Below are 144,179 nucleotides of genomic sequence, written 5' to 3' on the forward strand. Positions count from 1 at the left end.
TTCAGACCACAATGCTTTGAAACTAGAACTCAATCACAACAGGAAAGTCACAAAGAACTCAAATACATGCAGGCTAAAGAGCATCCTACTAAAGAATGAATGGGTCAACCAGGAAATTAAAGAATTTTAAAAATTCATGGAAGCCAATGAAAATGAAAACACAACTGTTCAAAATCTTTGGGATACAGCAAAGGCAGTCCTAAGAGGAAAGTATATAGCAATACAAGCCTTTCTCAAGAAACAAGAAAGGTCTCAAATACACAACCTAACCCTACACCTAAAGGAGCTAGAGAAAGAACAGCAAATAAAACCTAAACCCAGCAGGAGAAGAGAAATAATAAAGATCAGAGCAGAAATCAATGAAATAGAAACCAAAAGAACAGTAGAACAGATCAACGAAACTAGGAGCTGGTTCTTTGAAAGAATTAACAAGATTGATAAACCCCTGGCCAGACTTATCAAAAAGAAAAGAGAAATGACCCAAATCAACAAAATCCTGAATGAAAGAGGAGAGATCACAACCAACACCAAAGAAATACAAACAAGTATAAGAACATATTATGAGCAACTCTATGCCAGCAAATTAGATAACCTGGAAGAAATGGGTGCATTCCTAGAGATGTATCAACTACCAAAACTGAACCAGGAAGAAGTAGAAAACCTGAACAGACCTATAACCACTAAGGAAATTGAAGCAGTCATCAAAAATCTCCCAACAAACAAAAGCCCAATTCTCCTAGCTTCCCAGGAGAATTCTATGAAACATTTAATGAAGAATTAATACCTATTCTCCTGAAACTGTTCCAAAAAATAGAAAGGGAAGGAAAACTTCCAAACTCATTTTATGAGGCCACCATTACCTTGATCCCAAAACCAGAGAAAGACCCCATCAAAAAGGAGAATTATAGACCAATATCCTTGATGAAGATGGATGCAAAAATTCTCACCAAATACTAGCCAATAGGATCCAACAGTACATTAAAAGGATGATTCACCATGACCAAGTGGGATTTATCCCTGGGCTGCAAGTTTGGTTCAACATCCGCAAATCAATCAACGTGATACAATACATTAACAAAAGAAAGAACAAGAATCATATGGTCCTCTCAACAGATGCAGAAAAAGCATTTGACAAAGTACAGCATCCTTTCTTGATCAAAACTCTTCAGAGTATAGGGATAGAGGGTACATACCTCAATATCATAAAAGCCATCTATGAAAAACCTACAGCAAATATCATTCTCAATGGGGAAAAGCTGAGAGCTTTTCCCCTAAGGTCAGAAACGCGGCAGGGATGTCCACTATTACCACTGCTATTCAACATAGTATTAGAAGTCCTAGCCACAGCAATCAGACAACAAAAAGAAATCAAAGGCATCCAAATTGGCAAAGAAGAAGTCAAACTCTCACTGTTTGCAGATGATATGATACTGTATGTGGAAAACCCAAAAGACTCCACCCCAAAACTGCTAGAACTCATACAGGAATTCAGTCAAGTAGCAGGATATAAAATCAATGCACAGAAATCAGTGGCTTTCCTATACACCAACAACAAGACAGAAGAGAGACCAATCAAGGAGTCGATCCCATTTACAATTGCACCCAAAACCATAAGATACCTAGGAATAAATTTAACCAAAGAGGCAAAGGATCTGTATTCAGAAAAGTATAAAATACTTATGAAAGAATTTGAAGAAGACACAAAGAAATGGAAAAACATTCCATGCTCATGGATTGGAAGAACAAACATTGTGAAGATGTCAATGCTACCTAGAGCAATCTACACATTCAATGGAATCACCATCAAAATACCATCCACTTTTTTCAACGAAATGGAACAAATAATCCTAAAATTTGTATGGAAACAGAAGAGACCCCGAATAGCCAGAGGAATATTGAAAAAGAAAAGCAAAGCTGGCGGCATCAAAATTCCGGACTGCCAGCTCTATTACAAAGCTGTCATCATCAAGACAGTATGGTACTGGCACAAAAACAGACACATAGATCAATGGAACAGAATAGAGAGCCCAGAAATGGACCCTCAACTCTATGGTCAACTCATCTTTGACAAAGCAGGAAAGAATGTCCAATGGAAAAAAGACAGTCTCTTCAACAAATGGTGTTGGGAAAATTGGACAGCCACATGCAGAAGAATGAAACTGGACCATTTCCTTACACCACACACAAAAATAGACTCCAAATGGTTGAAAGACCTCAACGTGAGACAGGAGTCCATCAAAATCCTAAAGGAGAACACAGGCAGCAACCTCTTCGACCTCAGGCACAGCAACTTCTTCCTAGAAACATCGCCAAAGGCAAGGGAAGCCAGGGCAAAAATGAACTATTGGGATTTCATCAAGATAAAAAGCTTTTGCACAGCAAAAGAAACAGTCCACAAAACCAAAAGACAACCGACAGAATGGGAGAAAATATTTGCAAATGACATATCAGATAAAGGGCTGGTATCCAAAATCTATAAAGATCTTATCAAACTCAACACCCAAAGAACAAATGATCCAATCAAGAAATGGGCAGAAGACATGAACAGACATTTTTCCAAAGAAGACATCCAAATAGCCAACAGACACATGAAAAAGTGCTCAACATTGCTCGGCATCAGAGAAATCCAAATCAAAACCTCAATGAGATACCACCTCACGCCAGTCAGAATGGCTAGAATTAACAAGTCAGGAAACGACAGATGTTGGCGGGAATGTGGAGAAAGGGGAACCTTCCTACACTGTTGGTGGGAATGCAAGCTGGTGCAACCACTCTGGAAAACAGTATGGAGGTTCCTCAAACAGGAAATAGAGCTACCATACCATCCAGCAATTGCACTACTGGGTATTTACCACAAAGATACAAATGTAGGGATCCGTAGGGGTATGTGCACCCCAATGTTTATAGCAGCAATGTCCACAATAGCCAAGCTGGAAAGAGCCAGATGTCCATCGACAGATGAATGGATAAAGAAGAGGTGGTATATATACACGATGGAATGTTACGCAGCCATCAAAAGGAATGAGATCTTGCCATTTGCAACGACGTGGATGGAACTGGAGGGTGTTACGCTGAGTGAAATAAGTCAATCAGAGAAAGACATGTATCATATGACCTCGCTGATATGAGGAATTTTTAACCTCAGGAAACAAACTGAGGTTTGCTGGAGTGGTGAGGGGTGGGAGGGATGGGGTGGCTGGGTGACAGACATTGGGGAGGGTATGTGCTATGGTGGCGCTGTGAATTGTGTAAGACTGTTGAATCACAGATCTGTACTTCTGAAACAAATAATGCAATATATGTTAAGAAAAAAAAAAGAAGAAGATAGCAGGAGGGGAAGAATGAAGGGGAGTAAGTCAGAGGGGGAGACGAACCATGAGAGACGATGGACTCTGAAAAACAAACTGAGGTTTCTAGAGGGGAGGGGGTGGGGGAATGGGTTAGCCTGGTGATGGGTATTAAAGAGGGCATGTTCTGCGTGGAGCACTGGGTGTTATGCACAAATAATGAATCATGGAACACTACATCAAAAACTAATGATGTAATATATAGTGATTAACATAACAAAAAATATAAAAAAAACCTAACGATGTATGGTGACTACCATAACATAATAAAATTTAAAAAAATAAAATAAAATAATAGAAAGTAATCAGGCACAGTTCAGTTTCTGTTCTGAGGTACAAATACTTACGAAAGAATCTTTTCATGCTTTGGCTAACTCACCATTCAGGTTAAGCAATGCACAAATCTCCATTATAGTACAAATACTTACATAACATTTTCTAAATACTTTCTTGTGTATTATTTAATTTAATCACAAGAAATAGTAAATAGCTAAGGTCTTATTGCTACCGTTAACAGATGAGGAAAATGAAAAAATGAGACAAGACTTGTTTATTGTTAAGAAAATCAATGGCAGAAGCAAGATGAAAGCCAAGCTCTCTTGATTACTTGCCCATTGCTTTTCCCACTACCCCACACTTTTATATACTTTTGTATATGCAAAATCTTCAGCACAGTTGCACTGAAAGAATGTAATAAAATGACAAAATAAAGGCTAATTTTTTCCTTATGACTTCAGTGCTTAAAGGAGAAGTCTTAGACATTCAAATATCCAATTAACATTAAAGTAATGAACTGAAATTATATAAACCTTCCTCCCTTTCTGTCCTCTAGTGAAAATGTTAAGCAATCACAGTCTTGTCCAAAGATCCAACATGTATAACTGATCACTAAATAATTAAAGAATATTATTTCTACTGTTTGCAGGATGATGGATGTATTAAGAAATTGTGATTGATGATGTAAGGTGGTTTGACCAAAGTCAAATAAATAAAAAAGCAAGAACCTGAGTACATTTAAGATATAAAATATCAATTAAAAAAATAAGTATATGTTAATAGTCTTCATTTATACCTGATAATTGAATATGAATGCTTTAAATTTATCAAGGTCATATTAGTCAGAAAATAATAGTTATTTCTGTCACCTACTTTTTATTCTGGTCCCTCCATAAATTATTACTCTAAAGTCATAATAGATCACTGATAGACTGTAGTGAACAATGAGAAACCTCAGCAAATCCATTTTTGTCAACTTTATGCTGATATAAGGCAATATGCACATTTTTCAATTAACACAGAGCACAAGCAGATTTTTAAAATTTGTGACAGAGAAATTTAATAATAAACAGAAACAAATGAAAATTATATAGAAAGTCTCTAAGTGAGCAGTGTGAGCCAAGAGAGACAAAGAAGAGAAAGCAAAAATCCTAACTTCCCTTTACCTCTTTGTCTATTGTCTGTTTCAAAATTCCAAGGCATGACTGCCTTACACCTTCTGGAAGATGCGCTGATGTGAAAACCTGCAGGATCCCATGGCTGCAACCTGTCAGTGCTTGGATTTAAGTCAGCTGAAGGTTCTTCCCTTGAGAATTAGCACAAGAATGACTTGACTTATGTATTTTCAATGGATGCAAATGTCAACCTTATCACCAAGGAAGACATATGGTACCCAGTTCCGAAAGCTGAATTCCTTTTCATAATGAATTCAAATCTCCTGCTGCTATCGGAACTTGGTGCAGGGAAAGGCTGAGGTCAACGTGCCTAGAGGGTTGTTTCAGTGCCCCACGCAGTGCCTGGAGCTACCTGAAAATGTCAGTTTTCAGAACATGTTTCTGCAAGTTGCTTTTACAAAAGTGTGTGGCTACAATAAAAGGAGAGATTAAAAAAAATCATTGAAATCATTTTTTTGGGGGCAAAGAAAATCATATAATGCAGGGTCATCCAGTTAATGTGAAAGTTTCTTCTGCTTTTTTCCACATTTCCTTGAAATGTGCAAGGGAAAATTGCCAGTACATAAATTGTAGTTAACATAATCACCACTGGATTTCAACTGTTGCACTTGGATAGCTGCCGGGGTTGTCTGGTTCTACAGAGGTGATAACGTGGCCTAAAGCTTTCTTCCTACACAGGCCACTGATGAACAAACTTGGTCAAAATCCCTACTTTTGCCCTGAGGTCCATCTAAACTGTTTTGTTCCAAAATTACAACTCCATTGTATTAGTTTGCTCAAGCTGCCATAACAAAACACCACAGGCTGGTGGCTTAAACAACAGAAATTTATTTTCTCATACTTTTGGAGGCAGGAAGTCCAAGATCAAGATGTCAGCAGGTTTGGTTTCTCCTGAGGCCTCTCTCCTTGGCTTAGAGAAGGCCATTTTTCTTGCTGTCTCCTCACATGGTCTCTCTTCTGTGTGTGCACCTGTATCTTGTCTCTCTGTATCTCGAATTTCCTGTCTTCTTTAAGGACAACAGTCTGATTGGATTAGGCCTACCCTAAGGGCCTCATTTTAACTTAATCATCTCTTTAAAGACCCTAGGTCCCAAAAAGTCAAATTCTCAGGTACTAGGGGGTTAAGACTTCAACATGTGAATTTTGAGAGGACACAGTTCAGCCCATAACATGCATCATGTGACATTACGAACTGTTTCCTATTATAACTGATCCCACAGGCAGCAGTCATGCTCAATCTGCAGGTCTGCAAATCATGTTTCTGTTTTCATCCTGAGTATTAAGAAACTCAAAGATCTAGTTAGTGGCCCTTGTACTAGTTTCCTGATACAGTTATTTCCCCACTTCCTATGTCTTTTTATCTAAGATTTTTATTTCAATATGCCTATTGCATAATATCCTTAACTAGTAGATCATGCAGTATGGCAGAGCTAGTCTGGTTTAGAGCCTAGCTCTACTCATTGCATCCTGTGTGATCCTGACAGGTTTCTATGCTCCAGTTTCCTCATGTGTAAAATGGGTATAATAACAATATATGTAACTCGGAGTTGTTCCTGTTAAATGAGTACATTAGTATGTAAAGCTCTTTGCACCAGACACATTGTAAGCACTATGTAAGCAATTGTTATATGTAAGCTAATTTTATGCAACCCATTTATCTGATTTTTAAATGTCTGAATAAAGAAGTAAATTTCTGATGAGTGACAGACTTTCAGAATACAATCTAAAACAGATTGTAAATGCATACTTGTATTCAAAAATTTTTTAATCTTCTAGTTGATCAAATCTCACCCTTATTCCATAGCTACAATTGCTTTGAATTTCCTTGTTTTATCTCTTCACTTAGGATAAATGTACATTCTCTCTCTTATCACTAGAAGCCCCCTAGCTGCTCTGCTTCACCTTTCCAACCCCTTCTCCAAGGCTACTACAGAACTTGTCACCTAACTCAACCAATACTATGTTAGCTACGTTTCGTGTATGGAAACACAAGCTTGAGGATCATGCTGCTGTCACTCTCTCATAGCCAGCAGGTTCCGTTCCTCCTACCTGCTGCCTTATGGATGTTTAACTGTCAGTATCTACGATGATTTATATAATCTGAGATCTATTTTTCATTTCACTTTTTGCTACTCAGATCTGTGTCTGTAGAGATGATCTCCAGGCTTTGGTAGGATGTTCTTCTTTCAGCATTGCTGATTTGAGCCTTTTTTTCTGTTACTGCGGCTGTGCTTCCTCCATAAAGCAAGTAGCCCAGACTTCATACTTTGATCTTCGGAACAGGACAGGGAATACAACATACTCTGTGCAATTCAATCCTACACTCCTAATTAGACCCCTTGCCCCTCCTCTCAAATGATAACCTTGTTTCTTATTTCACCAAAAATAAAAAGTCAGAAAAGGCCTTATTTCCCTAGTATCAAAACATCAGCCTGCATCTGTGCCCAGGTCCTCTGCTCCTCTTCTGTTACAAGGAGCTATCACTGCTCCTGCCTACAGATGATAGCCCTTCCACAGGTGCCCTGGATCCCAGCCAGCACCACCTACTCAAGGCCTTTGATCCTCTAACATCTCCTTTCCCATAGCATCATTTCTTCCCTCTCTATTGAACCATTCTCATCAACAAACAAAATGTAAAGCCAAAAATCCTTCCCTTTACCCCAAGTCACTGCCCAGGGGTACTGTTCTGTTTCCCTGCTTATTTTTGCAGTCAAATTCCTCTAAGGAATTGTCTGTAATCCATGTCTCCACTTTCTCACCTCCCATTTTCTCTGGAATCCATTCTATCAAGAATTCAGCCTCAACAAAACTTTGAAACTGACTCTCTTAAAGCAAACAGTGACCTCCCTGCTGTCATCTCCAAAGGTCAGTTCTTAGTCTTCTTATGTAACCTCTCAGGAGCAGTGAATATGGCTGACCACTGCCTGCTCTTGGAACTTTCTTTACTTGGCCTGTGCAGCGTAAACATCCTAAAAATATCACAAGCTTCAGAGTCAGGCAGATATAAACACAAATTCTGGATTTCTACACTATACTTGTTGGACTTCAGCCAAATTATTAAAGCTCTCTGAGCCTTAACTTTTATATTTCTGTAAAACACGGATATATTCTGTAAAATACCTCTCCTGTAGGATGTAGCAAGTATTAAAGAGTGTTAGAACACCCTGGCTTAATTTAGGGCACATCACAAATACTCAACAAATGATAAATATTAGCATTAATATTATTATTGGTTTATCTGATTCCTGCTTTCACACTCTGTTTATGTCTCTACATCCATGTAGTAAACGTAGCCTTTCTCTCTCTAAATTCTTTCACCTGTGGAAATCCTATCACAATCTTAAGACCCATTTCCAATGTAGTCTCTTCCATGAAGCCCTCTCCTTACATGCTTCTGAAAGACAATGACCCTTTCTGTGAGCCCTTAATTATTTATTTTATCTATGATTTCCACAGCTGTTATTCATGAACATATTTTATTTCTCTTACTAGTTTTAAGTTTCCAGTGGGCAAAACCAGTTTTGTAAAATAAATAAATTAAAACAATCCTGGCAGGATTCATAATTTGGTAATGTCTCAAGTTTGGAAAATTTTGTAAACTTTTAGCCAATATAATAATATTACATAACCAAGGACCTGTGAAAAAATTTTGCGCTTAAAAGCAAACTTTATCTGAGAGTACCTGGGTGGTTTAGTCACTTAAGCAGTCGATTCTGATTTTGTCTCAGGTTGTGATCTCAGGATTCTGGGACAGAGCCTCACACTGGGCTCCATGCTCGGCAGGGAGTCTGCTTGACGATTCGCTCTATCCCTTTGCCTCTCCCCCTGCTCATGCGCTAGCACACACACACACACACTCTTTCTCTAAAATAAATAAATAAATCTTGGGGCGCCTGGGTGGCTCAGTCATTAAGTGTATGCCTTCAGCTCAGGTCATGATACCAGGGTCCTGGGATTAAGCCCCACATCGGGCTCCCTGCTCCGTGGGAAGCCTGGTTCTCCCTCTCCCACTCCCCCTGCTTGTGTTCCCTCTCTTGCTGTGTCTCTCTCTGTCAAATAAATAAATAAAATCTTTTAAAAAAATAAATAAATCTTTTTTTTTAAAAAAAGCAAACTTTATCTGATAATTATGGGAAGCCAGTTTTTCCAGCAAAATTAAATACTTGAAAGGTCCACATATGCCTGTAAAGGCCTTTGTATCTCCTTTCCGCACTCTCCTCACATAAATGGCTCTCATGTATCCAGATTAAAGGAGAGAGAAAAACAGAATAGCTAGCCCACAGAGGCCAGGGCTCCATGAAGAGTCGAACCAGGGAGACCACTGGAATGTGCCTGCCCCTCTCTATAGTATTTCACTCCCTCTTTATGATTATAGTGGGCTCTGTGCATTTTTAAACAATCTCTCTAATGGTAGCACCATAAGTATCTTTTATCTACAGTAAACATCTATGGACTCCTGGGTATATTTGGCCTTGACACCTAAAACGCCATTTACTCATCATCTTTACTCTGCCACTGTCATCTCTTTACATTCTTGTTGTCTAGAGAAGGAGCATCAAGGTCTGATATTTATTCCTTCTCCACAAGTGTGTTATTTAACCACAATTAAATTCATAACAAAGAGTTTGTATCGTCACTAAAATTATCATGAAGTTACTGCTTTACATTTAAGAAAGCAATTATCTATATATATTGATATTATGCAATCTCCACAATATTAAGTGAAAAAAAGCAGCAGGCCAAATAACCTATAGTGTATGCTCTCATATGTATACAAAAGGGATATATGTATATTATGTGTGTGTGTGTGTGTGTGTGTGTGTGTGTGTATAAAACATAATACATAGATAGATAGATATCTACCCACCTTCTTGGCTATGTATAGATTCTCTTTTGAAGGATTCAGAGGAAATTATTTGGTGATTGCCCCTAAATAAAATTTAAAGATCTGGGAATGAAACTTATTTTTACCATCACTATATGCCCTTTATTCTGATGAGTGTTTGATAATGTATATGCATTATTCTTCCATTAACAAAAACTTGGTTAAGAATAAAATTATGTATTACATTTCTTTAGTTGGGATTTTGACCAGATCTAAAGCAAATGGATACCAGGAGTGAGCATGAGGAAGTTATGCATGAAGATGCATAATGAACACTGAGAGATTCCTCAGCTATACAGCAGTCTCCAGAGACTAACCTCAATCAGCCTCAGAGTCTGGGTTCCAAAGAAATTCAAGAATTGTCTTTCATATCCTTTCCCACTTCTAAGTTTTTGCTTAGCCTATTCTTTTCTACCATGAATATTCTTTCTTCACATTTCCAAATGCCCCAATGGTACAAATATTATCAAGGCCAGTATAATAGATTATTTATAAAGATGACCACCAACAATTCTTCCCATACCCATATACAAATGCTAGTTTCCTTCCTTTTGTATAAGGCCTACTCTTGTGACTTGCTTTGACCAACAGAATGCGGCAAAAGTGAAACTTTACCAGGTCTGGGCCTAGGCCTTACAAGGCCTGGCAGCTTCCACTTTCATCTCCTTGAATCTAGCAAACATAAAAAGGTCCAATTGCCCTGCTAGAGAGAGAGGCCAGGAAGTGAGGAGAGGCCAGGAAGTGTGAGGAAGAGAGACTACGAAGGATAAGGGAGAAAGGTAAGCCAACCCCGACTACCTCAGCTAAGGTACCAGCCACGTACATGAAGATATCTTGGATCCTCCAGTCCCAGTCAAGCAATCTGAGCCAGCATTTCATGAAGCAGAAACAAGTTGCTTCTCTTGAGCCCTACCCAAATTGCAGATAAATGTTTGTTGTTGTTAACTGCCCAAGGTTTAGAAACGATACTCTCAAATGGAAATGATCCAAACTACTCCTGTGCAAAATCCTGTAGCATCACTTTCTACACTGTGTAGAACAAAATATTTCTCAGACTAGACTCTATGTAACATCCTTGAGAGGGATTTACTGTGTCTTATTTATCTTTGCATTTCCCAGCCAGGACAATATTTTCTTGTATAGGGCTCAACAAACACTTCTGTGCATGAGTGATTGGATGTGTGTTCATATATGCCAATCACACACACGAACTCTATACAGTTAGACAGAGACAAGTCCCTCCTCACCCAAAGCAATCAATGTCCTTTTTAGCACCTTGGAGTACTGCTGTATCAATCAGATCAGCCCAAGGTGATGCTGAGGTATTCCTAACAGTATTGATATCTACTGCATAACAGCTTGAGTTATTGAGATAAAATCAACCATTAGAATGCATTTGTTTTTGGTTTACCTTCCTGCAGATACATTTTAAAGTAAAATAGCTGGCCTGGGGTCCATTTTCCACTTTTTTACACATGCGTTATCATTTTCCTGTGGATTTTCAAGTATTTCACAGTGAAATAGAAAGTATTTCTCCCAATATATGTATTCACAACAATGATGGCAGCAGCTCACGTTGGCTCCCAGGAGAGGTTTTAGTATACTTCACAGCATGGAACTGGCCTTGTGGCATGACAGGAATAAAATGGAGACTATACAGTGGAAGGAAGCAAGCAAAATATGGAGCAAACATGGGCAATAAGGAAAAATACAGGACAAAGTTCCAGGGATGACATCCCAACTCCAGGCTGACTATGGGCATCTGTCAGTAATGATGAGTCAGAGAAAAAGAGCAGGGGCATAGCGAAAGGAATGTGGTCAGAGAAGATGTTCAGTGTCAGGTACAGTACGTCATTAATTGGGTGTATCAGTTACAAGTAAGGGGAAAGATGTGAAAAGCAGAAGCTGAACCCTGGCAAAGAGCTGGTAGGATCCTCCTAAGTGAAGGCAGGTTAAAACTGGCCAGCTGGATCACAGACCTGGATCTTCCACAGATGACAAGGCCTCTGGATGAGGGCACACTTGACAGGTTGCTGTCTTTTTTGGGAAGGGGGTAAGAGGTCAAAATTTCAGCAAGCTAGCTTTATTTTTTAAACCTCCAAAGTAACAAGTTTTTGTAAACTTCAGATCCCTCAGCCCTTCCAGCATGAAAGAAGAGAATACTATTTTTGACTATCACAACTGGTGATGGTAATAATTACCACTTATTGTTGGTTACTATATTAACCCAATAGGGAAATAATACCTCTTTTTCTAGATGAGAAAACTGAGGTCATGAAAAAGACACTTAGTTGTCCAGGATTTAAACACAGGTCTACTGACACCAAGCTTGAGCTCATCCCACAACAGTTCCATCCTCCTGAGAACTTCTGCTTCTCTGCAAGACCAGGCTCCGAGGTGGTGGAGCAAGTCAGCCTGCGACAGGAGGATGACGATTCCTAACAGAGTTTTGTTAAACTGGAGGTAGGGATGGACACCTACATTAATATCTAATATTTACACTGCAACAGGCTGACACATACCATACCTAAAATGATGGGCTCGGAATTTAACAGTAAAGAGATAAAACTATAACACTGTGGACTTGAAAAACAGTTTCATCAAGAGAAACATGGCTGCCAAAAAATATATACATGCTTACATACATACAAAGAAACCACTTTTTATATCTGCTTAGGACTACCTCTGGGTACATAACTAGTAATGTGTGACATCATTCCCTCTATAGATTCAATATCTGTGTCCCCTCAAAATTCCTATTTTGAAGTCCTAACTCCCAGTGTGGCTGTATTTGAAATAAGGACCCTAAGGAAACAATTAAACTTACCAAATGCCGTAATGGTGGCGGCCCTGATTTGATAGGATCAATGCACTTAAAGAAAGTTCTCTCTTACTTTGTGTGAACAAAGAAGAGGTTACAAGAGCACAAAATAAGATGGCAGCCACCTATAAGCCAAGAGAAGAGAACTCAGAATGAAATTCATCTTGCCAGAACCTTGATCTTGAACTTACCAGCCTTCAGAATATGAGAAATAGATTTCTGTTGCTTAAGCTACCCAGTCTATGGTATTTTGTTAGAGCGGCCAAAGCTGACTCATATGTGCTTCAGGTCCCACAACAGGGAAGAAATGAACGAACTTGCTCAGTTAACACAAAGGCTCCTTGTGTATATAAAACTGCTAATTTTTAAAATCCTATTTTGGATCTGGTTTGCAGTTATGTGGACAAATATCCTTAAAATATGGATGTTTCATCTCCAATTGGCACCGTATGGCACTTTGGGCCCTCAAACAGTGCTCATCTTCATTTCTTTTGACATATTCCTATTCCTTTAGGAGCGAGTCAGATATTAACTTCCTTCAATAGTTAAGAGCTTAAATTTTCGAGAGGGATAACCACAATTCTAATAATGGCTTGGTCACTACTAGCATTGAGCAAGCTCCTTAACTGAGTCAAGACTCGATTTCCCTGTATTTAGAAAGGGACTAATGATACTGACCTCCTATGTTTACACTGCTGCCACTCCTTCTACTTCTACTAGTCCTATTACTGACACTATTGCTCCAACAAGAACAACCATATAATGCACCATATATCAAGGGTTTACTATATGCTGGGCACTGGACTAGTTGCTTTAACTACATGTCTACACTGACTAATCCAAACACCAATTTTTCAAAGAGGTCGTATGTTTATCCTTGTTGTACAGATGAAAAGGTTTAGAGGCAAACATCTTAAGTAATGCAACTAATAAGTTCTAAAAAGCTAGGATAAAAATCCAGGGTTTTTAGGGTTTTCAAAAAGTGTACTCCCAACCAGCAGACAATACTGCATATGATAATGAAATGAGCTCGTGTATATAAAGTGTTTGCTACAAAGCTGGGAAAGACTGGAACCTCCATAAAGCATTCTTGGAGCTATTTTATCCACAGTGAAGCCTTTTCCACCTTCCCCAGTCATTCACTGTTCTATGTTCTCAAAGTGAATATTGGTACATATGTACATAACTTTCTCTTTCTGTACAGATCTTTACTGAAGCAACTTTCTTGTTAAAATTAAGTGTATACCTGCTTCTCCTTCAGACCATGGGCTACTAGAGAATAAGAAACTTTATTCAAGCCTGTTTTGTACCCCTGTCTTCACTGCCTCATTCTGGGTTGTCTTTCTCCGTTATGACCCTACTTTGCTTTAAACATACCTGTACTATAACCCCATCACATCACAGCTACTCACATTGATACCAGTCCTTATGTAAAGGCAAGAAATTCATCATACTCATCTTTACACTTGAGGTACCTCCCACATTGTAGGAACATAACACATATCAGTGAATGAATGAGTTGATAAGTGAATGAATGTTACTTGGATTTCCTGATCGTGTCTTTTCTCCTGCATTTATTCAACAGCAACTAGTTATAAAAGCTCTAATCTAAAATCCCTAACCCATGGGTTAAAATATAAACTGGAAAGAGATCAATCAGTATAAAATTTTATTTATATAACTGTATCAACTTTTATTTTAGATCATTATATGTGAAATAGAAAACTCTGGAGGATACAACAAAAATACATTTCATTTATACCATGCTTTTAATTTTCACAGTGATGCTGTGGGAAACAAGCTCTTGTTTCCCTCTGGTCCATGAGTAAACCAAGGCTTGGAGAGAGGTGAAGCAATTTACTGAAGGTCCCAGGGCTGGCAAGTGAGGCAATTTGTCCTCAAGTCCAATTCTCATATATGAAGTCTGGATTTCTGCACAAACTAGAGCTATCTTTCTCGATATATTACTAAGAAAATTTCTGAAAATGGCCACCAGAACAAACTTGTTAAGCTGAAAAGCTAAATAACTGAAAAAAAAAAAGGAAAAAGAAAGGAGGTTTTGTTTTGTTTTTTGTTTTTTCATTTAAGTTGTCCAGGTATGATACTCAGATTTATAATTGTGTGAATGGCAGTCTTATAAATAAAGGTCCTTTTTTCTTCTACCCTTCCATGGATCTGGGGAAAGGATGTCTTGGGCTTTTCTTGGCTAACTCCAAAAGAAAAGAGATACAGAGGCTCCTTGGCCACATAGGCTGTGCCTAGATATAACTTGTCATGCCCAGGGGCAAGTCAGCAGCTACACATGACTACTTATTCTCCAACCTACAATGGTGGTTACTTAATAATGGAAAATATAATTGAAAGCTTGTCTCCAATTGTTTAAAAATTATCTGAAAAAATTTTAAAAATAAAAATAAAAAAACCCACCTCTGGGTCTAATTTTGCATTCACGTTACTTCTAAAACAGCATTATAGTTAAACATATACTGAGAATAAGTCAGTCTTCAAAGACATAATTTTTATTGAGTGGTAAACCTCATGGTCTAAAGCTATTCTAGAACAAAACCATTCTGAAATTTGGTACCTGAAAAGAATTTATTTCTTAATTCCTGAAATTAACTAATGCAGCTGTTCTGACAATGTTATTTGAATATTTGAAAATGTATTATGGAGAACAATAACTCATCCCCCCATAAATTGTTTCCAAATAAATTAACCCAAAAGCCATTAATGCACCAGCTGTTGCAATTAACCAATACTTCTAACTTGCTGATTTGGCAATTTGGAATAGAGAGGGAAGCTGAGAATACTTGTGGAGAATACTATAGAGATAAAGCTCAATTTAAAAATCCAGGATAGTAGGGGAGGGAAGCACCATACACCGCTATATAAGCAAACACAAACCACGCACACTTCCATGATGACCAAAAATGTTTACATCTGGAATTCAGAATGGCTGAGACCTGAAGACACACATGGGGTCTATGCTTGCCAAATCACAGTGGGTTTGTCATGTTAATCAGTGAAGGTGATTGTAATGTTTGGTAAGGTTTCATTCCATGATGTTTCAAACCATAAACCTGCTGCACAGAAGCAGCATGTTTCTGCCTATGCTACAGTTCTTATATTGGATCGCTCTCTAATGGACTGCTCCCAGCCTGTATCTCCATGTAAAACAATCTGTTTAGCACTTTTGGGCTGCTAAGACCTGCTAAGCATGTATTGGATTCTGTTATTGTTGTGGGGTATTGTATTTCTCCCCTTTGAACTCGTGCTCCGCTAAGAACCGCAACTAAACCTACATGTGTAGAGATTAAAGGCAGGTCTGCTGTGGGCTTTTCAACATCAAATGGCCAGAGTTGTACATGACTCAAGTAAATTGCATGGATCATTTTCTTCCCCTTCATGCTAGAAAATCCTACATTATCATTCTTGTGACTGCTTTCCTCCACTCTCCTGGTGATGCCAGATATCCATCAAAAGTGATAAACACTCTATCCCCAGAGAGTATATGTTCTAATCCATAGCACAAGGGTCGTTGGGAAGTAAAGATGGGAGGGGAAAGGTGGAAGGAGAACTGACAGGACAGGGAAAGAGGGAAAATCTGAATTGACCAACTAAATCTTTTGAGAAAAGGTCACATGCATATCCTGACAGATAAAGATTATTTGCAGAAACAGTTCTGCTCTGAATCCCAAAATCTGATTATAAGCATGATCCGAATTTGATACAGTTTCCCCATATTAAAGAAAATTTCCTGTGGAAATTGAGCTCTTGTTGAAAAGAACAAGCCAATGCTAAAATGAAGCTGCTTCAATAGAATATGATTCATCACTTACCTTCAAGAAGAGGAAGCCCCAAGTAACAAACCAATGTAAAGAAGCCTCATTCTGACACAATCTTTGGAACCTTGAAGCTGAACCACAGAATCAGGGAAAGTTGCTTCCTAATGAGGTCCCTGATGTTATTAAACTTGAATCTGTGTCTCTTCTCAGAAACCTTCACATTCAGTTTCCCAGACAAAATGATGTGAAGGATATGCTGTTCTGTGTATAATGAATGCTCAATAAATGCTATTGACTTATCAATTGAACAAAAAAATGATTCCCTGTGAGTCCAACAGAAGTCTAACAATATGTATTTTCTTATTATAGAAATTCCTAGAATTTAAACTCTAATTAGTACGAGTTGGCAGGACACCAATTTGAAGTCACTGAATTAAAGCGTTTATAAAAATCAATTGTTTTTGAAATATTTCTGAGACCTTCTTTTCTTTGTGTGCTCTGGATTTTCTCTAATCCTGGTTTTAGACTTTCTAGTTTTCATATCACTTAGGGAGCAGGGAGCTCAGAAAATTCTTACTTCATCTATTTACCCACCTCCTGCTCTAGTTACTCACTTTGTGTCCCTTTCTACACTTGAAGGAGGGAGATTAGGTGCTGTTCATCAGGTGTGGCCTCCTCGGCACATATCTACTCTATGTCACTACTTCTGTATTTTCTCTTTTGTCTCAGGAATGCACACAAGTCTCAGAACTGATTTTTTCCTTTATCCAAGCTTATAGGTCTAATATGCTTAGAACAAAATTCCATAGGCCTGTCTGGAATCTCAAGGCTGCAAGTGGACACTAACATGACTGCAGAATACAGCTACTGCTTTAGTTTCTTGGAGACCAAAAAAAAAAAAAAAAAAAAAACTTGAAGAGATAGATGAAGGCAATCAAAAGTGGTCTTTTATTAGCTGCTCCCCATGCATACATACTTAGCTAAAGCTGATTACAACCCTCCATTAAAGAACAATGGCTTATGTGATTAGGTTTTATAGATTATCCTTGAGAACGCTGAGATATGGTACACCTTATTCTCAGGAGCCCACAGCCGCCAAGTTCTTGCATATTCTTCATGGTCTCATTTCAAGTTTCCCAAATGCAATTAGGGTTATTGGAGTAGACAAGAACCATTGTATTCTGCCAGATGGTGCTTTCCTAACTAGATAAGAAAGCCAGTCTTTCATTCTGGGACCCTTGCCCTCCTTTGCCAAACTTTACGAGCATCTGTTACAAGCATTTGTCCCAGGCACTGTCTCTGTGGCAATCAGAGCTGTATTCAACATATCGGAAAAAAATCTTAAGATCACCAATGCCCAGAAACATATCTGCCACCGATTCTAAAACTCTTCAAGAAATGCTAAAGAAGTATTTTTTCTACTGGAATTCTATTTTTTATGTTAATTAAACATACATTTTCATTAATTGAGGCCTAGAGACAAGAGGTTTCCTTAAACTGCAGTACTACCACTGCAAAAACTATTATGTGGGTATGCTGGTGAATCACAAATTCTAGCCATTATGGGCACTCTATTAAAGTCAGGCTATTTCCACCATTCATCTTTTAAAAAAATTGTACAATATATTAGTCTCTACAAGGATTCATTTTTAAGCCTACCAGAAGTTGTTAAGATATCACTTACAGTACCATTTAAGTGCTTACTGCTGAATCTGTACCATTTGAGCACATACTGAATTATGGCTCTGTCAGAGATGCACATCCCAGCCAAAGGGCAGCCGGGGAGGGAGCCAGGGGAAAAGCAGCAAAGTACCTCATCTATATTCATTTGTTTGTCTCTACCTAAGTTGATTTTAATGTCAGAGTTTGCTTACACTTTTTAAACTATGTAACATATTTCAAAGAGACAGGTTCAATTTTCAAGTAAAACAGCAGATAATGGCATCAGGGATGCCTGGAACCACAAAGGATATATACATAAAGAGGACAAAATACAAGTTAAATGTTTGCATAAACAGCCAGATGGAAACGAGATTTCAAACGGTCCCCTTCCTACCTGGAACTTGCTTGGTACTATATATTTTTAGGACACTTTTTAGTCATTAAAATCACATAGCATTACTATTATCTCTATTACACATGCTCATCAGTTAATAAAAAACAGAAATGTCAAATAATTTGCTGGAGGCTACTTAGCAAGACAGTACACAGATATGAAGGCCCTGTGAGGAGAGCTAAACTATTTTGCTCACTTTAGAAACATGGAATACATTAATCACCTAAGATTTTTAAATGGGGGTTCAGAGAGGCTAAACAGAAGTTTGGTTTTGAACTAAAGCTGTATAAGACAAGAGTGTGGTCTGCCTTATTTACTACTGTGTCATTAGGACCTAGCATAATGTAAGATTGTTAAATGAAATAAAAAATGAATAAATTAATCAATCAATAAAAAATGGAGGCTTCTGACATATAGAAACTTGATAAGCACATTCAGTTAGAGTTTTAAGTTAGAATCTAGTAAACTAGGACTACATGTTCTCTAGTTTGGGTTTTCCCTACCCAGCACATCTTTGGTTTTTTGTATCTGTCTTGAAAAGGAAGGAGGGGAGAATATTTCTGAAAGGGCAGTATATATATGGCAGAAAGGATAAGTTGCATATAAATCAAATTCATGAGACTTTATAACCAGGTTTGCCTGTGTAACCTCTGAAAAGGGGTGACCTTTCTGAGTTTCAGGCTCTGGAAAACAAAGCAACCATGATATGCCAGAGAATCAGCAGAGTGAAGAATAATTGGGGGGTAAGTGGGCTTGACACAACCAAGCTCCTTCAAGCCATTACTGTGGTTGAAGTTTGGGGGTCTTTTTTATAAACTAAGAGAATGGTGAGTTCATGCCAAAGATGACTGAATTGCCCTTACTATCAGCTCTCCTGGTTGTGGGCAAAGAAGAGAGAGGCTGGAGTACCTAGTCCTATATGGTGACGGACTAGGGGTAGAATTAGGAAGAAGGAGATGAAGATGAAAATGGATGACCCATAAGAAGGAGAAAACTGTGGCACTGAGGAGAAGGAAGGAAAGAAGGGTTATGTGAAGATATTTAGATTAGATTCTTAATATTTGTGAGTCAAAGAACCCTTTGAAAATCTGATAAAAATAATAAATATGCAAACCAGAAACATATACCCACAAAAATATCCTGCATATTATTTCAGCTTCAAGCGCCTTCTTAAAGCTATCCTTGAAGGGAACCAGGACTTCTGCATCAGATGTCTACAAAGACCCCTCCATCTCTAAGAGCTGTGATCCTATAAAATATATTTTTTTTAATCTGATGCCATTTCTGGGATATCTTAAAGTCATTAACACAAGGTATCATTCCTTTAAAATGTCAGCACAAAATTATTTTTCTGTCTTAAGTGTGCTTGTCAAAGCAAAGTCTGGAGACTTCCTAAGCATACTTTAAGCTATAGAAATAAGGGGCCAAGTATGTCAAAATTCCTAAATCATCAGGGAGTGGTGACTGAGAATGGAGAGATTATGTTCAGATGGCATGAATTTGCATCCCAGTGTTCCCACTATGTGACCTTGGATAACTTACTTCTCTCGTGCCTAATTCCCCTCATTTGTAAAATAATAATAATAATAAAACCTAATTCAAGGACTAAATGAGCTGTGATTACTCAATGTGTTCATACGTGTCAAACACTGAGAACAATATCTGAAATATTTTGAATTCTCAGTATATGTTAGATTGAGCTGCAGTAGCATCATTGTTTTTCTGTGTTTAGAATAACTGCCTGAGCCCATTCAGGGGAAGATGCTATCTGAGAAGCTGTTTCACCTCTCAGCCAACATCTCCTCAGCACAGCATACCCACAGAGCTGCTCCAAAGCACTCTAGATTGTCTAGACATGAAGTCCTGGGATTCCTGTCTAAAAGTTGGGCCTAGAGAGCCACACCCGTTACCCTCGGTGTTTAAGCTACTGTGGGGCCTGACTTGGAGCAAGCAGTGATTGCAGTAATCATGTCCTTGTCCCTACCATCCTATGGCATCACCCACGAGTCCAATTAGTGTCAGGTTGGCCACCCTATGTATCACTTTAAAAACACAGGGTAAATGAGCTCGGTGTATTTTTAAGTGCATGCAGTAATTACTGCTCTGCTACCTACTTTACATTAGAGCAGTTTTAGTTACTTACTGGGATTTAAGGACAGCCCAGAATTCATTTCACAGTTGGAAGGATAACATAATGTCAAACACTCAGAAGGTGTAAGACACTGGGAATATTGTCTTCACTCTAATAGCCCCAACCGCTGGAACTAAAGCACATGACCAAACCATTAAGTCATTTTCTGAAATCCTGCTGCTACTAGCTGACTCCACAAACATGCACTTAGCCGTATTCTCCCTGGGCTTGCCATTTCGTGGTTGTAAATGGATACCAATCAAAGCTATATTAACTCTTTCAGCTATATCTCAACTCCGGCCACTGAACAGAACATACAAAAGCAGCAATTTACTAAATGGATTTGAATTATTCTCAACACTGTTCTTGGAAAATGATGGTAAGCCTTAAAGGACTTCAAAGGTTGTAAAATCAAAAAGAAAGACTATGAAAAAATTGTATCACTTAGGATTTCTGTTAACTGTAAGAGCAGATACTGATTTTATGCAAGCTGTGTAGCAAAACATGTATGTCTTCTATTGTAAAAATAACCACATGAAACACTTTATGGCTGGAAAAGTTACATGGCTCTAGCTCGATAATTAATTCCTTCAAATGATGTTTTCCTCCAAACCAAAACTGTCAATTCCTATTCTATTACTTTTAAATATGAATAAAGTACTAACCATGGCATTCGATTCTAAGTGACATAGATGACTCATTGGCAGTTGTGGATATTATCAGAATATAGTCAAACAACAAGTATATATAAGTTACATAATAAATTAGTAAGATAAGATCAGACAAACATTCTTGTGGGAAATCAGAAATTGTTCTCCTGATTTTTGTTACCTCTTCCTGAATGTTACCATTCAAATCCTTGGAAATAATTACATCCCAGGTTCCTAATTCCCAGCTCCTTAATTTGACCAATTTTGAAAGATCTTCATTTAGCATCTTTGAAATTTCATTACAATGCTTTTATAGTCTCCCCCAGATCGTTAATAAAGGCATTCTAGGAGGTCAGCCATCTGACTCACAATAACCACTTCCTCCAGACTCTAATAGAGGGTTATTTATTAGCAATCTCTGGTCTTTCAATCCTTTTTTTACAGTTCTTAATCCCTAGTAACATCTGAACACAATGAAACTTAGAAAAACTTCAAATAGAGAAGTTCTATTTTGATTTAAAATAGATTTAAATTGCCAAATTTTGTGGTTTCATTGATCTTTCCCATCTTTCCTTAAGCTATCATATAAAACAAGAATGAGTATTCTATTACCACCAAACTAAAAAGCATCTTATGACAACAGAAGAGCATTTTAGATGATAGCTAGTCTAAACAAGTTTTATATTTAGTTGGTATCCCAAGGTCAAGTCATTCAAATTGCTCACAAATACAGCAGTTTCCTTTCAGACTTTCTTTTTCTTAAAATATTATCATATTCTAATTATCTCTATAGTAGGTGTATGTTTTAAGATGAAACAATATATGAGTTAAAAAGTAATACTGCTTAAAGAAAAAGGAATTGCTGAAATATTTCCCTTTTCCAGTGCTTGACACAGTAGCCATTTAATGGGGTTTCTTAAAGTAGATCTTTTTAATATGGATATATCTAAGTAATAATATATGATATGTTACCTGTAGTTATACATAGCATTAATTAATTTTAGGACATTATTAAGAGTTAAACAAACTATACACTTGAGGTAACAGTTCCACAAGAATACCCTCACTTCAGACACTAGTCACAAGTTTGGGGGGCCCCAAGGCCACCCTCACTTCAGACCAGCAAGCTACAAATTTGGGGATTCTCATGATCTCCCTCAGGCTTGATAATTCACTAGAACAACTCACAGAACTCAAGAAAGCACTAAACTTATGATTACAGTTTTATTATACTGAAAGAATACAAATTAGAATCAGTGAAAGGAAAGAGATGCAGGGCAGAATCTGGGAGGGATCCATACATAAAGCATCTGGTCAGCATCTCCCACGGAGTCCTGAATAATGTTAACTCCTCCAGCTATTAGTGTCTAATAGTACTGAGTAACGTGAACCAGGGAAGCTCATCTGAGCCTTTGGAGTCCAGAGTTTTTATTGGGGATTGATCACATACTGCCAAAATGGCTGACCTTTCATCACCTGGACACTTTCAACACCTTACCCCACCAGGACACTCAGAGACTAAGGACACTCAGAGACTAATAATATCTTTAGTCACCAGTTCCTTAGGAAGTCAGAACTGTATGGAATATTCCAAAGACCCCATCATAAATCACACTGTTACACTGTCCACAGCAAAAGCCTCCAAGCAAACAAAGATACTTAATCAGACAGGTCATTCCAAAGATCTGGAGATCACCTCCCAGTAGCCTGTTTAGGTAGTTAATCCTTCACTGTATAGACATTATTGTTTCCTTTTTTTTTTTTAAGATTTTATTTATTTATTTGACACAGAGAGACACGGCAAGAAGGGAACACAGCAGGGGCAGAGAGAGAGGAAGAAGCAGACCCCCTGCCAAGCAAGGAGTCTGATGTGGGGCTCAATCCCAGGACCCTGGGACCACGACCTGAGCCGAAGGTAGATGCTTAACGACTGAGCCACCCAGGTATCCCAGACATTATTGTTTCCTAATGGGATGTTGGATATTGGATAGAAAAAGGATACTAAAATATAAACTTGCAAACAAATCTTCCCCAATATTCAAGAAGAATTACATGCATAGGGTATCATATGCAGTTTTTGCCAAAGTGAAAAAGCATAAAGGTTGAAAAGTAGCAAAAACAATTAAAATCTGTTTAAAGAATCAAGCATACAATTAAAATAAAAGGAGCTAAAGGAAATTGATCCTGAAAAAAATAAAATTAAGTGAGTCAAAAATATTCCCTTAAACCAAAACTAATTTTATCTTGCAGTTATTCAAATTTATGCAGGTCACATACTTTGTGATATTTCTAATACTTGCTAATATGAAAAATAGTTTAGGGCACTGAGTAGAGAAAACTAAATTGGCCCATGTGAGAATAAAGTTTATGACTTTAGCTGGGCCTTTCAACCAACTGATTTTTAAAGAATCACAAATGTGTGGACAGCAAAAGAAATTTCACTTAAAAATTAATATATTGCCTGAGTGAAAAAATAATTCAACATTTAGATAGCTCTAAAAGATGTAATCCAACCTCAATTCAGAGAGAACTTTTAAAATAGGATAAATTAAGCAACAATTTTGGGGGAGTGGTAAGAACCAGATAACCAGAATAACACTCTGGACACCTAGGAAATATAAAATTCTATAAATTTCTAAATAAAGCAAAACAAAAATAAAAGCAAAACTCTCAAATTAGACATAAAGGAAGTCATTGTTAAATAAACAGTCTGAAATAGAGGAAAACCTTTGTAAGGAATTTCACGAGGAAGAATATTAACAAGCATTTAATTTTTGATATTACTTATTTAATAAAACTTTAATAAAAAGGCATCCAGGATACTCTTGGATAAACAGCATAACAATAAACAAAATATATGTTGAATTGATATCTTAAAATTATTGAGGAACCTAACCAACACTCATGTATTCTTTTACTAAAAGTACTCACACCAGTCAGAATGGCTAAAATTAACAAGTCGGGAAACAACAGATGTTGGCGGGGATGTGGAGAAAGGGGAACCCTCCTACACTGTTGGTGGGAATGCAAGCTGGTGCAGCCACTCTGGAAAACAGTATGGAGGTTCCTCCAAAAGTTAAAAATAGAGCTACCCTACAACCCAGCAATTGCACTACTGGTATTTACCCCAAAGATACAAATGTAGTGATCCGAAGGGGTGTGTGCACCCTGATGTTTATAGCAGCAATGTCCACAATAGCCAAACTGTGGACAGAGCCAAGATGGCCATCAACAGATGAATGGATAAAGAAGATGTGATAGATATAGATAGATAGATAGATAGATAGATAGATAGATAGATAGATAGATAGATAGATAGATAGATAGATAGATAGATAGATAGATAGATAGATAGATAGACAGATATATAGATATATAGATATATGGAATGGAATATTATGCAGCTATCAAAAGGAATGAAATCTTGCCATTTGCAATGACGTGGATCGAACTGGAGGGTATTACGCTGAGTGAAATAAGTCAATCAGAGAAAGATAAGTATCATAGGACCTCACTGATATGAGGAATTCTTAATCTCAGGAAACAAACTGAGGGTTGCTGGAGCGGTGGGGGGTGGGAGGGATGGGGTGGCTGGGTGACAGACACTGGGGAGGGTATGTGCTACGGTGAGCGCTGTGAATTGTGTAAGACTGTTGAATCACAGACCTGTACCTCCGAAACAAATAATACATTATATGTTAAAAAAAAAGAAGATAGTAGGAAGAGAAAAATGAAGGGGGGGAAATTGGAGGGGGAGATGAATCATGAGAGACTATGGACTCTGAGAAACAAACTGAGGTTTCTAGAGGGGAGGGGGTGGGGGGATGGGTTAGCCTGGTGATGGGTATTAAAGAGGGCACGTATTGAATGGAGCACTGGGTATTATACACAAACAATGAATCATGGAACACTACATCAAAAACTAATGATGTAATGTATGGTGATTAACATAACATAATAAAATAAAAATTTTAAAAGTACAAGCAATCAAGTAATTTAAGCATTTTTTCAACATTTTCTCAAGTTTATCCAAGGAAGTTTGGATAGTTGGAAAAATATTTCATAGCCTAGGAAAAGTCAACCTAAAAATATCAGTAACTAAATTTAACAAATGTGCTTCTTGACTTAAAGATGTTTTCAGATGATAAGTGCTCCCTCTGGTCTTATCATACAGAGAAACTATGTATCATTTTATGAGCTTATCTCTATGTGACATGAAATATAAAGAAAGTTCCACAGCTTAAAAGAGAATCTGATTCTGCCTAAGCCAAACCTTCTACTACTCCCCATATTATCTTCCCAAAGAGACTCAAATGAGTTTTAAAAGCCCAAGAATGATTTAATAAATGAAAAAGATATACCATGTTCCTGGAAAGACTTAGTATTATTATGAAGCTCTCAATTCTCCATAATCTATAAATTAAATGCAATTCCAATTAAAATTCCATTAGAGTTTTTTTATGAACTTTAGTGAATTAATTCTACAATGCTTTTTCTAGAGGAATCAGGGAATTTTTTAAAAATTGCAATTATGAGGAAAGGGAAAAAAGCCATATTGCTAGCTCAGCAAACAGTATCACAAATTAAGAGTAATACATTCCAGTTTTTACTTTATATCATTCTATGAATTTTGTGTATGTTTTTATACTGAACATGAATTCACTTTAGAATTAAAATCTCAGTAAAGATAATTCTTAGAAAAAAAGCTATGTCCTATATTTGAAATTTTGCCCTAAAAATTAATAGTTAGGAAAGAATGAGCTCTAAAAAACTAGTTATAAGGATGGTGATTTTTCTGAAAAAAATAATTATTACTTATCTTCTGGAATGTACAGAAGTATAAAACTTCTGTATAGAAGAAGCCATTTTTTATGTCCTGAATGTGTTCCTTCACTTTATATGTTGAGATATATAAATATATAAAATTATCTTTCTGGACTTGCCTTACACTTTCCTCCTTTACAAAATTCTGATATTCCCCTTACACTGTGCAGAATCAGCTACTCCCTCATTTTTCACCCCACTGAATTTCACATATAATTATATTACCTATTGCTATTATTGATGGTGCATGGAATAATATATGACTATCAATGGTGAGAATGCAAATTTGTCTGTCCTTTTGGAAACCAATTGGCAGCATCTATTAGAATTTTAAATTTTGATGAATAATACCATTTTGATTTGTAAATCTCCCCAACCTTGTATATACTTTCTATGTTCAAGCATGTTAAGCATCGTTCTAGTGGCAAAAAGTAGAAAGAAGTTAAATCTCCAAGAGAATAAGGGTTGAATAAATTTTCATATAAATTTTATATATTCCCACCATGGAATATTATGCAATGATTAGAATAATAGTTGCCATAGTTGCCTGGAGGGATTTCCATGAGGACATGATGAATGAAAAAAGTGAGAAGCAGAGAAATGAATATAATATAATCTTAATTTTGTAAAGCAACAACAAAAATATAACAGTGTCAATTGAGTGTACCTATGCATATAGAGAAAATTACTGAACACTATACAAGTGGTTGTTAACATGTGATACCTGAGAAAGAAGAAAAGTGATGTAGGCAAAAGGAAAGTAAGACAGACAAAACTAAAGACTGCACTTAAGACAAACCTTAATCTATGGCTGTAGTAGACTGCATTGACAAATTGTGCATAATCAAATCATCTTTGAGTTCCTATGATAAATAATAAGTTATCTTTATTATACAGTGCTGAATCCATAACACTGTGTTGCACATCTTTTTCCATGAGATTGGTTTATAACACTGCTGCCCAACAGAAATATAATGTGGGCCACATATATAATATTTTAGTAACTAGATTAAGAAAAATAAAAAAGTAAAATTAATATTTAACCCAATAAACTAAAATGTTATATAAATGTAGTATTTATCAACATAATTAATTAAAAAATTAATGAGATATTTCATTCTTTATTTTTCCTAAGTCTTCTAAATCTGTATGTATTTTATACTGGAGTACATCTCAATTCAGATGTAAATATTTCATCAAAAATACTTATCTATATTTATACCATAAAATTTATGGTTGAAAGATAGATTTATATAACCAAGTCATTCCAACCATACTTAAGGTTTTCCAATGATCAAATCAAGGGTCTTTTTTAATTTAATCAAAAATGTTTTCTGTTTAAAAACTTTTATATCTTAATGTAATTAGGATGTTAGCTGAAGGCCACATTCTACACAATGTAGATTGGAACAGTTAAGCACAGGGCTCTTCTTATATCATTTCACACATAAATTCAACTCAATTACATGTTAATGAAAGGAAGATGTTAGTTGAAGGACCCATTCTACATAGTGATGTTTCAAGCAGTTAAGCACACAGCTACACCCATATAATTGTACATGTAAGTACAAACCAGTTACATCTTAATGAAAGGAAGAATTTTGTGGAATGATACATTCTCCACAGGGTAGCTTCAAAGAGTTAAGCACAAGGCTATACCCATATGATTGTACACATAGGTGCAAAACAGTTACATCTTCAGGAATAGATATATATGTTAGTTGTAAGATGTATTCTACATAAAGAACTTTGAAGCAGTTTAGCATAGGGCTATTCTCATGTACTTCTACACCTATGATTAAAAACACTTATATCTTCATGAAACAAGATGCTACTTGAAGGACAGTTCATATATGGTTCCTGGAGATTTTACGGGTTCCTTTCTTTTGGTCAGTTTTGGTCTTTCCTTACCACTCAAAGAGTCCCCTTCAATATTCTTGCAGGGCTGGTTTAGTGGTCACAGTCTCCTTTAGTCGTTTGGGAAACTTCTGATCTCTCCTTCTTGTCTGAATGATAGCCTTATTGGATAGGGTATTCTTGACCACAGATTTTTCCCATTCAGCATGTTGAATATATCATGCCACTCCCTTCTGGCTTCCCAAGATTCTGTGGAGATATCTGCAGCTAGACTAATGGGTTTTTCCTTGTAAATTAGGGACTTCTTTTGTCTTGCTGATTTTCAGATTTTTTTCTTTATCATCTGTGCCTCCTGGATTTGGATGTTTCCTCCCCTGGTTAGGAAAGTTTTCAGCTCTGATGTCCTTAAATAAACCTTCTGCCCACTTTACTCTCTCATCATCATCTAGGCCTCCTATAATACAAATGTTATTACATTTGATGGAGTCACTGAGTTCCCTAAGTCTATTCTCATGTTCCATAATTCTTCTTTCTTTTGTTCAGCTTCATTACTTTCCATTATTTTATCTTCTATATCACTGATTTGTTCCTCTGCTTCTTCCATCCTTGTGTTTATTACATCTAGTCTGTTCTGAATCTCCGTTATTGTATTCTTCATTTCTGACTCTTTTTTAACTCTTCTATCTCTGCAGGAAGGGCCTCCCTGAAGTCTTCCATTCTTTTCTCAAGGCCAGCAAGAATCCTTATGATTACTGCTTTAAATTCTCCATCTGGCATATTACTTCTACCTGTTTCAATTAGATCTCTGGCTGTGACCTGTTCTGGTAGTTTCATTTGGGATGAATTCCTCCATCTTGGCATTTTGTTTAAGTCTCGGTCTTCTTCTGTGTTTTAGAAAAGCCTATTATGTTTCCTGCTTCTGAGAATACTGGCTTGATGAAGAAGAGGTCATATAGTGTCCAGGGCCTGGTATATCAGGGAGTGTCTCAGATGTGTGCTGTTTACACTCTGCTGCTGTATTTCGGCTGCTCTATCCCTCAGGTCAGTCATCTGCAGAGGTTTTCCTTGCCTAGAGTAGGCAATGTTTAGACATTGGCCAGAGTGTGGCGAGTTTTAATTAGATGTGCTCTCGTCTCCTTATTAAATGAGACCTGATTCTATTTCCAGTAGAACCAAAGCCTTTTAGAACTCTCTGGTCAGGAGATGTGGTGTGAGTGTGGGTTCTTGGTCTGGGGAAGGGGCCCAATGCACTGGGACTGAAACACACTTGAGTGAGAAGGTAAGTACCCTACCAAAAGAAAATGGGACTTGGTTTAAGCAGGCTAGGCAGCCAGTGTGGGTGCTGTGCTGTTTACTGCAGGTGGTTCTGGGCTTATGCTGAGAGGCAAGGGAGGAAAATGATACCCACCAGCTCTTTTGTCCCTGGAGAGGCATCTCTATGAACATCACCTCTCACAGATGTGTTGCAAGAAAAGAAAACAAGTTCTCCCTTGTGTACCTTAGGCATTCCTCAGATGGCACCAACTGCCCCCAGGTTGCTTGCATGCCTTATCTCCAGGAGCAGGGAAGTGTCCTGAGAGCTCTATCCCAGCCAAGTCTGCCAACGTTCAAAACTCCAGTTTGTAAGTACCACAGGTTGCAAAAACTCACAAAAATCAGCCCTTCTCATTTTCCCAGCCAATGGCTTTGGGGAAGTGTTCTCTTTGTGCATTCCTGTGTGCTCCTCTCTCTCCTGCCTTTCTCCACAATCAAGGCTCCCTTCCCTCCAGAGCACCTGCAATCCATTTCTTCCCCAAACCACATCTCCACACATCCTACTTTCTTTGATGGGGCCTCTTCTCTCCCTCTAACAAAGGAGTTTGTTCTGTCAGTCATCAGGTCAATTTCTTGGGTATTCAGAATGATGTGATAGTTATCTAGTTGTGTTTGAGAGATGAGACGAGTCTAGGGTCCTCCTACTATGCCACCATCTTACCTCCTCTTCAAATTAATCAGTTTTAAAAACTTGAAAATTCAGTTCCTCAGTAGCACCAGCCACATTTCAAGTGCTCAACAGATATCTGCAGTGAATTGGACAGCAAAGTCCATTTCCATTATTGCCCTATTCTATCGAGGTATCAATGTTTGCTAGTCTCACAAAACTATGTAGTTTTACCTCTTTTCTTGTCATTGAAATAATTTGCACAAGATTGTTATTACCTATATCTTGAAAAATGTTACAAATTTCCTTAGATAGGCAGGGTTAGCATCTTTGGTGGGGAGAGTAGTATGAGAGAAAGAAGTTATTAAATTTTACAAGGGTTATTATTTATCCAGATTTTCTATTTCTTCATGAATCAATTGTGGTCATTAACAATTGTGAATTTACTTTGTTTTGTTTCTTAAATTCCACTTATGAATGAAATCATATGGTATTTGTCTTTTCTGTCTGACTTATTTCTCTTAGCATTATACTCTCTAGGTCCATCCATCTCGTTCCACATGACAAGACTTCATTCTTTTTTAAGGCAGAAGAATACATGTCCCATACATACACAAACACAAACACACACACACACACACACACACACACACACACACACACACACACTACAGCTTTTTTATCCATTCATCTATCAATGAACACTTAGGTTGCTTCCATATCTTGACTACTGTAAATAATGCTGCAACATTAACATAAACATGTATTTTTGGAATTAGTGTTTTCATTTTCTTTGGGTAAATACCCAGTAGTGGAATTACTGAATCATATGGTATTTCTACTTTTAATTTTTTGAGGAGACTCCATAATGTTTTCCACAGTGGCTGTACCAATTTACATTCCCGACAACAGTAAACAAGAACTCCTTTTTCTCCACATCTTTGCCAACACTTGTTGTTTCTTGTCTTTTTTATTTCAGCCAGTCTAACAGGTGTAAGGTGATATCTCGCTGTGGTTTTGATTTGCATTTTCTTGATGATTAGTGATGTTGAGCATTTTTAATATGTCTGTTTGCCATCTGTATTTCTTGTCTGGAGAAATATCTATTTAGGTTCTCTGCCCATTTTAATTGATTATTTTGGGGGTTATCAGTTGTATAAATTCTTTATATTTTGGATACTAACCCCTTATCAGATATATCATTTGGCAGATTGCCTTTTGGTTTTGTTGATGATTTTCTTCACTGTGCAAAGGTTTTTTATTTTGGTACAGTCCTAATAGCATAATTTTGCTTTTATTTCCCTTACCTAAAGGGACAGATTTAGAAAAATGTTTCTATGACTGACGTCAAAGAAATTACTGCCTATGTTTTTTTATATGCATTTTATGGTTTCAGGTCCTACATTTAGGTTTTTAACCCATTTTGAGTTTATTTTTATGTATAGTGTAAGAAAGTGACCCAGTTTCATTCTTTCTCATACAGCTATAGAGTTTCCCAGTGCCATTTGTTGAAAAGACTGTCTTTTCCCTATTGTATATCCATGCCTCCTGTGTCACACATTATCAGACAATATATGCATGAATTTACTTCTGGGCTCTATACTGATCTATGTGTCTATTTCTGTGCCAGTACCATATTGTTTTGATTACTAGAGCTTTGTACATCTTGAAATTTAGAATTGTGATACCTCCACCTTAGTTCGTTCTCAAGATTGCTTTGGCTATGCAAGGTCTTCTGCAGTTCCTTTCAAATTTTGGTAGTATTTGTTCTAGTTCTGTGAAAAACGTTGGTATTTGGGTAAGTACCATGTGAAATCTGCAGATTACTTTGGTAAGTATGGACATTTTAACAGTATCTATTCTTCCAACCCATGATCATGGAATATCTTTCCATTTGTTTGTATCATCTTCAATTTTTTTTTATCAGTGTTCATTCATGTCACATACTGAAAAATTAAAAGGTTTTCCTATAAGATCAGGAACAAGACAGTTCTGTTCAATATAGTACTGGAAGTACTAACCATAGCAATCAGACAACAAAAAGAAATAAAAGGGGTCCAAACTGGCAAGGAAGAAGTAAAACCTTCACTATTTGCAGATGACATGATATTACATATAGAAAACCTAAAAGACTACACTAAAAAAAAAATTACTAGAACTGATAAATAAATTCAGTAAAGTCAGTAGGAGACCTGGATTTCGTCTGGTCTCAGGAATTCAGCTGGGTAGGGATCAAAACATTCTGAACACCTATGAACTCAACAAGAGATCGAAGAAAAGAATACCAAAAACTCTCTGAACAGAAAAGTGACCACTTTTTGGAAATTAGGACGTACGGAGAAGTGAATCGGAGGCGATATTCGGGGGGATAGATGGCAGGAGAGGGGACCTCCATTGGCCTCTTCTGGCAAGTGATAGAGCAGCGGAGCACAAAATTGGAACTTTTAGAAATCGGTTCCACTAAGGGACGTCGCTCCAGTGTCTAAGCAAGGGGTGGAATCCTAGCAGGACACTGTGGTCTCAGGACCCTCGGGGTCACAGAAAGACCAGGGGCGCCTGAGTGCAGCAGAGCTCCCAGGGATCAGAGCATGGAAGCCAGCTGCAGAGACAGAGCGGAGGAGCGGGCTCTCAGCTTGGGGATGTCATAAACTGTGATACGTGGCACAGTTGGGCCACTGCTCCTCCAGCAGGGACCCAACAAGCAGCAGATCTGGGAGACTCCCCATCCTCCCCCCAGGAGGAGCAGCGCAGGAATGCACCACAGGGATCTGCTGGGTTTGGAGACTCCACACCGAGTCAAGTGCCACAGACAGAAATGCTCGATCACAGGCCGGGTGAGCACGGAGTGTGGCCAGAGACCGGGGAGATGGGAATGACTGACTGATTTCTATGGGGGCGCAATGAGGAGCAGGGCTCCGAGTTCTCGGCTCCTCCGGGACTGAGATTTGGAGGCCGCCATTTTCACTGTCGTCCTCCAAAGCTGTACCGAAAGGTTGTAGGGAACAAAAGCTCCTGAGAGCAAACCTGAGCAGATTACTTAGCCCGGACCCAGCAAGCGGTGCAATTCCGCCTCTGCCAAAGACATTTGGGAACCACGGCAACAGGCCCCTCCCCCAGAAGATCAGCAAGAACCGCTAGCCAAGACCAAGTTTACCAATCAATGAGAACGGCAGAACTCCAGCGCTAGGGGAATACTGCACATAGAACTCATGCTTTTTTCCCATGATTCTTTAGTCTTTCAAAGTTAATTTTTTTAACTATCTTTTTTTTTTAATTTTTCTTTTTCCCTTTTTCAACAAACATCTGATCAAAGCCTTTTTTAAAAAACATTTTTATTTTTAATTTTTAGAGTCATATTCTATCCCTTCATAGTAGTAACTCTTATTTTTGGCATATATATATAAATTGTTCTCTCTTTAAAATTTTGAGATACACTTTCTTCTAACAGATCAAACTATACCCTAAATCTCTAGTGTATGGCTTTTTTCTAGTCTCCTCCCTGATTATATTCTCTCCCCTTTTTTTTCTTTTTTTTTAAATCCATGACTTTCTTTTTTCAAACAACTTCTTATCAATTCCTTTTATAAATTTTTTATACTTTTCATCTTTACACTCATATTCCATCCCTTCAACGTATCAACCCTAATTTTTGTACATATATAAGTTTTCCTTTCTTTAAAATTTTGGGAGGCACTTTCTTCTAAAAGACCAAAATACACCCAAAATCTAGTGTGTGGCACTGATCTATACACTAGCCTGATCATATCTGATCGTATTCTGTTTTTTTTTGTTTTGTTCTATTTTGTTCGTTTTTAACTTTTTCTTTTTCTTTTTTCTTTTTTTCCCTTTCTTTTCCCTTGGTTTCAGGTCATTTCTGATTTCTTTAGACTATATTTTCTGGGGACATTGTTACCCTGTTAGCATTTTTTCTCTGATTCATCTATTCTCCTCTGGACAAAATGACAGCATGGAAAAAATGACTTCAACAAAAAGAACAAGACGTAGTACCAACTGCCAGGGACCTACTCAATACAGATATTAGTACGATGTCAGAACTAGAGTTCAGATCATGATTTTAAGGATACTAGCTAGGCTTGAAAAAAGCATGGAAGTTATTAGAGAAACCCTTTCTGGACAAATAAAAGAACTAAAATCTAAACAAGTCGAAATCAAAAAGGCTATTAATGAGGTGCAATCAAAAATGTGGGCACTAACTGCTAGGATAAATGAGGCAGAAGAGAGAATCAGCGATACAGAAGACCAAATGATGGAAAATAAAGAAGCTGAGAAAATGACAGATAAACAACTACTGGATCACGAGGGCAGAATTCGAGAGATAAGTGATACCATACGACGAAATAACATTAGAATAATTGGGATCCCAGAAGAAGAAAGAGAGAGGGGGGCAGAAAGTATACTGGAGCAAATTAAAGCAGAGAACTTCCCTAATATGGGGAAGGAAACAGGCATCAAAAGGCAGGAGGCACAGAGAACCCCTGTCAAAATCTATAAAAATAGGTCAACACCCCAACATCTAATAGTAAAACTTACGAGTCTCACAGATAAAGAGAAAATACTGAGGGCAGCTCGGGAGAAGAGATATGTAACCTACAATGGTAGAAACATTAGATTGGCCACAGACCTATCCACAGACCCCTGGCAGGCCAGAAAGGACTGGCATGACATCTTCAGAGCACTAAACGAGAAAAATATGCAGCCAAGAATACTATATCCAGCTAGGCTGTCAATGAAAATAGAAGGAGAGATAAAAAGCTTCCAGGACAAACAAAAACTAAAGGAATTTGCAAACACAAAACCAGCCCTCCAAGAAATATTGAAAGGGGTCCTCTAAGCAAGAGAGAACCTAAAAGCAACATAGACCAGAAAGGAACACAGACAATAAACAGTAACAGTCACCTTACAGGCAATACAATGGCACTAATTTCCTATCTTTCAATAGTTACCCTGAATGTAAATGGGCTAAATGCCCCAATCAAAAGACACAGGCTATCAGATTGGATTAAAAAACAAGACCCATCGATATGCTGTCTGCAAGAGACTCATTTTAGACCCAAAGACACCTCCAGATTGAAAGTGAGGGGGTGGAAAACCATTTACCATGCTAATGGACACCAAAAGAAAGCTGGGGTGGCAATCCTTATATCAGACAAATTAGATTTTAAACCAAAGATTGTAATAAGAGATGAGGAAGAACACTATATCCTACTTAAGGGTCTGTCCAACAAGAAGATCTAACAATTGTAAATATCTATGCCCCTAACATGGGATCAGCCAATTACATAAGCCAATTAATAACAAAAGCAAAGAAACACATGGACAACAATACGATAATAATGGGGGACTTTAGCACCCCCCTCACTGAAATGGACAGATCATCTAAGCAAAAGATCAACAAGGAAATAAAGACTTTAAATGACACACTAGACTAAATGGACTTTACAGACATATTCAGGACAACCATCCCAAAGCAACAAAATACACATTCTTCTCTAGTGCCCATGGAACATTCTCCAGAAGAGATCACATCCTAGGTCACAAATCAGGTCTCAACCGGTACGAAAAGATTGGGATTATTCCCTGCATATTTTCAGACCACAATGCTTTGAAACTAGAACTCAATCACAACAGGAAAGTCACAAAGAACTCAAATACATGCAGGCTAAAGAGCATCCTACTAAAGAATGAATGGGTCAACCAGGAAATTAAAGAAGAATTTTAAAAATACATGGAAACCCATGAAATGAAAACACAACTCTTCAAAATCTTTGGGATGCAGCAAAGGCAGTCCTGAGAGGAAAGTATATAGCAATACAAGCCTTTCTCAAGAAACAAGAGAGGTCTCAAATACACAACCTAACCCTACACCTAAAGGAGCTGGAGAAAAAACAGCAAATAAAGCCTAAACCCAGCAGAAGAAGAGAAATAATAAAGATCAGAGCAGAAATCAATGAAATAGAAACCAAAAGAACAGTAAAACAGATCAATGAAACTAGGAGCTGGTTCTATGAAAGAATTAACAAGATTGATAAACCCCTGGCCAGACTTATCAAAAAGAAAAGAGAAATGACCCAAATCAACAAAATCATGAATGAACGAGGAGAGATCACAACCAACACCAAAGAAATACAAACAATTTTAAGAACATATTACGAGCAACTCTATGCCAGCAAATTAGATAATCTGGAAGAAATGGATGCATTCCTAGAGATGTATCAATTACCAATATGGAACCAGGAAGAAATAGAAACCTTGAAAGACCTATAACCACTAAGGAAATTGAAGCAGTCATCAAAAATCTCCCAAAAAACAAAAGCCCAGGGCCAGATGGCTTCCCAGGGGAATTCTACCAAACATTTCAAGAAGAATTAATACTATTCTCCTGAAACTGTTCCAAAAAATAAAAATGGAAGGCATACTTCCAAACTCGTTTTATGAGGCCACCATTACCTTGATCCCAAAACCAGACAAAGACCCCATCATAAAGGAGAATTACTGACCAATATCCTTGATAAACATGAATGCAAAAATTCTCACCAAAATACTAGCCAATAGGATCCAACAGTACATTAAAAGTATTATTCACCACGACCAAGTGGGATTTATCCCTGGGCTGCAAGGTTGGTTCAACATCCACAAATCAATCAACGTGATACAATACATTAACAAAAGAAAGAACAAGAATCATATGATCCTCTCAATAGATGCAGAAAAAGCATTTGACAAAGTACAGCATCCTTTCTTGATCAAAACTCTTCACAGTATAGGGATAGAGGGTACATACCTCAATAACATAAAAGCCACCTATGAAAAACCTACAGCAAATATCATTCTCAATGGGGAAAAAAATGAGAGCTTTCCCCCTAAGGTCTGGAACATGGCAGGGATGTCCACTATCACCACTGCTATTCAACATAGTATTAGAAGTCCTAGCCACAGCAATCAGACAACAAAAGAAATCAAAGGCATCCGAATCGACAAAGAAGTCAAACTCTCACTGTTTGCAGATGATATGATACTGTATGTGGAAAACCCAAAAGACTCCACCCCAAAACTGCTAGAACTCATACAGGAATTCAGTCAAGTGGCAGGATATAAAATCAATGCACAGAAATCAGTGGCTTTCCTATACACCAGAACAAGACAGAAGAGAGAGAAATTAAGGAGTCAATCCCATTTACAATTGCACCCAAAACCATAAGATACCTAGGAATAAATCTAACCAAAGAGGCAAAGGATCTGTACTCAGAAAACTATAAAATACTCATGAAAGAAATGAGGAAGACACTAAGAAATGGAAAAGCATTCCATGCTCATGGATTGGAAGAACAAATACTGTGAAGATGTCAATGCTACCTAGAGCAATCTACACATTCAATGCAATCCCCATCAAAATACCATCCACTTTTTTCAAAGAAATGGAACAAATAATCCTAAAATTTGTATGGAACCAGAAAAGACCCTGAATAGCCAGAGGAATGTTGAAAAAGAAAAGTAAAGCTGGAGGCATCACAATTCCGGACTTCCAGCTCTATTACAAAGCTGTCATCATCAAGACAGTATGGTACTGGCACAAAAACAGACACATAGATCAATGGAACAGAATAGAGAGCCCAGAAATGGACCCTCAACTCTATGGTCAACTTATCTTTGACAAAGCAGGAAAGAATGTCCAATGGAAAAAAGTCTCAACAAATGGTGTTGGGAAAATTGGACAGCCACATGCAGAAGAATGAAACTGGACCATTTCCTTACACCATACACAAAAATAGACTCAAAATGGTTGAAAGACCTCAATGTGAGACAGGAGTCCATCAACATCCTAAAGGAGAACATAGGCAGCAAACTCTTCGACCTCAGCTGCAACAACTTCTTCCTAGAAACATCACCAAAGGCAAAGGAAGCAAGGAAAAAATGAACTATTGGGACTTCGTCAATATATAAAGGTTTTGCATAGCAAAAGAAACAGTCAACAAAACCAAAGACAACCAACAGAATGGGAGAAGATATTTGCAAATGACATATCAGATAAAGGGCTAGTATCCAAAATCTATAAAGAACTTATCAAACTCAACACCCAAAGAACAAATAATCCAATCAAGAATTGGGCAGAAAACATGAACAGACATTTTTCCAAAGAAGACATCCAAATGGCCAACAGACACATGAAAAAGTGCTCAATATCGCTCGGCATCAGGGAAATCCAAATCAAAACCTCCATGAGATACCACCTCACACCAGTCAGAATGGCTAGAATTAACAAGTCAGGAAACGACAGATGTTGGCGGGGATGCACAGAAAGGGGAACCCTCCTACACTGTTGGTGGGAATGCAAGCTGGTGCAGCCACTCTGGAAAACAGTATGGAAGTTCCTCAAAAAGTTGAAAATAGAGCTACCGTATGATCCAGCAATTGCACTACTGGGTATTTACCCCAAAGATACAAATATAGGGATCCGAAGGGGTACATGCATCCTGCTATTACAGCAGCAATGTCCACAATAGCCAATCTGTGGAAAGAGCCAAGATGTCCATCGACAGATGACTGGATAAAGATGTGGTGTGTGTATATATATATATATATATATATATATATATATATATATATATATATATATATATAATGGAATATTATGCAGCCATCAAAAGGAATGAGATCTTGTCATTTGCAACAACATGAATGGAACTGGAGGGTGTTATGTTGAGTGAAATAAGTCAGTCAGAGAAAGACATGTATCATATGACCTCACCAATATGAGCAATTCTTAATCTCAGGAAACAAACTTAGGGTTGCTGGAGTGGGGGTGGGATGGGAGGGATGGGGTGGCTGGATGACAGACATTGGGGTGGTATGTGCTATGGTGAGTGCTGTGAATTGTGCAAGACTGTTGAATCACAGTTCTGTACCTCTGAAACAAGTAATGCAATATATATTAAGAAAAAAAAAAGAAGATAGCAGGAGGGGAAGAATGAAGGGGGGTAAATCGGAGGGGGAGACGAACCATGAGAGACGATGGACTCTGAAAAACAAACTGAGAGTTCTAGAGGGGAGGGGGTGGGGGAATGGGTTAGCCTGGTGATGGGTATTAAAGAGGGCACGTTCTGCATGGAGCACTGGGTGTTATGCACAAACAATGAATCACGGAACACTACATCACAAACTAATGATGTAATGTATGGTGATTAACATAACTATAAAAAAATTTAAAGGGAGAAAAAGGAAAAAGACTCAGAAATTGTTAGCTTATTTTGTGAATTCAAGAAATTTATCTATATGCCTGAATATACAATTCACTGTATCAATTTAATTTTTTAAAAATTTACAAAGTTGTAATAACATTCAACATAATAAAACAAATGTAAATACTCACAAAAAAGAATTGTTCTGAAGAATTTTTGTTCTAAAACCAATTAGAATATGTGCATTAGCTTGATGTGTTTCAAAATTTCAATAGTTCATGATTATGTTAAAATAAAAATATATTAGACCAAATTTTTTATTAGATTAGGCATATTTCTCATCGATTATTTTCTCTCCCTATCATAATGATACTTCACACCTAAAGATTCTATTCATGTAATCTTGTCAGTGAAGTTTCTAAAACATTTTCTAAGAGATTTAAAATATTTATGTATCGGCAGACGCCATTATCCTCTGTTTCTCTGCTGCAGCAACCTCGACGTCTTGCCTACGTCCCTTTTTCTTGCGACCTATAGGCTACTGCAGCACTAGGGTGTCAGTTGGTCCCGCCCAGAACACTTCAGTTCTGCTCTGCAAGGATATATTATACCTGATTGGTGTATCCATTTAATACAAGAAAATGGAAACTGAACAGCCAGAGGAAACCTTCCCCAACACCGAAACCAATGGTGAATTTGGTAAACGCCCTGCAGAAGATATGGAAGAGGAACAAGCTTTTAAAAGATCTAGAAACACTGATGAGATGGTTGAATTACGCATTTTGCTTCAGAGCAAGAATGCTGGGGCAGTGATTGGAAAAGGAGGCAAGAATATTAAGGCTCTCCGTACAGACTACAATGCCAGTGTTTCAGTCCTAGACAGCAGTGGCCCCGAGCGCATATTGAGTATCAGTGCTGATATTGAAACAATTGGAGAAATTCTGAAGAAAATCATCCCTACCTTGGAAGAGGGCCTGCAGTTGCCATCATCCACTGCAACCAGCCAGCTCCCGCTCGAATCTGATGCTGTGGAATGCTTAAATTACCAACACTATAAAGGAAGTGACTTTGACTGCGAGTTGAGACTGTTGATTCATCAGAGTCTGGCAGGAGGAATTATTGGGGTCAAAGGTGCTAAAATCAAAGAACTTCGAGAGAACACACAGACAACAATCAAGCTTTTCCAGGAATGCTGTCCTCATTCCACTGACAGAGTCGTTCTTATTGGAGGAAAACCTGATAGGGTTGTAGAGTGCATCAAGATCATCCTTGATCTTATATCAGAGTCTCCCATCAAAGGACATGCACAGCCTTATGATCCCAATTTTTATGATGAAACCTACGATTATGGTGGTTTTACAATGATGTTTGATGACCGCCGTGGACGTCCTGTGGGATTTCCCATGCGGGGAAGAGGTGGTTTTGACAGAATGCCTCCTGGTCGGGGTGGGCGTCCTATGCCTCCATCTAGAAGAGATTATGATAATATGAGCCCTCGTCGGGGACCTCCTCCACCTCCTCCTGGACGAGGTGGCCGGGGTGGTAGCAGAGCTCGGAATCTTCCTCTTCCTCCACCACCACCACCTAGAGGAGGAGATCTAATGGCCTATGACAGAAGAGGAAGACCTGGAGACCGCTATGATGGCATGGTTTGTTTCAGTGCTGATGAAACTTGGGACTCTGCAATAGATACATGGAGCCCATCAGAATGGCAGATGGCTTATGAACCACAGGGTGGCTCCGGATATGATTATTCCTATGCAGGGGGTCGTGGCTCATATGGTGATCTTGGTGGACCTATTATTACTACACAAGTAACTATTCCCAAAGATTTGGCTGGATCTATTATTGGCAAAGGTGGTCAGCGGATTAAACAAATCCGTCATGAGTCAGGAGCTTCGATCAAAATTGACGAGCCTCCAGAAGGGTATGAAGATCGGATCATTACCATTACAGGAACACAGGACCAGATACAGAATGCACAGTATTTGCTGCAGAACAGTGTGAAGCAGTATGCAGATGTTGAAGGATTCTAATGCAAGATATTTTTTCTTTTTTATAGTGTGAAGCAGTATTCTGGAAAGTTTTTCTAAGACTAGTGAAGAACTGAAGGAGTCCTGCATCTTTTTTTTTTTTTTTTTATCTGCTTCTGTTTAAAAAGCCAACATTCCTCTGCTTCATAGGTGTTCTGCATTTGAGGTGTAGTGAAATCTTTGCTGTTCACCAGATGTAATGTTTTAGTTCCTTACAAACGGTGGGGGGGGGGGGAAGGGCGTGCAAAAACTAACATTGAAATTTTGAAACAGCAGCAGAGTGAGTGAATTTTAATTTTTGTTCATTGTTGGTGGTTTAAAAGAAAAAATTCCCCCCATGTAATTATTGTGAACACTTTGCTTTGTGGTCACTGTAACATTTTGGGGGGGGGGGGACAGGGAGGAAAAGTAACAATAGTCCATTTGTCCCTGGCATCTATTCAGAGCAGTGTGCAGAGTGTAATGCTCTTTTGTAAGAAATGTTTTATGATTTTTAAAATAAATTTAGTGAACCTATTTTGGTGGTCATCTTTTTTTAAGACAGTCATTTTTCAAATGGCTGGATCCCCAACCCACCCCAAACTAAACACTAAGTTTGATTTTCAGCTCCTCTGTTGGATATAAATAAATGCATCTCTTCTTGGACATAGGCAAAATATCTTGGCTAATTCCATTCTGGTGATTTCTTGATGATTTGAAAGTCTATTGCTTGGGAAGAAATTCCATCATACACATTTATGCTTATAATAAGCTGGGGATTTTTTTTGTTTGCAAATGCTTGCCCCTACTCTGCAACAGTTTTCTATGTTAGTAATTGTGAATGGAGAACCAAGGTGGGGAGCAATACTACAAATTGAGTAATGGTATAAGTATAAGTATATGCCAGAAGCCTAATGGCAGCAAGTTTTATTAATCAGAATAATACTTGGTTATGGAAGTGACTGATGCTAAATAAATTCTTCTTATCTTTTATTAGATAATTTTTCACCTATAGACAAACTGTCAGCCTGCTAGTGTCTATTAGTTAAACTTTGTAAAATATATATATATTCTTGTTTTTTTCCAATGTATGCAAATTGAAGGAAAAAGATGTACCATTTCTCTGTTATATGTTGGATTATGTAGGAAATGTTTGTGAACAATTCAAAAAAACGATGAAAAAAGTTCCTGTGGATGTTTTGTGTAGTATCTTGGCATTTGTATTGATAGTTAAAAGTTCACTTCCAAATAAACAAAACTCCCATAATACTAGATTTGATGTGTACCCAATTTGAACAAGGGTTGGTGACTACCTGTAAAATTTGATCAAACGTTCCTCTTGTAAGGAAATACAGTAATCTTAAATTAAAAAAAAATATTTATGTATCTTAGTTTTTGTGTGATTTTCTTAACGTTGTATAATTCAAATTTTTATGTTAACCATCTTTATGAGCTATACATTTTCCCTACTTCTTTTCTATCACTTCCTAATTTTCCTTCCTAGATTATATCATCTATGTGATTGTTTATATGTTGGGGAGATATGAGCAAAAAGTCCTATCTATGAACTTATTTTTCACTTCAGTACTTAGCAAAATGCCTTTTCATGGTATCACTCGCATTTGCTAACTAAATTAATGAATCAATAATCACCAATTCTATTTTCATCCTGTATATTGTGTTTAAAATTCTGGGTTACAGATCCTTTCAGAAGAATCTTTCTTTGGTGAGATCCCTGTAATCAGCTGGTGCCATTTTCCTTCCTCTCCCCAGGGGTCCTAATGAACATTTTTTATTTCTTAGATCATAATAATATCATTATGGTAATAATGGTACCACTTCTTTAGGAACTTTTATTTGGAAAACTTCTGTAGTAATTCAAATATCCTAACTTTCTGTTGATCTTCAAAAGCATCTACTTTTCTAAAACTGATATAGTGACCAAAATGCTATAAAGTTTTGAATATTAATGTATCTTAAGAATATAAAGATAAAATTAACCCATATTTACTTAATTTTGACCTCCAGCCTTTTTTTGTAAGATATTTAAACCACAGAGGATATAAAACCTTTTTACAAGGCCACTCTTGATTTTTAAAGTCCTTTAAGAAAAGTTAAGAGCCAAGACAAACCAATTGCTTCGTTTCTGGCCAGCTGAGCAGGAATAACCAGAGGATGGTCATTAATCATCAACAAATTAGAAAGAAATCACTGTGCCAAGTCAAAGGTAAAATCAATTACAGTGACAATTAAAGTACTCAAACATCAAGCTCAAAGCCCCTGTGGATAATAGACAACCTAATACGACTTTATAGGGAATTCAAGCATAGACTTTTCCATAATGCTGAAATACAAAAGCAGATTTAATGAAAGGATATAGAGCAATAATTGATATGTTAAGAAAAAAAAGCCTCCTATGGCAATAAAGTTGACAGTGATTTGCCCCATTGTTTTACCAATCAATGATTTATATTGCAGAAAGTAGTGGTAAGTACATATTGATTACAGTTCTTTTGCTGCAATCACATCTTTGTGAAGAAAATTCCATGCAGTGTGCTTTGATGTTGGCATCCAGCACCAAGACAAAATAAGTTTGCACAGTGTTACAGAACTAAAGGACAACCTTATCACTTTATGCTGCCAACTGTTTCTTTCTCTTTGCTGACCTTCAGATGAAATCACCCAAGTAAGTCCAGAGAAATGTAGAGTTTTACAGATCTGTACATTTTCCCAGATGAGTTATATTGTTATTCGCAGTTCTCCTACAGTCAACCAACATGAACATTTCTTCTAAAATTCTGAAATAAGGTAAAATTTTCCCCAGTGAGGTCAAGAGAGAGGCAAGGCACTTGTTTCTGCTTAGTTGTTTAGAAGAAGATCAGGAACATTCATATTCAGTTTGTCACAGCTAAAATATGCTGCGACTTTTCTTCCATTTAATCTACCCTATGTAAGCATTTTCCTAAAAGACATAACATTTCAACAGCATTTGGTGAATTTATCACAGATCTGCTAAGAAAATTAAAATAGCTGTAATTCTAGTCTTATTACTGTTTTAGTGACTGATCACAGATTAGTCATTTAACCTTTTTTCTTGTAAATTTTTTAATCTCTAAAGTGGAAAGAAAAGATCATTTCTGTGTATTAAGCAAAGAGGTTGAATAGATACTTGATTCTGGAAATCATCTTAAGATAGTAATTGAAAAATACTGTATTATTCAAATATACAGTACATGTAAATTTACTTGAATATATCAGTAACAGAATAATACTAATTCCCAAATTATCAGTAGCCAGTAGTTAGACATGACTCAAAACAATGTTTTGAAAATCAAAAACCCTTGTGCTTGTTGTTGGCATCATTTTAATTCATTTTGTACTTTGGTAACTCATTCCATGGATAAAATTCCTTTTAAAGACAAAACTATTCTTCAATTTTGCTTACTGAGAACTTAGCAATGACCTTGATATTCTCAGTTTACCATTACATCACTGACTCAATGATCTATCCAGTACCTGCAGATCTCCACACTCCCTAAGCTCTATTCACCCAGTGCAACAGTAGTTGAATCTCTCCCATTTTGTGACAGTTTCATCTCTGTTTTAGCTACTCATGAGGGGAGAATGTGTTTGAAAATGTCTCAAGTAGCAGCAGACGTTAAGACCAAGCTTATTTTTGTCCTTGTAGAAAAGAAGCTCATTCAACCACATTCTGAATTAAATGCACTGGAATTCCATTGGGTTCCATGGCATGCATGAGCAAGCTATTTTACACATATTAACTCACTGACTTTAACCCTAAGAGGTAGCTGACATTGTCACAACCATATCACAGAGGACAACACAGAGAGGTCAAAGTCTTGTGCAAGACCACTCATCTCATGTCAGAGGTGTATGTGGACCTTAAGTCTAACTCTAAAACTCATTTTCTTTCTTCTTACATGAATATAGCTCATCATGAAAATGAGAAATAATCACTTTTATGTTTCTACTAGTAAATATTAACTCTGGATGGTTTATAATAATCCTCAAGACCTTTCTATAATTAGAAAAGACCTAGTACCAATCTTAAGCTTGTTTTATCATTCTGCAACTAGATTGGACATAAAATTACCTCCCTACACAGCCCTTCAAATAGGCAGTTTACAAAATAGGGGTACAGATAATATAAAGAAACCTTTTAGTCATTTAACAGATACTGATTGGCTATTAATACATCATAAATGTAATAAATAAGTAAATTACATAACATGTTAAAAGATGGTAGGTGCTCTGAAAATAAAAACAGAGCAAAGTAAGGAGGGTTGGGACTGGAAGGGGAGGTAGCAAAGAAAGGGCATGATTCAGTGCTTGGGTCAAGATAGTAAAGGGATGGAGGGAGGAGGGAAGTACAAGAGGAGATGAGAGAAGAAGCAGAGGTCAGATAGCATAAGGACACCATAGCCTTTGGCTTTTACTCTTAATGAAGTAAGAAGTCAATTCAGGGCTCTGACAAGAAAAGTAAGATAATCTTATTTATATTTCTAATAATCACTCTTGTTGCTGAATCAATGGAGGGGAAGCAAAGGCAACACAGGCAGAAAAGATAAAAATGGTAAGAGGCTATTGTCCAGGAGACAGGTGATGGTGGCTTAAATTAGAGGGTAATGGTAGAGGTGGTAAAATGGACTTGGGTTTTGATATAATGTCACTAGAATTTCCTGATGGATTGGATATGAAATGTGAGAAAAACACAAGAAGGAGGATGGCTCCAGGGTTTGCTTTGATAGTGGGAATGATGGAGTGCCAGTAACTGAGATGGGTAAGGATGCATGCAGACCAGCTCTGGAGTGTAGATCAGGAGCCTAGTTTCAGGAGTCAAGCTTAACATCCAAGAGGAGATATTAAATTGGGCTATGTATACAAATTCAGGAGTTCTGAAGAAAGATCTGGGCTAAAGATAGAAATCTGTGAGTTATCATATAGACGGTGTTTAAAACCATAAGTCTAGGAAAAGTCATGAGGGGAGTGAAGAAAAGAAATGAACTTCTTTGTCATTATATTTATAGTAAGCATCTTACATTCTTCTGGTAGAGATTTAAAGCAAGACTGTTTTATTTTGGTTTGTTTTATGGAATGAGACAAAAGTTTAGTGACTGGGGGTCTATATGTAATTATTTCTAATTTTCCTTTGGAATAAAAATCTTCACAGTTCAATGACATATAAGCTCCTAATTGAAAACTCAAGCTCTCATATAAGCTTTCAGTCAACATCAATGTATTAGTACTACTCTGATAGTGCTAATAGTGAAAATACAAAAAGCCTGTTTCCAAAAGTTGGATTTCTATCTCAAAGATGCTGTTAATGCCCAATAGAAGTATTTCTAAGAGTTTAGCCTCTCTGCCTATAGAGGAAAATCTCATAATAAGAACTTGAAACATAATAAAATTGAAATTTAAAGAATATCCTTTTATTTTCCAGTAAAGGAGAAGAAATAATGGTGATTTAAACATCTTGATATAAAAAACACAGAGCCTTTAAACATGCAAATTGAAAATGAAATATAGAGTAAATGCTAATACCTCACTTTTCCCCCCTGACAAGCATTTTCTCCCATATTCATTTTTAATGTCAGAGAATTCACAGAACTAAGATCTTTATTCTAAACCTCCAGAGCTTTCCTGAGCAAGTAATTATGTAGGTATTTGTCAGAAACTGAACTTAGGAATTTAAATTCATATGTAGAGTACAGTTACATAGATTTTACTATCACCCTACTCCCCACCCCCATCCTCTCAGGGTCAGGCATCACTCCAAACCAACCCTTTTTCCTTTAAGGTTCAGAGACAGGATTGGGGAAATTATAAAACTCAGTAAAAGTAAAGATGTGATAAAATAGGCATGCAAGTATATAGCTAGTAGGCATATAAGCTGATTCAAGCTTTGTAGAGAGAAAACTGGCAGAGAGGTCCTAGAGCTACTTGCCTCTGGTCCCTTCTGTGTTCTCTGTTTTCCCTCAGTTAGCTCCTGTCCAACTGTCCTGAGCTGATTTCTATGGTGTCTCTGGATTAGATAATGAGCAGAATAGAAGTCAATGGAGTACAGTTTGTCTTTCCATCAAGCCATGATTTTTCTAACTCCACACTATTTATTTTTTCTAAATATTGTGCAGGTTTCTTTTTTTAAGTAACTGTATATACCAGTCAAGGTGCCCGCAGGAAACAGATGGCATATTCAAACTGGATAATTTGAGGAGAGTTTAATAAAGTAACTATTTAGAAACCACATGGGCTGTAGTTTTTTGGATTAATTAAGACACCAGCCTCACTTTCTCTCCACCTTTTACCTCTGAAACCATGGAGAAGGGAGATCATGGATGCACAGCAAATGAGTTAAATGCCCAGACAAGCCTGGCTACATAATCTGTGGATCCACAACAAAATGAAAATGCAGGGCCCCTTTTTTGAAAACATTGTTAAGAATTTCAAGACAGTGACAACAGAACATTAAATCAAGGGCCCTGCCGAGTGTGGGACCCTGCGCAACTGCCAAAGTCATGTGCTCATGAAGCCAGTCTGTTCCCAGGACATCCAAAAGAATGAATAAAAATATAGAGGACTCTGAAGGGCAAATGAAGCTACCCAACACACATTGTGTTACTTTGGTTAGGTTTTTTAAGTATTCTAGACCACAGTTTACTTGTCTATACAGTGAGTACAACAGTACTCCACATTGTTATTTTGAGAATTAAATGAGATGGTACATGCAATTTGCTGAGGCCAGTGGCTGGCAAAGAAAAAGTGGCCAAAAAAAATCAGCTACTACTATTTACCTTAACATTAACACTAACTTAATATCAATATGCAGAGAAATATATTCATATGTAGTTGTCCTGGATAAGTTATGCAATTTCCATCATTTTAGAAAAATACCAAATGTGTTTAGTAGTTTTGGGGGGGAAATTTTTGTATTTACAGAAATTTGAAGAATCCATGAATGTATGACTAGTGAATACACACTCCATAAAAATGAAAAAATTTTCTGTCATATGGCCATCTTCTTAACACTGAGGATAGCAATATTTCATATAGGAATCATAAACTTTTTTTGAGAATCCGTGACTGAAACTTGAAAAAACTTCCCTTCTTCCTACTCTTACCAAGATTCTCTTTTTGTGAAGTCCATAAAAACTTCTAAACTATACCGTTTCTCATCCCTGCAGCCCCATTGATCTCCTCTGGCTATTCTTGAGGTCTTAGTTTTGCGTCATGTGTTTTCTATAGGTATTAAGTCTAGCCATGCCTGCTCCTAGATATATGTGTTAATTATAAAGCCAGACAGGTCTCAGTGAGAATTCTGGTTTTGCTGATTACCAGTTGTTTAACTACAGACAAAACTTCATGTTCTTCATCTATAATACTTGAGAATCAAATTCTTTATATTGAGCACAAAACCTAACACATAGGAGGTACTCAATAACCTAGTTCTTTTCTTCTTTTTTTCCTGTAAGTCTTTCTACCTTTATTTTAAACTCTTGGATGGAGCAATAATTTGCCTTGCATAAGTGTCCTTATTCCATTCAACTGCGCTTTTCAAGACATGCTATTTTTACAATGATAATATATAAACAAATGTAAACAGAATCATTTTTCATCTTTACTAAACACAGTGAAAAGAAATGAGACATAGTAAAATAATGTTAAACTGCTAATAAAGAGCTAAGACCAGAGATTTATTTCTGCCACTGACTGCGTGGCATATGGAAATCTAGTTCTTATAACATTATTGTGAATAATATGATATTGACATAGAAGTTAATTTGTGAATTGACTTTTGTCTACAAACTAGGAGATCTTACTTAGCTTTCTTCCCCAACAATAATATATGATGATCGATGAAAGCATAATATTTTTATTTTCTCCTACAGGTGCACAAAAAAGAATGTGTTGTGTCATAGCAAAACTTGGTTGACCACGTTAACTCTGGCTTAACTCAAATTACTGTAAAATCACAATTATTAAGAATCAAGTCTGCATAGGAAAGCAACAGAGTTTGGCCCCCTTTAAGCCAGAGTTAAAATATTTTTGTATTTTCTAAAAATGCATTTATTACTGTACATTATTTAACCTTTTCCAGATGATTCAGGGTATGATGGCAAGCCTTAGTGACCGTACTATGCTATAAGCACTAGTGCTCTTGGGAAATATAAGATCATGAGCTCCTTTTGTCTTATATGAAAGGGCCCAAACAGTTGGTGTTCTCTCTCTCCCCACCCCCGTTTCTCTGTGTGTGTGTGTATGTGTGTGTGGTGTGTGTGCTGGAGGAGAGGCATCTGCCTTTAGTGTTATTTATAATTAATTTTGGCTATTTTTAAATTGTTTCCTTTCTGGTTCTCTGGCCATATGCTGAATATTTGAGTTTTTGACATGTTATACAACTTAGAACAAAATTAAATTAATGTTAATTACTTTAAGTATATAACCAAAAGATTCTGTTTTATTTAAAAAACTTGAATAAAGTAAAGGAATATCTCAAGTTAAAATAACAAACTTAAATCCTACTAAATCACCAATTTAATCTAACATATTGCTTCTCTATCCAACTTAGGTCTCTGAGTAATAAATGGTATGATTTTCAAAAGACTAAGCAGAAAAAAACTGATGATTACAAAACACAAAAATAAATATACCCATGTACTGAATGTATAGATTACTTTCACTATATTACACACAGTAACTAAGATTAGAATTCCTAGCTGAAACAGGAACATTTGCTATCTCCTTGTTGGAAGCTCCCTAGAAGACAGAACAATATGCTCCCATGTACTATCTGATTTTTAAAATGGTAGATTACAAGAATTTTACATTATAAAGGTTCTTTTTCCTTTTCTTTTTTCCTGGCAGGCTTACAGTAGTCCTAATATATTATACCTGATTCTTTTTACTGTTCTGATTCAAGGTCACTCCATAAAAAATTTGCATTGCTGGCATACAAAAAGTTGAAGGTAGTTGCTGTCACCTTGAATAATTCTGCACATTTCTCTTTCTTAAAAAAAAAATGTAAAGTGGTGGTGACTTTATTTTGCACTACTCTACTGAAGATTAATACTATACTCTGAAATTCTTGAGAAAACCCATTTTCTAAAATGATCTTGCCTTGTTGCAACAAAGAAAAAACTAAAATCTTCACACTGCATGGGAGGTGCAGATGGATAAACATAAGAAAGGAGCCCTTGACCTCAGCAGCAGAGCATGGACATTTCCAAGGGGAGGTTGAAAAGACAGATGGTTAGTTCGGCTTCATGTCTAAGAAACATGTGCTGCCTTGAGGTAAGCAGGGATCTTTCCATGAGAGGCCACTTTTGGTTTTAGGCACTTCCAATTCTTCTAAAAACCTCTCAACAATTTACACAGCTATTTTTACTTTATCTTCCCTACCTCAATTTTGATGGCATTTTACTTAAAGGATAATAAACTTGTTTCATGTTCAACCCAAAATCTTTGTGTATATCACTCTTTCTTCAGAGTTCAGCTTGCATAAGCCACCATGCAGTGTCCCACCCGATTGCCATGCTTCACTGGGAGCACACATTTTCACAATAGTGAAATGAAGTACATTCTAGACTGTTTTTTATCCATTTCTAGAGCTGCTAAGCTAACACAAGTCCTAGTAACATTGTTTCTCTCTGAAAGTGTTCCAGTTGCTCTCTCTACTTCCAATATAAACTAGCCCCTACTATCAGATAAACAGCAACAAAAACATAATTCCTTTAAGCATTAGTGTTACTTTATAATTTATCTATTCAAAAATATGTACCCAGTTCAGAAAGGTTCAATAAACAATGGTATGTTCCAGGCACTGTACCAATCATATAAATAAACTATAATACAACTTTTAAGTATATTAAGTAAGAGTTATTTCTTCCAAATATAAATGTAGCATCAGTGGGGACCTAACCCAACTTGGAGAAAGTAAGAAGTATAAGAAAAGGGTTCCTAGACTTGGTAACATGTGAATTTTAAGAGTAGTAACAGTTTGGGCCAAAACTGTCAAGATTTGATCCTGTCTGCTTTTCCAGTCTAGTCTCCTATACCACCTTTCAGTGAACTATATGCTCAGACAATATCAAACCATTAGAGCAGTTCTTTCTAAACATCTTGCTGTTTCACATTTCCAATTCCTCATTCAGGAGCTCTTATCTCTACTTTTCACTTTCTTCCCAGTCCTCCCTCCTTTATTTTCCCTCGCCTACTTTTCCTTCAAAATTTCACGAGATATAACTGCCAAGATTATACTGCCTGATATCTCAAGTTGAGATAAAAACAACAGTCCTGTATTCTCCAATAATACCCTGTGAAAATCGCCTTTATGGTACATATGACAATATATTGGACTCATCTGTAACATAAATTAATAGAGGATATGATCCATGTGATATTCTATTTCAAGCAGTACCTATATTCAATAAATGTGTTTTTTTTAATGCATAATAGTTAGACCTAGTAAAATACCAAAAAGGAAAAAAAAATACTAGGAATAAACTCACCCATGTAGACCAAACACTTGAACAGTAAAAACTATAACACATGGCGGAAATAAATTAAGGACAAAAATAAAGAGACATCTCATGTTTATGAATTAGAAGACTTATTATTATTAATTCAATACTACCCAAAGCAACCTACTGACCAAATTTAATTTCTATCAAAATCCCAATGATGTTTTTTGCATAAACAGAAAAATCTATCATAAAATTAATATGGAATCTCAAGGGACCCTGAATAGCCAAAATAATCTTGAAAAAGAGGAGCAAAGTTGAAGATCTCACACTTCTTGATTACAAAGCTTATTTTAAAAGCAACATTAATCAAAACAGTATGGTACTGGCATAAATAATGACATATACACCAATGGAACAGAATACTGATCCCAGAAATAAACCCTCGCATGTACGGTCAAAGGATTTTTGACAAGGGTGCCAAGACCATTCAATGCAGGAAAGAACAAATGGTGTTGGGAAAATCGGGTATCCACATGCAAAAGTATGAAACTTATCTTGCCCAAAGACAAAAACTAACCCAAAATAGGTGAAAGACCTAAGCATAAGAGCTAAAACTGTAACACTCTGAGCAGGAGACATAAGGGAAAATCTTCATGACATTGGGTTTATCAATGACCTATTTGATATGAAACCAAAAGTACAGGCAACCAAAGAAAAAACAAACAAATGGGGCTACATCAAATTTTAAAACTTCTGCACATCAAAGGACAAATCAACAGAGTGAAAATGCAACCCATGAATGGGAGAAAATATGTGAAAATCATGTATTTGATTAGGGATTAACATCCATGATATATAAAGAAATTCTACAACTCAAAAACCAAAAAAGCAAGCAACTCAATTTAAAAATGAGAAAAGGGCTTGCATAGACATTTCTCCAAAGAAGATATATAGAAAGCAAAAAACATAAAAAGGTGCTCAACATCACTAATCATTAAGGAAATGCAAATCAAAACAGCAGTGAAATATTACATTACATTATTAGGATGGCTACTATCAAAAAAAAAAAAAAACCAGAAAATAACAAGTATTAACAAGGATGCAGAGAAACTGGAATCCTTGTGTAATGATGTAAAATGGTCCAGCCATTATGGAAAACAGCATGGTACTTCTTCAAAAAATTAAAAACAGAATTGTCATATGATCCTGCAATTTCACATCTAAGTATATACAGAGGAAAAACTGAAAGCAAGATCTAAAACAGATATTTATACACACATATTCCCAGCAGCATTATTCACAATAACCAAAATGTGGAAGCTACTCAGGAGTCAATCAATGGATGAATGGATAAACTAAATGTGGTATATATACAGTGGGATATTATTCAGCTCTAAAAAAGAAAAAAATTCTGACACATACTACAACATGGATGAAACTTGAGGCTATTATGCTAAGTGAAATAAGCCAGTCACAAAAAGATAAATACTGTATGATTCCACTTAAATGAGGAATCTAGAGTAGTCAAATTTATAGACAGAAAACAATGGTGTAATGGTTAATTTTATGTGTAAACTTAACTGGCCACAAGGTGCCCAGATATTTGGTTAAATGTTATTCAGGGTTTGTCTAGCAGAGTGATGCTGAATGAAATTCACTTCTGAACTGATAGACTAAGTAAAGCAGATTCCCCTCTTCAATGTGGGTGGGCCTTATCCAATCCACTGAAAGCCTGAATAGAATAAAAAGGCTGAATAAAAAAGAATTCATTTTCTCTGTGCCTGCCTGTCTTCAAGCTGGCACACTGTTTTTTTTCCTGCCTTTGGACTCAAACTCAGACTGCAATTTACACCATTGTCTCTCCTTTTTCTCAGGCCTTTGGATTCACACTGGAATTATACCATTGTCCCTCCTTGGTCTCCAGCTTGCTGACTGCAGATCTTGCGACTTCTCAGCCTCCATAATCATGTGAATCAACTCCTTATAATAAATCTCTTTTTCTATTGGTCCTATTTCTTTGAAGAACCCTGAATAATATAAATGGTGATTGCCATAGGCTGAAGATAGAAAGTAGTAGGGAATTACTGTTGAATGGGTACAGAATTTCCATTTATAAGATGAAAAGTTTTGGAAATAGATGATGGTGACTATTGTACAACAATGTGAATGTACGCAATATCACTGAACTTTATACTTTAGAATGATTAAAACAATAAATCTCATGTTATGTGTACCACAATTATAAAAAATTTTAAATAGTCAGTCCTACTGAACAAAACATCTTTTGGTTCTGCTTTAACCAACAGTTATCCAACTTTTTGGTCTGAGGACACTTTTATACTCCTAAAAATTAATAAGGACCCATAGGACTTTTGTTGATATGGATTATATCTATCAATGTTCACCATCTTAGAGATTAAAACTGAGAAGATTCAAAATATTTATTAATTCATTTAAAATAATAATGAACTCATTATATGTAAACATAATACATTTTAAGAATATTAAGTATATTTCCCAATATATAAGTACTTTACTAAGAAAGGTAGCATTGTTTTACATTTTTAAAAATATTTTTAAATATCTAGCTAAATATGAGACAGTTGAACCTCCCTATCTTCTACATTCAAGTTGGAATACTGTACTTTGCTTGAAGAATTAAGAAAATCCAGCCTCATACAAATACATACTTGGAAAGTAGAATTTAAAAGTACTTAGGATAAGAATGGATATTGCTTAATATTATAGTCAAATTCAAAAAGAAGTAGTACCTAAATGTTAGTTGCAATGAGGAATCTGAAACCATACCAATAATTTTTTTATGCTGTTACATTAAGTCCATTGGTCTATTCTGTAGAATTTGAGTAAATCTTCCATCCATGCATTATAATATGCATTTTTCATTTAGAAAATATTGGTTCACTAAGTTATCACTCAGCTCTTTCAAATGTTGACACATTTCATTACTCAAAATTTAAAAAACACATTTATTAATATCACCACTAACCTCATCAGAAAAAGTCTTAAAGTATTTGGAAAGTTGATATAAATTTTACAAAATTCTAATTTTCATTTGAAAGCTCATTTTGTCATTAGCAACAAATACTGTCAGGGGTGTTCCCTGAAATGACAGGTTCACTTTGTTCAAATTTGAGACAATGTCTGCCAAATAATCAAGTCTGAATAACCCTAGTTTGTCTGTCATTCTTTCATGTAGAAAACCGTATTCTATGAAACAGTGGCTGGTTCAGCTTGCAACTCAATCACACAAGTTCTTTTCCTCTAAACAATACAACACCAATAGAAAACTAATGAATATGGTTTGATAGAGGAGTTTAAAAAATAAAACTTAATAATTTTATTATAAACCTAAAGATGCCAAAGTGACTTTAATCCTATCCCTGAGTCATAGTGTATTAAATAAAATGAAATAGAAAAATAAACTTTATATTTAATAAAACCAAGAACATCTTTAACTCCAAATCACAAATTATAGAGAATACATAATAATGAAATTTGAACCAAATTTAGTGAAGACCATGGAAACTACTAAATCCTGAATAAACTACAGTTTCCTTTAAAAGTTAAGTTAGGTGTCCAGAAAGGCCGTATTAATAATTCTTTACTGGAGTGTCTGAATGCTAAAGTGGAAATGGGTTGAAGGACAATCAGAAAACAAGTCAATATTCAAATCCTCTTTCTATTTTACTAGGTGACCATCTAATCCCATGCAAACTCTAAAGGATCCACATTGCACATCTGCTCAAGTCCTACACTAGCATAATGGGTTGAGAAAAGTGTAATAAATAAGAACATATGAAGCATATACAATGAGAGAACAAGAAATCTTCTGAAAAATAATTTAGAATGCTTAAAAATATAACAAATTAACGGAGACAAGTGTTTGAAGAATATATAAGGAAAACAACCAAATGAGATACAAAGTTACCTGGCAAAACTCAGGAAAGAAACAGATGATGACAATAAAACCATACAGAAATAAAGGACATATCAGAAGTTGAAATAAATAGATTGAATGCTGCTGAAAATAAGGTAAGCCATAAGGTTAGAGACAAGCACACAAAATGAAATAGAAAAGAACACAGATAAAAGAAAATAGAAAGAACATAACAAATAAGGGCAATACACAAAGAGCTGTAATTAGTGTTTTGAAAGAAGAAATCTCAGCAAATGGAAACAAATTTTAAATATTTTAAAAGAAACAAATTTTCTAAAAAAACCAAATATGCTAATTAGAAAGAAATTCTATATTTCACTTAAAATTATGTAAGGGGAGGCAGTTCAAGATGGCAGTGTAGGAGTATCCTGAACTCACCTCCTCCCACAGACACAACAAATCTACAGCTATATATGCAACAATTCTCTCTGAAAAAAACCCTGAAAACTACCTGAAACCTACACACACACACAAACACAAATTAAATGGCCTCATCGAGGTGAACAGTAGAGGCAGAGAAGCACTCTCACCAACAATCTAACCCTGGGAGTGGTGACCCATAGTCAGGAATAAAGAAAAATCTCATAAATACAAAACTTCTCCCAGAGGAGCGAAGGGTTTGTGCCCCACATTAGGCACTTCAACCCTTGAGACAAGCACTGGGGAGATAAGCCTCCAAAATATGTAGTTTTGAAAACCAATGGAGATGTGGAGCCTGGGTGGCTCAGTCAGTTCAGCAGCCAACTCTTGATTTCTGCTCAGGTCATGATCTCAGGGTCCTGGGATCAAGCGCTGCATCAGGCTCCTTGCTCAGTGGGAAGTCTGCTTAAGGATTCTTTCTCCCTCTCCCTCTGCCCCTCCCCCTACTCATTTGCTTGTGCTCTCTCTCTCTCTCTCACTCCTCTTTCTCGCAAATAAATATGGATATTTGTAAAATGTCAGAGCTAGAATTTAGAACAACGATTATAAAAATACTAGCTGGGCTTGAAAAAAAGCATAGAAGACACTAGAGAATCCCTTTCTGGGGAAATAAAAGAACTACAATCTAATCAGGTTGAAATCAAAAAGGGTATTGCTGAGATGCAATGAACTATGGAAGCTCTTCCTGCTAGGATAAATGAGGCAGAAGGGAGAATAAGTGATAGTGAAGATAAAATTACAGAGAATAAAGAAACTCAGCAAAAGAGAAATAAACAATAACTGGACCATGAGGGGAGGATTTGAGAGATCAGCGATACCAAGAGCAAAACAATATTAGAATTATTGGGGTCCCAAAGGGAGAGGAAAGACAGCGAAGGGCAGAACATATATCTGAGCAAATTATAGCTGTTCCCTAATAGCTGAGAACTTCCCTAATCTGGAGAAGGAAACAGGCACTCAAGCCCAGGAGGCACAGAGAGCCCCTCTTAAAATCAATAAAAATAGATCAACACCCTAATATGTAACAGTGAATCTTGCAAAGTTCAGAGATAAAGAGAAAATCCCAAAAGCAGCTCGAGAAAAGAGGTCCTTAATCTACAAGGTTAGGAACATTAGACTGGCAGAAGACCTGTCCACAGAGACCTGGCAGGCCAGAAAGGGTTGGCATGGTAAATTCAGGGTACTAAATGAGAAAAACATGCAACAAGACTACTTTATCCAGCAAGGCTGTCATTCAGAATGGAAGGAGAGATAAAGAGCTTCTAGGAAAAACAGAAACTAAAAGAATTTGTGATCACTAAACCAGCCCTGCAAGAAATATTAAAGGGGAGTCTGTAAGAGAAGAGAGAGCCTAAAGTAACATACACCAGAAAGGAACAGAGACAATAGACAGAAACAGGGTTTTAGAGGTAATAAAATGGCACTAAATTCATAACTCTAAATGTAAATGGGCTAAATGTTCCAATTAAAAGACACAGGATATCAGACTGGATAAAAAAGCAAGATCCATCAATATGCTGTCTACAAGGGACTCATTTTAGATCCAAAGAAACCTCCACACAAAAAGTGAGGGTGGAGAACCATTCATCATGCTAATGGACATCAAAAGAAAGCTGGCCTACAATCCTTATATCACAAAAATTAGATTTTAAAACAAAGACTGTAGTAAGGGATGAAGAGGTATACTATATCATTCATAATGGGTCTATCCAACAAGAAGACATAACAATTATAAGTACTTATGCTTCTAACATGGGAGCAGCCAATTTTATAAGTTAATAAAAAATTAAAGAAACACATTGATAATAATACAATAATAGTAAGGGACTTTAACACCACACTCACAGCAATAGACAGATCATCTAAACAGAGGGTCAACAAGGAAATAAGGGCTATGAATAACACACTGGACCAGATGGACTTCAAAAATATAGAGCATTCCATCCTAAAGCAACAAAATACACATCCTTCTCGAGTGCACATGGAACATTCTTCAGAATAGATCACATACTGAGTCACAAACAGGTCTCAACTGGTACCAAAAGATTGAGATTATTCCCTGCATATTTTCAGACCACAGTGCTTTGAAACTGGAACTCAATCAAAAGAGGAAATTTGGATGGAAGGAACTCAAATACGTGGAGGTTAAAGAGCATCCTACTAAAGAATGAATGGGTCAACCAGGAAATTAAAGAGGAATTTAAAAAATCCATGGAAACAAATGAAAATGAAAACACAACTGTTCAAAACCTTTGGGATACAGCAAAGGTGGTCCTAAGAGGGAAGTACATAGCAATAGAAGCCTTTCTCAAGAAACTAGAGAAGTCTTAAAACACAAGCTAACCTTACACCTAAAGGAGCTGGGTGGGGAAAGAACAGCAAATAAAGCCTAAACCAAGCAGGAGATAAGAAATAATAAAGATTAGAGCAAAAATCAATGAAATAGAAACCAAAAGAACCAAAACAAATAGAAACCAAAAATCAATGAAAAAGAAACCAAAAGAAACCAAAACCAAAAAACACTAGAACAGATCAATGAAACTAGAAGCTGGTTCTTTGAAAGAATTAAAAAGATCAATAAACCCCTAGACAGACTTATCAAAAAGAGAGAGAGAGAGAGAGAGAAAGAGAGAGAGAGAAAGGACCCAAATTAATAAAATCATGAATGAAAGAGGAGCAATCATGACCAACACCAAGGAAATACAAAGAATTTTAAGAACATATTATGAACAACTATATGCCAACAATTTAGGCAATCTTGAAAAAGTGGATGCCTTCCTAGAGACGTATAAACTACCAAAACTGAAACAGGAAGAAATAGAAAACCTGAACAGACCCATAACCAGCAAAGAAACTGAAGCAGTAATCAAAAATCTCCCAACAAACAAGTGTCCAGGGCCAGACGGCTTCCCAGGGGAATTCTATCAACCATTTAAAGAACTAATATACTGTGCATATTTACTGTACACTTTTTATCATATTCTATTCTTTAGAGAAAGACAAATCTGGTTTTTAATCCTGGTTCTCTATTTACTGACTGGGCAAGATTGGCAATTTACTTAAAGGTTCTAAGAAAATCCTTAATTTCATCATCTATTAAAAGGAGTCAGGGCTCCTGGGTGATTCAGTCAGTTAAGTATCTGCCCTCAGCTTGGGTCATGATCCCGGGGTCCTGGGATCAAGCCCCCCATCAGGCTCCCTGCTCGGTGGGGAGTCTGCTTCTCCCTCTACCTCTGCTACTCCCCCTGCTTGTGCTCTCTCCCTCTGTCAAATAAATAAATAAAATCTTTAAAAAATAATAAGATAAAAACAAAAGGAGTCAGTATCAGCACCAAAAGGTTATTGTAAGAATAAAATGAGTAGGAAAAGGATTTAATGGAGAGAAGATAATATTGAATAAACTGTATTCATATTAATAACAAAGCTGCAACAATAGTGGAAGTTGTGCCAGTGACAGAAGTAGTAGTAGGAAAAAGACAGTCTCTTCAACAAATGGTGTTGGGAAAATTGGACAGCCACATGCAGATGGTAAGGACCATTTCCTTATACCACACACAAAAATAGTCTCAAAATTGGATAGCCACATGCAAATGGTAAGGACCATTTCCTTACACCAGAGCAAAAGTTACTATAATTTTACTATTATTTTTGGCAAAATACTTTGGAGGGGTAAGTCTCTTTTTTTCAGTAATAAAATAGTTTTGGTTTGGAGTGCCTGGGTGGCTCAGATGGTTAAGCATCTGCCTTTGGCTCGGGTCATGATCCCAGGGTCCTGGGATCGAGCCCCACATCGGGCTCCTGGCTCAGCGGGAAGCCTGCTTCTCCTTCTCCCTCTGCCTCTCTCCCTACTCATGCTCTCTCTCTCTGTACCTCTGTGTCTCAAATGAATAAATAAAATCTTTAAAAAATAGTTTTGATTTGATTTAACATTAATATCTTTTAAAAATAATTATTCAAATTTTATTGTTCTGGTTCATATGGTGGAAAGTATATGTGATTTTATTCATTTAAAATTCATTTAAAATTTTAAATGAATAGATTAAATAAATAAAATTCATTTAAAAATTTTAAAATTTTATTACATATATATATTACCATTTAGTCAAAGTGAATAAATGAATGTGTATTTTCAAAAAAAAAAAAGAACTAATACCTGTTCTTCTGAACCTGTTTCAAAAAACAGAAATGGAAGGAAAACTTCCAAACTCATTCTTTGAAGCCAGCATTACCTTGATCCCAAAACCAAACAAAGACCACATCAAAAAGGATAATGACAGACCAATATCCCTGATGAATATGGATGCAAAAATTCTCACCAAAATACTAGCCAATAGGGTCCAACAGTACACTGAAAGGATTTTTCACCACGATCAAGTGGGATTTATTCCTGGGCTGCAAGCGTGGTTTACCGTTCGCAAATCAATCCACGTGATCCATCACATTAATAAAAGAAAGAACAAGAACCATATGATCCTCTCAATTGATGCAGAAAAAGCATTTGACAAAAATACAGCATCCTTTCTTGATTAAAACTCTCCACAGTGTAGGGAAAGAGGGAAATACCTCAATATCATAGAAACTACTATAAAAAGCCCACAGTGAATATTATTCTCAATGGGGAAAAACTGAGAACTTCTCCCCTAAGGTCAAGAATAAGACAGGGATGTCCACTATCACCACTGCTATTCAACATAGTACTAGAAGTCCTGGGCTCAGCAATCAGACAACAGAAAGAAATAAAAGGCAAAGGCCAAATTGGCAAAGAAGTCAAACTCTCACTCATTGCAGATGACATGATACTCTATGTGGAAAACCCAGAAGACTCCACCCCAAAACTGCTAGAACTCATACAGGAATTCAGTAAAGTGGCAGAACATAAAATCAATGCACAGAAATCGGTGGCATTTCTATACACCAACAATGGAGACAGAAGAAAGAGAAATTAAGGAGTCGATCCCATTTACAATTGTACCCAAAACTATAAGATACCTAGGAATAAATCTAACCAAAGAGGTAAAGGAACTGTACTTCAAAAACTATAGAAGTTATGAAAGAAATTGAGGAAGACACAAAGAAATGGAAAAACGTTCCATGCTCATGGATTGGAAGAACAAATACTGTGAAGATGTCAATGCTACCTAGAGCAATCTACACATTCAGTGCAATCCCCATCAAAATACCATCCACTTTTTTCAAAGAAATGGAACAAATAATCCTAAAATTTATATGGAACCAGAAAAGACCCTGAATAGCCAGAGGAATGTTGAAAAAGAAAAGCAAAGCCAGTAGCATCACAATTCCGGACTTCCAGCTCTATTACAAAGCTGTCATCATCAAGACAGTATGGTACTGGCACAAAAATAGACACATAGATCAATGGAACAGAATAGAGAGCCTAGAAATGGACCCTCAACTCTATGGTCAACTAATCTTTGACAAAGCAGGAAAGAATGTCCAATGGAAAAAAGACGGTCTCTTCAACAAATGGTGTTGGGAAAATTGGACAGCCACATGCAGATGGTAAGGATAATTTCCTTACACCACACACAAAAATAGTCTCAAAACTGGATAGCCACATGCAAATGGTAAGGATCATTTCCTTACACCATAGACAAAAACAGACTCAAAATTGATGAAAGACCTAAATGTGAGACAGGAATCCATCAAAATCCTTGATGAAAACACAGGCAGCAAATGCTTTGACCTCAGCCACAGCAACTTCTTGCTAGACACATCACCAAGGCAAGGAAAACAAAGGCAAAAATGAACTATTGGGACTTCATCAAGATATAAAGACTTTGCACAGCAAAGGAAATAGTCAACAAAACCAAAAGACAACCAACAGAATGGGAGAAGATATTTGCAAATGACATCAGATAAAGGGCTAGTATCCAAAATCTATAAAGAATTTATCAAACTCAACACCCAGAAAACAAAAATAATCCAGTGAAGAAATAGGCAGAAGACATCCAAATGGCCAACAGACACATGAAAAAGTACTCAATATCACTCCAGATCAGGGAAATACAAATCAAAACTACAATGAGATACCACCTCACAACCACTCAAAATGGCTAAAATTAACAAGTCAGGAAACAACAGATGTTGGCAAGGATGCAGAGAAAGGGGAACCCTCTTACACTGCTGGTGGGAATGCAAGCTTCTACAGACACTCTGGACAACAGTACGGAGGTTCCTCAAGAAGTTAAAAATAGAGCTGCCCTACAACCCAGCAACTGTACTACAAGATGTTTACCCCAAAGATACATATATAATGATCTGAAGAGGTACATGCACCTCAATGTTTACTGCAGCAATGTCCACAATAGCCAAACTAAGGAAAGAGCCAAGATGTACATTGACAGATGAATGGATAAGGAAGATGTGGTACATATATATACAATGGAATATTACTTAGCCGTCAGAAAGAATGAATACTTACCATTTACACTGACGTGGATGGAACTGGAGGGCATTATGCTGAGTGAAATAAGTCAGAGAAAACAATTATTATATGGTTTCACTCATATGTGGAATATAAGAAACAGCACAGGGGATCATAGGGGAAAACTGAATGGGAAGTCATCAGAGAAGGAGAAAAACCATGAGAGACTCTTAACTATAGGAAAGAAGCTAAGGGCTGCTGGAGGGGAGGTGGGTAGGGGGATAGGGTAATTGGGTGATGGGCATTAAGGAGGGCACATCATGTGATGAGCACTGGGTGTTATATGCAACTGATGAATTATTGAATTCTACATCTGAAACTAATGATGTACTATATGTTGGCTAATTGAATTTAAATAAATAAAAAAAGGAATAGGGGATGGGAGAATTAAAAAAATAAATCAAACAGAAAAGAAAACCAATGGGGCTTATGAAGGAGAAACATACAATTCTAGGGAATGGAGATCGTGTACTTACAGGGTTCATGCACAGAACCATTTTCTCTGGAATAATATAAAAGCATCAGATTGACAAGCCAGTGGATCACACATGAAGGAGATTCATTTGCTAACATTAAGGCCTCTGCTGGAGGGCAAAAGCCTAAAGTGACTCTCTCCAAGGACAGAGATGCTAGAGTTTGTCATCTTTCGCATTTTTCCTCTACCTTGCTGGTAATGGCCAAAGTGCTGTCTCCCTCTACATGGCTGGTGCCAGCACAGATGGATGCAATTTTTGCATTCTAACCTGCTAGCACCAGTGAGAAAACATACTGCCCCACCATGCTGCCATCTAACCAGGTGGATAAGTGCCCCACCAATTTGTATGCTCCCATGACTACCACCTGACCTGTCAGCACCTCACCCCTCTGAGCTTCTTCCACAACCAAGCCAGGTTAGTGAGTATGTAGAACTCACACAGGGAATGCCCTTTGAGTGCCTAGATCTGGTGGCCAGGGGGCATTACGTTTCTGGGACCCATGGGTCTGAAACAATCAAAGAGACAGTATGAGAGACAACCAAGAAAAATTTTTTAAAAATAAATAAGGTTCATTTCCTACATAACCACTCCTTCAAGCCTGGGAGAGATAGCTACTTCACCTCATACATAGGCATACATTCAGAGTCAAGCAATGTGAGGAAACAGAGGAGTATGGTACAAATGAAAGAACAAGTAAACCAACAGGGGAAAAGGAAACCTTAATGAAACAAAGATAAATAATTTACCTGAGAAAGAGTTCTAAGTAATGTTTATATAGTTACTCAACTGAACTATGAAAAAAGACATGGATGAAAACAGTGAGAACATCAACACAGAGACAGAAAATATAATAAAGTACCAAACAGAAGTCACAGAGTTGAAGAATACAAAAACTGAACTGAAAAATACACTAGCAGTGTTCAACAGCACACTGGATGAAGAAGAGGAGTCAGTGGGCTGGAAAATAAAGAAGTGGAACTCACCCAAACAGGGCAAAAAAAAAAAAAATTAAAAGTGAAGTTAACTTAAGGAACCTATGAAACACCGTCAAGCATGCTAACATGTGCATTATAGGGGTCCGATAAGGAGAAGGGACAGAGAAAGGTTCAGAAAACTTACATGAAGAAATAATGGCTGAAAACTTCCTAACCAGGGGAAGGAATCAGACATCCAGATCCAGAAAACCCAGAGATCCAAACAAGATGAACCCAAAGAGACCAAAACCAATACAAATTACACTGGACCCCTGAACAACACAAGGGTTAGGAACCCCAAAACACCACACAGTGAAAAATCCACATGTAACTTAATTTCTAATAGCTTACTGTTGACCAGAAGCCTTACCAATAACATTAAAAAGTCAATTAACACATATTTGTATGCTATACATACTATATATTATAGTCTTATAATAAAGTAAGCTAGAAGAAAGAAATGTCATTAAGAAAATCATAAGTATGGAAAAATACATGTATAGTACTGTACTGTATGTATCTGCATGTAAGTGGACATATACCGTTCAAAACCATGTTGTTCAAGGGTCAGCTGTATAATTACAATGTCAAAAGTTAAAGAGAAAATCTTAAGCAAGAGAAAAACAGCTTATTACAAAAAGGGAACCCACACAAAACCATCAGTAAATTTTTCAGCAGTAAATTTGCAGGCAAGAAGAAAGTGGCATGATATATTTGAGGTACTGAATGGAAAAGATTTCTAGTCAAGCATACTCTACATGATAAAGTTATCATTCAGAACTGAAGGAGAAATGAAGAGCTTTTGAGACAGCAAAAAGCTAAATAAGTTATTCACCACTAAACCAATCTTACAAGAAATATTAAGGGGACTTCTTCAAGTCGAAAAGAAAAGGTACTAATAAGTAAATATACAAAAGCAAAAATCTCATTGGTAAACATACAATAAAAGTAGTGCATTAATTACTAACAAAGCTAGTAGGGAGGCTAAAAAACAAAAGTAGTAACAATAACTACAACCAGAGTAATTAGTTAAAGGATACACAAAATAAAAAGATAAATAACATGACATCAAAAAACATAAAATGTGGGGGTTGCTAAAAATTCAGTTTAAGAATATATTCAAACTGGGGCACCTGGGTGGCTCAGTTGTTAAGCGTCTGCCTTCGGCTCAGGTCACGGTCCCAGGGTCCTAGAATCAAGCCCCATATTGGGCTCCCTGCTCAGTGGAGAGCCTGCTTCTCCCTCTCCCATTCCCCCTGCTTGTGCTCTCTCTCTCTCTCTCTCTCTCTCGCTGTGTCTCTCTCTGTCAAATAAATAAATAAAATCTTAAAAAAATATATATATTCAAACTTAACTTGCTATCAATCTAAAATAGACTATTTGTATGTATATGCTTCTATATTTGAGCTTCATGGTAGCCACAAACAAATCCTATAGTAAATACACAAAGATAATGAATAAGGAATTTAAGTATTACACTATAGAAAGTCATCAAACAACAAGAAAGCAAGAGAAGAAAAAAGGAACAGAGAGAAACTATAAAACACACAGAAAACAATTTAAAAAACGGCAATAAGTACATACCTATCAATAATTATTTTAAATGTAAATACACTACTCTAATCAAAAAACACAGTAGCTAAATGAATAGGAAAAAAGATCCATCTGTATGCTGCCTTACAAAAAAAGTCACTTCAGATGTAAGGACACACACAGACTAAAAGTGAGGGGATGGAAAAAGATGTTTCATGCAGATGGAAACAAAGAAAGCTAGGGTAGCTACACTTATATCAAGTAACATAAATTTTAAAACAAAGACTAATAAAAGACAAAGATGGGCACTGCATAATGATAAAGGGGTCAATCTACCAAGAAGATATAACATTTGTAAATGTATGTGCACCCAACAGAGAAATATATAAATATGCAAAGCAAATATTAATAGACCTAAAGGGAGAATAATAGGGAGTTTAATAACCTGTATACCACTGGATAGCTTATCTAAATGAAAACAGATTTTCTATATGAAAACACTGTCCTTAAAAGACACATTAGACCAAACAGATTGAAAACAATCCATTCAAAAGCAGCAGCATACATATTCTTATCAAGTACACACGGAATATTCTCCAGGATAAATCATATGTTAAGACACAAACAAGTCTTAAAATAATTCAAGAAGACTGAAATCATGTCAGGTTTTTATTCTAAACACAATGATAAGAAAACAGAAATCAATTACAAGAAAAAAACTGGAAAAATTGCAAATACAGGGAAATTAGCAACATGCTACTAAGCAAGCAAAGTCAACAAAGAAATCAAATGAGAAATCATGAAATACTTTGAGACAAATGAAAATGGAAATACAACATACCAAAATCTATGAGATGCAACAAAAGCAGTTCTAAGAAGGAAGATTATACCAACACAAGCTGACCTCAAGAATCAAGAAAAAATCTCAAAGAACAATCTAACTTTACACCTAAAAGGCACTAAGAAAAAGAACAAATGAAGCCCAAAGTTAGCAGAAGGAAGGAAATACTAAAGACCGAAGCAAAAATAAATGAAAAAGACATTAAAAAGACAAAAGTAAAGATCAATGAAACTAAGGATGGTTCTTTGAAAATATAAACAAAATTGACAAACCTCTGGCTTGACTCAGGAAGAAAAAAAGAGAGAAGGCTCACATAAAATCAGATCTATAGAGGAGTTACAACTGATACTAAAGAAATACAAAGGCTCTTAAGAGACCACTATGAAGAATTATACGGCAACAAAATAGACACCCCAGAAAAATGGATAAATTCCTGTAAACATACAATCTTCCAAAACTTAGTCATAAAGAAATAGAAAGTCTTAATAGCCTGACTACCAGTAAGGAGATTGAATCAGTAATCAAAAACCTCCCAACAAACAAAAGTCCAGGACAAGACGGCTTAATACTGGTGAATTCTATCTACCAAACACTCAAAGAACATTTAATACCTATACTCAAATGCTTCCAAAATATTTAAAAGGTGGGAATGCTTTCAGACTCTTTTTACATAGCTGGACTTATCCTGATACCCAAACCAGACAAGGCCATTACAAAAAATAAAAATTAAAAAATATTATAAGCTAATATCCCTGATGAACACAGATGCAAAATATTAGCAAATGAAATTCAACAATACATTAAAAGAATCCTTCACTGTGATCAAGTGGGATCTATTCCAGGGATACAAGGATGTTTTCAACATCTGCAAACCAATCAACGCGATATATCACATTAACAAAATGAAGGCTAAAAATCATATGATCGTCTCAATAGACACAGAAAAAATCATTTGACAGAATCCAACATCCATTTATAATAAAAGCTCTCAAAAAAGTAGGTATAAACAAAATGTACCTCAACAAAATAAAGGCAATATATAACAAACCCACAGCTATCAGTATCTCCTTGGTGAAAAGCTGAAAACTTTTCCTTTAAGATCAAGTAGAAAAGGATGACAACTCTCACCACTTTCTTCTTCTTTTTTTTTAAGATTTTATTTATTTATTTGACACAGAGAGACACAGTGAGAGAGGGAACACAAGCAGGGGGAGCAGGAGAGGGAGAAGCAGGCTTCCCACGGAGCAGGGAGCCCAATGCAGGGCTCGATTCCAGGACTCTGGGATCATGACCAGAGCCAAAGGCAGACGCTTAACGACTGAGCCACCCAGGTGCCCCAACTCTCACCACTTTCATTTAGCACAATATTAGAAGTCTTAGCCAGAGCAATTAGGAAAAAATAAATAAAAGGCATCCAAGTTATAAAGGAAGAAGTAAAACTATTTGCAGATGAGATGATTTTACATTAAAAAAAAAGACTCCATCATAAAACCATTTGAAGTAATAAACAAATTCAGTAAAGCTGCATGATAGAAAGTCAATATATAAAAATCTACTCCATTTTTATACATTAACAACAAACTATCAGAAAGAAATTATAAAAATAATCACATTTATAAGTGTATCAAAAAGAAAAAAAATACCTAAGAATAAGGTAGCCGAGGAGGTGAAAGACCTATACACTGAAAATACAAGAGTGATGAATGAATAGTATGGAGGTTCATCAAAAAGTTGAAAACAGAGTTACCCTACAACCCAGCAATTGCACTACTGGGTATTTACCCCAAAGATACAAATGTAGTGATCCAAAGGGGCATGTGCACCCCAATGTTTATAGCAGCAATGTCCACAATAGCCAAACTATGGAAAGAGCCCAGCTGTCCATCGACAGATGAATGGATAAATAAGATGTGGTATATGTATACAATGGAATATTATGCAGCCACCAAAAAAATGAAATCTTGCCATTTGCAACAACATGGATGGAACTAGAGGGTATTATGTTAAGTGAAATAAGTCAATCAGAGAAAGACAACTATCATATGCTCTTACTGATATGTGAAATTTGAGAAACAAGGCAGAGGATCATAGGGGAAGAGAGGAAAAAATGAAACAAGACAAAACCAGAGAGGGAGACAAACCATAAGAGATTCTTAATCTCAGGAAACAAACTGAGGGTTGCTGGAGTGGTGGGGGGTGGGAGGGATGGGGTGGCTGGGTGATGGACACTGGGGAGGGTATGTGCTATGGTGAGCACTATGTATTCTGTAAGACTGATGAATCACAGACCTGTACCCCTGAAACAAATAATACATTATATGTTAATTAAAAATTTTTTAATTAAATAAATAATAAATAAATAAATAAAGGTACAGATAAAAAGAAAAAAGAGTGATGAATGAAATTCAAGAAAACACAAATAAATGGAAAAATATTCTGTGCTCATGGATTAGAAGAATCAGTATTTGTTAAAATGTCCAACACCCAAAGCAATCTACACACTCAATGTATCCCTATCAAAATTCAGATGGCATTTTTCACAGAAATAGAACAAAAAATCCTAAAATTTGTATGGGCCCACACAAGATCCCAAATAGCCAAAGCAAACTTGAGAAAGAAGAACAAAGCTGGAGGAATCAGGCTCCTGCATCTCCGACTACATTACAAAGTTATAGTAATCAAAACAGTATGGTTTGGGCATAAAAACATACATACATACATATCAATGGAATAGAATAAATAAACCCGTGCTTATATGGTCAGTTATCTATGACTAAGGAGGCAAGAATACATAATGTGGAGGAGACTCTCTTTAATAAATGGTGCTGGGAACACTCAACAGCCACAGGCAAGCAAAATGAAACTGAACCACTATCTTACACTACACACAAAAATTAACTCAAAATGGATTAAAGACCTGAATGCAAGACCAGAAACCATAAAACTAGAGAAAAATAAGTGGTAAGCTCCTTAACATCATTCTCGGTGACAAATTTTTGAATCTGACTCCACAGACAATGGTAACAGAAGCAAAAATAAACAACAGGAGAACATCAAACTAAAAAGCTTCTATACACCCAAGTAAACCAACAAAATAAAGACAACTTGCTGAATGGGAGATGATTATTTGCAAATCTTGTATCCAATCACAGGTTAATATCCAAAACACATAAAGAATGCCTATAACTCAATAACAATAACACAAACGATCGGAATAAAAAATGGGCAGAGTCCCTAAATAGATATTTTTCAAAAAAAAAGACATACAGATTGCAACCAGCACATGAAAAGATGCTCAACATCACTCATCATCAGGGAAATACAAATCAAAACCATAATGAGATAATACCATCTGACACCAGTCACAATGACTATTATCAAAATACAAGAAATAACGTGTTGGTAAAGATGTGAAGAAAAGGGAATCCTCCTACACTGTTGTTTGAAATGTAACTTGATGCATCTTCTGTGGAAAACATTATGGAGATTCCTCAAAACTTTAAAAATAGAAATGCCATATAATCCAGCAATTTCACGTCTGGGTATTTAACCAATGAAAATAAAAACATTAAATCTAATTAAATTATGCACTCCTGTGTTCACTGTGGCATTATTTACAATAGGTAAGATATTGAAACAACCTAAATGCTTATCAATGGATGAACGGATAAAGAAAATATGGTGTGTGTATGTGTATATATGTATATATATAATGAAATAATACTCAGCCAAAAAAGAGAATGAAATGTTGCCATTTGTGACAACATGGATGGACCTAGAGTGTATTATGCTAAGTGAAATGAGTCAGACAAAGACAAATACCATATGATTCCACCTATGTGTTAAATCTAAAAAACAAAACAAACAAACAAAACCCACTGATACAAAGAATAGAATGGTAGTTGCCAGAGTAGAGAGGGTTGTAGGATTGAATGAAATAGGTAAAGGAGATTAAGAGGTACAAACTACCCGTTATAAAATAGATGAGTCATGGAAATATAATGTACACCATGAGACTATAGTCAATAATACTGTATTGCATATTTGAAAGCAGCTAAGAGGGTAGATCTTGAAATTTCTCATCACAAGGAAAAGGTTTTTTGGTAACTTTGTGTGAGGACTGATGGTAGGTAACTAGACTTATTATGATAATCACTTCACAATGTATACAAATGTTGAATCATTATGTTGTACACCTGAAACTAATATAATGTTATATGTCAATTATATTTCAATAAAAGAATCTCTAAGAATGAGCAATGTCAAGATAATCTGATGAAGTTACTAAACTTTAGGGGAAAAATATATCTTATGAATATATAGGAAATAAAAACCAGTCACCAATAATGAGCAAAAATTAGTCTGCCTTAAAATTTCTGCAGAGAATTTTATTTTACAGATGGGGAAAGCGTAAATCAGTATTTACAGAGTCTGAGGAAAAGCAACTGTAATACCTACCTTTAACACCCAATTTTTCATTCATATCAAGGCAGCAGATGTTTTCAAACAAGCAAAAGTTTAGGAATTACAGTAGTTATGAATTCTTTTTTTAGAAAAAATTAATTTGATCCACTCAATGATGAAATTAATCAAAAGATCAAATAAAGAATCAAAGAATTCAGATACTGAAGAGCTATGTTATAAGGAACTGAGAATGAACACTAAATATATTTTAATACAGAACTAAGAAAGATAAACTATGAGAATTACAGCAGCTAAATATAATAAAAATGTTATAACCCTGACAATGAAAAAATAGTATGACAAAAATTCAGAAGTGGAGAAAGACAGGCAAGAGATAAAAAAGTACAAACTTACGATTTTATTAAATTTCATAAAAGGGAATCCAGTGATAATGTTAAAGTTTTATTACATTATTTTTTAAAGATTTTTTATTTATTTATTTGACAGAGAGAGAGAGAGACAGCGAGAGAGGGAACACAAGCAGGGGGAGTGGGAGAGGGAAAAGCAGGCTCTGGGATCATGACCTGAACCGAAGGCAGCCACTTAACTGACTGAGCCACCCAGGTGCCCCAGTTTTATTACATTATTAAAGAATAAGAATAGCCTATAAACATTCCAAGTATAATAAGGGAAAATACAGATACATGCACACATAAAACACCAAAGAAAATACTGACTACATAGCAAAAGATATTTAACAGAAACAAAGAAGAGAAACTTCCACTTACAAAAATATAGTGGCATAGACATTCTGGAAAAAAAATCAATAAAATGTTCAAAGATGCCAAAAATAATTGACAGGTTTTACTCTAAATCATAACTAAGTTCATACACCCTCCCCAACCCAAAATGAAGCCAAAACCACAGAGTTAAAAATGCTCCAGAGCCATGACTACCCTAGATATTTCTAAATACAAGAAACCTAGGACCTGAGTTCTAACGTTCATGTCAGGGGCAGAAGATGGGGCCTTGGGCCCTTGCAAGGTAGGATACTAGGCTCCTAGGACCCTTTACTGAGAGCTAGGGCCCTCAAAGCCTTCTCTTTCAGTAAAAGGATAAGCTAGAATTTAACCTGCTAGCAAAGGGAATATAAGAGTAAATGTGCCTGCTTCAGCCTCATACACTTGGGTAATAACAGCCAGAGAGAATTCATAACCATAGATTTGCTTTCAAATTGGTTTAGCATTCCCAAACAAAAACCATAACTTAAAGTGACACAGGGACTATAGTACTGTGGGAATCACACAGATACAAAACAAATGCAGGAATAGGCCTTCAAATCGGACTTTTAGTACTCTTAGACATTAAGATTAGTCAGAAACAGGGTGCCTGGGTGGCTCAGTTGGTTAAGCAACTGCCTTTGACTCAGGTCATGATCCTGGAGTCCCAGGATCAGAGTCCTGCATCGGGCTCCCTGTTGAGCAGGGAGTCTGCTTCTCCCTCTGACCCTCCCCCCCATCTTGTGCTCTCTCTCTCTCTCTCTCTCCCTCATTCTCTCTCTGTCAAATAAATAAAATCTTTAAAAAAATTCTTAAAGATTAGTCAGAAACAAGTACAAAAAGGAAGTTTCCAAAATACGCAGAAGAACAAGAAGACATCAATGAAAGTTAGCAGAAATAAAATCAGTAGAATTATCACTACAAAGATTTCAGATACTGAAATGATCAAATCAAAATGCAAAAAATAACTTTTAAAAATATTTAAAGAAACCAAAGAGGAAACAAAATATTTAACAAATACTTTTATAATCTTTATTTTGTGGCATGCATTGTTGTAAATGCTTTATATATATTTACTCATTTAATCCTCAACAACTCTAAAGTTGGTGCTACTAATTTTATGGATGAGGAAATCAGAGCTTAGAGAAGTTAAGAAAATTGTCTAAATTTACACAGCATTAAGTTGTGGTGCTAGAATCCAAATCCAAGAATCTGGCTGCAGAATCTGTGCTAATAATTATGTTGTAAGAGAGGATTAAAAATAATCAATAACTGACTGGCCTACTTTTTAAATGAAAAAAAATAGGACTAGTAAGCTGAAAATATAATAATCAAAAGGTAAAACTCAGTGGTCAGTTAAACCACAGATTGGACACAGGCAAAGAGAGAATTAGACCTGCAAGATAAAGCTAAAGTCATTCATCAGACTGCATTAGAGAAAGATTACAAGATGTAAACCAAAGTTTAAGAAACATGGAAAAAATAAGATTTAATTGTCTAGTAGCTATCTTAGATGGAGAGAATAAAGAGAGTGGAAGAAAAACACTACTTAAAGAAGTAACAGCTGAGATTTGTATAGCACAGATAAAAAGAAATAAATCTACAGACTCAGAAAGTACCAAAAATCTCATATTGCATATATACAAATAAAGAGACAACGAGAATGACAAAAGGCTAATTGTTAAGCTAGAGAGAGGATTGGGAACAAGGACAGGCTTATTATAGACTTCTCTTTTATTGTATTTTGCATTTAAATCGTTTCACTAATGAAATAAAAAGTAAACATTTGGAAACATATTGTTTAAGTCACAAAAAGGCTCCTAAAAGCACCAAGAGAAAAAGGACTGATACTTAAAATAAACAATGATTAGGCTGGGCTAATTTCTCCACAGCAGTACTGAAAGCCAAACGTGGTCTAACAATATCTTCAAATTGTTGGGACAAAATAATGGTCAGCCAAGAACTTTGCAACTAAATAAATTTTTATTACAGTGCTATGTTTTTTATAATGACATTTTCAGACAGGACAAAATGGAAAATGGAAAACCAACAGACTCTCACTAATGAAATTTAAACAATGTTAAACAATGTACTTCATTAAGAAATAAAACAATCTCAGAAGAAAGGTGAGCAAAGAAAGCATGTGGATGGGGCGCCTGGGTGGCTCAGTCGGTTAAGCGACTGCTTTCGGCTCAGGTCATGATCCTGGAGTCTCAGGATCGAGTCCCGCATCGGGCTCCCTGCTCGGCAGGGAGTCTGCTTCTCCCTCTGACCCTACCCCCTCTCATGAGCTCTCTCTCTCATTCTTTCTCTCAAATAAATAAATAAAATCTTTAAAAAAAAAAAAGAAAGCATGTGGATAAAATTAAGCAGTGACCATTTAAAAAAAAAAAAAGTACAGTAGCTCCCCCTTACCTGCAGAAGATACATTCCAAGACCCCTAGGGAATGCCTGAAACTGTGTATAGTACCAAACTCTATATACACTATGTTTCCTAAGCACACATGCCTATGATAAAGTTTAATTTATAAATTAGATACAGTAAGAGATTAACAATAACTACTAATAAAAGAGAATATACTGTAATATAAATCATGTGAATATTCTCTCTCTCTCTCTCAAAATATCTTACGGCACCGTACTCATCCTTCTTTGTGATGATGTGAATAAAATACCTGTGTGATGAGAAAAAGTGAGGTGAATGGTACAGGCATTGTGACACAGCGTTAGCCTACTACTGACCTTTTGCCCTGTCAGAGATCATCCTATTCCAGACTGCGCTCAAGTGCAGTTAAATATAACCGTGGAAAGCTAACCATAAATAAGGGAGGACTACAGTTAATATTGCTTAAATTAGGGGATAAAAATAAAGGTAGAGGATTTCTGCTTCTGAAAATTAAAAAACAGGCCTCTCATTAAATATATTTCAATTTGAAAAAAGAAAGAAAGAATAACAAGAAAAGCTGGAGGGAAAAACACAAAACAGCTACTTGGAAAGTAATGGAGTTGAGGGGTTGGCTACCTTAAGGTAGACTTGATATATCCCTACGATTTTTCCCCTGGAGACATCTGCCAATTCCTAAGTGGCTTGGGGCTAGTGGACCAAGCAAAAGTAGTGACTCAAGTGTCAGCAATCTCAGCAGGTTGGGGAGACAAAAACTTAAATCAGTGATACCAAGGCATCTAGAAAATGAGGGGCTATGATCCCAGAGAAAAGTCAAATGAGAATAATAAGCCTAACTTTCCAACTAACTTTAATCTGCATAGGACAAGAGGAGGAGGCAGCCAAGCAGAAAGTGACAGCCAAGTAGCTAATAATCAAGCAGAGGGTTTGTCAGACTCCTCATACTGCAGAGACAAAAAATTAGACTGTAGGGCTCACCAAGGAGAAAAAGCCCTGGTTTACGGAGCCTTCAACTCTAATCCCTGATGGGCTACACTTTAGAAGCCAGAATTAGAAGTCTTTCAAAGATTAAAACTCATCATCAACTCAAATCCTCTAATCTCTGTTTGAAGTCAATTTGCTTCACCCATATGCTGACTGCCAAAAAAAGTCAGTTTCCTCTGGAGTATAATGAAATCATCCAGAGCCTCTGCCATTTTTCACATAAAATGTATGGCATTTAGTTAAAAATTATGAGGCATGCCAGGAGACAAGATCAAATAGCCAAACCCAAGAGAAAAAAAGTAAAAAATTTATAGCTAACCCACATATTGAAGTTATCAAACATGGGCTTTGTTGTTAAATGTGCTCAACTCATACAATATGATTTCTTTAAATGTACAATGAGATGAAAATATTTGCCAAGGAATCAAAATCACGAGAAGAAAAATCCTGAAATTCCTAGAACTGAAAAATATAATTACTGAAATTAAGACATATACAAGATGTCCAATATAGCATTTAGTAGAAAGGGAGAGTTGAAGAACACTTATAAAAGGATGTCTCAAAAATTTTAAGAATTATTTCCCTATAGAGAGGATCCAGGGAGAAGTTCAGAGGGAGGAATACAGCTTAATTATACTTTTATCTTTAAGCCCTTCATTACTGCTTGAGCCCCTCAACAACAAATCAGTATTATTTCTATAAAAGAAATTTCTTAAAATTGAATAAATACATAAAAATTAACACGTTTATTACAAAACAATTTTTAAACTACACATTTGTACTGGTAAATACACCGTTCTTCATAATGCCAACTCAAAAGAATAATAGCAGTTAACATTTTTTGCTTCATTCCAGGTTTTGGCCATGCATGTTTTTACTAGTAATGATCACATGGTATGGGAAGCAGAAGAATCCTAGGATGCTCTCTAAAATTCTTGCTCCTCCAATATTCACATACTTTATAATTCCCTACTCTTGAGTTTGGGCAAAACTATGAATATGACCGGATAGCTGCTCCAGTGATTAGGTAATGCTATGTAAGACTCAATCTTAGCAGACTGGAGAGAAATTCTCCTATCGGCCTTGAAAAAGTAAGCACCACGTTATACGATAACCACAAGGCTAGGGTCTCAGAGTCCCCCCTTGAAGTTTAAAGTAACTCACAGTCAACAGCCTACAAGAAAATAGGTATATAAACCAGAACCACAAGGAACTGAATTCAGCCACCAACCAGTGAGCTTGGAAGATACCCCAAATCCTAGCCAACAACTTGATTTTAGTCTGGTGAGACCATGAGTAGAGGACTAATAATCTGTGCCTGGAATCCTATGGAAACTATGAGATAATAAATTTGTTGTTTTAAGTTGCTAAATTTGTGGTAATTTGTTATGTAGCAAGAGAAAGTTTATACATATTTTTATATTATATATATAATATATACTTTTCTATTATATATAAAAGTACCATAATCAATTGTATAATAAACACAAAAGAAATGTAAATTTGAAATATAGAAAAGTGTAGGAAACACTGAGAAGGCAATTGGACCCAGATAATCACACTTGATATTTTGTTTGGTTCACTAGTCTTTATCTTTTCATTGATAAATACTTAACCATGTATCTTCAAAAGATATCATCTTTAAAAAAATAATAACCATAATACCATTATCCCACTGTAGTCTCTGTGCTTTTCCAAACTATATTCACTGTGATGATTAGTTTTATACCATCACTTTGGCTAGGCTATATTTCCCAGTTATTCAAACATTGACCTAGGTGTTGCTGTGAAAGTATTCTGTAGATGTGGTTAATATCTACAATCAATTAAATTCAAATAAAGGAGATTAACTTTGATAAAAATGGGTGGATTTCATCCAATCAGTTGAAAGGCCTTAAGAGCAAAACTAAGGTTTCTCTGAGGAAGAAGAAATTCTGCCTCAAGATATTAACAGCAGCTCCTGCCCTAGTTTCCAGTCTGCCCTACAAATTTGAGATTTGCCAGACCCCACAATCATGTAAGCGAAATCCCTGAAATAAACTGTGGGTGTGTGTGTGTGCACACGTGCACGTGTGTGTAGAGCAGGTCCTTACTGTTCACAAATTCTGTATTTGTGAATTCACACCTGCTAAAATTCATTTGTAACCTCAAAATCAATACTTGTAGCACTTTCATGTCATTCCTGGATATGCGGAGAATGGCAAAAAAATTTGAGTCACCAGACACAGAAATTCTCAGTTGAGATCAAACAAGGCAATGTCCCACGTTCTTGTTTTAGCTCTCCTACCATAAACAAGCATCCTTTTCAAAATCCATTAAGTGCCATGTTTCTGTTTTGGGTTTGTTTTGTTTTGTTTTCCATTTTGGTGCAAGCAGTTGGTGATTTTACCGTTTAAAATGGCCTCCAAGTGTAGTGCTAAAGTGCTTTCTAGTATTCCTAAGCACAAGCAGGCTTTGGTGTGCCTTACAGAGAAAATATGTTTTAGATAAGCTTTGTTCAGGCATGAGGTATCAGCCATGAGGCTGTTGACCATGAGTTCATGTTAATGCATAAATAATATATATTTAAAAAGATGTCTTTAACAGAAACATGCATAAAACAAGGATTGGTTGGTTGACAAAAATGTTGTAACCAAAGGCTTGCAGAAATCACCCTGTATTTCCCCTGGGAGTAACGGAGTAATGGTTCATTACTCACTGATTCAGTGTCTGTAGAGACTCTACTGAACATAACTATAGTGTATAACAAGAATCAACTGTGTGTGTGTGTGTGTGTGTGTGTGTGTGTGTGTGTGTGTGTGTGTAAAATCCTACTAGTTTTATTACCCTAACACACTCACCATCCTTCTTCTGGGAGATTCTGGGACCCTTGGTTAAAAATTACTCACAAGAATAAAGTACTATAACAACAAAGAGTATCCTGTATTCCTCTAGAACAAGGGTTGACAAACTGCAGCCACCATTTGTTTTTATAAATAAAGTTTTATTGGAACATTCTTTTATGTATTATCTAAAGTTGCTTTCATGCTACAATGACAGAATTGAGCAGTTGTAAACGTGACTATGTGACACCAAAGCTGAAAATATTTACTACTTCACCCTTTATAGAAAAAAAAAATGTGCTGACCTCTGCACTATAATATTAGAGCACATAAAAAGGCTGACAAATGTGGGTATGCACTGAATTCAATAACAAATATATTTGTCATCAGATGCTTTATTAATCTTTCAATTATAAAAATAGTTGATTCAGTGTTACTTTTATTATTTTCAAAGATACAGAAAATCATTACTCAAGTTCTTTGGCCATGGAAATGGCCACTATGTTGCTCTATGCAGTTCAAATTTTGCAGAAAGAAAAAAGCAGAATGAAAAGACTCCCAGAAATTTCCTAGGTGGGTCAACTGCTTATCCATAGTTAAGTGCAGTAAAAGAACAATAGTACTATTGTTTTAAGTGGTCAACAATGGAGATACAAGATTTATTTGAACTGTGCACTAAAAGACATGCCTCAAGAAGCACCTTTTCCGGTGCTGAAAAAGAAATAGAAACAAATGCATAATAGCTAAAAGAGGTATGCAAAGCACAATTTTCATTTCCATTTTGCAGAAGCTAAAAACCTTATAATCCAACTGCATTCCAGAATTTGCTTCCCTAATTAAGGCTAACTGCTGCAACTTTAGAAAACCGTCAGAATTTTAGTTGCTTAACACAATTAAGGTTTACATCTCAAAACTGTAAAGCTTGGTGCAGTTCAGGCAGTCCTCCTCCAACTTTATCTCTGTCATCTGGAACATGTGGCCTCATGATCATAACAGAGCAGAAGAAAAAGAGGGAGCACACTGGCTCAAGTGACACATGTCACTGCAACTCACAATCCACTGATGAAAACTAACTGCAAGAGAGGAAGGGAAATGAAGCAGAGGAGCTCATGGATGACTCACTCCACACTTACTGTATCTACCAAAGGAACTAAACCAAGGAAGCGATGAGCCAAAAGGTCCTTGACAGTATTCTTCACTATTCTCAGTCATTCTTTTGTCAGCTTCAGTGTGCCTAAATAAAATTATGCAGTATGGATCAAAGGTAATTCACTGTATGGGTCCTTAAATATATGAGATTGGTTTTTCTCTTAATTAATTCAACAAATACTTCTAAGTGCTTATATTAGGTCATGCAATGTTCTAAGTGCTAAGTGAGTAAAACAAAAAGATCTCTAAACTCAAGAGACATATTCTTGAGGAAGAAGCAAAATAAATAGACAGATTATAGATGATAGATAGATGACAGATAGATAGATAGATAGATAGATAGATAGATAGATAGAATAAATGATTCAATAATTCAAAATGTTAAGGTGACAACTACTCCATGGGGAAAAAGCATAGCAGAATAAAATCAGAGAGTGTTAGGGCTGTGGTTACAGGCTGTTTAGTTTCCTACTGCTGTTATGATAAATTACCACACACTTAGTATCTTAAAACGACACAAATTTATTATCTTACAGTTCAGAGATCAGAGGTTCAAATGATTCTCACCAGTCTAAAATCCAGGTGTGAGCAGGGATATGTTCCTTCTAGAGGCTCTAGGGGGAAAATCTTTCTTCTTCCAGGTTTTCAGAAGCTGCCTGCATTCTTTGACTCATGGCTGCATCACTCATACTACCCCTATCTCTGCTGTCACATCTCTCACTCTGACCCTCGTATTCCTCTTATAAGGACCTTTGTAATGATATTGGGCCCCCTCAATTAATCTAGGACTATCACTCCATCTCAAAATCTATAATTTAATCACACCTGCAAAGTCTCTTTTACCATGTAAGGTAACGTACTCATAGGTTCCAAGAATTATAGTATAGACATCTTGGGGGGCCATTATTCAGCCTACCACATCCACTAAGTAAAGAGGTCACAATAAGCACCACTGAGGAAGTAATAATCACCCCACAATTTAAAGGAGGAGATGGGGTTGGTCAAGTGGATATTTAGGCAGAGGGACAGCTGTAGTAAAGGTTCTGCAGTAAAAGCACATCTACATATTCAAGAAATGCACAGAGGCCCATGTGGTTTAAGTGAAGTGAGTTTGAGAGATGTAGGACATGACATCAGAAAAGTAATAAAGGGTTATTTTGAGCCACGTCTTGTAACTTTTGGAAAGTTTTGATTAGAGAAGTGGTAGATCTTATCACTCTGGCTGCTGAATTGAGAATAGGATACAACGAGGCAAAGGGAATTTTTAAGAGCTTTTTAAGAGTTTTGTAAGGCCATCTGTGTTTGCCAATTAACTTCATCCAAAGGAATAGTAAACTTTCCATTATCTTCATGACAAGAGGTTGTTTTACAACTTGGAGCAAGATGCCTACTAAGAAGGTAGGTTCCTACCTGACCACAAAGAGTAGAAGTTAGAGCTGCTATCTCCTTGATGGTTACATCTCAGAGACAGCTCCCAAGTCCTTGAGAAAAACATTCTTGAGTGGTAAAACTAGCAAAAAGCTTTTTAAAAGATTTACATTTTAAAGGGGCAGAGAGAGGATTTATAACTACAAGTTTCCTTTTTTTTATTATTAACATATAATATATTATTTGTTTCAGGGGTACAGGTCTGTGATTCATCAGAATACACAGCGCTCACCACAACATATACCCTCCCCAATGCCCATCACCCAGTCACCCCATTCCCCCACCCACCTCCCCTCCAGCAACCTTCAGTTTGTTTCCTGAGATTAAGAATCTCTTATGGTTTGTCTCCCTCTCTGGTTTCGTCTTGTTTCATTTTTTCCTCTCTTCCCCTATAATCCTCTGCCTTGCTTCTTAAATTCCACGTATCAGTGGGATCATATGATAATTGTCTTTCTCCGACTGACTTATTTCATTTAGCATAATACCCTCTAGTTCCATCCACGTTGTTGCAAATGACAAGATTTCATTTTTTGATGGCTACATAATATTCCATTGTATACATATACCACATCTTCTTTATCCATTCATCTGCTGATGGACATCTGGGCTCTTTCCACAGTTTGGCTATTATGGACATTGCTGCTATAAACATTGGGGTGCAGGTGCCCCTTTGGATCACTACATTTGTATATTTAGGGTATATGCCCAGTTGTGCAATTGCTGGGTCATAGGGTAGCTCTATTTTCAACTTCTTGAGGAACCCCCATACTGTTTTTCAGAGTGACTGCACCAGCTTGCATTCCCACCAATAGTCTACACTACCTAGAGCAATCTACACATTCAGTGCAATCCCTATCAAAATACCATCAACTTTTTTCAAAGAAATGGAACAAATAATCCTAAAATATGTATGGCACCAGACCCGGAATAGCCAGAGGAATGTTGAAAAAGAAAAGCAAAGCCAGTGGCATCACAATTCTGGACTTCAAGCTCTATGACAAAGCTGAAATCATCAAGACAGTATGGTACTGGCACAAAAACAGACACATAGATCAATGGAACAGAATAGAGAGCCCAGAAATGGACCCTCAAATCTATGGTCAACTAATCTTCGACAAAGCAGGAAAGAATGTCCAGTGGAAAAAAAGTCTCTTCAACAAATGGTGTTGGGAAAATTGGACAACCACACGGAGAAGAATGAAACTGGACCATTTCCTTACACCATAGACAAAAATAGACTCAAAATGGATGAAAGACCTAAATGTGAGACAGGAGTCCATCAAAATCCTTGAGGAGAACACAGGCAGCAACTTCTTTGACCTTGGCCTCAGCAACTTCTTGCTAGACATATTGCCAAGGCCAGGAAAACAAAGGCAAAAATGAACTATTGGGACTTCATCAAGATATAAAGACTTTGCATGGCAAAGGAAATAGTCAACAAAACCAAAAGACAACCGACAGAATGGGAGAAGATATTTGCAAATGACATATCAGAGAAAGGGCTAGTATCCAAAATCTATAAAGAACTTATCAAACTCAACACCCAAAGAACAAATAATTCAATCAAGAAATGGACAGAAGACATGAACAGACATTTTGGCAAAGAAGACATCCAAATGGCCAACAGACACATGAAAAAGTGCTCAACATCGCTCGGCATTAGGGAAATCCAAATCAAAACCTCAATGAGATACCACCTCACGCCATTCAGAATGGCTAAAATTAACAAGTCAGGAAACAACAGATGTTGGCGAGGATGCAGAGAACGGGGAACCCTCCTACACTGTTGGTGGGAATAACTACAAGTCTTCTAAAGTAAGTGCTCTAAGAAACAAGAGGTTGGGAATTTCATTAATACCAAAGTAAAAAAGGATCTCATCTAAAGTTTAGTCAAGCTGAGAGGAACATTAAGGTCATCTTGGTCAAAGTAAACTAAGCAAAAGTAATGATAGTTTGGACCCCTAGCAGCAGTGGAGGTGGTGAGAAGGAGATGGATTCTAGATACATTTTGAAGGCAGAAGCAAAGGATTTCCTGAGAGATTGGATGTGGGGTTCCAGAGAAGGAGGGAGACAAGGACGATGCCAAGAACATTCGACATATAACTTCACATGTGAACAACTGTGCCACCTTGAGCTGTGTGCCTTAGTAAGGTATCATCCTCTCTTAGAGGATATTCATAGTCATAAGGAGGAAATTAAATAATGTTTGCAAATTCTGAACAGTGTCTATCACTTGTAAACACTCAATAATATCTTTGGTAAATTCTGTAGTAGTTATTTCATTATCTTTTGACAGTAGCACAGAGGAGAAATCTGGTATTTATGCCTTTTCAGATAATTTGCTGGATGTCAGTAGGAACATTTCTGGCATCTCAGAAAATTTGCCAAGATCTTCTCAGTATGTTTCTCCTTCAGTTGATATCTCCTGAAACACCGTATTTTTTCCTATTTGCTTTTTCAGATGTATAGTTACCATAGGAAGCATCTGTATCCAGTCCTGCCCTCCCCTCTCTAATCTACCTGGACCATATTCCATGCCAGAGGTTTTAAATTGTCGGGGGGGCGCTCCTTAGTTTTTTATTATCTACCTTTTTTTCCCATAAACATTGGCAGAACTAGGTTTGAAAATATTTTACATCTCATCCTTTAGCATGTATCATGCTGAATTGTAGGCTTTTGAACAAAAGAATAAAAAAAATGTTTGTGTCAAAAGACTAACCTGGTGGTACGAAGGATGGATTGGAATTGGTGAGGTCTATGGTGACACAGGCACTAATGGAGATTAAAAAAAGGGCAAGACAAATAAGACATTTTGAAAGAAGACTCAAATTTCATAATAAAAGTAAATAAGAGCAAAAGACAAGTCAATTATACAGCCAAATAAATTTTTAAAATAGAAATACTACTAGGAGTAAACTACTTATGTAAAATTAAGAATGCAGTGCAGAAAAACAAAATGGGAGTCAGTGGCCAAAAAAAGAACAAACATCTAAAGATCTATTAAAGTAAAAGACAGCATTACAGGTAAGAACAAATGGCAATCTTGTCACTGAAAACTGACTGAATGAACAATCTGCTAGGCAATATGAAGAAGAAAAGCCGGACTGAATCACCTGAGAACAGATGGCATTGTCACATGGAGAGAAACCCATGAAATATGATCAAAGTATTGGCTTCTATCTCACATTCAAGATGACCCATTTTTTAACCTCAGCCAATCTCTGAGTTTCATTTTTCCCTTCTCTGTTAAGTGAGGTTAAGGTACAAAATTGTAATTTGAAGGCAGAGACTCTAAAGGTCAAAGTTGGAAAACCTTAACAAGGGTGAATCCAGTGCTATAATGGGAAAGAAACAACAGACTAATGAAAAGAAAACCCACTGACTCAATAAACTAACACCAGTCTGCTAAAGTTGACAAAAAAATGAGAATATCCCTCTGGAAAAGCATAGCTGGCCAACAAATTCTGACTCTTGTCCCCAGAGGCCAGGATGATGGAGGATTTAGCAAGAAACTCCATGCTAAGAGTCAGGGTAATTAGCCTAGCTATCCATTGCCATGTGGATATTCTCTTTTCATTGCTAATCTCAGAGTCTCTGTGTTCAGTTATATAAGGGGATCTGCAGTTTTCCTTACAGTTCTGCTCCCTCCCTCTGGGCTATCACCTTCCTGAGGAAATCAGACATTTGAATGCCACTGAATAGTGGTGTAAGTATGATGCAAGTAATATTGAAAAGCCATTTCCCTGCTTTCTAGGAGTTCAGAAACTAACAAAGGAGATTATGACTTTGCTCTAGGTCAGAACAAGAACTTACACATCAGCAATTTGAATAAAATATTTGAGCAGGTATGAAAATATGGCTGATAGTTGAAGTACAAAACTGGTTATCACTTATCGTGTCTACCATTTGTTTCAAAATCTTTGTTTTTGCCATTCTGAGCTACCCTACAGTTTATTTTCCAATCATGGCCTCACAATCTATAAGAGATGCTAAACATACGACTATACTTGTATGATACACATTCACCCACAGTGTACATTCTAAGAACAATGTTTTCATATAAACCCAATAAACCTCCTTCTCAGGGATATTCATTATATACTAAAACACAATATTAAAAATGCTCCAAAAACAATAACTACACATTACTTACTTGAGTGCATTGTATTTCCTTAACCACCATACACCTTCAACAGGAATTATGAAAAAAAATTCAAGGAAAGGAATCATATTTTCTTTAGGTTCACAATAAAAATTTTACAAATATCATTACTTAAATTGAGAATATCAAATTGTATCACTCATGTTGCCTGACAAAAAAATTGAGTAAAATGAATAGTGACATTGATAACGTAAGTATTAACTGATACAACAGGATTGTTAGGTAATAAAGTCACTTAATATGGGCGCCTGGGTGGCTCAGTTGGTTAAGCGACTGCCTTCAGCTCAGGTCATGATCCTGGAGTCCCGGGATCGAGTTCCACATCGGGCTCCCTGCTCAGCAGGGAGTCTGCTTCTCCCTCTGACCTTCTTCCCTCTCGTGCTCTCTATCTCTCATTCTCTCTCTCTCAAATAAATAAATAAATCTTTTAAAAAAATAAATAAAGTCACTTAATATTTTAGTTGGGAAAAAAAAGGTATGCAAGATCCTTCCAATACATCCTAAACACAAATGAAGTACTTTAAGAAGGTAAGTCATTTAATGAATTATTCCACAAAAGTGGAATAGAAAACAAAGCACCATAACTTATTGATGCAATTTCCATGTGTCTTCAAAAAACTTACATATCAGAGTGAATTTTTAAGTTAGAAAAACATAAAAGTAAATACTTATTAACTATCTGGTCAAGCAAGGGCATTCTTATTTTAAAATCAATGAAAACTCATTGAAAGATGGAAAGATATGACTACATTTAAACAATCCAACCAAATAAGCAAAGTTGAAATTTAAAACAGAAAATTAGGTTAAGTATTTTTAGAATACATTTACAGAAAATAATACAAATGGGTACTATATTTTTTTATTAGTGGTTCTTAACCTTCATTTTCATGAGCTACTTTGAGAGTTGATTGAAAGCTATTACAACTCAACTAAAAAAAAAACAAAACAAAGCAAAATGCTTATATTAAAAAATGGCACATCATATCATGAAAATACCATAGAGGATGTGAATCTGCTAAAGGTCCATGGACTGCATCCATAAGAACCTGGTCTTTATAGAACATAATGAGAAATATTTTTGAAACCCTAAGGCCTCAAATAAATGATCAAAAGTCATGAATTCAGGAGGCAGTTCAAGATGGCAGCATAGGAAGATCCTAAACTCACTTCTTCCTAAGGATGCAACAAAACTACAGCTAAATTTGCAACAGTTCCCTCTGAAAGAGACCTGAAAACTAGTTAAACAGCTAATCCACAAAAAAGAATAAAAAGGCCACATTTAGATGGATAGGAGAGGAAGAGACACATCCTTACCAAAAGTCCTATCCCCTAGCATGACAACCCACAATCAGGAGGGATCTCACAAAGCAAGAGCTCCTCCCTGAGCAACAAAGGGTTTGCACTCCAAATCTGGCACACCAACCCATGAAACCTGCAGCACAGAGATGAGTCCACAAAACATCTAGCTTTGAAAACCAATGGGGCTAATATCTAAAAGAACCACAGGGCTATAGGGAATAGAGATTCCACTCTTAAAGGGCTCACATGTAGACTCACTTGCCCTAGGACCCAGTGCAAAAGCAGCAGTTTGAAAAGTACCTAGACCATGTGAAAAGGAGATTCATTTGCTACTCTTAAAGGCTCTGCTAAAGGGACATCAGCCTGTCAGAAATCTCTCTAGGGACTAAGGTAAAGGTACACACCATTTTTGTACTCTACCTCTAACCTGCTAGTGCCAGGGAGCACAGCCCACCCCTACAACCACTCTTGTAGCCCTATCAAAGCCTGGGGCTGAATTCCCAACCCCCACACTGCTCCCACAGTCCCCGCCAAAGCCATACGTGCATTCCACACAGGAGACGGGCACTTGAGCACCTGGCTCTGGTAGACAGGGAGGATTGTTTCTGAGCACCACAGGTCTGAAACAATAAGAAACAGTTCTTGGCAAACTACCAATCACAGGGCACTACACACATAGCTGACCATACACACTCCCATCCATCCTGTGAAAAAAAGCCTATATACTTGCTCTGGAGCTTCAGCCTAAAGGATAGGCTACAGGCTTACCACACATCTAGGACCTATGAAGGTGCACTCAGTGAATACAGGCTAGGAATCCTAACTTTGTACTTTCTCCAATACCTCCCAGAAAAAAGCTCATACACTCATATGGAGCCCCAACTTTTGCAAGTGTCACCAAGGATACACCTCCAGTTCACCTGATCTGGAAACAACAGGGTTTACAACAGCAACTGCACATGACTATATACATTTGCATACCTTAAAACTATCTGCCTGAGGGCCTAGCTTTCAATCAGCCTGAAACTAGGTGCTCACTGAGATCCCTCCCTCTGGAACACTCACAGGTCTTGGGGGAGATAGCCATTTTGCCTAATAAATAGAAACAGAGTAAATCAAAATGAGAAAGCAGAGAAGTATTTCCAAATAAAATAACAGCAATAAAAATATACCTTAATGAAACAGAAATGAGTAATTTACCTGATAAACAGTTCAAAGTAATGTTCATATGAATGCTCATTGAACTCAGAGGAAGAATGGATGAACACAGTGAGAACTTGAACAAAGATACAGAAAATATAAGAAAGTACCAAACAGAAGTCACAGAGTTGAAGAATACAATAACTAAACTGAAAAATACACTAAAAGGGTTCAATAGCAGACCAGATGAAGAAGAAAGAATCAGTGAGCTGGAAGACAGAATACTGGAACTCATTAAAACAGCAGCAAAAAGAAAAAAAGAATTTTTAAAAAGTAAAGATAGCTTAAGAGACCAATAGGTAACATCCAGCAGAATAACATTTACATTATAGGGATCCCAGAAGGAAGAGAGAGAAAAGGGTTAGCAAACTTATCTCAAGAAATAATGGTTAAAAACTTCCATGACCTGAGAAGGAAACAGACATCCAGATCCATAAAGTTCAGAGAAAAAGCAGTCCTAAGAGGGAAGATCACAGAGATGTAGGCCTACCTCATGAAACAAGAAAAATCTCAAATAAGAAATCTAGCTTTACACCTAAAGGCACTAGAAAAAGAAAACATTTGAAGCCTAAAGTTAACAAAAGTAAGGAAATAATAAAGATCCGAGAAGAAATAAATGAAATAAAGACTAAAAAGATAATTTAAAAGACCAATGAAACTATGAGCTAGTTCTTTGAAAACATAAAAAAAATTGACAAACCTTTAGCTTCATTAAGTAAAAAAAAAGAGGGTTCTAATAAATAAAATCAGATCTAAAGAGATCTTACAACTTACACTAAAGAAATACAAAGGATCATAAGAGACTACTATGAATAATTAAACGCAAATTAGACAACCATGAAGTTATGGATAAACTCCTAGAAACATACAATCTTCCAAGACTGAATCATGAAAAACAGAAAAATCTGAATAGACTGATTCCTAGTAAGAAGACTGAATTGGTACTGCCCAACAAATGAAAGTCTGGGACCAGGTAACTTCACCGGTGAATTCAACCAAACATTCAAAAGAGATTTAATACCTATCCTCCCCAAACTCTCCCAAAATACTGAAAAGGAGGGAACACTTCCAAACTCATTTTATAAGGCCATCATTACCCTGATCCCAAAACCGACAAGGATACTACAAAAGGAAGGAAGGAAGGAAGGAAGGAAGGAAGGAAGGAAGGAAGGAAGGAAGGAAGGAAGGAAGGAAGGAAGGAAGGAAGGAAGGAAGGAAGGAAGGAAAGGAAAAGAAATAAAATTACAGGCTGATGTAACATAAATGCATGATGAACATAATGCAAAAATCCTCAACAAAATATTACCAAACTGAATTCAACCATACTTTAAAAGGATGAACATAAATGCAAAAATCCTCAACAAAATATTACCAAACTGAATTCAACCATACTTTAAAAGGATCATTCACCATGATCAAGTGGGAGGTATTCTATGGATGCAAAGATGGTTCAACATCCACATTAACAAAATGAAGGTTAAAAACCATATGATCATCTCAAAAGATGCAGAAAAAGCATTTGACAAATTCAACCTCCATTAATGATAAAACCTCTCAAAAAAGTGTGTATGTACAAAACATACCTCAGCATATTAAAGGCCATATATGAAAAACCCACAGCTAACCTCATACTCAACAGTGAAAAGCTGTAAGATTTTCCTTTAAGATTAGAAACAAAAAGGCCCCTGGGTGGCTCAGTTGGTTAAGCATCTGCCTTCAGCTCAGGTCATGATCCCAGGGTCCTGGGCTCGAGCCCCGAGCTGGGCATCCTGCTCAGTGGGGAGTCTGCTTCTCCCTCTCTCTCCGCCCCCTCCACCTGCTCATGTTCTTTGTCTCTCTCTCTCAAATAAATAAAATAAAATATTTTTTAAAAAGATCAGAAACAAAATAAGGATGCCCACTCCTATAATTTTTATGAAACACAATATTGGAAGTACTAGCCACAGCAATTAGGCAAAAAAAAAGAGAGATAAAAGATAATTCAAATTTGAAAAGAAGATGTAAAATTGTCAACCTTGTGTGGACATGATTTTATATAAAGAAAATCCTAGACTCCATCAAAAAACTGTTAGAACTAATAAATTCAGTAATGTTGCAGTGTACAAAATCAATATACAAAAATCAGCTACCTTTCTATACAACCATTAAATATCAGAAAGAGAAAAAAAGAAAATAATCCCATTACAGCTGCATCAAAAAGAATAAAATACTTAGAAATAAATTTAGCAAAGGAGTTGAAAGACCTATACATGGAAAACTATAGGACACTGATGAAAGAAACTGAACAGGGGAAAAATAAATGGAAAGACATTCCATGCTAACTGATTGGAAGAATTAATATTGTTAAAATGTCCATATTACCCAAACCAATCTACAGATTCAATACACTACCTAACAAAATCCCAATGGCATTTTTCACAGAAAGAGAACAAATAATCCTAAAACTTGCAGAAAACCACACAAAATCCTGAATAGCCAAAGCAATCTTGAAAAAGAACAAAGCTGGTGGCATCATGCTTCCTGGTTTTAAACTATATTACAAAGCTATAGTAATCAAAATTATCATATTGCATAAAAACAAACACATAGATCAATGGAACAGAATAGAAAGCCCAGAAATATACCCACAGATATATGGTATTAATTTATGACAAAGAAATCAAGACTACCAAATGGCATAAGGAAAGGACAGTCTCTTCAATAAATGCTAATGGAAAAACTGAACAGCCACATGCAAAAGAATGAAACTGGAACACTATCTGACAACCATACACAAAACTTACTTCAAGGTGATTAAATACTTGAATGTACTATCTAAAACCATAAAACTTTTAGAACAAAACATAGATGGTAAGCTCCTTGACATTGATCTTTGCATTGATTTTTGGATATGACTCCAAAGGCAAGGACAATAAAAACAAAAATAAACAAATGGGACTACATCAAACTAAAAAGCTTCTGCACAGCAAAGGAAACAACAGACAAAATAAAAAGGCAACCTACTAAATAACAGAAGATATCTACCAATCATGTATCCAATACGGTGTTAATATCCAAAATATATAAAGAACTCATACAACTCTAGCGCAAAAAAAAAAAAACAAACATTCCAATTGAAAAATGACAAAAGATTGGAATAGACATTTTTCCAAAGAAGACATACAGATGGGCAAAAGGCACATGAAAAGATGCTCAACATCACTAATAATCAAGGAAATGCAAATCAAAACCATAATGAGATATCACCCCCACACCTATCAGAATGGCTATTATCAGTTAAGACAAGAAATAACAAGTAGTGACAAGCATGTGGAGAAAAATGAACCCTCATGCATTGTTGACCAAAATGTAAACTATTGCAGCCACTCCAGATAATAGTATGGAGGTTCCTAAAAAATAAAGGTAGAGGGGCCCCTGGGTGGCTCAGTCAGTTAAGTTTCTATCTTTGGCTCAGGTCATGATCCCAGGGCCCTGGGATCGAGCCCTACATCGGGCTTCCTGCTCAGCAAGAATTCTTCCTCTCCCTCTCCCTCTGCCCCCCACCCCCGACCCCGCTTGCGCTCATTTTCTCTCTCTCTGTCAAATAGATAAAAATCTTTTTAAAAAATTAGAGGTAGAAATACCATATCATCCAGCAATTCTACTTTCAGGTATCTACACAAGGAAAACAAAAACACTAATTCAAAAAGAATTATGTACCCTTATGTTTACTGGAGCACTATTTACAATAATTAAGATATGGAAGCAATCTAAATCCATAAATGGATGAATGGGTAAAGATGTGGTCTACATTCAGCCATATAAAGAATGAAATCTTGCCATTTGAGACAACACAGATGGATCTTGAAGGTATTATGCTAAGTGAAATAAGACAAATACTGTATGATTTCACTAATATGTAGAATCTAAAAAAAAAAAAAATAAGCAAACAAAACCAAATCTGTAGGTACAAAGAGCAGACTGGTGATTGCCAAAGGGGAAGGTGAGAAGGGGTAAGCAACATGGGTCAGAGGAGGGGTATCAAGAGGTACAAACTTCCAATTGTATAATGAATGGGTCATGGATAATGCAATGTTCAGCATGGTGACTATAATCAATAATATTGTACTGCATAGTTTTTAAAGTCATGAATACATAATTTTAAAATTAGCCTGATAACTGACATATGGAGAAATGTTCAAGCATGCGTTATTAAGCCATACAAATATGAATGATGAAAACTAAGAGGAGTTACGAGAGAAACTCATTCTCTTACACTGCCCGTAGCAGTGAAAATCAGAAAAGTCTATAAACCAATTAGTCACTGTGTTTTAAGTATCACAAAACTAAATCCCTTTAACCCAACAGTTATTTATGGAAATTATCATAAGGCAAAATAATAAATAGGGGAAAGAATATGCACATGTATATACACACACCTTTATAAACCAAGCGGCTTGCACAGTTTTACCCATAATAGCAGATGACTGGAAACCACCTACATTTTCAGGTAGAAAAGAATTTGACAAATTTTAAAACATCCACATGAAATTATATTATACCATCAATAAAAATGGTACGTTCAAATAATTAGTAATAGCATGGAAAATACGTATATTATTAAAGATCCAGGAAACAAAAATTAAATTACTTGGCACTTTGCTAAAAATCAAGTGACATTATATGTGTCTCTTTTTAGACTTTTTTTTTTTTTTAAAGATTTTTATTTATTTATTTAATTGACAGAGAGAGAGAGATAGCGTGAGAGGGAACACAAGCAGTGGGAGTGGGAGAGGGAGAAGCAGGCTTCTGGCTGAGCAGGGAGCCTGATGTGGGGCTCGATCCCAGGACCCTGGGATCATGACCTGAGCCGAAGGCAGTTGCTTAACCAACTGAGCCACCCAGGCGCCCCTAGACTTTTTATTGTTTCATTGAATTATGTCTCTTTATACTGAAAACACTCTTGCCCTAGTTACTATAACTTCATATTAAATCTTGAAATGTATTATTAGTATATGTCTTCCAATTTTCCTCAGGATCATTTTGATGTGCTAGGCCCTTTGCATTTCCATCATAATTTAGGAGACATCTTGTCAGTTTCTACAAGAATGACTACTGGGTTTTTATTGTGATAACATTGAATATATAAACCAATTTGAAATAAATTAATATCATAATAGCATTGAGTCTCCAATCTCTGAATATAGTATATTTTCCCATTTGTTTAGATCTTTAATCTCTCTCAGCAATGTTTCATAGTTTCCAGTGTTTCCACCCTGTAGTAGCTTCCTACATTTTTAACCACATGTAGTGGTTTTAAAATATGTCCACAAATCCATTGATACTCCTCACTTCAAGAGGGTGAGATTAAGTCCTCTCCCATTGAGTATGGGCTGGATTTGGTGAGTTCTTTCTAATAAATAGAATATAACAGAAGTGATGGTATATAATTTCTAAGACTAGGTAACACAGGCATTTTGCAGTTTTCTTCTTGGAGCTTTTGGATCACTTGCTCTGGGAAAGTCCACTTATACATCTTAAAGACATCCTAGTAGTACTATGAAGCAATCCCGTTCCAAGGAACAAAGGCCTATTGCCAGCAAACAGCAAGTAATTCAGACCTCTGGCCAATAGCCATGTGAGTAAGCCATGCTGAAAATGGATCTTACAGCCCTAGTCAAGCCTTTAGATGACTATAGCTCTGGCCTAAGCTTGTCTGCAACCTTATGAGAGACCTTGAGCCCAGAACAACCCAGCTAAGCCACTTCTGAATTCCTGACCCCCAGAACTGGGAAATCATAAAAGTCTGTGTTTTAAGCTGCTAACGTATTATGCAATAATTTGTTATATTACAATAATAACAAATACACCATGTATAAAAAATGTAATTTTAATGTGGGGGGAGAGTATTTAAATATTAACATGTATTAGTATTAGTTATCTGGTTGGTGGGAATATGAACCATTTAAATATTATGTTTTACATTTCTATGTGATAAAAAATGGAAAAACAGGGCGACTGGGTGGCTCAGTCATTAAGCATCCGCCTTCAGCTCAGGTCATAATCCCAGGGTCCTGGGATCGAGTCCCGCATTGGGCTCCCTGCTCCACTGGAAGCCTGTTTCTCCCTCTCCTACTCCCCCTGCTTGTGTTCCTGCTCTCAATATCTCTCTCTCTCTCTCTCTCTCTCTGTCAAATAAATAAAATCTTTTAAAAAATGGAAAAATAACGTATGACAGTCCCAAGAATTCTATCACCAATAATCAAGGAAGTTATTTTGCAAGGAGAAAAATTATAAACCACTTACTAGTCTTTAATCATACTATTTCTATTAGTGCTGATACCTTATTACATCAAATTTGCAACAAAAAAAAAACAATATAGCTGTATGATTTAAATTTAATTGTCCTACTGAACAATCTTACTATTCTCAGCAACCAAAGTTATAGCAAGTTTTATTACAGTTTTTTTCTACAGGTCCTTCTTAATTTAGACAGCAGGAGATTTTATTTGTCTTTACTGATGCCCTGAAATCCACAGTGGTATAATAAGCAAGATATAATATATACACATTCTATCTGATGTATGAAGTAAGGCAGTGTGTAAAAATAACATGCAGTCATCTGCCTTGTGACTTGATACACTTTATTCTATTTTAAGGACATACACACTTAAGTATAACTGAAAATTGACTTTTTATATCTTACTGTATGCATATAAAAAAAACTATCATTATAAATCCATCCAAGCTTTACAACACAGTAGGCATCAGAGGAAGGTGGGAAAAATAACTGAATGAATTAGATCAAATTGTCCCAGATTTAGTAAACAATCTATAAATAAGGTGACTATATAATTTATCATCTATACCGAGACATTTTTGAGAGTGAAAGGGGAGATAGTAATTAAGCTAGAACAGGCATAAACTGGGGTTATGCAAGGAGATATTTTCACCCTATCTTTGAAACTTGAACAATATTTACCCAGAAAGTAAGAAAATTTTATTTTTATCACCTCTCCTCTTAAAACTCCAGGTAACTGACATCTAAGCCCATTTCTATAAATTTGATGATAGAATTTAGCCCATCACATTTAGATTTGCCAATTGTAATATACTTTTAATGAGATTGATCTTTTTAGTGTGGTTATGAACAAGATAACTGTCATCAAAATTAAGTACAGCCCAACTTTACAAATGAAATGTCTACGATCTTTTCAGCATTTTTGAAAGCTAATATCCCTGCCAGTGAATGTAATACTGAAGATCAGTATAGCACTTGAAAAGTATAATTATAGTTGTTAAATGCCATGAAATCTGAGCTAAGGAAGTGAGTAATCTTGTGAATGCAGATGCTGTAAATGTGATCGAACTCAAAAGAAAAGTCAGAAAAATGGATGGTACGTCAGAAGAAAGCAAAGTACGAAGACATGATTCTAATAAATTGACACACACACACACACGTACACAAAACACACTCATATTTATCACTGTTTCCCATGGAAAATATTATTTAAAATGCCATCTGGTGTGGATACGGTACAATTTTACTTCTACCGTCTGAGACACTTTCTCTTCTAACATGGATTTTTGAACTGTTTAATCTATCATGTAAAGTTCAGAGTGAGTTTCATCTAGTTTAATTCAATTATGAGAAGTCATGGTTCTATTTTATATTTAGCAACTTAAAACATTTTGAAACTATTTAAAAACTATTCTTGGAGGGTTGCAATAGCTTTCAATTGGCAAGTGCATTGAAATACCTTTTAGGTATCATCCAGATTACTATTTTAGGTTACTGCCAGTCTCCAGAAGGGCAGTGGAATTTGAAAATGCATATTAAATCTGAAAATATGATCATGGCACAGGTAATCTTTTCAAGAAAGGAACTACAATCTCCTTCATCAACTGGAGATTGATTAAGGGTTAAAATGGTGACTATCTTGGGCAGGTTACATTGTGTTCAAGGTTTTTATTTTTCTTCTTATTTCATCCAGAGTCATGCTAAACATAGAGAGTTCAATCAATCTCAGAAAGAATCTACTTTATATTTCCTTCAAATATAAAATTCATTAAGTGACATTCCAGCCACTTAAAGTGGGTTAGTGAAGTTGTTAAGGAAGGGCTCACCCTTTCTGATGGAAATTAAATAGGAAGCAGAGAGAGTGGGCAAGTTTCCAGAGCAGAGCTTTCCAAAGTATTTTCCACAGGATACTGATTGCTTAAGACCGCTTTATGAAAAAGTGGATGTGCACATTTTAGAAATACTGCATATCCCAACTTTAAGAGATTTACATTGCAGATTTGCATGGCAAGTACCTCCAAAACTCTGCATCAGGGAAACCTGCTTCATTTTCTTTAGTTCTATGTTTAGCAAACTTACTTATTTTTTTCTATTATTATGTTATGTTCATCACCATACATTACATCATTAGTTTTTGATGTAGTGTTCCATGATTCATTGTTTGCGTATAACACTCAGTGCTCCATGCAGTATGTGCCCTCTTTAATACCCATCACCAGGCTAACCCATCCCCCCACCCCCCTCCCCTCTAGAACCCTCAGTTTGTTTCTCAGAGTCCATAGTCTCTCATGGTTCATCTCTCCCTCCGATTTCCCCTCCTTCATTCTTCCCTTCCTGCTATCTTCTTCCCTTTTTTTTTTAGCAAACTTAATTTAATTAAGCAATGCTGATTATAGGTTCTGTGGAGCCTGAAATTTTTACAATTTGGGAGCCATCTTTATGAAAATAATACAAAATAAAATGTAAAGTTAATGACATAGTATATATTTATTCAGAAATCTCTTTAAAGTTTTTGGAGACTTATTATCTCTTTTCTTCTGATCTCTCTGTAGGCAATATATCAGAAATGCCTCCTTAGGAAAGTCCCTGGTGATAACCTTTTTCCTCCTCCCAACTAGAACACTTATAACTCTCAGCAACTTCCTATATTCTCACTGGTCTGTACAAGTAAGGGGCCTGAAGCTTAAGCTTCATACCTTAATAGTAAATTCAACTCTGTTACAAGGTAACAAAATTAGGTTCCTGGACCCCACTCCAATGTGTGTGTTGGGATGGAAGTGGGGGCAGGGTGCTTCCCATGTAACACCACTCAGTTCTCAGATATCAGCAGGATGTCGGAGGAGTCAACTCAATTCTGACACTATCTATCAGGAGATAGCTTCAGATTCCACAGACTGAGAGCTCAGTCCTACAGGACTGCCTTCCCCCACCCCAACTTCAGATGCCAATGCAGGCTGTTGCTTTTGACCAAATGGATACAGATTGGAGGTCCAAAGACCTCCTCCAATTCAGGATGCCAGTCGTAAGTCCAAGTTCAAGTGGCTCACAAAACTCAGGAAATCTGTCAACTTACCAGATTTCTGGTTTATTATAAAAGGATGTAACTCAGGAAGAAATGCATAGGGGAAGACACAGGGAAGAGGCCCAGAGCATCCATGTTCTCTCCAGTTGTGCCACTCTTCCAGAATCTCCATGTGTTCACCAACCTGGAGCTCTCTGAACCCTGACCTTTTGGGGTTCGAAGGAGGCTTCATTACACAGTCATGATTGATTAAATCATTGTCCACTGGCATTGATTCAACCTCCAGCCCCTCTCCCTTGCGGGGGGTGGTTACTTAAAGTTCCAACCCTTGGGGCACCAGGGTGGCTCAGCTGGGTGAATGCCCAACTCGGGGAGCCCGATGCGGCACTCGATCCCAGGACTCTGGGATCATGACCTGAGCTGAAGGCAGACACATAACCGACTGAACCACCCAGGCACCCGGTTGAGTGCCCAACTCTTGATCTCAGCTCAGGTCGTGATCTCAGGGTCTGAGTTCAAGCCCCACATTGGGTTCTACACGGGGTATCAAGCCTACATACATACATACATACATACATACATAAAAATGAAGTTTCAACCCTCTAATCACAGGTTGGTTCCCCTGGCAACTAGCCCCTTTACCTAAGGGCTTTTCAAAGGTCACCTTGCTAGCATAATAAAAGACACCTTTGTTGCTCTTATCACAGGAAATTTTAAGGGTTTTAGAAGCTCTCTGCCAGGAACAGGTGAAAGACCAAATATGTATTTATTATAAATCATAATATCACAATAACCCTCTTAAATCTGGTTAAACTAATGGTTGGGGGAATGTTTTAGAAAATGCCAATATATAGAGTTTGATCTAGGTTTACACCTTAGAAGAGTTGGAACTAAGCAATATTTATAATATATCAGATGGCTATAGTGCTATGAAGAAAATTAATTTAGGGAAGGGAGATAGAATGTCAAGGAGGAGACAGCAATTTAAAAGAAGGTGAGAAAGTGAATTGGAACAGAAATCTAAAGAACATGAGGGAGCCCTCCAAGGTGAGTTAGGAAAGAACAATATTTTGCTCTGCTGAGTGAGGATTTTTGCTCTGAATGGGACAATAGATTGAGCAGCATAAAGGGACAAGAGAGCCTTTATTTAGGTGTAAGAAATTATACTAATGGGATTGTTCTTGTAGTTGAGGGTACATTTATGATAAAGAAGACGGGGGAAATTGCTGGATCTCACTGTCACTGCTTCAAAGAAGTTTGAAGGTCCAAAAATCATCATAATTTTTTGGCTCAGTAAAATTTATTATTTTTTATTTATTTTTATTCAAAAGAATTTGTTTCTCTATCACAAAAATTAACCACACCACCATCAGCAAAGTCTGTGGAGTTATATTGATGGTGGAGAGTTCACTGGATATTCTCAAAATCCCAAAGATCATAAAGAGGGGAAAAAAGGAAAAGAAAAACACTCAAAACAATCCAAAACCCATAATGAGTTTGAGGAGAAACATCACATGACAGTTTCTGTCTTCTCTCATTGTCAGCTGAAGATTTATTTCAGCAGGATCAAGTACAATTTAATTAAATCCTTCATACCAACTCCAGCCCCTTAACTGTACCCTGTTAGCAACAATCAGCACACTGGACTGTCCTTAAAAAAGGACAAGAACTTTTAAAGTACAGAAAAGGATTTCCTGAAAGGCGGTAAAGAGAATAATGTCCTCTTCATCCCTTTTTCTTCATTTCATCCCCATCTGGCAGTCCCTCCAGCGCACACTGGAATAACTGGCCTGAGGAGCTCAGCACACAGGTGGCTCAGAGGAAAGGCAGATACAGACACAGAGATGTAGACAAGGTAGGGGTTGGTGTTTGTGAGATTAAGAAGGTCTCTCCTGGTTATTTGTATTTCCCAGGAGGCAGACTACTCTGTGGAGGCATGGCTGTGGTGGGTGAACTATGTCTTTGTGAGAACAAGAAGGAGCCTCGTCCTCTAGCAAGACACAACTCGGAGCTCAGGCACAGAGCCTATTGAGCAGAATGTCCATCTCCACTCATACCCTCAGGTGGATATTTTGTACAATGCACAAGCTGTTCAACCATATGCAGTGGTCCTGCCTAACAAAATATAAAGTTCCATTCTTTAGTTCCAAGAAATACTCTGAATAGTGCTGAGATAAGAAGATAATGCAGGGAAAACCCTTCTGTTTCATTTTGGGGCAAATTCTCCCTGTAATTAAATGAAAACAACTCCACAGAGACTGACAAATTTTTAAAAATCAAAGGAAAACAAAACAATACAAAAACAACAAAAAAAACCACAAAAGAAAAATGAAGATTATACATTTAAAAATTTACCTCTATTATAAAAGAACATTTTAGACAATTCTTTTACATTCTCAGTTAAATTAAGAAAACACACAAGATGCACTGTAAAGGCAACATACTGAGAAGTGTACAGTGTGACAGAAATAAACTTTAACATTATAAGCTGTACATAGTAGAAGTTACATGCAGAGAATAGAATTCATGATGAGCAGAATTTCTGAAAATTTATCAACACATAATATATCTTGATAAAATTACTAGCTCTTCAGAAACTCAAAAAGACAACCTGGTAGGGCTGCTGGGCATTGCGGAGTATCCATTTAAGGTTTGTGTGTATGAATGTAAGGTGAAAAAAATTCAGCAGAATTGTATAAATTTTCTGAAGCAGTGTTCCCCTGATGGTGGCAGACCCATCCCATGTGTCCTTAAATTTTTTTGCAATTTTAGTCAAAACTCTAATAAGTTGTTTTAAAATTTGACTGAAGAATTTTCAATTTTATCTAGAAGAATAATTATGAAATAACAGGCACAAACAATATGAAAAAGAGAACCAATAAAGGATATTTTCCCAATATATAGAGAATGGGAAAACAAAATATGAGGAATTAAAACACCATTGTACTAGTGGATATAGATCAAAGAAGATAAAACAAATACTAGGAAAATACATTTATGTAGCAGAATTCAGTGATGTTCAACCAGTGAAAAAAATAGAAGCAGTGCTGGAAGGACTGACTAGCCATTTAGGAGAAAAGTTGGCTGGAAAACATTGTCTCATTTGACACCAAAATAAACATCAAATGAACAAAATAATTAAATGTGACAAAAGAAAAACAACCATATAATAATATTTAGGTGCATATTTTTATAATCCTGAAGTAGAAAGGACTTGCGATGTATGAACCTAAATTCAAACACCCTAAGTAAAAATGTTTATAAGAGTTGCCTACTTCAAAATTTTTAGCAGCATGAACAAGGTTAAAATCCAAACAAACTGATTAAAAAATTTGGAACCAATTCTTTAAAAAATTCTCAAAATTTCTTATATATAAATCCTAATTATGAATAAAAAAATCACCATGTGTGCAAGGGCAAGAAAAGACTAAAATACAAATAGCAGTAAACCTAAAAATATGTACAACTCCACTAGTAATCCAACAATGTTAATTTAAGTACCACTGAAGTCAGATGACAAATATCAAAAGGTTTGATAGTTGTGGGTGTTGGTAAGGATATAAGAACACAAGAAATATCACATATTATTGAGTTGAGAGTATAACTCAAACATTTCTGGAGACCAATCTGGACACAGATTAAAAATTTCAAATATAGATAATTTTGGATGTAGAGTTGCATTTTTAGAAAATTATTATAAATAAATAATAGGTAAATTGCATAAATATGCCCAAATGAGGACATTTTTGTAATACTCATTACAATAGTGAATAATTAGAAACAATGCAAAAACCTACCAATATATGTATGGTATAACAAATCTTATACCACAGAGTAGTTACATATGATAACATAAATCATTTATTTATCACCATAGAGAATTATCTATATTATTAAGGAAGAATTCAGGTTATAATTTGTATTCCTATGCTGGTGTGTGAATGCACGTGAATACCATTATTTCTCTCAGTAATAAACTGACACATTTATTTCTTGTTCCATCAACTACAGACAGTATCTCTTGGCTTCCTATCTTGTAACGATGGTACATGATGCCTTTGTTTCAACTTTCCCCCACTTTCTACCTCACCACTTCTGTCACCTATACTTTTACTTTATCAAGGATGACAGTATTTATGTCCTGTTTTATAACTACAATCAATGATTTTACATTTTGGTGTTTACTGAAAAACAATAGTGCTTGTATTATTATGCATTGTAATTATAGGCTCTGCTGTGAACAATAATTCAAAATGATAAAACTGCAAGCATTATATTACTGTTTTTCCTGGAGTAACTAATGCCTTTAAAATTGCCTTTTTTTCCCCCTATGCCCTTACCACATCCTTAGTTTCCTGTGAAAAGTCTTTTCTATCAGCTGTTTTAGAAATTCCCTCCCACCCCTGCCCACACAGAATTCAATTCCCCTGCTGGCATCTTCAAACCTCAACTCCACTCTGAGCGGCTCTTCTCAAGGTGTGCCAAACCATGCTCTTCCTGGAACTTCAGGTCTCTGCTCTCCTGGATTATATAACCTCTTTCTGGGTGGCCTATCTTTCCCTTTCTTCCTTACTTTTTGGAATATGTCTTCAATTAACTTCCTAAGAAAAGGTGCTTAGGAAGTAAAGGTAACGAATCCTTGAATGTATGATATATACAGTCATTCAGCTCTCAGATTTTATTTATTCTTTGGGTATGTATTTTTTTCATTCCTTCATAATTTTGAAAGCATTTTTACTGAGAGACTGAATATACAAATGGACAATGGCCACATCATATATAAAAAGAGAACTCTGACCAACAATCTGCAGCAACCAGCCTAGGAACCAACCCACTGTCTACAGTAATCGGTCCAAGAAGCCAATCTGCTTATAGGAAGTCAGATCATGATCTCCAACAATAAATCCTGAAAAAAATGGCCCAGGATGGCCAGAACTTGATTAGTAACTGACAGCTTCTCTAATTTTTATTCCCACTTTCAGTTTAGTACCAACCAGAAAAAGCCAAATACCCATTCACATAGGATGCCTGGCTTCTACTTAGCCTACCTACACCTTCCCCACGCCAACAGTCTCCAATCAGGGGATACCTGAAGCCTTTCCTTTTTTCCACCATGGAGCTTTCCCACTCCTTTGCTCACCTTTGAGTTTCTGCCAAAACCAGGTGATAGTGGCTGACTCCCTTATTATAAAAAGCTCTGTATAAATACCCTTTGCTTATTCTCATCTGGGTGGTCTTTGTTTATTTCCACATTATACAGACTTCTAGAATCCAAGGGTGCTAAGAGGCCTGATGACAGTGTGACTTTAAAAGAATAATAATAGCTTTTTTGGGATATAATTTACACATAACATACAATTCACCCACTTAAAGTGTACAATTCGATGGCTTTAAGTATTGTCATAGAGCTGGGCAACCATCCTCACAAAGTTGTATTTTCACGTCCTGTACCTATTAAACAGTCACTGCTCGTTTTCCTCCAACCCCACATCCCCAGGCAGCCACTAATCTACTTTCTCTCTCTACAGATTTGTCTATTCTAGTCACACCTGGTCATATCATTTAAAAGGAATGTTAAATATGTGATCTTTTGTGACTGATTTCTTCCACTCAGCATACTATTTCCAAGGTTCATCCATACTATAACATGTAACAGTATTTCATTCCTTTTCATGGCCAGATAATATTCCATTGCTTGGGAATACTACATTTTATCCACTCATCAGTTGGGCTGTTTCCACTTTGGGCTTATTATGAACAATATCATTATGAACATTCCATACAAAACTTTTTATTTAGATATTTATTTTTATTTCTCTTGACTATATACCTAGGAGTGGAAATGTTGGGTCATATATTGGTAACTCCGTTTGACCTTTTGAGAAACTATCAGACTGTTTTCCAAAATGGTATACCATTCTACATTCCCATCAGGAATATATGAGGGTTTCAATTCATCCATATTCTAACCAATACTTGTTATTATCTGTCTCTTTAATCACAGACATACTAATGGGTGTTAAGTGGTATTGATTCCATTGTGGTTTTGATTTGGATTTCCCTGATGGTTAATGATGCTGAACATCTTTTCATGTGCTTGTTGGTCATTTATCTTTTTGAGAGGTTTGTTAAAATCCTTTGTCCATTTTTTATTTGGGTTGTCTTTTTATTGTTGAATTGTAAGGTGACCTGTTTTTTAGCTTTGTTGTCTTCTTTTTGGAAATTTTAGCAACTTCTCTTTACCTTTGGTATTCTGAATTTTCACAAGAACATGTCTAGAAAATGTCTTTTCTTCATTTTGCTTGGTACATGGAAAACCCTCCAACACGAAGACTTATACTTTACCACAGGATTGCCTCTTTTATTATTTCTTTGATCATATATTGTTCCCTGTTTTCTCCTTCAGGAACTTCCACTGTTTAGGTAGTAAATCTTACATTGATCCTTATGCCTTTAATTTTTATTCTCATTATTTCCCTTTCCTGTTTTCTGTTCTTTTTATTCTATTTCCAGGAGATTTGCATGATTTTTTTTCTTTACTCTTCTGATTTTTCCATCCGTTACATTACGTGTTCCTTCTTTTACAGCATACTATTATTACTTAATAAATGTAATATCTCTCTAAAATATCTCTAAAATACTAGGGACAGAGACAATTTTAAAGTTCTCTTCTGTTTCCTGGATTTAGCTATTCCCTCTCTGGCCATTGTGGCAAATTATTAACCTGGCCCTTTCTCTTTGACATTCCTCATTTGTCTGGTCATCCTTAATTGTCTGTTTGAATTTAAGGTTAAGACAATAGAAAAGCTAGCTGAGTCCTTTGTACTGATAAGCAAGTTTGCCAACTTTCAGGTTTCATCTTATGTGGAGGCAGTAGCAAGTCAGCCACTATGAATGGCTGAAACGTTAAAGACGTCACTCTAAGATGCCAATTCCCACAGAAATTATCCTAATTTTACCAGTCTTTTTCATTCCTGTAGATAAGAAGTCGCCTTTCTTTTTTCTTATTGTAGTAAGAGTCTTATGTAGTAAAAAAAAGAAAAAAAGTAAAATTTACTATTTTAACCATTTCTAACTGTATAGTTCAGTGGTATTAAGTACATTCACCCTGTTGTGCACTATCCATCTACAAAAATTTTTTTTTGTTTTTTTCCCAACATTTTGTATCTTTAATAACATACACAATGGTTACCAGCTATATTCATAACAAAAGTTATTCATAAAATGTATCTAAAAATAACATTTTTTTCCCTTTCCAGTGTGAAAAGCTTGAGAATGTCCCAGTGGGGGGGGTAGGTGGGTTGAGTGGGAAGAAGGGGTTGGAACAGGGGACCCTGGCTTCCCCACAGTCTGAAACCCCAAGTCCCCTCCCTCCACCTGGGCCCCAGCACAACCCCTCAGCAGGAACAGAGACCAGAGGGTCTGTATGACTCCACAGCTGGGACAAATCTCTGGGTTATGATATAGTGTTCCACTTAAGTGAGGTCATGACAGAATGGGGGGTGGGGAAGGATGAAAGAAAAGAGGGGTGGGGAAAGAAACCAAAAACCAAACAATCCCCTTTCCCTTATTCCTTACCCCAAGTCTTTCAGCAACCAGACCTGGGAGTGGACAAGGGTGTGTGTTGGTTGCGGGAAGGGGATGTTAAGGCAACAGACATCCTGACCTCACTGGCTGCCCTGGTTCCCTGCCTTCAACCTCTGCCTCTGGGGAGCCAGGACTGGGGGGAAGTGGGGAAGGGCGAGGGGGTCTGGAGGAAGGGGCTCTGCCCACTCCCCTCGTAAAATTCAGGCTCCCCCTGCCACTTTCTTGGCTCAGAGAGAGACCTGGGGATTCTAAAAATGAGAGGGAATGATCAGAAAGAAAAACCGTTAAGAACTATATAAATATGCATCTTAAATAGGCCTAAGAAATTAATTGTAGAGAACCTCTGATAAACAGGGCAAAAGGAGGTGAGTGAAAGGAGGGTAGCTCCTGTCCTCGGGGAATGGTGGGAATGGGGAAGGAGAAGAAGCTGGCAAGGAAAGAGAGAGAGAGGCTCCTCTCCTCATCTACCACCTTCTCTTTAGCTCCTCTCAAATAACAACCAGGAGAGCAGGTTATCAACCCTGCTTCTCTCTCCCCAAATGTCAGATGGTTCTGAGCAGGTCCCATAAGATAGGGGGAAGCTGCAACCCTTAGGAGGGACAGGTGGCCCGCAGTCTGGAGGAGGCACGGGTGGGACGGGGCCAGGTGGGGGATGAGGGAGGGAAGGAGGGTCAATCAGGCTCATCTACAAAAATTTTTCATCATCCCGTACTAAAACTCTGTACCCATTAACAATAAGTTCCCATCCCCCCATCTCTCAAACCCCTGTTAACCACTGTTCTATTTTGTGTCCATTTTTATTTAATTTTTACTTTTTGTTTGAAGGCAATTCTTGGCTTTGAGGTTTGTGTCCAAAGGGAAGGAAGATGTGTGAGAAGTATTACCCAGCTACAGGCTTTTTACCTTTTTTTATGTAAGTGACTTTTACCATTTACCCCCTTGATTTCAAGGTTACACTCATTTGTGACCATTTTATCTGTAGATTATAAGTTGCATTCAACCCCCTGGGTTTGTAAGGTACCCCTCTTTGGGCATTTTCTAAGCTATGGTTTCCTCCACCCTTCTGAACCAGTATCTACTTTTAGCCATTCTCTATGTCTCATTAGATTTGATAAAACTTTCACACACCATTGACTCTCCTTCCACTTCCTATTTCTACATTTTTATTCTTATTACAATGAGTTTTGGAGCAAAGTAGTAGATACCAGCATATACTCAACCTATCATATTAAAACATAATCCTGGGCTAAATTTCTAACCTCTTAAACATACCAGGTATACTTAACTAGAACTGTAACTGAAATCAGTATCAAAATTCAAAGAGGTATTTTAAAAATAAGAAAAAAATTCAAAGTATTAAGAATCAGTATATGGAACATATTCTAACGCAATTTTTCAGAAACAGATTTAAATCCTAAACTACAGTACATAGTTTTTATAGCACAGATTCAGTTTATTTTAAAATTATCTATTTTTGTGACCACACTTAATTTCTTTAGTGATTCTTTATTATTAAGGTCTCCACAGAGTAGCACCTTGTCATTAAACGGGCATGCTACAGATTAATGAAAAAAAAATGAAGACCTGGATTTCCCTTGTTCATCATGATCACTGTATCCATCCCAAGAAAGAGATCATATACAGCAGTGACTGGAATACAGTCTATGAAGTCCAGAAGACCTATTTTTAAGTCCAGATTTGGGCATTTATTAACTTGGACAATTTTCTCAGTGTCTCAAGCTCTCCTTCACCTGTAAAATGGGCTTAAAATAATATCTATTCATAGGACATCAAAGAATAGATGAAGCAAATATAATTCTGTGCTCATCATAAATGCTAAATTAACATTAGCTGTTACTGTCCACAGTCGGACTCCAGTATCACTCTATATGAGTCAGGATCCTAGGTCTAACACCAGCTCCAGAACCTTGGCCATGCTATTCAACCTCTCTGTGCCGTGTTCCCTCATCTCTAAAATGGAGATGATACTAAGCCTACATTAAAGGGTCATTCAAGGATTAAATTCAACAATACAGATATAGGGTTTAAAACAATGCTCTTATTATCATCACCTGCATCATCATTATATAATTGGTTTCTCTGAAGCAGACTATATAGTTGAACCTAATGCCTTAACATAGTCACTGTGAAAAGCTGGATATAAATTTTTTTTTATTGTGCCATCTTATCATACATTCTCTTCACTAGCTCCTCTTTTCTCCATCCCATCTCAAAATATTTAAAATCACTTTTAGCTTTATATTTTGGACCAATATTGTATGTAGAATATTCCACACTTAAATCATCACTGATGGCAAACAGAATCAATAGGTATCCTTTTCATCCTTAAAAACTGAAATCTATAAAAAAAAGTTTCAATTTTAACTTCTACTGCTTCTACATTTCACTGAATTTTAAGCATGCCTTTTCTAAATTGCTGCCATATTATTTTTTTCCTTCAGTAAGAAGTAAACCTGTTAAATTTCACTGCAATTGCCTTTAAGAGCTTTCTAACATTTAATCTTAACAACTTGACCTAAAAAAAAAAATCTTTATTTCCACTATAGGGTTTTCTTACAAGTGGAAACACAGTTCAGTTTAACAGAAATTGAGTTACATAGGATAAGTTGCACTGGCTCCCAGCCAAAATGGACAAACAACTCAAATATTACCCTGAGTCAGGATTTTTTTTTCAACCTGCTTGTTTGGAAAGTCTATTTTGATTATAATATAAATGCTAGCTATTATATAAGTAACATGATACTCTTACTTTCCATTTCAAAGTATGTACCTTTGTACCTGCTGTCCCCTCTTCCTGGACTGCTTTTCCCACTGCATCTACCTTATGGCCCCAACTCATTCTCCAGATCCAGCGGCCACTCTTTAAATTACTAAGTCCCAATTAGTTGCACACTCCTCTTAGATCCCTCAGAATTTCACTGTTACCTCATCATAGTCCTTACCACCATATATAGCAAATGTTAAAGATTCATTCCATCCCCTGGACTGAGCCTAAGGAGTAGAAGTCAGCATGGGGGTCCACTCTATATCTCTGATATTTTATGATCAATAAATATCTGCTGAAAGAAGGACTTAATAAGTAGTTCCATTGGAGGACATCAGCTAATTTCTTCTGCTCAGCATCTCCTCCTTTGAGGGAACCATGCCCAGACTCACACAAATCTTAAGACACCCAGGGAGTGATACAAATCTTGGTTCCAAAGATGGATGCACGGCCCAGGAACAGACAATCAGAAAACTCCAAGTACTTCATCCCATTGGCCACTGTGATTAAGTCAAGAATAGACGAGTGACTCAGTCTGGGCCAAAGAGGGTCATCCCTTAGACTTTTGCATGGAGAATTTAGAGAAATACACTTTCTTTTCTCTCAGACCACCAGATATAAGAATGATATAAACCTAGAGCTGATAACGGCCATCTTTGCTACCACATAGGAAACACCAGAATGAAGTTAATCCAGAAAAAAAATCAGAGCTAAGTGGTAGCTCAAGACAAACTTCTGCTGACAGCATTTGTGCCTCAACTCCAGACATGCCTAGAGTTCATTCCTATGCTTTCCAGTTACATGAAGCTTTGTTTTCTTAAGCTAGTTTGAGTGTCATTTCTGTCACTGGCAATTATATGCATGTGTGTATATGTACATATAAAAGTCCTGGGAAAACACAGTTACTTCTTCACACAAGGGCATGAATTTTTTAAACCATGGAACAGAAAAACACTGTTCTTGACCACATAAGTATCCAACTTATATCCTTGAATTCAGCAACATGATGTTGTAAATAATAAGCTAATCCACCACAGACTTTTTTACAAGAACAAATAAAGGATAAAAAATTTTTCCTTCGAACAAATAATACATTATATGTTTAAAAAAAAGAGAGAAGACAGTAGGAAGGGGAAAATGAAGGAGGGGAAATTGGAGAGGGAGACGAACAATGAGAGACTATGGACTCTGAGAAACAAACTGAGAGTTCTAGAGGGGAGGGGTGGGGGATGGGTTAGCCTGGTGATGGGTATTAAAGAGAGCACGTATTGAACGGAGCACTGGGTGTTATATGCAAACAATGAATCATGGAACACTACATCAAAAACAAATGATGTAACATATAGTGATTACCATAACATAATAAAACAAAATTTAAAAAAATTTCCTTGGTTTTGACATCCTCTGGCACAGTTCTCCTATTAGATTAAAATTATAAGCTTGTATGCAAAAACGAATGTTAACACTTTTCTTACTGTTCAGTGTATGAATTAAAGTAAGCAAATGAAAAGACTACATCAAGAAAAGTATTTTTATTACAAGTATTGGCAAAGATGTGGAGAAAAAGAAATCCTTGTGTGCTGTTGGTAGGAATGTCAACTGGTATATCCACTGTGGAAGACAGTATGGAGGTAACTCAAGAATGGAATCACCATATGATCCAGTAATTTCACTACTGGGTATTTACCCAAAGAAAACAAAAACACTGATTTAAAGAGATATATGTACCCCTATGTTAACTGCAACATTATTTACAATAGCCAAGATAAGGAAACAACATAACTGTCCATCAACAGACGGATGGATTAAGGAAGATGTGGTATGGGGCACCTGGGTGGTTCAGTCATTAAGGTCTGCCTTCAGCTCAGGTCATGATCCTAGGGTCCTGGGATTGAGCCCCACATCGGGCTCCCTGCTCGGTGGGAAGCCTGCTTCTCCCTCTCCCACTCCCTTGCTTGTGTTCCCTCTCTCTCTCTCTGTGTCAAATAAATAAATTGTTAATAAATAAATAAATAATTTTTTTTTAAAAAGGAAGATGTGGGGGTGCCTGGGTGGCTCAGTCAGTTAAATGGCTGCCTTCGGCTCAGGTCATGATCCCAGGGTCCCTGCTCAGCAGAGAGCCTGCTTCTCCCTCTCTCTCTCTGTCTGCCTCTTTGCCTACTTGTGCTCTCTCTCCATCTCTCTGTCAAATAAATAAATAAAATCTTTAAAAAAAAGTAAGATGTGGTACACACACACACACACACACACACACACACACACACACACACACACAAGAATATTATGCAGCTATAAAAAAGGATGAGATTGTGCTATTTACAACAACATAGGTAGACCTAGAGGGTATTATGCTAAATGAAATATGTCAGACAGAGAAAGAAAAATACCATAAGATTTCAGTCATATGTGGAATCTAAAAAACAGAACAAATGCATAAACAAAAAGCAGAATTAGACCTATAAATACAGAAAATAAACTGATTCCAGAGGGGAGGGGAAGGGGGGATGGGCAAAATGGGTAAAGGGTCAGGGGAGACACAGGCTTTCAGTTATGGAATGAAGAAGTCATGGGAATAAAAGGCAAAGCATTGGGAATATAGGCATTGATACTGTGACAGCATTCTATGGTGACAAATGGTAGCTTACACTTGTGGTAAGCATAGCATAACGTATAGAGAATTTGATTCACTATTTTGTACATCTGAAACTAATGTAACATTGTATGTCAACTGTACTAAAATTTTTTTCAAAAATAAAATTTTGAAAAGAAAAAGATTTTTTGAAGACAACTATTTTTTCTTGTCAAGGTATTCGTCCCAGGTATTGCACAAGATGAAGAGGTTTTTTTGATATTTGATAGCATGAAAATAAACCATACTTATATACTAAAACTAATCATGAGGATCTACTGCATACATTCTTGAACTTTATTGTGCATAAGAATCATGTAAAGGTATTTGTTGAAGATAAGGATTCAAAGGGTATATCCTAAAGATTCTGATTCATCATGCCAGAGTGGGACTAGGAATCCAAATTTTAAACAAGTACTACAGGTTAGCCTTGCTCTCTGAGGTAAAGGGAATCCATAAAAGGTGGTAAACCTCATAGCTGACTCCTTCTTGGCAAGGTGAGAAATGAAACTAGCTTCCACCAAAGTAAATATTAAAGAGAGGAAGTGTTAAAATTTAGAGCATTATTTTCTTAGACTCCATAGAACAAAAGATACTGAAGGCCACTTTTAACCAAAAAAAAACATAAAGCCCCAGTTCTATTCCCTTCTCATTCAGGAACTAGTTTATTTCTTTATTTTTTACTAAATGGGACATGAGAAATTGTCTAGAAATAATATGACTTCCTGAACCTTATATCTAAGGCATAAAATCTGGTACATTCTTAGAAACATAAAATGTTAGATTTCAGAGGAAACTTACAGGTCATTTAACCCAACCATTATCAGATGTTGGGCTCTTTTCTGCACTACTCCCTAAAAGTGGTCGTTCAAACTCTGCTTGAACACCTCCAATGACCCAGAACTCATTACTTCATGAAAAAGCAATTTTTTTTCTCATGGTAAAACTTTGTGTTTGTTTGTTTGTTGGCTGCTGATTGACTGGTATTCCCTTCCACTGGGCTAAAATCTACCTCCTCATTTAGGATTTTCATTAGGCTTAGGTCTGCTTGCTCTGTTGACACACACACACAAATATACAGATGTCCTATAATGAAGGGTTTATAATTTGAAAAGTTATCAGAACACCTCCTAAAACCTCTCTTTTTCAGATTAAACAACCAGTTTCTTCAGCTATTTCTTTTCTGCTTCAGTTTCTAGAGATGTTTCCTACCCAATAACCCTCTTTCCCTTCTTCTACTTGTTCAATTTGTCTCCTGAGTTAGAAGATTTAAAGAATGGGTAAACAGATTATTTAGTTATTTAATCCCTAAGGACTGAAGTTACTCTTAATAAACCCTCTTTGTACATCATGCTCTCAACAGAGAATAAAGCAACTTCTATTTAACTGAGAGCAATAAACAAAAGGAAAAATAATCCTAATTGTTCATCCCCTAAACTTCAGGCTTAAACTCCACTGCTGGGTGTTCTGTCATCTGAGCTGATCATGTGTATGCTCATACTGACTCCCCTTGACACAAAATTTGTCTACTCTTGGGCCCTAGCTTCTAGGAGCTTGCTTAAAAGGCAGAAGCAAGGAGATAGAGCTGGGTGTTGACACATTCAAAATCCCATAGTCAGGGCCCATTCCTCTTGCATGCATTGTTAGCCTTGCCCACCACTGCAATCTCAAGCACACTTCACCTACTCCTCATTGCTGAAGGCTCACCAAGATGATGACACCAGAACTGGATACTTACTTCCCACTAGCTTATTTAATTTCTCATTTCAAGTGGGTCACTAATTTTTATTAGATCAATCTGCATCTTGCCAAGGGAGATCATCTTTTAATAATAGGAAGAGAGCATTTTGGAGATCCATAGTTGCTGTATTGAAACTAGGTTGTTTTGGGGTTGCTTTTAGTACTTGCCATATGAAAACAAATTTGAGGGGCATCTGGGTGGCTCAGTCATTAAGCATCTGCCTTCAGCTCAGGTCATGATCCCAGGTTCCCGGGATCAAGCCCCACATCGGGCTCCCTGCTCGGCGGGAAGCCTGCTTCTCCCTCTCCCACTCCCCCTGCTTCTGTTCCCTCTCTCGCTGTCTCTCTCTCTGTCAGATAAATAAATAAAAATCTTAAAAAAAAAAAAAAGAAAGAAAACAAATTTGACATTTTGTTATCCTTTTCTTAAATTTTATTTTATTTTATTATATTATAGTAGTCACCATACAGTACATCATTAGTTTTTGATGTAGTGTTCCATGATTCATTGTTTTCGTATAACACCCAATGCTCCATGCAATACATGCCCTCCTTAATACCCATCACCGGGCTAACCCATCCACCCACCCCCTCCCCTCTAAAACCCTCAGTTTGTTTCTCAGAGTCCACAGTCTCTCATGGTTCATCTCCCCCTCCAATTCCCCCCCCCTTCATTTTTCCCTTCCTTTTCCTAATGTCCTGCATTATGCTAAGTGAAATAAGTCAAGCAGAGAAAGTCAGTTATCATATGGTTTCACTTATTTGTGGGACATTTTGTTATCCTTTATTCATCCCCCAAAGTACAGAAGTTAGAAAAAATCCTCTGACTCACTTATATTAACAATTCATGCCTTAGATTTGCTTTATAGGCTGCAAAGAATTTCCATGAGCCTCAGAGTAGACCCTCAATTAGGCAAAGTTGATAGTATCTAGTACATAAACACAGAGTTTGGCCTTTACCACCAAAAATGTATACAGGATATAAAGTGATAAGTGCTACAAGAGAAATACAAAGAAAGTATTTGAGAAATACAGAAAAAGAAGAAATCATTTCAGGATAAAGTAATTAAGGAAATGTTTAAGGTTACAGAGATGGAAGGACAAGATACGCCAGGAAAAGGGAATGCTGTAAGAGGAAAATGGGGGGAGGAAGGTAGGTATGGTAGCTTTGTTCATGAATTAATACTGGAGATCAAAACATAAAAGTATTAGAGCTAAAATAAAATTAGCCAAGAAACAGTCCACAGAACCTGAATATTCTTTTTTTTAAATGACTCACTAGCAATACTGTTAAAAAATGTAATCAATTATTTTTATTCTTTGTGATAAAATCAGTGAAACAAATTCATAATGCAAATGAACTATTATTTCTCAGCTTAAGGGACCTAAAAAGGAAAACACTATGGTACTACTTTTAGGAGCCATATAATGCTACTGCTAACTTGTTCTTACTAAAATAGTCTCATTTTGACTAGACAGAAAAGAAAAAATATAACACAGAAGAAATATAAAACTACCAAGTTCATATTATATGACTCTAATAAAGTTTCAAGCACAGGTTTATGGCTTAATTACTAGTATTTCTCAAATTTTATTTTATGTGAAAAACTCTCAAGAATAGTACATAATCATTATCATCACTTACTACGCTGCTGACCTAGTAACCAATATATCCCTGCACTTACATGTATGTGCACATACAAGATATATGTTTAATGTTATCTGACTAGCTGATAATAGCACGCTAATGCCTACTGAAATAATTACTAACAAACTAGACACTGGTTATTTAGGATTTGCTTGTCTAAAAATAACAATTTCCTTTTTTTTACCATACCTCCATTGAAAATTTCTTGCATTATATTAGTTCCAGTAATGGATTAAAAAAAAAAAATCACAAACTTGTGTTCTCTTGTGATTTTCCATCTGCTCTTTTCTTTATATTGGCCATAAAATTTACTGACTTAAAATCTAGGACATATCTAAAATAAGACTGTGTGCCACAGGTAATGGTAAGAGTTAACCTTTATTGAGTACCAATTGTCTGCTAGGCACTGTTCAAGGTAATGCATGTTTCACTAGTCCTCTTAACAGTCCTTCAAGGTACTCACCTTTATTATCCCCATTTTGGGGGAAACTGAAGTATGGAAAGTCCAGTCAATTTTCCCACATTTGTGTAGCTAATAAGTGATAAAGACTTTGGCTATATAATAGTAACCATTATACTATGCTGCCACTATATATATATGTATCTGTGATATATATATATATATTAATAAAATATATTAGGATTAGTAATTCAAGTCAGTGGTATATATCTACCAGCAATATGGTCCAGAAGTGAATCCTACTAAAGAGAAGACATTTTAGAATGAATTACATTTTTGAGGGACACCACTATTGAGTTCCTCATTATCTAAGAAATGTGAAAAGAATCTCTTTCATCTTTTTAATACCAACACCGAGCATAGAGCCTGGGCATACAGTTGGCACTCATGAAATATATGCTGAATAAATGAAAGATACTGAAATCAGATCCAGAGAATAACCACTTGCATTGCTCTATCTCAAACCAGGAACACTACAGTTTATGTTCTTGCTGAAAGGAGGGCATGTAATACAGTGAAAGGAGCACAGGCTGTAGAATGAGACTTAAATCTGAAATACAGGTACAAATACCTGAGAAAACTTATTGAGACTCTTTAAACTGGCTTTATCTTTAAAATCATAATAATTACAACTGTCACAAATGTGTTGTTTGGAGTATTAAATTTTGGTAAAGTATGGAGATTCGGGCATAGAGTAAACAGTTTAACAAACAGTGGTTCTCATTCCCCATGGTCACTCTGGCTTAACACCTAAATCACCTTGGAATTTTCCTTTTCTAATTCCATCCCCTCTATTTAACCAATATCACCATTTATATAGTCTATTTCTGCCAGTTTTTCCATTGGTCCCCTTCTCATCCGTCTCATTGTCAGCTTCCCTCCATACACTGTACAAAGAGTAGCTGAATTGTTCATTAGATAGTTTCCCTATATCCACATTGTATCCTGAAAGACAAAACTTCTAAAAGATAATTAGCCATAACCAAAGAAGACTTGAAGGGCATGTGGCCCATACACAGGACCCTATGCTAAGAAGGACCAAGCTCTGTTCAATACTCTGCTATCACCCTCTTAAAAGTCTTAATTTATAAACAAAGAGTTACGCATGTCCCTCTCTTACCGCACCCCACAAATTATGTAGACAGTACTGACCATGTGCTCCCTTGTTTGGAAAAGGAACAGCACATCTTCATTGTCGAGTAATCCAGTGGTACTCATTCTAGACCAGCATTCAAGGTCTTCACAGCTTGGCCCCAGACATGGAAACCATGGCACAGTTCAACAGATCTTTATTCTTTCATTTCCTCATCCATTCAACAAATCTTTATAGTATTTTATGATGCCCTACATAGATATGCAGAGTATACTTCTGCCTGCCTCTCCAACTGTATCTCTTAAGTCTCTCCCCTATCAGCTTCAGCCAAACAAGCCAATCTTCATTTCCTATAACCTCCCTTAAAATGTTCTGCCTTGTGGCATTTACTCCTCCATTCTTTCTACTGAATCACTCTTTTCCCCCATTATTTGCACGGCTTGACTTCTTATTTTGTATCAAGTTCATAAATACCATTTTAGCAGAAAAACTTTTCTTAACCCCTGTATTTACTAGCATGTAGGTGACGGAACACCAGCATCGTGTGTGCAGACTTCCGGAGAACTCACGTTATTTTTGACCCCCATCAACAAATCTAAGAAAATATTTTGAGCTTCAATAAATCACCCTTTTAGTCTCCCCTTAGAATTTAAAATAATAAATACTTAGTAGGTGAGTTTTCACCTCTGATTTTGTCTTCTTGATTTTTAAAAGTTCTAACAAGACATTGCACCAGATGCCATTACATTTACTGTCCCAAGGGAAACCCCCTAGAACAATCCCTACCCTCACAATACCTTATTTAAGTAACTTTAAATTATGCTGTTACTTTTCATATTTGCACTAAAATTTTTCCAGGCTGCGTTTGTATGTTTAGATGTTTGGGTTAAGTTTTGACACTGGAATGGGTTGGAAAAATGTGCCATTTTGCATTTTCATCTACTCATTTAAAGTATTTTATTCTTAAAGAAGTATCTGAGCTCTTTGCACTACCTGATGTCAGCAGTGCCTTTATTTCAGGCTTGATAAAACTTGGGTGTGATTATAAAATCATGAAACAGGTAAAGAGGGGAAGCCCCAAACTGCTGTGGGGACATTTTATAATCTATATGCTGCACCTACTCCCTCTACTGTGGTGTTTTGTTCATTGGTTTTGCATAATTTCAGCTTCTATATATTATATGTATATATTTTTTAAAAATCTATATTTTGGGGAAAAAGCACAATGTCTTTCTTTTCAGATTTTTACCTTTATGAAAAAGAAAACACATCAAGACATGATGGACTAGGCCAGAATATAACATCACGTGGCTTTGCAACTATTTTTTCTGTTTTCATTTTGTTTCTTTAGCAGATATAAATAACTGGGAGAATTTTCTCCAAATTTGTTTCTTTCTTCAGCAGATATCCCCAGCAGTCAATTAACTAGATAATAAGCCACAATAAAACACCTAAATTAACCAATCTAAAACCTTTACAAGTTTTTTTACTGTGTTTTTAGATGAATGTATGATGAGAAATTCAACATTAATAATTTTGGATTTTCTTATCACAAAAAAATAAAATGAAGGACCTCAACCATCAGAAGTTTATCAACCCGTTTGAGTCTATTTATCTTCATTTAAATGTTTTCTAGAATATGTAAAAAGTAATAAATGTATCTTCCATGCTACATGTATAATAAGAACTTCTATAATTGTATATGTCTTTGATGTATTTTTCCCCTCAAGATTATCAAATGTGTGTCTGACAAGTGAAAAATCTGTAATGAGTTGAAATTTTTGGTTATAAACATATTAAAATAGGAAGTGTTTCACAAACAAAATGTAAAGCAGTATTAAAATTTGAGCAAACAAGTGTTCTGTATCTAATAAATGGTTCTTCTTTTTTGCCAGTGGTAGTAAACTGATACTATTCTCAAAAATAAATAAATAAAATAAAATAAAGTTCATAGTCCTTGTTATTTTTTATAACAAACTTTGTTTACTTACTTCTTTTTTTAATTAACATATAATGTATTATTTGTTTCAGGGGTACAGGTGTGATTCATCAGTCTTACACAATTCACGGCACTCACCATAGCACATACCCTCCCTGGTGTCCATCACCCAGCTACCCCATCCCTCCCACCCCCCACCACTCCAGCAACCCTCAGTTTGTTTCTTGAGATTAAGAGTCTCTTATGGTTTGTCTCCCTCTCTGGTTTCATCTTGTTTTCTTTTTTCCTCTCTTCCCCTATGATCCTCTGCCTTGTTTCTCAGATTCCACATATCACTGAGATCATACGATAATTACTTCTTAATAATATTTTTAAATGATCATGAAAGTAATAATGGTAGGGCACCCAGCACTTCACATGTATTAGTAAGTGTCATCCACACAACTCTATGGGATTAGCATGTTCCTTCACGGCACCTGCTACAAAGTACACTAATTTTGTGTGTTTACTCCTTTATTTGGTCTACTTCATGTGATGGTGATTTCAGTAAGAGCCATGACCATGTCATCTTGGTTCACTGTTACATCCATCAATTCTTGTACACAGTAGGGGCTCAATAATTTCTTACTGAATGATTGTGTACTCTGAGCAAGGCACTGGTTTATCTGTTACTCATTATCTAAACGATCAAGAAACCTAGATATTCCTCTCTTTCCTGAATATGCTCATGGTTTACTACTGTTTTTATTTTTCCCTCAGACTGGAACACACTCCCTTCTGTTAAAAACCTATCCATCTAACAAAGCTCATTTTAATCTTCTCCATGAAGCCTTACACAAATATTCTTCCATTCTCCATCCTATACTCTGGCAACCCTTGCTTACCTCTCCTTCCTTAATTTCCATAGCATATTATGCTTTTCTTACAGTGCTTATATCTTGCTTTCCATTATAACTATTTTTGTATTTATCTTTCTTTTAAAAGATGACAAAGATTGTATCTTGCTCATCTCTGTACTTAGTATAGCACCTGGTATAATGTTCTATCCATATGAGGTATTCGATACATACTGACTTACTAGAATATCTCCACCAATATTTACATTTTGAGGGGATCTGGGCAGTCATCACCAAATCTAAAATAATCCTAAACCATAGTGATGCAACAATGCATCCAACTAGATTCTAACTATACTTTAATCCACCTGAGGAATGGAGATTTTTTTTTTTTGCTTTTCTTTCTCTTTTCTACTTTTTGAAATCTGTGCTGATACAAATATATTTCTTAAAGGGTTACCAGAGGCAAATTTAGTTACCAATATAAGAATAGCTTAAGAACCTGCTAGGCTAAGTGAATGAACATGGTATTTAGAATCAGATACATCTAGATTGTAAATATCACCCACGACTACCACAGAGAAAAGCCTGAGCAATTAAATAAACTATCAATTCCCCAGTTTCCACATCTGTTATCTGAGGAAAATACCTCAGAGTTGTTGTGAGGTTTAAAGGAAAAAAAATATAAACCAATATATCAATCATTAATTATTAATATTAAAACCTTAAAATTTAAATGTTTAAGAATCTTGATACAGATTGTGGGTTCAAGACGGATGACTCGGTATATATGTTTATTTCCTCTTTTCCTCCCATAAATGATAGTAATGATTTTTTTAAGGCTAAAAAACCCCCAAGAGCAAATAAAACAAGAGGGGAATCATCAGCAGATTTGAAGTTTCTAAATATGGAAAGCAAGTGGAAGAAGACTGACAGAAGAAGCTGAGGAAAGGAAACCATGGGCTATTTATAACACAGGGAGAAAAGGATAAGGTTGTGGGTTGGGTAGAGCCAGCTTAACCTCGAGATTCTTACAGAGGATCTAGATTCAGAGGAAAGAAATGCTAGAAGGTAAGTGGTGGGATGGGAGTGGGACAGGGTGAGCAATGGAGAAATGCTATCCACATTTTGAGGGAGGATGCTGCTGACCTTAGAACTTTAGCTGCTGAATCAATTTAGAGCAAGCTTAAACTAAAGACACTTTCAAATACACAAGACTTCAGAATTCCTCTTGATGAAGTTACTTGAAAATACCCTCCAGCAAAACAAGGAAGTGAAGCATAAGAGGAAAATTTATGGGATTCAGAAGACAGAGGGGGCAAACTAGAACAGCAAAGGACAGAACCAAGATGACAGCTGGCAGCACCAGGTCCAGACAAGAGCATGAAAACAAGACTCTGGACAAAGAGATGCAAAAAGGGGACAACCTACATTATGCAGTATGAATGATAACCTGGAAACTGAAGAATATTTTAAAAAGCACAAAATGTTAGGGCGAAAAACTCAATTATGAGAAAACCAAACACTAAAATAAAATTATATCTGAAATATGAAACAGCAGTTAATCCAAATTCTAAGAGAAAATCAATGAGTTTCAAGAATAAAAATGCAGGGCGCCTGGGTGGCTCAGTCGGTTAAACATCTCCCTTCGGCTCAGGTCATGATCTCAGGGTCCTGGGATCCAGCCCCACAACAGGCTCTCTGCTCAGTGGGGAGCCTGCTGCTCCCTCTCACTCGGACTGCCTCTCTGCCTACTTGTGCATGTACTCTCTCTATCAAATAAATAAATAAAATCTTTTTTAAAAAAGAATAAAAATGCAATGGATTTTAAGCAAGAGCCAGAATGAGCAAAAAACTGAAGGCATTGGAAAAGGACTTGTGATTCTTTTCCTAATAAGAAAACAGTAGAATAAAACAGCATGGGGTTCCAGGGCAAAAGGCACTAGCAAAGTAGGCACAGTCCAAATATGGGGCAAACTCTAATGTGGAATGATTGATGAAATGTGGAAAAGAACCCATCTGAACAATCATCTCTGAGTGAAAGAGAAGTCATGATACTGGAACCATAAAAAAAGAAAAGGAATCCTAGCACACCACTTAGCTTTGCAATGAGGAATATTCCCACAATCATAATAATATAAATGTCAACTACCAGGTTTCGACTTTGATGATCAACCAGTAACAAAATATGGAAATACTAATTGTGGTTACAAAACAGCAAATGTTTTCAAACTTGCCAATTTTAAAAAGTAAAACTAGATTAACAGGAGTAAGAAGGAGGAGGTGGAAAACAGAGGCAGAAGTGCAGATAGGGGCACTAATTTTTCATCCAACAAACTGAGGAGCCAATAGTTAACAGAAAAGACACTAAAGTTAAATATTTATTATGTGTATTATTGTTTGCAAGGGTAAGCAACTGAGGAACTAATATAACAATATTAAGCAAGGTAGACAAAGTTGGAGATATTGGAAAGTGAGCTAAATCTGATGTATTATTGCAGGAAGTTGACAATAATGTCTATAGCTGATAAGAAAAGAAAAGAAAGAATGGCACAAATAAACTATATGGGGAATGGAGGAAACCAGAGTCTTTGACCCCTGAGAGCAGGCCTACATGGGAATGGGTGGGTACATTCAGAAATTATCTATATTCATAACCAACCCTTTTGTTCTATTTTATTTTCCATTCATATGCTTCTTAATTTAGATAAAAGAATTAATATAAATAATGAAGACAGTGAAACGTGCTATGTAGAGCCAATGTTTCTTAGTAACAAACATGAAATGATTTATAAAATTGTTTATATTGTTGAAAATAGCAACAAACACACAAGCCAATTTTTGTGTTTCCAAATTATTTTTTTAAAGCATTCTTCAAGTGTGACTGTTTCTCCCCTAGAAGTTTGAATCTGAATAAAATATAAAATGGATTTAATAGTCATAGTTGAGGTAAAGAGGTTATGTCTCAAGGGGTCCATGGTTTCTTGATTTTTTTTAACTGTTCTGCATTGGCTTAACATCAGTCTTTTTTCTGATAGGTTGTCACTGCAACAGACTCACAGAATAGCTATGCTTATAAAAGCACCTAGGGGAAGTTACCTGGTTACAAAGAAGAAAGATAACTGTTTCAAACAAGCAGTGTACAAAAGAGAATGCACAAAAGTTAGATTAGGGGATTCCAAAGGGAAATTCCTGCTAGGTGTCTGGCATAGGGAAAAACAAAGATGATTTCTGTTATCAAGCTGAAAACAAAATCATACTTAGATTGGTTGAGCATTAGAGATGGAGTTTTACTGCTTTTTACTTCAGGTTTTTATTTTTTTTTTTTTTTGGCTAAAGCTACCGAAGCAAATAGACCTTAGAAGCTTAAAATCTGTTTCACTTAGTTACTTCACACAGATTTTCTTTGAAACACTGGACTTTCCATAAAAGCCCACTGTCATTTCTTTCCATATTAAACCATATATATACTGTGTTTTCTGTGTGTGTGTGTGTGTGTGTGTGTGTGTGTGTATATATATATACACACACACATATATATGCACTGAAGCAAGTTTCCAATAAACTGGCACTGAACACCAGTATTCACATGAATTTACCTCAGTAATCTAAACAAAGCATTTAGGGGTCTCAATTTTCAGGATATTTGAATCAACTTTTCACATTAATGGTGTATGCAATTATGCAACTAAATCAGAATCATAGCTGACTTTAAAATCTATAATGATTTTCCTCATTGGACAAAATTAGCTCATTTCATCAGAGATAATTTAGCCATCTCTATGGTTATGGATTTGTTTCCCAGTCTTTCTTAATAGAAATCTCATTAAATAAGGATCTAGCCATTCAGTTGGTATAATTTGCAGGTAAGGTTAAGCAGGCTGGAGAGGCTACTTCCTTCTGCCTACACCAAAGATGAGTAACTTGTCAAAATGTGGCCAAATATGTCTTTAGTCAACTTCTCATAAAATCCGCAAACCCTCAGTATGTTCAACAGTCCTTATGATTTTTCTTTTCTTTATAGGATAGAGCTTTTTCAGTGACTGTGTATTTATGAGAAATACTAATGCAATGAATGATACCATAATATCAATTGTTAGAAAAATCTCCCAAAATACATATAATAGAGAAATGAATGAGAACTAACACCTGAGATAATAAATAGAAAAGTAGACTGCCAGACTCTGAGCAATTATTTTTGTAAAATGGTGCCAGACTCTTATTCTTATGTGGGAATCATCATTTCAATATTTTATAGATATCATTTTATTCAAAATTATATTCTCTTTATCAGCACAGTACAAGATTCTAAATTTTTGTTTTAAACAATTTTTCTTTATTGTATAGTATGGTATAGTAACCAGTTGGAAGATAATCTCCATTTCATTTTGAGGTTGTCTACTCTTTTAACTTAATAACAGAAGCATCCCTACATTAAATTATATAACATTGTCCTTGACAAAGATATTTTTAGTTCAACTTGGTTTAGCAAACATTTATCCTTAACTACTGCAAATCAGAGATATATAAGCATGGAAGTTTCAAACATGAAGCAAAGAAATGCAAGAAAGTTGAGAAATATTTTTCTCATACATACTGATGGGAATTTTACAGCAAAGTCTCTCAGGAGTACAAATTTGAGGTTATGTATTAAAAACCTTAATACTCTTTGATCCAGCAATTCCATGAGTTTAGCTGATAAGCTTAAGTTTAGCTTAATAAGAAGGGGAATGCATGCATAAAATATTCACTATACGACACATTTTTAATTCCCCCTTTAAATGCACGTCAATATATTTTTTCCTTTTGCTACTCTCTTCACTTTGGGGTCATGTACATGACATCACTGTAAAATAAATTTACTAAGGGACAGAGTAGTTTAGAGGACTATTTAAGAGGCCTTCAGAGAATTACTGGGGAAAATTCTGAAAGTCTTGTAAAGAAAAGGAAAAGGTCACAGAAAAAAAGAGGAAAATATCACTATCATAAGAAAACAGAAAAAAATTCTCCCCCTTATCCTCCACTGACAGACGAACTATAGGATCCACAGTATATAAGAATCATACACATCTGAGGTAGCTATGTCTGCACTGAAGTTCACAGGTCACTAAATTACATAAAACACAGCAGCTTCAGGGATTACAGTATAAACATTAAGAAGAAATGCTACTGTTTCCAACAAATCCAAAAGAAAAGGCTCCCACATACTCACGAGGAATAATCAAGTTTTAAGGAAGCAGCTAGCATTTTGTATATCTACCAGAGAACACTTTCTTTTCATATTGAGTATAATGCCATGAAATCTGTAAGAGCACCTATCCATTTATTTCAAATATTCTCAAGAATGTTGGGTGGGGTAGGGAACGGTAACAGTAGAACGGTAACAGTAGAACAGTAGAAACGGGACAGAAGAGGGGAAAGAGGAGGATGAAAGTTTGGGAATAATACAACTCCACAAGCCAGTTATGTTTGTCAAAACCCACAGAATTGTATACTAAAACGCGTAAATTTTAGTGCGTAAATTATACTTCAATAAACCCTGGCTTACAAAATCAAAGAAGTAAATCACAAAATCAAAGAAATAAATCATCTAAGAAAAATTTGATTAAGAATTTGTCAAATTCCTTAAAATTCCAGTTGTTGAAATGACTAAGATTAAAGTTCAAGTGATAGCAAGTGTGAGGAAATATTTTAAACCTTGATTTTGAAATTCAAAATTTCTAACCAAAATGTTCTATTTTGGATTACCTTGTCAAGCTAAAGTTTAACTAGGTTATAAACATCAATTGTTACTAAGGCAAACTTGGTCACTGTGACCTATTAGTTAACTAACTGTGTAACAATTGATTTAAACAAGCCCTAGACTGAAAGGCAAGAGAAGAGATTGTTCATCCAAAAATAAAGTGAAAAAATTGTATCACAATCAAGAGAAAGACATAGCTTTGTTGGTGGTAGTGGTGATACCTGTTGGTTTTTTAACTCTTAAAGAAGCAATATGCGCTACTCATTCACTTTTCTTGCTTTCTCATGCAGAAGATTTTAGAGGCCCATCTGGTTGAACAGAAGTGAAACAGACAATACTTTTATAAATTAAGGAAGAGGTGACTGCAAGAACAATTCCTTAGCTGAAAATCCCACGGCCACAGTTGAGAGAGAAGAAAATATCAACTGCTTTGACAATGAATCTTGGAAGTCTAGAAGGAATTTACAAAAGAAAATTCTACTAAAATGTTTTATTGACTAGAGTATTAAACTTTTAAGGAAAAAGTTAAGGATTTGTGAGAATGACACTTAATTGTATTCTAAGGTTGCTTCCCTTTAAAAACGTCCATAAAGTACCTTGAAAGACAAAACTATTAAAACTCACTTAAGGAGAAATAGATAACATGAATAGTCATATAACCATTAAAAAATTAAATATGTTTAAAAAATCTTCCATCAACAAGGTGGTGAGGTGGCTCAGTCAATTAAGTGTCTGACTCTTTATTTCAGCTCAGGTCATGATCTCAGGGTGGTGAGATTGAGCCCCACGTCAGCTCCATATTGAACATAGAGCCTGCTTAAGATTATCTCTCTCCCTCTCCCTGCCACCACTTAAAAAAAAAAATCTTCCATCAAGTAAAACTCTAGGCCCAGATGGTTTCACTGGTGAATTATACCAAATATTTAAGGAAGAAATGGTTTCAATTCTACACATTCTTTTTCAGAAAACTAGAAATAGAGGAAACACTCATCTTCTGAGGCCAGTATTGCTCTAATACCAAAACGAGATACATTATAAGAAAATAAAAAAATAGACAACTATCCCTCAAGAGCATAAACATATATCATGAACATATTCCAGAATCATTAAATATTCTTCAAAAATTCAGTTTTGGTAAGTGCATAATAATCTATGATATTAGGTATACCTTAATCCTTTCTTCTACTATTGGAGGTTGTCCTAAAGAACTTATTTCTTCTTCTTTTCCACTCAGAAGTCTATGCACTAATTCCTTGTGTAGTAAGGCAGAGCCTGACTTGGTTCTCTCTGCAGGGAATCCGTAACTGAGAGACTAAGAAAAATAGATTACTTACCTTGGGTGCTAGGCCCATTAGGGGCCTATGGAGCAGCCTTTTTAGAGCTCTATGTACTGATGAGCAAAGATACAGAGAGAACCTGAAGAATGGATCAAAAAGTGTTAAGTTTTTAATATCCATATTTATTAATATTATCCTAAATGCACACACAGGTGTCTGGAGCAGAAAAGTTTAATTATTATTTACTCTACAACAAATAACCTCATGATTCCTCTGTGCCTCAATTTCTTAGGTCAATGTGATGGAAGCTATATATTATCCAACACAATCATAGGTATATATCATAGGAAAGAAAGCCAAAATAGTGAATCCAAGTGCTAAAATACACATTGTCCCCTTTCCTTCCAGACAGGAAAAAAGCCTAGCTTCTTGGGAAGGATCCTGGGTTCCCATTCAAACATTCTGGAATGCAATTGAATTTATTCAGAGAGAAGATAAAACCACTGTTTTCGGCTTTACAACCTAAGGATGTCTCCACATTCCAGATCTCACGTTGTATCCTGAAATCCAAATATATACCTCTGGAATTAGTAAATCTCTCTGAAGTTCTCAGTTTTAAATTACCTTCCACTTTTTCAACCAGATCCCAGGTTTCAGTAAAATTTGCTCAGAAAAATCCCTAACTGCAGAAACACAAAAAATATTTTCTCTACAGCCCCACAGAAACCAAGCATAGACGAGAGATCATGGAGCATCAAACACCAATATAAAGAACACAGCTGTCCTGGATACTGGTGGCTTTTTTTTTTTTTTTTTTTTTAGTTTTCTGTTTGGGCTCTCAAGGAACCAGTTGTACTTCCCACTCTTAGGTTCCATGAAATATCTGTGAATGCTTGTAAAAATCACCTTCCCTCATTTCTTCAGCAAGCTACAGTGGATTTCAGATGCATGAAGCAAAATGGCCCAAAATGAGAAGAGATATTTAAGTTGTTTCTAATTTTTCACTAACCTGAAAATATATTTAAAAGATGATGGACTCTATATTAAATGGTATATATTCTTTAAAGTTCTTGATATCTATTAATAAGTTGATTTCCAGGAAAGTTGCAAAAAATTTATAATCATTTTACCACATCTTCTCTTAACACTGAATATCAACTTTAAGACTGCTCTTTTAAGTTATAAAAGTGCTACCCTATTGTATGACTTTGCAGTTCTACAACTAAAAGTAGCTAGATATTATCACACAATGATTGTTTGCATATGCTAGAATCTATTCCTTGCCTATTTTAAGCCATGAATCTGTTGACATTTGTGCCTACAACACATTACTTCTTATTGTAGTTTATAATACATTTACCTCTATAATACTGCAGTCCTGCTCATTACTTTTGTCTAGCTTCAAAAAACATAATAATGAGGCTTAGAATGTAATTACACTAAACATACAAATTAAATTAGTAGTAATTCAGTTGTGTTCTAGAACCAGCTCTTAACAACTTGGGAAAAGCTAATTATTAAATAATTTAGGAATTTTGCCATGTGGTTTTAAACACTTAATATCTTGAAATCAGCCATGGTGGGAGTTTTTACACCATAGAATTCAGCAAAAGCTACAAGTCATGGCTTCCCTACTCTAACCTCACAGAAAGCCAATTTATCAGTGTGCCACTGGAATAATTTATATTTAGTCATTCCATCCAAAATTATGTATTTCATATTTTCTTTTTTCAGATTTCAGCAGAGTTATGTAGCTGGTTTTATTTTGGCCTTATATATTATTATTAGTTTATAATTTATTAGCTATTGGGAATGGCTTTTTTTCCATTCCATTTCCATTTTCCAATGACCTTTTTGCATTTTTTTTTGCCATCTGGATAATGTACTGATCTCACTTATTAGTTCAAATAGGTTTTCCAGTAATTCTCCTGGGTTTCCTACATAGATTATTAAATCATATGAAAATTATGATAATTAAATGTTTTCTTTTCCAAAAGATACACTTCTTTAATTGTTTCATTTCTTATTCAATTGCCTAGAATTTCTGGAAATGTGTAAAATAATATGAGTAGAGGGCATACTTGCACTACTCCTTTTGATGTTTCATTGTTTACTATAATGTTCACTTTTAGGTTGAAATAGATCCTCTTTCTTATGTTATATTTCTATTCCAAATTTTATGTTGTGGTATGTAGTGAGTGGTTGTAGATTCACTGGTAATGGTTGTTGTTTTATGGTTTTCATAGTTGTTTTTAATCAGAAATAAGTTCTATGAATCTGTATGCCAGTGGATAAGAGCATAGTTCTAGAGTCATATGTCCTGAGTTCATGTTCTGGCTTTGCTATTTCTTTGTTGTACAGCACTAGGTAAGTTATTTAAACCATCTGTGCCTTGATTTCCTTTTCTGTCAAACTGGTAAAATGAGGATAACAGTACTTATTTTTTTGTGGGTTTGAGAATTCAATGAGCTAATGTGTATGGAGAACTTGGAAATTATTATAACTTAATAAGGCTAGTAATTATTATTAATTAATACCTTCAGAAAACCTTTTAAAATTACAATTTTTCTCTCCTTTAACATATTGAAATATATTTTTTTTAGTATTGCCCTTGCATTCCTGGGACAAAACATACTAAGTTGTGTCTATTTCTTTTAATAACTAGTTGAAGTTAACTTGCTAGTAAGCTTTTGTTTTCTTTGCAAAAATAGATTATTCTATAGTTGGGGGAAGGTCTAAAACAGATATTGGTATTAGCATTCTTTTGTCTTTATAAAATGAATCTGGGTAAATTATAGACTTTTTTACTCTGAAACCATTTACATGGCATATATCTTTTTCATTCTAATATTATATAAATTTTCCTACAATATCATTGAAAATTTTGTCCTTTTTCTTGATCAAAACATACTAAAGTTGCATGTATGCTATACGATTTGCTCCAAGTAAAAAATCTCTTTAAATTACTTATTATTTCTACTATTCTATATTTCCCAATTTATCAATGTCTGTATTTATATCATCTGTTTTTTCATCTTTTTATTGGCTTGTGTGTTTCTCTATTTCTAATTTCTCTACCTGAATGCTCAGCTCATTTATTTTCATACTTCCTTGTTTAGTAACAAAGCATGATTTATTGCATCTTTTAAATGCATACTGAATGACCTGAGTCATTTTTCATTTATAATTTAAAAAATTAAATACACCAGTGATAGTATATTATAAGTCCTGTCATATCTTCCACTTAGCACCTACAAATATGAATATTCACTATTAACCTTTAAAAATCAGGATTCACCCAAAACTCAAAGCAACCAAGATGGTCTTTAATGGGCAAATGAATAAACATACTATGGCACATTTATACTACTGAATATTATTCAGTGAAAAAAAAGAATAAGTCGCTAATCTAAGCAACAACATGGATAAATGTTATATGCTATTGCTTAAATGGATATTGCCTAAAAGAAAGCAGGAAGTTTCAAAATGATATATACTATATGATACCATTTCCATGAAATTCTGACAGACAAAAGTATGAAGACAGAAAACATATCAGTGGTTGTCATGGGCTTGAGTTGGTGGGAAGTTAACAGGGTGAAGCACAGGGGACTTTTTAGGGCTTGGAAACTTTTTAGGATGGTACTATAGTGGCAGATACATGACATTGTGCATCAGTCAAATCTAGAACTTTACAGTACAAAGAATAATTGTGACAAAAGAATCTAGCTCTAACGATGGACTCTGAAAAACAAACTGAGGGTTCTAGAAGGGAGGGGGGTGGGAGGATGGGTTAGCCTGGTGATGGGTACTGGGGAGGGCATGTTCTGCATGGAGCACTGGGTGTTATGCACAAACAATGAATCGTGGAACACTATATCAAAAACTAATGATGTAACACATGGTGATTAATATAACAATAAAAAATTTTTTTAAAAAGAATCTAGCTCTATTAGCACTCTCTGAGCTGGAAGTTTGACACATATATCTTTCAAACCAAACAAACATCATTCACAGCCCCTATGTTATTGAGTTTTGTTTGCTTCCTCTATGGAAAGTAGTGAAAGAAGGCAAAATGCAGAGTATTAGAACCCCAGATTCCTGAATCAGATAAATCTGTGTTTGAAATCCAATTCTACTACATACTTCCTAGTTATTCAACCCTTGGCACATTACTTAAAATATCTAACACTGTTTCCTTCCATATAAAATGAGAAAAATAGTATCTGCCTCAGCATTGTTACAGGATTAAATATTAATGCATATAAAACTTTCAGCCTGGACTATAGTTATATATGCTCAGAAAACTACATGTTGTTTTCCATAATAACTGTGTTATTTCTTGTTTTACATATAACAGTTTGAATTTTTAGACATATGCATCTTTTTCTTTACATATAAATACATGATCCATAACTTTATTATACATTATGCTCTTCCTAAATATTATATTTTAACTCTATTTTGTTTGAAATTAATGTCACAATTGCTTTATTTTTGTTTGATTTCCTAAAAGATCTTTGCCTGTCTTTATTTTTAATCTTACAATTTTTTTTTACTGTTTTGAGTTTTTCTCTGGGGATCATTCAACTTTTCACCAATAGGTATCCAGAAATAGTAAAGAGTGAGAATAAAAGGAAAAAAGGAAAAGACTAAAGGAAGAAATGATTTTAAAAAAAAAGAGTTAAAGAAATGCTATGTACAAGTTTTAGACTCAAAAATCTCCAGAGCAATGAATGACCAAAGACCCACATCTAGTCCTTATAACAATTTAGAACTTCAAAGATAAAGTCCTAAATGCTTTCAGGAAGGGGGGGGAAAGGGTATTACAAAGAAATGGGCATCATTTTAATATAATATCTCAGTAAGCTGCATCTCAGAAAACAATGGAGCAATCGTTTTCAAGTTCTAAGAGAAAATTTATGGGGCCTAAAATTCAATACGCAGGTATATCCATGAAATTAGATGAAAAATAAAAATATTTCAAGTGTGCATTAACTCCACAATGTTAACCTTCTACTCTAATCTCCCATTCTTATCCTTTTTTAGGAAATTACTTGGAAGTCATTAGAAGCCAAGAAAGGAGTAAATCAAAAAAACAGTAAGAAGCAGAATTCAGAAAAGAGTGAACTCAACAAGGGGAAGTTCTGAATGACCAGAAGCCAAGAGGAGCTGAGTAACCACAGCAACTGGAGCAAGAGATTAAAAGGTCCTGTTGGTGTGTCTGCAGAAATCAAAAGGGGAACCCTTTAAACCACCAGTATGACTGAAATGGTTAAAAAATAAAAGAACTAGGGTTAATAACATATCACCGTATACTTGAAAGTTGCTGAGTAGATCTTAAGCATTCTCACCACACATACATATACACACACACAAAGAGTTAACTATGTCAAGTATGTGAGGTGATAGATGTATTATCTTGTTCTTGTAATCATTCTATAATATAAATGTGTATCAAATCATCACACTGTACACTTCAAATACATAAAAATATATTTGTCAATTATTATGCATTAAAATCTAAATAGATAAAATAAAAGCCCTTGAGAATATGATGAAAGTTCATTTCACCTCCATGCTAGCAATTACTTCAAGAGTTAGGACACTGAGTCATTTTAAGGAAAAAAAAAAAAAGGTTCTCCAGTAAACAATATTTACTGTCTACATAATGTAGTTACTATTTATCAGTTTTTAGCTTTTAGAAATAAATCTATGAATAAAGTGCAGTAGACTTATTTTTAACATTATCTCTTTCTATAATCCTACTGGTCAGATAAAAGACTGCCTGGATTAGCCACTCTGTGATCTGTTTTGTTTCACTTTTACCTGTCTCTGTCTTTTTGCGCTACCTCCTGGGAGACTTCTTCCAACTTCATTTTCCAGCCCTTCAACTGAATTGTTTTCTACTCAATTACATTTTTTCAATTTCTAAAAAAAAGAGGAGAGCTCACTGACAAAGTAAAAGTGTAGCTAACAAGCTGGAAGGTGAAAGTGGGGAGAGAAGGTAGAAGGAAGGGCAGTGGGACACTCATACTCTCATCTCTAGTTCTACAAGGATGTGGAACTTTTGGCTACATATATTGGAACAGAAAATAGAAATATAAGCAAATGATTCAATATTGGGAAGTTAACAATTTGCATCTTTCATAGTACATGGCTAGTAAATACGGTCTAAGGTTGACTCATTGATACACGGACTTAAAGGCATATTATTAAGCTATATGGAGGCAACAATCTAAGGACCTAAAAGCAGAAATAGTTTCAAAGGCACCTTCTGAGCGTAGAATTGTGAGCAGGTATGCAGGTTGGAGGACCGTCACATTTCAGTATAACTTACACTGGATTCAAAATTATTTCTACAATATCCATTGTTACTTTGATATAAGAATGAAAAAGTGAAAACTTCGTTTGATTCTTTCACTTAGTAATATGAATTTAAGATCCATCCATGTATTCTCATGGCTTGATAGTTCATTTCTTTTTAGCACTAAATAATATCCCATTACCTTGATGTTCCACAGTTTATTTATCCATTCACCTACTGAAGGACATCTTGGTTGCCTCCAAGTTTTAGTAATTATGAATAAAACTGCTATAAACATCCATGTGCAGGTTTTCAATGTGGAAATAAGTTTTCAACACCTTTGGATAAATATTAGGGAGTGCAGTTGCTGAAAAGACTAAACACTATATTCACTCACAGCACAGTGAATTTTTAGGGCCTGTGACAATCTCTGTATGTTATTATAATGATGGTTACATGTCATTATACATTTGTCCAAATCCATAAAATGTACAACACCAAGAGAGAACCCTAAGGTAAACTATGGACTTTGGGAGATTACAATGTATCAAAATAGGTTCACCAATTGTAACGAATGTACCACTCTGGTGGAGGACGTTGGTTAAGGGGGAGACTATACATGTGAGGGCACAGACTGTATATGGAAAATCTTTGTATCTTCCTCTAGAATAAATGATTTGCATGGAACCACGTAAGGCCCTGAATAGCCAATGCAATCTTGAAAACAAAGAACAAAACTGGAGGTATCACAGTCCCAGATTTCAAGATATACTACAAAGCTATAGTAATCAAAACAGTATGGTACTGACATAAAAACAGACACACAGACCAAGAGACCATAAGAAAGAGCCCAGAAATAAACCCATGATTTATGGTCAATTAATATTCAAAAATTAGGCAAGAATATGCAATGAGAAAAAAGCAGTCTCTTCAACAAATGATGTTAGGAAAACTGGAGAGCTACATGCAAAAGAATGAAACCAGACCACTTTCTTATACCATACACAAAAATAAATTCGAAATGGATTAAAAACCTAAATGTGAGACCTGAAACCATAAAAATCTTTGAAGACAGCACAGGCAGTAATTTCTCTGACATTGTCTGTAGCAACTTTTTTCTAGGTAGGTCCCCAGACACAAGGGAAACAAAAGCAAAAATAAACTATTGGGACTATATCAAAACAAAAATCTTCTGCACAGCAAAGGAAATAATCAAAAAAATAAAAAGACAACCTACTGAATGAGAGAAAATATTTGCAAATGATATATACAATAAGGGGTTAGTATTCAAAATTTTTAAAGAACTTACACAACCCAACACCCCTAAACCCCAAATAATCCAATTAAAAATGGGCAGAAGACATGAACAGAAATTTCTCCTAAGAAGACATACAGATGGCCAACAGACATGAAAAGATGTTCATCATCACTAATCATTAGGGATATGCAAATCATAACTACAATGAGATATCACCTCACATCTGTCAGAATGGGTAAAATCAACACAAGAAACAACAGGTGTTGGTGAGGATGTGGAGAAAAAGGAACCCTCATGCACTGTTTGTGGGAATATAAATCGGGGCAGCTACTATGGAAAACAGTATGGAGGTTCCCCCAAAAATTAAGAATAGAATTACCATATGACCCAGCAATTCCACTACTGGGTATTTACACAAAAAATATGAAAACAATAATTGGAAAAGTGTTTATTGAAGCATTATTTACAATAGCCAAAATATGAAAGCCATCCAAGTATCCATCAATAGATGAATGGAAAGAAGATATGGGGTGTGTGTGTGTGTGTGTGTGTGTGTGTGTGTGTAATGGAATATTACTCAGCCATAAAAAAGAATGAAATCTTGCCATTTGCAATGACATGAAAGGACCCAGGAGCCATAATGCTAAGTGAAATAAGTCAGTCAGAGAAAGACAAATACCGTATGATTTCACCCATAAGGGAAATTTAAGAAACAAAACTAGTGAACAAAGAAAAAAAGGGACAAATGAAAAAACAGGCTCTTAACTATGGAGAACAAATTGGTGGTTTCCAGAGAGGAGGTGGGTAGGGGCTGGGTGAAATAGGTCAGAGGATTAAGAATACGCTTATCATGATGAGCAGTGAATAATGTATAAAATTGTTGAATTGCTATACTATACACCTGAAACTAATATAACACTGTATATTAATTATACTGGAAAATAAATACATACATAAACATATATACATATATAAGCAGGCTTCTTCTTGGCATTACAAGAAATCCCAAGCAATTTCTACAATCTTTCCCAAACCCAGTTTTCCCTACTGTTCTATGATTCATATATATAAATAACCAAGGCTCTCACCTATTTCTTCCAAAAAAAATCTCATAACTTTTCCTACAAATAAAAGTTTTCTCTTGTCAGTCTCCCACACATAATATTCATTTTCTTTTCAACAAAGTCTACATATCCTTCCTAGTCTGTTTTTTAAATTTTATTGTTATGATAATCACCATATATTACATCATTAGTTTTCGATTTAATCTGTTTCTTATAAAAACTTCTCAGAGTCCTACATGCTCTCAAAAAAGTTGCCCTCTTTTTAATCACTAACTCAGTGAATAATAAGACTTGATCATTTCAATGTATCGCTATTTATATAGCTACTTTCCCCTTGTATTTTTAACTTATTATGCATTTAATTACTTATGGATTACATTTGTTTTTTATTGCCCCAATAACAAATTATTATAAACTTTACAGCTTAAAACAACACAAATTTATTATTTTATAGTCCTCATTACACAGGTCTCATTAAGGCAAAAATTAAAGTGTTGCCAGGGCTGCATTTCCTTCTGGAGAGTATAGAGAAGAACCCATTTCCTTGTTCATTCAATTGATTGACAGAATTCATTTCCTTATGGTTGTGGCACTGAGATCCTTGCTATCTTTCAGCTGAAGCCCATCCTCTCTGCTTCTAGAAGTCACCTATATTCCTTGACTCATGGACTCCTTACTCCAACTTCAAACCAGCCCTGCTGAGTTGAATCTCTCTCATGCTTCAAACTCTCCTTCTGTATCATCTCTCTGATCCAACCACAGAAGTTGTCTGCTTTTAAGTACTGATGTAATTAGATTGACTCACCCACACAATTCAGGATAACTCCTCATCTCAAATTCCATATACATCTGCAAAGTCCCTTTTGCAATGTAAGGTAATATATTCATCATATGTTCCAGGAATCAGAATTCGAATATAGTGAGGACATGGGAGTTGTTAGTCCATCACATAAAACATACTATATTTATAGATGAGAATACACCATAGACTCAAACCATCTGGTAATTCACAGGGTCTTGTACTTTGCACATAAACCATAAAATATAACACACTGTATACAGACTATACTACTTTATACTATAGACTCCTTGAAGTCCATGCAGTTGTTAACACAGGGTCAAACACATTATAAATATTAACATTTATGTATTATTTAGCATGTTATCATGAAAAAATTCTTCATCATCTTTTTAGGTCAAATATTCCCCCTATTGTTTTTCTCATTGTCTTTGGCAAAAACTACTACTACCTATGACAGAGAAATAAATAGTGCTGTAATTTTTGAGCATTTGTCAACCTGATACTGTCACAACTCCTCTAATCCTCTATAGCTTGTCATTTAAAAATCACTCTTTACTTTCTATTTTTTTCTTCTTTGAGCAATATTTACAGTATCTTCTTCAGTTTCTTTCTCTAATAAAATTACTGTCCTTGCCATTATCCTTTGGAACTTACCCTTTATAAGAGATCTCAATTCTTTGAGCAACCTTATATGGAAAGCAAGGAGTTAACAATGGAGTACCATTTGCTGTATCAGTTTCATCAGAAACACAAGGATAATGTTCCCAGCTGTGGCATCTGGCTCCTTGGCAATTTCATCAGACAATGCCAACCGTTATTGTAGAGTTCTGGGCTTGTCACGCGGATTAAGCTGCTGTGCAGCTGTTTCTGCTATCTCAGTGCTGTATAGTACAAGTTGGCTCTCAATTTTTCCTCAGAGTAATTCCTGTTTTCTCTCTATTCATATTTTGTTAAAATACCTAGGAGATTTGTGTCTAGATAAAGTCTGCATCCCAACACATGTCTTCAGAGACAATGTGCATGTACCATATTCACATTCAATAGAATTTCAATGTGATTTCAACATAATTTCTTTTGCAGGTAAAAGTAAAAATTTAAAGTTTTTAGTGTTTTTGTTTTAAGCATTTTTTCATTTATGTGCAAGTATAGCTTTTTATTAATAGCAAGTAAATGAAATCTAAAATCAGTGCATTCCTCTGTTAAATAACTTTTTTAAATACAGAAGTGACTTCTTTAACTTTTCTAATCTACTGTTACTGTCATCACATAAAACAGAAAGTGTTTCTTAATAGAGTGTATTTGGTGAACGTTCTCTTTATCTTTTTCATGAATTCATTTGCTAACTGTGGTTGTTAAACTGCTAACTAACCATCAGTGTCAAAAGAATTGATCTAGAGTGCTCATTTTCAACTTCATTCTAATGTTCTTTCTAAGCAGCCTCATTCCTTCTGACAGTCTGATGCCTCCAAATAAGACATACCATGGAATCACAGATTTTAAAATTGTGATGGAACTTAGAAACTATATGGTCTTTCCATTCATTTTACAGATGATGAAACTGAGAACCAGTAATTTTAAAGGATACACTTGAAGTCATATAAATTATATGTCACAAAACCAAGCCCAGAACTAAGTCCATAAGTCCCAGTCTGGTACACTTTCTGCAATCCCTCAGTGCTCACCCTAGTCCAAATCCATCGTCCATGATTCTTGGTTCTACTCTTGTGTCTGAAACTGACCTTTTGTCTGTGACCCACACCTTCAATCCACTACCTCCTCAAGCCACTTTCTTTACCAGGTCTTGCTTTCCCTCTATTCTGGTTCTGCCTGTTAGCCTTCGGTCCCCCTACCCAATTCTAAGACAACTCTACAGACACACTGGAGAGCGTTCTCCTGTCATTTGGGAGCTGAAACAATTAACAGATGCCCACCTACTAATAATGAGGGAAAAAACACTTACAGGACCCAGAAAGTTCAGGAATTATAATAAAATTTAGTGTTTTAGACCATATGCATCTTCTTAAAACAAAAAAGGACGCTATATATAGAGAATTTCTCATCCCATTCTGCATCCCACCCTGCAAAGGCTGTATATGATGACTTTCTCATTCTATTTTGCATTCCACCCTAATGATTCAAGTCCAGCCTTTACTCTGAATGCCAACTTGATTCTTCTCTTTGAAACAGATTATTATCACCAGTGCCTATGCAATGAGTTTGACTAGTTCTATACCTCACTCACTTTCCTACTCAGGATATAGCACCTATAATTTCCATTTCTTCAGCTGTGTTAATTGAAAGTTTTGCATTTATTTGATTTAGAAGGTGATTAATTGTTTCATTAGGTAACTGTTCTAGGGGAAAAAGACAAAAATATTTCTCTGCAAATTGGCTGTCACTGAAAAAAACAGGTCAGACTCCATCAAATTGTGGCACAGCCCCACAAACAGGGGATATATATACACTGATAAATTTATTATGTTAAGAAACTTCAGAGCAATAGCATTCACATTCTTCAATTCTCTCAGGCACTGAGTTGTAAGGTATGGACTGTGCACTTCTGAATGAGAGGAATGGTATTCTTGAGATGATTGTAAACAAAGCAGTTAATAACTAAAAGGCAACCTGAGAGAGAATCCTGTTGAAAATAATGAAGTAATATCTTCGCTACTGGAGAAAATATTTGTCTCTGCCTAAGAATGAAAAAACAGGGTAAATATTGATATAATCAGAATTCTCCAAAAAATAACTGCAGGAAAAAATGTTTTCCTAATGACTCCTACTTCCTTCCTCTTGTACATAATATGATATATTAAGGAAATAAAAAAGAAAATAATGCATTTGAGTAAACAAAATTATGTTAATGGGTAAAAACAGTCAATGTATATTAAGGTTTAATTACATGGCACTGGACAAAAGTTAACCAAGCCTTACATCGCCCTTGCTTGCTAAGAGTTTATGATCTAAAATAATAGTGCCAAAGACATAAACTTTAAAAAGTCAGTCTGATTTATATAAGAGAGATTTTTTGTAATAGTTTTGTTTATTTTACTATTTGGGAATACTTTCAAGTCCTAACACAGTGCTATTGAATTCCCTTAGGAGAAAAAGAGTGTAAAGGAAAGTAGAGGACAGTTGGGAATAACAAGGTATACACCGATAAAACTGCAAAAAAAGAAAAGGACAGAAAGTCAATGCATGATGTTGCATCTTTCTTAGAGTTAAGGCCTAACAAAATAAAGCAAATAAATCCAATAATGCAAGTTTTGAGGCCAGTTCAAATCTCTGTCCCTCCTGAACCTGTATCATTATCTCAGAACTGAGGCTAATGTGAGGCCAGTATAAAATACCCACGTGTCCCACTAGGCATAAACCAGAAGAGAACTGACAGCCCAAACTGGTCTACAGACTCTCAGACTCCCAATTATCTCACAGATATGAACTCCTTCTGGGCCAGATCTGTTCTCTGTAATTTAAACCAAAATAAGCTTAATTTTCTGGAGGCCAAGGATAGAGCAATTTTACCTTATGACAACGTTTAGTGTCAAGAAAGAATAAAAGACAATGAAATTCTGTAGCCTGAATATAAATAAACATATAGTTCAATTGCCTATTATTAAATCAAACTTTACTAGGATTTTTAAAATCATGGTGAACTTCTCATTCCAATCAATACATTTGGATCTATCAGGCAGCAGTGAAGTATGATACTCAGATAACTGTGTCCTCACCTGTTGGTATACAGGCTGCATTTCATAAAAGTCTACCTTTCAATGAAAAAATAAGAAAATAATGTAGGGAAGGCTGACCTAGAAATTGTTAAATAAATGCAAGAAACCTAGAACTGAAAAAAAAAAAGTGGAAAAAATGGAAACTCCTCTATCAAAAAAGTTAAAATTTAAGCCAGAATAAATCAGTGTCCTCTTTTTTCCTCCTATACAAAGTAAGTGTTAAATAAAATACCATTTTGCTTTGTTACTTATGGTTGAAGAATGATCTTTTTTAAAAAGTGTACAAGTCATCCTTAGGTTTTCTGTTTCCTTTCTAGTAACTCCAATCCTTTTTTTTCTTTTTACAAATAAAATTATATTTCAAGTATATATCGTGGTGATCTGATACATATATACATGTAAAAGAATTCCTACCACCTAGTTGATTAATTTCCTACACCTCACATATTTATCTTTTTGTGTGTGAAAAGAATTTGTTGTATTCTTTTAGCAAATTTCAATTATACAATACAGTGTTATCAACTACAGTAACCATGTTTTACATTAAACTTTCAGGCCTTATTCATTTTATAGCTGAATATTTGTACCCCTTTACCAACCTCTCTTTTACCCACTCACCACCAGCCTCTGGTGACTATTTTTCTCTCTGTTTCTATGACCTGAACTTTTTTTTAGATTTCACATATAAGTGATGCCATGCAGTATTTGTCTTTCTTGGACTTATTTCACTTAGCATACTGCCCTCCAGGTTCATTCATGTTGTTGCAAATGGCAGGATTTCCTTTTTTGTCATGGCTAAATAATATTCCATCACACACACACACACACACACACACACACATCTTCTTTATCCATTTATCATTCCATCACACACACACACACACACACACACACACATCTTCTTTATCCATTTATCCCCTGATGGACACTTAGTTTGTTTTTATAGTTTGGCTACTGTGAATAATGCTGCAATGAATGGGAGTGCAGAATTTCTTCAATATCCTGTTTTCGTTTCCTTTAGATATATCCCCAGAAGGTATATATCAAAGTATGTATCCAGTTCGAACTGCTGATAATATGGTAGTTCTATTTTTAATTTTTTGAGGAACCTCCATACTCTTTTCCATAGTAGACACACCAATTTATATCCCCACTGACAGTACACAAGGCTTTCCTCCTCTCCATATCCTCACCAACACTGGTCTTTTTGATGACAGCCATTCTAACAGGTGTGAGGTGATATCTCGTTGTGGTTTTGATTCGCATTTCTCTGATGATTAGTAAGATTGCATACCTTTTAATGTACCAGTTGGCCATTTGTAAGACTCCTTTGGAAAAATGTCTATTCAGATCCTCTGTAATTTTTTAATTGGATTGTTTTATTCCTCCTGAGTTGTAGGAGTTCTTTATATATTTTGAATATTAACTCCTTATCAGATGTATGATTTGTAAATATCTTCTCCTACTCAGTTAGGTTGCGTTTTCATTTTGTCAATAGTTTCCTTTGCTGTGCAGAAGGATTTTAGTTTGATATAGTCTCATTTCTTTATTTTTGCTTTTGTTGCCTTTGCTTTTAATGTCATTCTAAAAAATCATCACCAAGATCAATGTCAAGTGGCTTACTACTTATGTTTTCTTCTAGGAGTTTTAAGGTTTCAGGTCTTATGCTCAAGTCTTTAATCCATTCAGAGTTGTGTTTTATGTACGGTGTTAGAGAGTGGTCTAGTTTCTTTCTTTTGCATGTTGTTGTCCAGTTTTCCCAACATTCTTTATTGAAGAGTCTATCCCTTCCCCATTGTATAGGCATGGCTCTTTGAAATTAATTGACCATATATGCTTAGGTTTATTTATGGACACTCTATGCTGTTCTATTGATCTATAGGTCTGTTTTTATGCCAATACTATATTGTTTTGATTACTACAGCTTTGTAGTATAGTTTGAAATCAGGAAGCATGATGCCTCCAGCTGTTTTTTCTCAAAATTGCTTTGGTTACTTGGGGTCTTTTGTGGTTCCATACAAATTTTAGAATTGTTTGTTCTGTTTCTATGAAAAATGTCATTGGAATTTTGAAGGGGACTGTACTGAATCTGCAAATTGCTTTGGACATTTTAACATTAATTCTTCCAATCCATGAGTATGAAATATGTTTCCAGTTATTTGAGTCTTCTCCAATTTCTTTTGGCAATGTCTTACAATTTTCAGTGTATAGATCATTTATCGCCTTGGTTAAATTTGTTCCTTAATATTTTATTCCTTTTGATGTATTTATAAATGGGATTTTTTCCTTAATTTCTCTTTTTGCTGCTTCATTATTAGTGTATAAGTGCAACTGGCTTTGGTACATTAATTTTGTATCCTGCAACCTTACTGAATTTATTTGTTCAAACAGTGTTTTGGTGGAGTCTTTAGGGTTTTTCATACATAATACGTCATCTGCAAATAAAGAAATTTTCACTTCTTACTTTCCAATTTGGATGTTTTTGATTTTTTTTTCTTGCCTAATTGCTCTGGTTAGGACTTCCAGTACTATGTTGAATAACAGTGGTGAGTGGGCATCCTTGTCTTGTAAATCCAATCCTTCTTTTTTTTTTTAAACCACTATTCTTTTTTTTTTAAGATTTTTTAATTTATTTATCAGAGAGAGAGAGACAGAGGCAGGCAGAGGGAGAAGCAGGCTCCTTGCTCAGCAAGGAGCCCGATGTGGGACTCGATCCCAGAACCCTGGGATCATGACCTGAGCCGAAGGCAGACGCTTAACAGACTGAGCCACCCAGGCGTCCCTAAATCCAATCCATCTTAAACTGAATAGTCATCCCACTTTATTTCATCTGATAATTAGGCCTACTCCCTGAATATGAAATACTCTCAGAATATGCAATACACATAATATTTGAGTAATGGATACTCTAGACAGCAACTAATAAGAGATCCTCTGAGTAACACAAATACCTATGAGTCCAAAATAGAAATATACCATAACTTCTAGTGGGTCCTAGAGAGTTATGTACATTCCCTAGTTAGTGTTTTTCAAGAGTCACAACACTACAAAAATATATTCGTGCAATATGAACTGCATAAAATGAATTGTTTTGGTCTAAGAGTCAAAGCCATTTGCTTAGGTTGAACAAAACCATTTCATGAGCCAAGAGACAGTTTGTCTAACCACTTTCAGAAGCACATTTAAATGCCCTAATGTCCCTATGGATTTTTTTCCCCTCCAGTGAATTAGATCCAAGTTAATGGGAACTATTAAATTTACTTTAGTCCAATCTCTTAACTGAGTTTCTTCAAGCTGTTTCTTTTTCAGATGCCTTTTGAGTTTTTTTTGTTGTTGTTCTATCAGAGTCACTTTGAATTAAAACCTTTGCTGCCCTATGAAATGTGTGATAAACCAAAAACACTTAACAATATTTAGTTTAAGTGGATATGATCTGTGGGCTGACAATGTACAGCATTGTATGAAAATGCAGCTTGATGCAATGTCTAATGTGCTGTGACATTCAGGTTTTAAGTAATGTTCAAGGAGATGGAAGGATTGGCTCTACATACATCCCAACGTGCACTGGTCTTCTGTCTGTTAACTTGCTAATGAACCATGATTGAGTAAAGTAATGAAGAGTTTACAGAGAGCCCCAGGAAACCAATTTCCAATTTTGTAACCAGCAGGCTTTAACTTCACTGCAGCCTTTGCTAATTTTGTCTGGAAGTGGACTTGGATACTAAATGCCATCTCTGCCTTGTGATTCAGACAGACTTTTCTAATCCCCATTTATTTGCTCATTAGTGGACGTTTCTTCATAAGATCCATTTGATTTCTCTCATTGGTTGTTTTTATAAATAGACTGAGTAGTTAAAAATTATTACAATGAAACATGAAACCTTAACCACTTTGAAAATTAGAAACATTGAAAAGAACGGATCTCTTGTCTAATCCATGTAAGGCAGGAAACCAAATGTAAGAGAATTATCTCAATTTAATTTATGATAAAACTAAGCAAAAATTGTAAAACAATTATGTAGTGTCTGTTTCTATTTTTAAAGGAGATTATTTTAATGTTATTTAATGTGTACCAATTCATTCATTATAATTTTTTACTTACAGTAAACTGCAATCTAATATTTTTAAAAATACCCTTTATATACTCAAAAAATCTTCTGAAAAATAAGCATGGAAATTTGTACAAATTGGAGCTGCTGACAGGCAAACAATGAATCATGGAACACTACATCAAAAACTAATGATGTAATGTATGGTGATTAACAAAATAAAAAACTAATGATGTAATGTATGATGATTAACATAACATAATAATAAAAATAAATTAATTAAAAAAATTCCTTATATCTGAAAAAAAAATGTGTAGCTGATAGTAATACCTTCATAGAGTAAAACAGACAGGAGTACCTGGCCATAATTTCAGATACACTGGAATATGCTTATGTGTCACTGACTAATATTAATCTAAGAATCATATGGTTCCATATAAATACTGGTAAATGTGAGCACACCCCTCTTTAATTCCAAAACATTGTCCCATTTCCTTTTCTTTTGGTTATTAGAGAAGCACCAAAGTACAATTTATTTCTACACATACTCCTTAAAATTGACTATGCTCTTATTTAAAGTAGAGTGAGAGAAAACCCTTTTAGATCTGACTTTAACGACTCACAGAAGGAAGTATTCTCAAAGATAAAAAAAAACAGGACACTTTAAAGCTGGCATGGTACAGATATAAGTCAGGATTCATCGATTATCACCAGGCAGTGAATGAGGCAGGTTTCCTTCAGACAAGGCTAAAAATCTTTTAAGCAGAAGACACAGTAAAGAACAGGAATAATTTCTCCCTTTATTCTCACTTCCATTAACTCCTGCCTTTAAAAGTACCTGTAAATGATCACTCATCATCAAGAGCTCCTTCTGGTTAAATATATCAGAGAAATTGGAGTCTGTCAATAGCTTTTCAAGACGTGAGTTATGCTACTCAGGAAAAAAAAAAAAAACGAGGCTCTTTTTTTCTTTCTATTTTAAAGATGTAGAAAGTAAAATGCATCATCCAGATGAAAATGACTCTAGACATTCTAACTATAACATTGTTATCTGTGAGATCCTTTTCCACTTGTTCAGCTGAGTGAAGACTGCAGAACTCTTGGGGATAAAAATCTAAATGCTTCAATGGCACTAAAAGACCCACATGTCCATCAGCATTAGCAAAGCTAGACATTTCTTTTGCATTTTCCTTGTTTGGATACAGATGCCTATTTTTAAATTATACAAAGAAGACAATGTATGTAAACCTCAAAGCCTATATATTTTCAATAACCTTTCTCAAATTTTAAATTCTTTGCTTTCACAGTTTCTTGCTTGTCCAGAGTCTAGCCTAATAAATGCTGACACTCTTGGCTCAGTTTAATTAACAATGAGCAAGCTTTGTGAAAACACAGTGGGAGTACTGAAGCAGGGCCATGTAGTGCTCCAAGCATGCTACTGCCAATCAAGGATCTGAGTCCAGCTTTCAAAGGAGCCCTGGGTAAGATATTCTGGCAAAGTCCCTGCTGGCATGACATTTTCATTGAAAGTGCTTTTCATTTGCTCCATAATAATACCTGCCTACACATTTTATAATAATTCCAAGATTTTAAATTTAGGAACCTCTCCAGGGTTTACAAATGCTTTCATGCATTATCTCGTCTGTTTTTGACATAAGGAAGAGTTGAGGCTCAAGAAAGAAAATGGGATTAATCAAAACCAGAAAGCCACAAAGAGTCAAAGCCTGGACTTGAACTCAGGTTTTCCAGCTTTAAGCCTGCATCTCTTCCTCATTCACAAGAGCTGCCGAGAAAGTTCAAGCACAGGTACACATGACTGTGACCATTATACATGAAGATGGCAGCCACAGGGCACACTTCAACTTTGGCAGCTCTAGCCATGGTTTCATCATTTTATACACAACTTAAGTGGCACAAAGAAATGTTACAATAAATTTTAACTGAATAAGCTAAAGTATATGAACACAGCAAACTGTCTTGATATTATGTAATACTCTTTTTCACATCATATAGCTGTCAATGAATAGATGTCAATGAAATAGATGTCAATGAAAGCATTTCTATTCTTAAATGTTCCTTAACTTGCTCACCTATAACCATAAATGCATCATGTACAACTTAGGTTTTCTAAAGGAGGCAGACTGGGTCCTAACAATTAATATTGCTTATTACAAAACATTACGGCAGTCCAAAAAATGAGAGAATTATCTCTAAATGAAAAGCCACTCCAAAAGGGTATAATATACTACAAGTGATGATGTTAATTCAGCAATATTTCCTGATGAAGACAAATTTAATTCCCAATCAGAGTATCATAGTTTTTTGGGACACATGGGTGGCTCAGTCAGTTAAGCATCTGCCTTGGGGTCAGATCATGATACTGGGGTCCTGGGATCGAGTCCCACATCGGGCTCCTTGCTCAGCGGGGAGCCTGCTTCTCCCTCTGCCTGCTGCTTTCCCTGCTTGTGCTCTCTCTCTCTCTCTCCAACAAATAAAAAAAATGTTAAAAAAAAAGAATATCATAGCTTTTTCCAACATTTTGTTCCATAAGACTGTATCTCATCTGTCATTCTACAACACATGGATAGGTAATGAAGAGATGTTGATTTAGTTCAGAAAAACAAATGGCAGTGGAATCAGGAAATTCTTACACTTTTACTAGCAACAATACTCACACTGTATGGTGCTGTTTTAGGTATTTCTTGCATGAAGACAAGCAAACAGAGTTGAATTTAAAACATGTGGTGTTCAGGGGCACCTGGGTGGTTAAGCATCTGACTTTGGCTTAGGTCATGATCTCAGGGTCCTGGGATGGAGCCCCACATGGACACCCACCCTTTACCCCCCTCCCCTGCATGGACCCGCCCCTCCCCTTGCGGAGCCCCATGTCTCAGTGGGAAGTCTGTTTCTCCCTCTCCTCTGCCCCTCCCCCAACTCGTGTTCACACATGCACTCTCTCAAATAAATAAATAAAATCTTTTAAAAAAAACATGTGGAGGAGATTATGCTAAGTGAAATAAGTCAAGCAGAGAAAGTCAATTATCATATGGTTTCACTTATTTGTGGAACATAAGGAACAGCATGGAGGACATTAGGAGAAGAGAAAAATGAAGGGGGGGAAATCCGAGGGGGAGATGAACCATGAGAGACTATAAACTCCAAGAAACAAACTGAGGGTTCTAGAGGGGAGGGGGTCGGGGATGGGTTAGCCTGGTGATGGGTATTAAGGAGGG

General features: G+C 36.1%; 1 protein-coding gene across 1 annotated transcript; it reads left to right on the forward strand.

Annotated features, from left to right (window-relative positions):
* Positions 1 to 39,389: 39,389 nt before the first annotated feature.
* Positions 39,390 to 42,209, forward strand: LOC113926792 (heterogeneous nuclear ribonucleoprotein K). The gene has a single exon (XM_035728526.1). It carries the CDS (start codon positions 39,567 to 39,569, stop codon positions 40,959 to 40,961), a length of 1,395 nt encoding a protein of 464 aa, XP_035584419.1. The 5' UTR covers positions 39,390 to 39,566; the 3' UTR covers positions 40,962 to 42,209.
* The last annotated feature ends 101,970 nt before the right edge of the window (positions 42,210 to 144,179 follow it).

This window comes from Zalophus californianus, chromosome 7 (assembly GCF_009762305.2).
Source record: "Zalophus californianus isolate mZalCal1 chromosome 7, mZalCal1.pri.v2, whole genome shotgun sequence".
Classification (NCBI taxonomy): domain Eukaryota; kingdom Metazoa; phylum Chordata; class Mammalia; order Carnivora; family Otariidae; genus Zalophus; species Zalophus californianus.

Excerpts from the sequence above, each read along its gene's own strand:
- LOC113926792 (XM_035728526.1), top strand. The coding sequence starts at position 39,567 with ATGGAAACTGAACAGCCAGAGGAAACCTTCCCCAACACCGAAACCAAT.